Source organism: Ambystoma mexicanum, chromosome 4q (genome assembly GCF_040938575.1).
Source record: "Ambystoma mexicanum isolate Mex_15411 chromosome 4q, UKY_AmexF1_1, whole genome shotgun sequence".
NCBI classification, from domain to species: domain Eukaryota; kingdom Metazoa; phylum Chordata; class Amphibia; order Caudata; family Ambystomatidae; genus Ambystoma; species Ambystoma mexicanum.
In genome coordinates this window covers 1,253,231,360-1,253,375,538 of record NC_090928.1, presented here as the reverse complement: position 1 = coordinate 1,253,375,538, position 144,179 = coordinate 1,253,231,360, and the positions used below count along the sequence as shown (strand labels likewise).

Sequence of the window (144,179 nt, the reverse complement as noted above, 5' to 3'; positions counted from 1 at the left end):
GTGATGGGAAACACCACCTCCCAAAGTTTGGAATGAATCTCCTGTAGTAATTCGAAAGACCCAAGAACCTCTGGACCTCCCGGGCAGAGGTCGGGGCCGGCCAGTCAAGAATAACGTGCACCTTGTCAGGATCCATGGCGATCCCTCCTTCTGATAGAACATATCCCAGATAATGTACCGAAGGTACAGCGAATCTGCACTTCTCCTCCTTGACCAGTAGATTGTTCTCCTTAAGACGCTCCAAAACTCGTCGTACTTGTGCTATGTGTTCTCTCATGTTAGGGGAAAAAACCAAGATATCATCTAAATAGATGATGACCGAGATGGAAAGCATGTAAGAGAACATTCGGTCCATGAACCTCTGGAATACCGCTGGGGCGTTCACCAAACCGAACGGCATAACCTTATACTCAAATAAGCCCAGAGGAGTATGAAACACGGTTTTCCATTCGTCACCCTTGGCAATCCGCAACAGATGGTATGCGTTGCGAAGATCCAGTTTGGTAAAGACTCGAGCACCTTGCAACGCCTCAATAATGTCCGTGATTAGGGGCATAGGATACCGGTCACGGACTGTCACTGTATTTAGGCCCCTGTAGTCAATGCAGGGTCTAAGGTCGGCGGAATCTCTTTTCTTAATGAAAAACAAAGGGGCTCCTGCAGGAGATTTTGAAGGTTGGATGAGACCATTCTCCATGTTGGTATCCAAGTATCTCCGAAGAACTTGTCTCTCGGTTTGGGTGAGAGCGAACATCCGTCCGAATGGAACCAAGGCATTGGGCTCCAGATCGATAGTGCAGTCCTCTGGCCGATGGGGTGGAAGTCTGGCATGGAGGCACTCCTGAAAAACCTCTGAAAACCCAGAGCAGAAATTGGGTAAAGCATGGATACCAACATGGTTGTTGGGAAACACCTTGACTGGCTGAAGATCAGCTCGACCTTCCAGTGAAAAACAGTTGGTTGCGCAATACGGGGAACTGAAACTTATCTGATTCTCGGTCCAGTTAATCAGAGGATTATGTCGACGGAGCCAGGTAATGCCCAAGATGATGGGGAAATGGGCAGCCCTGATAATATCAAAACTCAAAACTTCCTTATGTTGGTTAATCGTCAAGGAGAGATCGTCAGTGGTATGGGTGATGGGACCTGAAGACAAAGGCGAACCGTCCACACCTTCCACCTTCTGACCTTCTGCCCGGGGGATCCGACGGAGACCCACCTTGTCTGCCCACAGGGTGTCGACGAAGTTCCCTGCCGCGCCACAGTCCAATAGAGCCAGTGTTTCCACCTGATGGTTTCCGAGGTTGAGTTGTACTGGAATGACCATCAGCCTGGAGTCCTCCTTAGATTCGGAGGAGGTCACTGACAGAGAGACATAGGAACGATGAAGATTGCTCGAAGACCCTCGGTCGCTTGTCCCTACTGACGCCGAGGGTAGTCGTTTCCCGACCTCTTGCTTGACAGTTCTGTACAGTCTCTGAGAAGATGTTGATCTGATCCGCAGTAGGCACACAGTCCTTTCTCTCTTCTGTGACGTCTTTCATCTGCGGACAAGGGCGCCCTGGTGGCACCGATCTGCATGGGTTCTTCGGTAACAATGTTAGTAGAGCGACCAGGGAGAACGGGTACAGAGGGGTCTGAGGTATAGCCAGGAGTCCTTTGCTTACGACGTTCAACTCGTCTCTCTTGAAGGCGATACTCTATATGAAGGGCAGCAGAAAGCAGATCTGAGAAAGTAGGAGAACGAGGGGATCTGGCCAGCTCTTCTTTAATTTCCTCCTTCAGTCCTCTTCTGAAAATGGCATACTGCGCTGTCTCGGGCCATCCTGCTCCGGCTGCTAATGTTTTGAAAGAGGAGATGTATGACAAAACGTCTAGCGAGCCTTGCCTGACATCCAACAGGTCTTCGCAGGCTGTAAAGGAGAGTTCTGGTCGTTCGAAGGACTGCTTGAGAAGATTCTGAATGGCGTTTCCACTAGTCACCAATGGGGTGGCCCAGGACAGAGCGTTTCCAGTCATGTTTGATATTAGGAAACCCACCCGGGCCTGATCTGTAGCAAAGGTACGGGGTCTGAATGTGAAATGAACCAGGCATGCTTCAAGAAACTCCTTCACCTTCTTGAGGGAGCCATCAAATTTCCCAGAGGACAGCGCCATGGGTGGCAATTCCGAGGGAGTCGGTTCCCTAGCCGCAACCATTTGTTTAAGCAAAGCGTTCTCAGTCTTGACACCTTGTAGCTTCTGGGACATGGCCTGGAAAGCCTTCCACAGCTCTTGGACCTGTTCCTCAGCTGACATTGTGATACTCTTTGGCGTTGCAATCTGTGACTTGAACGGTACCCTTGGCTGAGTTCCCCCTGTACACACGCTCTCCTCACCTGAGCTTTCCGAGTCGATGGTATCTTGCAGGACCTCGACGTGCCAGGTAGTCTCTCTCCTTCTTCTGGTGCGTGGGCTTGTCACGGAGAGAAGCCATTGTGGCCGCTGGGTGAGAACAGCGGCACAGTGACCTCCTTTCCGGAACCAAGCCAGAAAATACAGGGAAAAACCCGCAAGGGGAAAAAAACCCTGATAAGAGGTGTCAAGACTTGTCTCAGAAGGCCAGTTGTTCACAGATGAAAGAAGGAAGCGAAGGATCTCCAACACTGAGGGTGTGGCCGCAAAACGTCCAAGTCCAATGGTAGCAGTAGGCCTGAAGAGCAGGCGGAGAAGGCAGCAGCTGAAACGGCTGAGGTGGAGGTAGAAATCTTCCAAGAAAGCACTGCGGAGGAGCACGGGAGAAAACCCCACGCTGACTGGACTCAAAGAGCAAGGGAAGAAGAACGGGTGAGAGAAAGAGAGAGAGAGAGAGAGAGAGAGAGAGACCGCTGGAGAAAAAGGCACAGCTAGCGCCGCCCAGGGAAGGAGGCGGAGAGAAATGGAAAACAAAAGTACGGTGTTCCGGGTACCGGAACACCGGAGAAGAGTAACCACAGGGAAAAAACCCCTGAGTAATTCCAAAGCGAGGTGCAGAGGAAGAGCGAAGGACCCAGAGTCGAAAGGTAAACAACAGAGGGGGTTGCAACGCAACGACCTGCCGGGAGGCGGGGATTTAAATACTCCCGGCAGCATTGCGTCCCGCGTTTGGAGCTGCGGCTGCGAACACAGAAAAAGGACTAAAGTAACCTTCCTCTGCGTCCTCTCAAACTCCAACGCGGAAGAAATCGCCAGTCACGGCGATGGCCGTGACTGCGAGTGACACTGAATGTCTAGTAAGGGGCTCCTCACAGAAAGAATTCACACCTACCGTGGATTAAAACAAGGGTGTGCCTTGGCACCTGTTTTGTTCTGCCTGTATATAGCCAATTTATCAGACTCTCAGAGTGAAGTAAGGGCTTTCCCTCCGAAGATTAATGGTAGGGAGGTGCCTTGGATTCTGTTTGCGGATGATCTCGTCTTCTTAGATCAGACGCTGATCGGTCTGCAAAGGAGATTGGGTGCATTTGAAGTCTTTTTGAGCCTGAATGGTATGAAGATCAATGTCACAAAATCTAAAGTTGTGACTATGAGATCGGCGAGTAAAAAGAGGGGTGGAGGATTTATATGGAGAGTCAAGGGTATCCCATTGGAAGTGGTGGAATCTTTGCTGTACCTAGGGGTGACTATTAATAGGAGTAGAAATTAAATGGATCATTATGAGCACTTAAGATCTTGGCTGGTAACATTGATAAACCAGGGAAAGTCATTCCACCGGAAATTTGGGAAATTCACACTTATACCAATAATTTCCTTCTATAAACAAAAAGTGGCACAAATTGTAACATATGGATCTGAAGCCACGCTCCATTTACCATGTTCAGTATAGGAACAGCTGAGACTCCCAAATGGACTTCCAACATGTGTGATTGACAGGAACTTAAGCTGGAATCAGTGGAATCCATGGTGGTATGGAAGACTATGGCTCCATATAGAAAATGTGCCCAAGCATCTCTAATAAGACTGTTTGCAATCCTGAGTATAAGTTTGGACACTCACAATAAACATCAACATTTCAAGAAATTGAAAGGAGAGAAAATCATGAAGAGGAGAGATATTGAGGTTGACAAGCTAATGGGAAATCCTGTAAAGGTAAAAAAGAAGCTGCAGTCTTGGTATTGGATAGATACTATAGAACGATGTGAGAAGGATAAGTTGGGGTGCATTCCAATTGAAGATGGAAAGGGTCTCAGCGCTCTCCCCCGCTATCTACAAACATTTCCGTCACCAAGATGAACAGATATGCTGCTTAGTTGCTACTTAAATATCCGGTGTACAGGAGAGGTTCAGTGGATTAGGAAAATACCGGTGGTGGCCAATCCACAATGCCGATTCTGTAAGGTTACTGATTCAGTGGAATCTCCAATGCATCTGATAATGGCCTGGGAGTCATTAAATCAAGTTATAATGACTTTCATAAAAGGATATAAGATGTGGGGGACAACTTTAACTCCCACAGATTGGTGGGAATGGGTATTGATGGGTGAACATACAGGTTTGGTAGTTGTCACTATGAAAATGTTGGACGCTGTGTTAAAAAAGTCAGGATAAGTGTTTTGGTTATTACCGTGACCTTTTTAAGACGACTGTTAAAGAGGGTTCAGAGGATTGAGTTAATGTTAAAGGTTTTTTTATTCTGTATGTCTGGTTAACAAAGTTTTTGTTCTTGACTATGAAACCAATGATATATTTTACAAAAAAACAAAAAACATTTCCAAGAGTATTCCTGCATTGAGACAGGTGAACGGAACACAACCTTGGTCACAAGGAGTATTCCCTATAATGTATGAGTTTGAACTTTTACACTGTGGTGTTGAATTGAAAACAGCAAATATTTCTTATGTTGTTTGTTGTATGTATTAGTGTGAGGGTCAGAGACTTTTTGGACCCTAAGACATTCTTCTTTAGTTAGTTTGCTAGGTAGGGACATTCTAGTTAGGATAGGTAAAGATAGGTGTTTATCCCACCCCCTTTCCTTTAATGAATAGCAAACATTCTTGTATTTATCAAAGTCTATGCTAATAATGCTTCTATTCATACCTATAATTGGTTCTATCCACACTCTTGTATTTATCAAAGGCTATGTTAATAATCTCCGGTTGATATCCACTATTCAAAAACCTTGCATTCAATAGAGCACACTCCTGATTGAAATCCTCTATAATGCTACAATTACGCCTGGCTCGATAGAACTCACCACATGGAATATTGTCAATTGTGGACCTTAAATGGCAGCTCTTAGCATGCAAGATGGAGTTAACCTCTGTGGGTTTCCAAAAAGTATTGGTCAGGCGTAATTGTAGCATTATTAACATAGCCTTTGATAAATACAAGAGTGTGGATAGAACCAATCTGCTTACCACTCGCACTACTAAAACATAACAGGATCAATAGTTGAGTATTATGACAAAATACTCATCTGACACAAGACTACTCTACAAATTGGTCTCAAAACACTGGCACATTCTGCGTCTAGACAAAGATTTATGTCCTTTTTTTATCTGACAAACCAAAATGTGTGTACACAAGGGCACAAACTATTAAAGACCATCTTTGTCCCTCACACTTAGACAATAGCAGGCAGATGCTTCAGGGAGCACAAACTGGCTTCAACCAAAAGTAGGCCTTCACAAATGTGGCACCTGCACAATGTTCAAATTTGCACACTCGGATTGTACACGTTTTACAGATTAATTTGGCATTACAATTGTAATTTAAGGAATTTATCAACTGCAGGACTATTCATGTAGTATACGCGTTAATTCTCATCTGCTGTGTGATCTATGTGGGCAGTACTATACGGCAGCTCAGAATCAGGATTAGAGAGCACCACCTCTCTCTAGTTTGAGTAGCCAGGACCAAGTAGTACCGCTAGCAGTAGATTGGCTGAAATGCCATCAATTTGCTAATAAATCAGATATACACAGGGTAATTCATAGAATTTCTCACAAAAGTGGCGCACGCGGCTGGCGCATGTGTGCTCGTGCGAATGTCTGCGCCAGCCGCGTGTGCTAAAATCGATATCTGCGCACAGCGTATTCATAGATTTCAGCCTCCAAAACCAGCCGTGGCGCAGCGACCCTGCAGCTGCGCCAGTTACGCCCCCAAGAACGCCCTCGCGCAAGGAAAAGCCATCAAAATTCCCAATTCATCGCAAAGGGCTGCGCTAAGCCTGGACCAGTATACAGGGCTGCCAAACAGCAAACGGTGAGCGGGGAACGTGTATTACTGGGGTGCGCGGGAAGTTCCACATGCGATTTCAGCAGGGTACGTGTATTTCTGGGGTGCGGGAAGTTCAACACGCGATTACAGCAAGGTACGTCATTACAGGGGTGCGCGGGAAGTTCCACACGCGATTCCAGCAGGGTATGTGTATTTCTGGGGTGCGGGGAAGTTTTACACGCGATTTCAGCAGGGTACCAGTATTACTGGGGTGCGCGGGAAGTTCCACACGCGATTTCAGCAGGGTATGTGTATTTCTGGGGTGTGGGGAACTTTTACACACAATTTCAGCAGGGTACCTGTATTACTGGGGTGCGTGGGAAGTTACACACGCAATTTCAGCAGGGTACGTGTATTTCTGGGGTGCGGGGAAGTTCAACACGCGATTACAGCAGGGTACCTGTATTACTGGGGTGCGCGGGAAGTTACACCCGCGATTTCAGCAGGGTACGTGTATTTCTGGGGTGCGGGGAAGGTTAACACGCAATTTCAGCAGGGCACGTGTATTACAGGGGTGCGCGGGAAGTTACACACGCGATTTCAGCAGGGTACGTGTATTTCTGGGGTGCAGGGAACTTCAACACGCGATTATAGCAGGGTACGTGTATTACAGGGGTGCGCGGGAAGTCCCACATGCGATTCCAGAAGGGTACGTGTATTTCTGGGGTGCGTGGAAGTGTAACACGCGATCACAGCAGGGTACCTGTATTACTGGGGTGCGCGGGAATTTCCACACGCGATTTCAGCAGGGTGCGTGTATTACTGGGGGGCGCAGGAAGTTCCACACGCGATTTCAGCAGGGTGCGTGTATTACTGGGGTGCGCGGGAAGTTCCACACGCGATAGGCCCTGTGCGAGTGGGGTACGTGTATTTCAGGGGTGCAGGGGAGTCCTACACGTGAATTGGCAGTGTGGGTCCTCCCAGGTGTTCCCTCTACACCCTCCATGCCCCCTGCAGGCAGACCACACCACAGGGGACTACCCTGCACCCCTGGTCATGTCCCGCAGGCAGCCCATCCACCATGGGCATGCCCCCCCAGCCAAGCCACATGTCACCTTGCACTAGTGATCACCAACGCATTACCCCCTTGCACCCCCACCCCACAGCAGTGCAGGGCACCTGCCAGCAGGCACACACTCATGTCCCCCAGCACCCCCAGCCCCCAGCAGTGCAGGGCACCTGCCAGCAGGCCCCCACTCATGTTCCCTTGCACCCCCACCCCCCAGCACTGAGGGTCACCTGCCAGCAGGCCCCCACTCATGTCCCCTTGCACACCCACCCCCCAGCAGTGCGGGGCACCTGCCAGCAGCCCCCCACTCATGTACCACTCATGTCCCCTTCCACCCCCACCCCCAAGCAGTCAGGGGCACCTGGCAGCAGGCCCCCACTTATGTCCCCTTGCAGCACCACCCCCAGCAGTGCATGGCACCTGCCAGCAGGCCCCCACTCATGTTTCCTTGCACACCCACCCCCCAGCAGTGTGGGGCACCTGCCAACAGGCCCCCACTCATGTCCCCTTGCACCGCCAGCACTGAGGGGCACCTGCCAGCAGGCCCCCACTCATGTCCCCTTGCACCCCCACCCCCCAGCACTGAGGGGCACCTGCCAGCAAGCCCCCACTCATGTCCCCTTGCACACCCACCCCCCAGCAGTGCGGGGGATACCTGCCAGCAGGCCCCCACTCATGTCCCACTCATGTCCCCTTGCACCCCCACCCCCAGCAGTGTGGGGCACCTGCCAGCAGGCCCCCACTCATGTCCCACTCATGTCCCCTTGTACCCCCACTCCCCAGCACTGCAGGGCACCTGCCAGCAGGCCCCCACTCATGTCCCTTTGCACCCCCACCCCCCAGCACTGAGGGGCACCTGCCAGCAGGCCCCCACTCATGTCCCCTTGCACACCCACCCCCCAGCAGTGCGGGGCACCTGCCAGCAGGCCCCCACTCATGTCCCCTTGCACCCCCACCCCCCAGCACTGAGGGGCAACTGCCAGCAGGCCCCCACTCAGGTCCCACTCATGTCCCCTTGCACCCCCACCCCCCAGCACTGAGGGGCACCTGCCAACAGGCCCTGACACATGTCCCCTGCACCCCCACCCCCCAGCAGTGCGGGGCACCTGCCAGCAGGCCCTGACACATGTCCCCCAGCCAACACGTCATCACAATCTAGATCCCTGGCCCTTATGGCCAGCCTCCACATGCCAAAGACCCACCCAAGTATTGCATCCACCCACATAGAAATGCCAATTACATGATACAACCCCAATGGCAAGTATGTAAATGAACACATGTCCGTCACACACACACAATGGGTGCAAGTGAATCTCAAGACCCATATCATGACATGCATGAAACCAATGAGATAATACCACCCATCGAAGTTTGAAGAAAGAAATGTATTAAAAGCAACATGAATGGAATTAAAATCAAACAAACGACAATGGAAATTAAAAAAGAAAAGCTGCATGTCCGTAAAATAATGAAAAACAACAAATCATAATCCAAAGGAAAGGTGTCCAAAGTCACAGTTCAAAAAATCAAATCCAAGGGAAAAACAAAAGTGAAAACCATTGCTCCATGGGTAAATAAAATAATAAAAAAGATGAATCCAATAGTGAACTATATACAGATGAACAATCCAGGGTCCATGATCCCAACTGAAGAAATGAAACCTATCAAAAATACTACCTAATGAAAAACTATATACAGAAAGGTGGTGCATTGTCCAAGCGCAACCAAAATAAAGAAAAAACCAAAGGAAACCTAACACTATCTAACTATTTACAAGGGCATCGGGCAAGTCCAACGGCTCACATGTTGATGTTCCGGGCCAGGGCATCATCGAACTCCTGCTCAATCTCCCGGAGGCGGTCCTCTTCCATGGCCCTGAGGGTTCGCAGAGACGATGACATCTGGAACTCCAGGTCCCTGCGAATGGCCTCGAGGCACTCGGCCCGCCTCAGGGCCCTACGCATGGAGTTCTCCGCCCTGACCATCGTGAGCCGTGCCTCTTCCGCCCGCTGCCCCTCCGCATCTATCGCATGGCCCAACCGCTGCCACACGAAGACACTTCCCGTCCAGGGTCCTTCTGCCCTCCGGCCGATGCCTGCCCCTCCGATGTTGATGGCCCTGAGCCATCATGGCTCCCACCTTGTTGCTGCTGCTGCTGTGCCGCTTCCTGTGCCCTGGCTCCTGCTGCCTGCACATCCTCCTCCAGCTGGGGTGCAGTTGTTGAGGTGCCCACCCCTGCTGGACGTCCGACTCCCGACTGCGGCAGAGATGTGTCCTCCACCAGCCTGGCCGCAGGGTCAGAGGCAGCTTCACAGGGCACCCAGGTGACACATGGGTGGGAAGATGGCACGGAGGACGACTGGCGCATAGGGGGTTCAGTTGAGGAGGGGGTCGGAACAAGGTCCACAAAAAGGATGAATCCGGCCATGGTGAGCTGTCCCAGTGGGTCAACGCGGTAACGAGCCATGCGAGAAGACGTGCAGTCTCCTCAAGAAAAGACTGCAGGTCAGCTCGCATGGCACGTTGACGCAACGTCACCCCACCCAGGACAGGCTCTACCCGGTGCTGGATAGCCACATCCGGAGGGAGAGGAAGGCCAGTTGGTGTAAGCCAATCCCCTCCCTGAGAACGGGTCTGGACGTAGGTATCCCTGCTGTTGCAAGATGATGCAGTCACAGGATCGGGGACAGGATTACACACAGGCACCTCCGCGGCGGCCTGTGCTGCCTCCTGTCCCTGCCCCTGCACTGCACCACTGGGCCTTGCACCAGTGGAATCCCCACCTTCAGACCCCGTCTCTGTCCCTTGCACGGCCTCCTCCTCCACCAAACCCCCCACCAACCTGGATGACTCCGTGCCATCTTCCTCCGTTGGGCCCTGTGGGGTCTCAGCTGCCCCTTCGGCTGCCGAGGAGTCCAACTCCAACCTCCGCCTCTTGGACCTCCCCTCGGCAGCTGCGACCTGGGACGCGGCACCAGACTCCTCACTCCCCGACGAGATGACAACCTGGGAGGGGAGCCAGGCCTTGCGTCGCCGGCTGGCGGTGCGATCCCTGCCGCTGTGCTCCACAGCACCTTCTCCGCCCTCTTCATCAGTTGACGCTGCAGACAGGGAGAGATAGGAGACAGGCATCAGGGCACTGTACAATGGACTCATACACACATGACAGTTGTACATGAGTGGCATTGTCATACTTCAGACCTGGCATCACAATCCCCAACACACATGTCATTGCAACTCACACACATGAGCTATTCCACAGCCATATTGCAACAGCCAGCACCATCCATACACATACAAACAGCATGAGCAGCCAAAGGTGAGCCAGACATCACATGAAACACAGGGAGTGCACTAGACATGCACACACGCCACCACAATAACATGCATGTGTACACCACCGCCAACTGTCGCAGTGATGAGATTGGCATCCATGTCACATCTGGCAATCAGTCTTCTACATATCAGTCTCACATGCATCCATGTTGCATCACTGTTGCACCCATGTCAAATACACACACATGTACACGGTGCAGATACATGCAGCTGGAACCAACATCCATGTGTGACACCACAACCATGCCAACTTACATACACAATAATCAAAACATGTGTGCTCACACATCTGCATTTGGCCTGCATGCTTACCCACACATACACCATCCATGTGTCTCACACATGAAAGGACTTGCATGTGTCAGCCTCACAGCCCTGCACATACACATCCATACATGGCCCTACAAAACCACATGTACAACCTGCACACTACTGGCACACCACCACACGCACAGCTTCCAATCAGTATGCATGTACACTTACCGCTCGACTCCAGACAGGTCTGCCTCTCAAGGACCTGGACGTGGAGTGCTGGGCGTATGCGTTCCAGGACCCTAATCTGATGTTCCGACAGGTGGCCACGGCGCCCCTTAGCATCCGCTGCCTTCAAGAGGCGCCCGGCCTTGGTGAGAGTCCTGGACCTGAAGTCCTCCCAGCGCTTCTTGACATGTTGGAAGTCGCGGACTGCAACCCCCTCCGCGTTGATGGCAGTCACAATGTCCGTCCAGATCCGAGTCCGTCCTTCCTTGTCGGCGGCCGACCTTCCGAAGAGGGCATCATCCTGCCCCAGGACTTGCTCCACCAGGACACCAACTTCGGTGGCAGTGAAGCTGGTGGCCCTCTGCCTCTCTGGCTGGGGGTTGCCAGTGGTGCCAGATGGTGTAGTGCCCGACATGGCAACCCCAGAGGCAGGTGTGGGTGGGCAACTGGGTCCTAGGGCTGGGCTGTGGAGCGATGGAATAGCAGTCGGGAGTCTTCGGTACCAGCAGGGGTGGTCACAGCAACAGCACCCCGGGCTGACGTGCAGGCAGCAAATGGCAGGGCACGTGGGCAGCAGGCAATCAGGCAGCAGCAGATGCCAGGTGGGAGCGTGCTTGGGGCTCTGGGGGGCAGTAATTCGGCCTTCTGGGCAGGAGCGTGGTCTTCCGTGTGCGAACGCGTAGCCAGCTTGATACGGAGTGATTTGGCACGTGAAAATCTAGCACGTCAGCGTGTAATTTGAGGAAAGGCCCTTAGCGCGTAAGCACGTCAGCACGCGTACGCGATTTCATTGGACGAAAGGCGCGGGCGTTTCCCTGAACCCGGGTGCATGTTACACGTCCAAGAACTGCACGTCCGAGTGTCAGCTCGTGTAATTGGAGGATAGGGCCTTAGCGTGTATACGCAGAAGTGACTTTGGACGTGTGGGCCAGTTCAAAAGGTACATGTAGGACGTCATTTCCTTGTACGTGCTTTTCGTGGAGAGCGAGTGGTTGAATTCTGTACTTCTTGTCAGTTCACACGCGATTTACTTCACAGCGTTTCTAGTTCGTACTCCCCGTTACCTCTGACAGCTTTTTTCTGATTTTCTGTTGGGCCTGTTTCCTCAAACAGCGTTCACTTCTTCTTTTGTCCTGTCTCCTCAGACAGTGTACAATTCTTCTTTTGGCGGGGTGTTGCCAACACGCACACGCGGGTATTTTTCACGCTCATTTTCCAGGCAGACGGTGAGTCGTGCACGTATTTACCAACTGTGCTTGCCCCGTGTGTCGCGTACCCCTTCAGAGGTCATTGTAGGCTGCGTGTAACACGCGTACGTTCATTTTTGTGTTTCTGGGTGCCCCAGCGTAGTGCGGGTTCATTTTTCCACGCACGTGGTCTACGAGGGGTTGCGTGCACGTTATTTTCTGTTTTTGGGGTGCCTGTATGTTGCGTGACCCGTCATCTTTCCCCAGGGGTCACATACAGCCTTGCTAGAGCACTAGGGTACGAATTCCATCTAGTACCCTACCCCTTTGACCCCCAATTGCCCAGGACAATAGTTTACTGCAACTCCCATACGCACAACAACATTAGTGCCATGGTTGGGAGGCGACCAAGCGGTAAGGGTGGCAAAGGTGGCCGAGCCTCAAGAGGTGGGCATGGTGGGCGCGGTAGGGGACGTGGCCGGGATTTGCAGGGTACCCCTAGCCCCCCATGTGTGGAGGACCAGTCAGGGACACCCATGCCCCCCCATAGTTGAGGGAAACGTGTCTGACACCATCTCTGCTCAGCCCTTGTTGGACCGGCCCATTGTGGCACCTGACCTGGCAGAGGGTGACTCCCAGGCTGACTTCCAGGTCGCCAAGTCTAGGCCACGTGTGGCGGTGCAAGTTGGTGTCACCAGGCCACGTGGATCAGGGGCAGCTATGTCATCTGCTGCCCCGAGTAGGCAGGGTGGGGAGGCTGCAGGGGCAGCTGCAGCTCCATCCACCCCAGCTCTGACTCTCCCAGCCAGGGCAGTGTTGGTCCCAGTCCATCTTGCTAACGATCCCCCTAACTACCTTACACTTCAGTCAATGCCTGCACCAAGTCCCATGCTCAGTGTGCATTCCCACACTCTAACTACCCAGTCCACCGGTGCTCCTGCCCCTAGTGGCCAGAGTGGCGTAGGCCACTCACGATCCCCACCACCTTCCAAAAAAAAGAGGAAGAGTGCTCGTCCACTACAGGCTGATACCCCAGACACAGCTACACAGTCCGGCACGCAAAGGAAGCCTAGCTTCAATGATGCCGAACGTGATTCACTTGTGCAGTATGTGTCCGCACATGACAGCGAAATGTTGATCACATCAGGGTGCAAGACCACACCTGCTCAACGTCAGGCACACTGGCAGACCGTCGCAGACATCATAAGTGCCCTTGGATTAGTGAGGCGCACAGCTGGTGAGTGCTACAAGCGCTGGAATGACCTTAAGCGCAGGGCAAAGAAAAAGCTGACCTCAAGTCATGCCGCTACTCTGGTGACTGGAGGTGGGTCTCCACAAGAGGACATTGAACTCCCTGTACATGAGTCTGTTGCTAGGACCTACATCACAGAGGAACAGATCCAAGGTGTGGGAGAACTGCCAGATTACGAGGCATTGTCCGGTGAGTGCACATGCATGTGTGTGTGATCCATGTGTATGTTGTGTGTGTGAGGGGTTCTGATTGAGTGCCAGGTGAGGGTGTGTGTGCCTGAGTGGTTTGGGTCACCCATGTGCTTCATCCAAAACATTCTGCGCCCCTGGATTTAGGTATTACAGGATCCCTTCTGCCCACAGTAGACATTTTGTGCAACATCACGCCAGTTGCCCTTGAAGTGGCATCTTGCAACAACATTGTTCCGTATTTCTCATTGTTCATTCAGGCTGATTGTTTCGATCCCCCCACTTTCACTACGCATTTCTCAGCCCTATTGTCAAACGATATGTGACATGCCTATGGTACATGCCCTCTGTGTGATGGCATGTGTCATGTATGTGGATTGGACATGCCACTCACAGGCCAATGTGTGATGGTTCTGCTAGCCAGCATGCAGCTAATGTGTTGCTCTTCCATATTGGTGTCATCAGTGTCTGACATTTTCCTCCCCTTCGAACTCAGTGACAGTGCATGCATGGGTGGGTTATAGTCATGTGGGACATGTGTCAATCAAGTACTGGTTCTGTAGCTTGTGAGGCCTAATTGTGTGCCATGGTGCTAATGCCTGTTTCCATTTTTTGTCTTTCATGTTTTTGCCGGGGATGACGCACTTGATGCTGTTGAGGGTGAGGAGATGGTGCAGACCCAGGAGGGATCTCAGGCACGACTGGGCACCAGTGGGGGACGGGGTGTGGTGGTGGGTGAGAACCCACTCTTGCTGCAGACCGTTCTCTCCAGGGGTCTCTCTGGGTGCACCTCCCCAGACCTCTATTCAGGTGTTGATTCGGATGATGAGACCTATGTGGCTTCGCAGGTAGGTGTTTCTGGAAGGGATTCTGTTCTGTCCGACCCACCTGCACCAGGGGTACAGCCCACTATGGGGATGTCAGTGTTGGTAGGTCTGCCTTTGGTGGTTACGGATGCAGGGCCACACTCCGCAACATCTGATCCTGTTCCTGGGCCAGCAGATCAGAGGGGGGATGCAGTCCTGCAGCCTCAGGCAGTGCCGACACAGCAAGGCACAGTTCGCCTTGCCCGAGACAGGTGTGGTGCCCGCCAACACGGTGGCCGTACGCCACCAGGCAATACCGCATGGGAGAAATCCATATACGGTATGGCAAACCAACAGGCAGCAGCATCTGAGATGATGGCTCAAGCTCTGGAGAGGGTGGCCACTTCCATTGTCCCCCCAGAAAGGCAGATGGAGCAACTACAGCAGGCAACAGACTCCATTTGCCGATCACTCAGGGAGGACATGTTGGCGTCCAACAGGGACAGACGGGCGGCCCTGGACACTCTGCGGGAAGCCATTTCTTTAGAGTCCCAGGGCCAGAGGGAAGCCCTGAGGGTAGAAGTCCATCACCTCAGGCAGACTCTTGTGGACCTTGAGGCTTCCACTGTCACGAGGACAGAACAGCTGCTGGAGCGGGTCACACGTACGCTCTCAGCAGAGATGCAGGCAACTCGGGAGGAGGTCCGGGCATCACGTCAGGTGGTGCATGGGGATCTCCGCACCATATTCCTCCAGAACAAGACCTTCCACACCCGCATGCTTGCTGCCATGGAGGACCAGACTAGGGCTTTGCGTGGACTGCCTCCCATAGCACCACCACCTCCTGTGGCGGCAGCAGCACAGAGTGATGAGAGCGACCACAGCGATTCTGAATCTCTCACGATAGTGTAGCCGTGCAGGCCATGAGCCCATGGAGGTGTTTGTTTTTCGCAACATCCACACAGGTGGCTGTTGGTGTGCACCCTGTCCTCGGACCTCCTGGGTGGCCTCCCCCACTCCCCCTGGCTCCCATATGGCCATTTTTGATTTTTGATTTTTGGTTTTTGAGTTTTTGTTACAGTGTGTTGCCTTGTGTGGCTCCCGTGGGCATCCACTGTATTCCGGCTTGGCACATGCAGGCTTGTCCTGAGTTTGGAGACACACACCCCTCCTGCTTCCCATTTCCATAGGCTTGCAAAGGGTGTGCCCAAGTGACAGTGACTTACACAGTGACGTTGGACTCCCATGACATGTGTGGGCAGTCTGTAGTCAATACTGTGTATACATTCCTAGTGCATATTGTTGTAGTATTGTACACTGCATGGTGTATTGATGTGTGCTTGTGCATCCATGTCTCCCTCCTAATTTGCAGGTTCATTCCTCCTGTCTTCACAAGGCCGTCTACTTTGGAGATGGAGTTCATGTTGTAAGCAGTGCACTTCCAGATTTGCGTGGCACCAACACTGTACAGTTGGAAGTGGTCAATGTGCTAGCATTACCAGGTTGTAAGACTACGTATCATTTAACTTAGTACTGTCATGTGAATGCTATGTTTGGGGTTGGCTAGCTGCATTGTATTGTGGTAAGTCTTTGGTCATGTGTGTTGTCAGTTCTACATTAATGGTAGCATATTGTGTGTGGCCATTTTCCATTCGGGACACTGTACTTTGTGACACTTGTGTCATGTTTTGGGGATTCCTTTGTTTGCTCTCACATAGCATGACATGCCATGGTGTGTTGGGTGGCGGTGCTGGGGAGGTGTTGGGTGACATGGCATTGTTGTCATGTTGTATCTTGCAAGGGGCTAATGATTTTAGCAGCATAGAAGTGTGTCTTTTGATGACACAGCATTGGTGGTGTTTGTGTCACACTTACAGGTGATCAATCTCAGGCTGGTATGGTTGTGACAGTTGACTGTCACTTGACTCATCATCATTGATAGTCAGCTGGTATGTGCCAGGGCTGTGTGCACTCCACAGGGGTGTGATTTTAGGTGAAGTAATTATCCACCAGCTGCATACGGGCTGCCTCACCCCGTGCCCTTTCCCCTCCCATGCGCAGCGGGCGTGCATGTGGTTGGGAATGTGGGGGCACCACCATGTCAATGGGCAGGCCCCGGCGTGTTGCAACGTTGTGCAGGACACATGCTGCCACTATGATCCTGCATACTACTGGTGGAGCGTATAACAGCTGCCCGCCAGAACGGTCAAGGGAGCGAAAGCGTGACTTGAGCACTCCGAATGTGCGCTCCACTATGCCCCGGGTTGCAATATGGGCTGTGTTGTATCTTACCTCGGGTGGCATGGTGGGGTTCCGAATTGGCGTCATCATGTGGGTGCTCAGAGGGTAGGCACTGTCCCCTGGGGAGGTGGTGATGGGTATCATTAGTGGGTTTGTGACATTACTCAGTATCTGACATGCATGCATGTGCTGTGGCATTTATACTCACTGATCAGCCATGTATCGCCATGCCGCCCAGCTTCTAGGTCCCGGTTGAGGGTTGACATTCTGTAAATGAAACTGTCGTGGGTGGACCCTGGATAGTTGGCATATACTGAGGTGATGATTCCCTTGGCATCACATACTACCTGGACGTTGATGGAATGCCAGTGCTTGCGGTTTCTATAGATGTGCTCAGATGCCCTGGGGGGACGTAGAGCCACATGGGTGCAGTCAATGGCATCTAGCACTTTGGGGAAGTGTGCCACCCCGTAAAAATCCTGGACGACAGCCTGCCTTTCTGCAGGTGTTCTGGGCAGGTATATGTGCCTGCGTACTGATGGGCGTGCAGTCATGATGGCCAAGACCTGGTGTAGGCAGCGTGACTGCGTGGCCTGTGACACCCCCCACTATGGCACTTGTCTGCTGAAATGATCCAGTGGCCAAGAAGTTCAGTACATTAAGGACCTTCTCCAGGGGGCTGAGTGCTTGAGAGCAGAGGGTGGGTGATGTGAGGTCATCCTCCCACTCACTGACCAGGTCAAGTATTATGTGAGGTGGAAACCTGTACCTCCCATACACGTGGTCATCAGGCATCCCAAAAAGGCTGGTTCTGGGTGTAAAAATTCTGGCCCTGACTATCCTCCTCCTCCTCCTGCGTTATCCCACGGCCACTGCTGCTAGGAATGGTATATTCATCCTGGCGCCTGAGCTTGTTTGTGGTTTGCGCGCACTTTTATGCTGCGCGGGTCGATGTACGCTTGCTTCCTGCTGGCGTACGCGTTTCCGGATTAGCGCGCCTTTTTTGGCGTGTGCGTGTGGGCGTTCCACGCATTTGCCTCCTGTACTTCCACGCCCACCACAGTAATACACGTACCCCGCTCGCCCAGGCCCAATCGTGTGTAAAACTTCCCACGAGCCCCTGAAGTACATGTACCCTGCTTGCCCAGGCCCAATCGTGTAAAAATTCCCACGAGCCCCTGAAGTACACGTACCCCGCTCGCCCAGGCACAATCGCGTGTGAAACTTCCCGCGCACCCCCGAAATACACGCTTTTTTTGACACAGCGGGTGTCCGTGTTTGTTGCGCACCCCTTTGCATGTCATTTGTCCTAGAGGGCCACAGTATGGGACATTCATCAGAGCTGTATATACGGCTTTTTGTTAGCGCACATTTTTATAATGCGCAGGGACGCTACCGCCTGCCTTCGTGTGGCGGACATGTGTTGATGAACATAGTTGACTTTTGGTTTGTGTCATGTGATCGCCATTTCACTGCTGGCGGGTGGGGGTGCAAGGGGACATGAGTGGGGGCCTGCTGGCAGGTGCCCTGCATTGCTGGGGGGTGGGGATGCAAGGGGACATGAGTGGGACATGAGTGGGGGCCTGCTGGCAGGTGCCCTGCACTGCTGGGGGGTGGGGGTGCAAGGGGACATGAGTGGGACATGAGTGGGGGCCTGCTGGCAGGTGGCCTGCACTTCTGGGGGGTGGGTGTGCAAGGGGACATGAGTGGGGGCCTGCTGGCAGGTGCCCCTCAGTGCTGGGGGGTGGGTGTGCAAGGGGACATGAGTGGGAGCCTGCTGGCAGGTGCCCCTCAGTGCTGGGGGGTGGGTGTGCAAGGGGACACAAGTGGAGGCCTGCTGGCAGGTGCCCTGCACTGCTGGGGGGTGGGGGTGCAAGGGGACATGAGTGGGACATGAGTGGGGGCCTGCTGGCAGGTGCCCTGCACTGCTGGGGGTGGGGGTGCAAGGGGACATGAGTCGGACATGAGTGGGGGCCTGCTGGCAGGTGCCCTGCACTGCCGGGGGGTGGGGGTGCAAGGGGACATGAGTGGGACATGAGTGGGGGCCTGCTGGCAGGTGCCCTGCACTGCTGGTTGGTGGGTGTGCAAGGGGACATGAGTGGGGGCCTGCTGGCAGGTGCCCTGCACTGCTGGGGGGTGGGTGTGCAAGGGGACATGAGTGGGGGCCTGCTGGCAGGTGCCCTGCACTGCTGTGGGTGGGGGTGCAAGGGGACATGGGTGGGGGCCTGCTGGCAGGTGCCCTGCACTGCTGGGGGGTGGGGGTGCAAGGGGACATGAGTGGGGGCCTGCTGGCAGGTGCCCCTCAGTGCTGGGGGATGGGTGTGCAAGGGGACATGAGTGGGGGCCTGCTGGCAGGTGCCCCTCAGTGCTGGGGAGTGGGTGTGCAAGGGGACACGAGTGGGGGCCTGCAGGCAGGTGCCCTGCACTGCTGGGGGGTGGGGGTGCAAGGGGACATGAGTGGGGGCCTGCTCTGCTGGCAGGTACCCTGCACTGCTGGGGGGTGGGGGTGCAAGGGGACATGAGTGGGACATGAGTGGGGGCCTGCTGGCAGGTGCCCTGCACTGCTGGGGGTGGGGGTGCAAGGGGACATGAGTGGGACATGAGTGGGGGCCTGCTGGCAGGTGCCCCTCAGTGCTGGGGTGTGGGGGTGCAGGGGGACATGCGTAGGACATGAATAGGTGCCTGCTGGCAGGTGCCCTGCACTGCTGGGGGGTGGGGGTGCAAGGGGACATGAGTGGGGGCCTGCTGGCAGATGCCCTGCACTGCTAGGGGGTGGGTGTGCAAGGGGACATGAGTGGGACATGAGTGGGGGCCTGCTGGCAGGTGCCCTGCACTGCTGGGGGTGGGGGTGCAAGGGGACATGAGTGGGGGCCTGCTGGCAGGTGCCCTGCTTTGCTGGGGGGTGGGGTGCAAGGGGACATGAGTGGGGGCCTGCTGGTTGGTGCCCCTCAGTGCTGGGGGGTGGGTGTGCAAGGGGACATGAGTGGGGGCCTGCTGGCAGGTGCCCCTCAGTGCTGGGGGGTGGGGGTGCAAGGGGACATGAGTGGGGGCCTGCTGGCAGGTGCCCTGCACTGCTGGGGGGTGGGGGTGCAAGGGGACATGAGTGGGACATGAGTGGGGGCCTGCTGGCAGGCGCCCTGCACTGCTGGGGGGTGGGTGTGCATGGGACATGAGTGGGGGCCTGCTGGCAGGTGCCCCTCAGTGCTGGTGGGTGGGTGTGCAAGGGGACACGAGTGGGGGCCTGCTGGCAGGTGCCCTGCACTGCTGGGGGTTGGGAGTGCAAGGGGACATGAGTGGGACATGAGTGGGGGCCTACTGGCAGGTGCCCTGCACTGCTGGGGGGTGGGGGTACAAGGGGACATGAGTGGGACATGAGTGGGGGCATGCTGGCAGGTACCCTGCACTGCTGGGGGGTGGGGGTGCAAGGGGACGTGAGTGGGACATGAGTGGGGGCCTGCTGGCAGGTGCCCCTCAGTGCTGGGGGGTGGGTGTGCAAGGGGACATGAGTGGGGGCCTGCTGGCAGGAGCCCCTCAGTGCTGGGGGGTGGGTGTGCAAGGGGACACAAGTGGGGGCCTGCTGGCAGGTGCCCTGCACTGCTGGGGGTGGGTGTGCAAGGGGACATGAGTGGGGGCCTGCTGGCAGGTGCCCCTCAGTGCTGGGGGGTGGGTGTGCAAGGGGACACAAGTGGGGCCTTCTGGTAGGTGCCCTGCACTGCTGAGGGGTGGGGGTGCAAGGGGACATGAGTGGGGGCCTGCTGGCAGGTGGCCTGCACTGCTGGGGGTGGGGGTGCAAGGGGAAATGAGTGGGACATGAGTGGGGGCCTGCTGGCAGGTGCCCTGCACTGCTGGGGGGTGGGGGTGCAAGGGGACATGAGTGGGGGCCTGCTGGCAGGTGCCCTGCACTGCTGGCGGTGGGGGTTGAGGGAGTCATGCGTTGGTGATCAGTAGTGCAAGCTGACATGTGGCTTGCCTGGGGGGGCGTGCCATGGTGGATGGGCTGCCTACGGGACATGACCAGGGGTGCAGGGTAGTCCCCTGTGGTGTGGGCTGCCTGCAGGGGCCGTGGAGGGTGTAGAGGGAACACCTGGGAGGACCAACACTGCCAATTCACGTGTAGGACTCCCTGCACCCCAGATATACACGTACCCCATTCGCACAGGGCCTGTCGCGTGTGAAACTGCCCGCGCACCCCCGAAATACACGTACCCCGCTTGCCCAAGGCCAATCGCGTGTGAAACTTCCCACGCACCCCAGATTTACACGTACCCAGGCCAATCGCGTGTGAAACTTCACGCGAACCCCAGGAATACACGCACCCCACTCGCACAGGGCCTATTGTGTGTGAGATGTCCCGCGAACCCGAGATTTACACGTACCCGGCCAATTGCGTGTGCAACTTCACGCGAACCCCAGGAATACACGCACCCCACTCGCACAGGGCCTATCGCGTGTGAAACTTACCGCGAACCCCAGATTTACACGCACCCCGCTCGCCCAAGGCCAATCGCACGTGAAACTTCCTGCGCACCCCTGGAATACACGTATCCCGCTCCCCCAGGCACGATCGCGTGTAGAACTTCACGCGCACCCTTGAAATACACGTACCCGCACCCCCAGGCCCGATCGCGTGTAAAACTTCCCACGCACACCCGAAATACACGCACAAGCTAATTTTTCACACAACGGGTGTCGCTGTTTGTCGCGTACCCCTTTGCACGTCATTTGGCCTAGGGGGCCACAGTATGGGACATTCATCAGTTCTGTATATTCGTGCTTTTTGTTAGCGCACATTTTGGCGCACATTTTTTTCTACCGCCTGCCTTCGTGTGGCGGACGGGTTTGGGTCTGTGCGCGTCTTTGCCCATGCGCTGGTTTGCCCTATTCGATTCCATGAATACGTGTTGTAGGTGAGCCTGTGGGCGTTCCGCGCACTTGCCTCCTGTACTTCGCCCGTGACGCCCACAATTTCACGGGTTGTTCCCCATTCCGAGTGTTACGCCCCGCGTTACGCCTACTTTTGTTATGTGCGCCACGCTATGTGTGCTTTCGCTGTGGCCTTAGCGCACGCCGTTAGATGACCTGTGCACTTTTTCAGCGCACATCCCTGATTTTACTCGCGCATGGACTTCCATGAATAGATGTGCGCTGGTTTCCCTGCGATATTCGCACTTGCACTGCGATTTTCGCTCTTTCACTGCGAATCACACGTTTTCGCACGCTTGCGCCGAAATTTCAGCTCATGTTTTGCTGCTATCCACTTTCAATGGGATGATGATTTTTATTCAAACCAACTTCAATAATAAGTTGAGCTTTTATTTAATAGGGTAGACCCATTTTTTCACTTACGCTTTCTATAGGCCCTTACGGGTGGCCTTTGGGTCTTTTGAAATTCGCAGCCTCCCACTATTAATTTAGGGTGTTTTAGTGCCTTCCCTCTAAGGATTGTCCCGTAGGTACTCTGTTCTTTAGGATATAGGGAAAGTGAGGGTTTCTTTTGATAGAAATAAAGGTCTTTGCCAACCACCGTGCTACCTTTGTGTCAGCTTCCTTCTTGGACACCCTTACATTACCCATTAAAATGCTTTCAGCCCCTTTGCAGTTTCACTCTTACACCCTGTGGATGTGGAGCTGTTATAATGCCCACTTCCCTGGACATTTTCACTCATGCAAAGCACTTATTGGTCACTCTTACAAAGCACACAGACCTATGCAGTGGCACCCAAGTTATACTCAGTGCCCCCTGTGCAGTTACTCTCCTATAATACATCCCATCTCTATGCATTGTCCCCTCAATGCACCCATCTCCTATGCATCTGCTCACTCTTACAACAGTTTCATATATTCATGTTATGCTATGGTTCAATGTTATGCTTAGCTATGATATGTTATTTTAGGTGATGTCACCAGTCAATGGGCCTCATTGGCAGTATTTAGGTGGTAAATCTGCTGGAATACTGCCAAACCGAATTACCGTTACAACCACTTGGTGTCCTGGATTTACCGCAGGATTGCATGTGGTGGGAGTAAAGTCCCCATAGGATTTCATGGGGACTTTGGCAGAATAAGCATCTGCGGTAATTCTGCCGGGGGTAATTCCACCGATGTTGCAGTTTGTGGTTGGCAAGGTGCAGGATTTACCTCCAGCATTGCGCTGCAGGAAAGTCCTCCACCTTACCACCAAAGTGGTAGAGTTGTGGTATGGCGGTGCTGTAATGCGGCAGTAACAGAGTTTTGGTGACAGATCTTACTGGCATTTTAGAGGAAGAGGCTTCTGTGGCTCCAGGCTGCTTAATCCCATCCACAGGACACAGAGCAGGCAGATGTGTGCAGAGTGTGAGGGGCCAGTGGGCAGGCCTGGTCAGCCATCCATGGACTGACCTAGAATTGCCACTTGCCAGGATTTCATCCGGAGTTGGAGCAGTGTCCTGGTCTCCTGTTGATAGACAATACATCTAAAGTGTATCTCTCCCATGGGGCGGCAGTCTGAGTTTCAAGAGTAAGAAGCCATGGGCATAGCAGCAGAAACAACCTCTGGGGATTTAAGGTGTGTGCCACCTACCAGGCTCTCCATTTCATTGTAATTCTGCGGTGTTCATGGAAGGTGTGATTTACAGCTCTATGATAAGGGCTGCCAAGAAGGCAGCAATTCATGGAAAATGGGTCATGAGGGCCACATTCACCTTCTAACTCTTCATGCAAAGCACTAGTGCTGGACTGTTCATTTTCATGACCTATGTGCATTTTAAAACCAGGTCTAGACAACGAGTCTCAACAGCTATTTGGTGTACTTGTAAAAGAAAAGGTCACCTGTATCATTTTTGCACAACTGCACATTTTATGTATACCTATGCAAAAAACAACATGCTGGGTGCCTGTTTCAAATAATGAAAAATGCAGGCAAAATGTATTAATAGTACAACCAACCTAGGGTAGGCTTCCCAGGCATCTCAAGTTGTCCCAGCGACACATTTGAATAGGCGCAAGGGTCTGCAACCATCGTCCCTCCAGATGTTTTGGACTACAACTCCCTTGATCTCTCAATATTGATTGTCCTGGCCAGGCTTGATGGGAGTTGTAGTCGTGAACACTTGGAAAGGTGCAGGTTGCAGACCCCTGGAATAGGGCATCCGAGCCGACCTCCTTTCTAGCATTCTGTCACTTACAACTCTGCATTTATAAATAAAAAGCAACACCGAGAGGACTACAATGCTGCAGGTGGCCTTAATTAATCAGTCTCCAGGTAGATTCAAGTTTTTTTTTAAATTTTGGATTTTTATAAACAGTTTTAGATGTATTGACTGTTGATATGAGAACGCACAGATTGCTAAATGTAACGGGGGGCAGACTGGGTGTGCTAAAGGGTGTGGGATACCCTAATGGGCCTCCAGTCATGTCTCCCTTGGGCCTGGCCTAGCCAAGCATCTCTAAATCCAAGGTTTCACCACGGATGATCGGTAACACCCACTCCATGAGGCTAGTTTAGATGAGGGCCTGAAGGCGAACCCTTATGTATCCATCTCTCTCGCTCTGGGGTTCCAGGTGTACCTATTCCAAGTGTGTTCAACAGGGCTGATGGGTTCTTTGTGGTCATTGCAGACAATCTGGCCCTTTCTCACACTCACCCTATCCTCTCTATCGCACCTTTCCCTTGTTCTTACTACTTCTCTTCCTTCCCTCTCCTGCACTCCACCTATGTCTCCTCTCCTCCCTCTCATCTTCGTCCCTCTCTCCTGTCCCTCCGATATTCCACACTCTCTCTCTCTACTTCTCCTCTACCTCTCTCCTTACCTTTCACTGCACCCCTCTTCTTACTTCTAATCTAAACCCTTTGCAACTCTTAATACACCCCCTCTTCTCACACCCTACTCAGGGATATTGTGCCCTTCTCACCCTTCCAGGGATATAGTTGCCTGCTCACTCTCCCAATACACTCACTCTCACTATTCTCACCCCCTCACTTCTCGCCTGCAGACTTCTCCTTACACCCCCACTCTTACACCAATCTCTACTATCTCCCAAAACCCACTCCCTTTGACTTCTCGACCTACTACCCTTGTGCCTCTACTCCTATCTCCCACTCTTCCCTCACTACTTCCCTCACCTTCACAAACACTCTCAAATTTACTTCTTCACTCTTACACACCGGTCCCACTCTTCCTCACAAATTCCTCACCTATACTCTGCAACAATTCTGCCACAAACTACTCCACACTCCACTCCCCCGTCCAATCTACTGCTGGTCTCTCGATCCACATCCACAACTCCTGACCGCACCCCACAACCCACACTCTCCCTTTTACCTGCTTCCCTTTTATACTGTGGCTCTCCTGCTTCTAACCTCCATGCCCCCTCCATTGGCTCAAGCGATCACTTGACTATAATGCCGAATCTGTGCCTGTCTTTTCCCCAGGGGCCGGGTTACACAGCTGAAAATCTGTAAAAAACCATCTAAGCCCCTACCACTTTTCCAGCACGGTTTTGTTGGCAGTCTCTGAGCGTCTACCTGCTGTTTCTCTGGTGTGCTGTGTGTCTCGAAGTTCGCTTTTCTGTTGTTGTGAGTTCATTGGCATAGCAGTGGCATCAACAGTGTGGGAGGCCCTGCCATCCTATATCCCTGCCCCACCCCATCAGACTTAAGAAATTAATTATTTATTTTGAGGCATGCCATGGAGACGCTCCAGCTCTACTTTGTATGTCAGGGACCAGGAAGCAAACACTGCCTCCTGGTTCATGTCTCTGTGGAGCACAGGAGCCAAAGGCCTGCCTGGAGAGGAGCCCCTCGGATGTCGGGCGATGTATTCTGGGAGAAGGAAAGAAAAACAAATATTTTTTGTAAGTGTGTGCATGTGTGAGGGGGTTGCATGTTTATGATGTATGTATGTATGCATGTGTGCAAGAAAGGGTGTGTATTATGTAAACTGTGTGTGCATGATGTATGGGTGGATGGGTACTCGGGGGGATGAGCGAGTGAATGTTATTTGTAAATGAGGGAGTGAATGTTGTGTGAATTTGTGTGTGCATGTGTTTGTGCTGGGTCGAGGAGCTGATTTTGGTGGGTGAAGAGTGAGGGAAAGTTCTAGGGGGTTGAAAGAGGGGAAGTTGAGGTGCACTACTATGGCATATTTAATGTGCATCAATGATAAAGCAAACATGATATGTGTTATTATGTGGCCAGACTGGTATTTTAAAGCAGCCACTCTAGCTATTTTTTACTGTGGCATAGCATTTTATTCTGCGCATCTATGATAAGGTAAGCATGATACGGGTCAACTATTGGCTCCACTAATGGCACTTTATGCAAATACTAGCATTCATGTACGTTTAAACAGAGAAGGTGATCTAACAGATGAAATATTAACTACAAAGGGCGTGAAACAAGGCTGTCCCTTAGCGGCTCTATTATTTAAACTGTTTATTGCCGATCTCCCAGCTGTACTAAGACAAACAAGATAGGTAATTCATGGATTATTTGCGCTGAAAAAAAACGGATTTGTGCGCCATTCTGCTCGCAAATCCCCATTTATTAAACGGGGATTTGCGGGCAGAATGGCGCACAAATCCCATTTCTTTTGGCGCAAATAATCCATGAATTACCCCCAAGGTGTTTTCCGCGAAAAGTAAATGGAAGCCAGATAAGCCATATAGTATATGCTGATGACATAGTATTACGAGACAGCACGGAAATTGGACTCCTAAGACTGCTGTCGTCTTTACAAGCATATCTATCAGCAAATCACATGACAATAAATGTAATGAAGTCGCAAGTCATTGCACTAGGTCCAAAAACAAACATCAAAGGTAAAACATTTATGTGGAACATAAACAATGAAGCCCTGTGTAAAGCAGATACAACTAGATATCTGGGAGTTGTGTTCAACATCTCGATAAGAGAGTGGAGCTGGACAAACGAAGTAACTTCGCGAATGAAAATCCTAGCCCTACAAGGAGCAAAACTACACGCTACCTATGGGAAATTTTCATTACTACCACTAATCACCTTCTACTCCCAAAAAGTGGTTCCAATATTATGTTTTGGCAGCGAAACAAGTTGGAATATTAACGCAAACTTTTGGTCCCAAGTGGAAGGCAAATTCTGGCGCAAAGCTCTCAAACTACTACAATGTACCCCAATGGTGGGAATCCGCAATGAGCTTGGGCTTAACTCTTTGTACTCGGTAATTCTATGGAAGTCAATATGTTTGCTCCGTAAAATGAAGATAACACCAGGAGCAAAACCATATTTGATTCTAAATAACAAGAGTCAAGATCCGTCCGCAGAATTGCTAAACAGCTGGGAAGAGAAATTGTTGTCTACTCTAGAAGCGGCAGACATAAATATGCCAATTGTAATGAATACTCCGCAATTGGCAGAAGTCAAGTTCAACCAATGGAACTGGATCATAAATACCAATATGAGAGTCGCATTGCCTATGAATATTGCTCCAGGTATGTCTTCAACAAAAGTAGGAGACCTACCTAAATATCTTACCAGATTTCCATCACAATACCATAGAAACCAATTCTTAAGACTGCAACTCAATCTTTACCACACTTGCGAGATCTTGATGAAAAGGAAAGATCCGGCGACAACAAGTGACATCTGTCGCTATTGTTTGACAGAGATCGAATCATTGAAACATCTGATAATTGAATTCCCAAAGATTACCAACCAGCGTTCACAACACTTGTTGTGCTTTGTGCCAAAGAATGGAAACATGGCTGAATGGTGGAGTTATGTAATATCAGGGATTAACACCAATTTGACATGCTTGCTCATTAATTTTGTTGATATGATACTCCCATGGCAAAGAAAGCTGAGTGATAGTGAGACGTCAAGTATCAAATTCAAGCAGGGGGAGCTGATGAAAAGAACTGAATAGAGAATTTGAAAACTCATAATGATGAGTTGAGTGGGACTTTGACGACTGGAAGAGATAAACTGTGGTGGAAAGGCAAACAGGAGGAGAATTGATGGCCATGCTCCTGCCTTGTTGTTTTTCCATCCCATCGCTGGTTGTCCCATTTCTTGCTCCCCTTTAGGAAATTGGAATGTAGTGATGAAAACTGTGACAAAAAAAGTTTGTTTATTTTTCCAAACTAAAGTCAATAAAACTGAAAAAAAGACAAGGGTTATTACATAGCTAAATTGCCCTTTTGATGCAGCCAGTCTAGCTATTTCTTACTGTAGCATGGTATTTTCTTCTGGGCACTCTATGGAAAATTAAGCATAATAAGTGTTATTGTGTGTCTAGACTGGCATTTTAGTGGTATTGTGTAGTAATAGTGTGGAGGCGGGAGTAGAAGTAGTAGTAATGTGGAGGAGGGCGTAGTAGTAGCAGTATGGATAGGAACATAATAGTGTGGAGAGGCGAATAGCAGTTAAAGTAGAGGAGAGGGGAGAGAGCAGTAAGGAATACAATTGGAGGGTAGAGGTAGACCACAGAGAGAGGAACATCAGAAGGACAGAAGAGGAAGTGCCAGGGAGAGAGAGAAAGGAAGGTGGGTGGAGTAAGAGGGAGGAGAGTGGAAGGAGACAAGGGAGGGTGCAGCTACATTCAGGGAGGGAAGTAGTTGGACATGTAAGGATAAGACCAAGTTTGGCCTGAGTGTCTGAAAGGCACCAACTCCACAAGATAAGTTATCTTGGTGGGAACCATAGAGGCAGGAATCTAGAATCTATGGAATTTTGTTTGCCAAGGAGAGTGTTTAGACAGATAAGGCATTTGCCTTTAGGCCATGTGTTGAATCCCAGGATGTCGTCACTGCTTCCATAGAGGGAGTCCCTTCCCATGAAACCAAGAAGGTGAGGCCGCTACCCGATAGTCCCCATAGGGGTGGTACTCAGCGGGTGGATCTCATGGGGAGGGAAATCCCTATATGGGACCAGTGTCGACTATGTTGTGCGAGAACGCAGTATCGCCTAATACTTACACCTTTCCATCACCCCCACTATCTCCATCCCTACCCTCCTATCCTATGTACTTCTATAAGACTCATGAAGTAGAAAGAACTAAGATGAAGAATAGGGAGGAGATAAAAGACAGACTACTAACAACCACTGAGACGCAGAAGCAGTGCGGAGGAATGAAGACCACTCAGCTGACGCAATATAAGCGGTCTAGACAAAAAGGTTAGCCATGCACTTCTACTGGCCCAAGATGGGGGCCAGATAGAAAGTCATTGTCAGAGTTGTGCCACCTGCCAGTTATCTGGAAAAAGTGGTACAACAATCCAAGTTCCATTGGTACCTCTCTCAGTACTGGGTACCATTTGAGAGGATAGGGATTGACATTGTTGGTCCTTTGACCCTCAAACTTCTTCTGGCAATAGGTTTATCCTGGTGCTAGTTGACCATGCCACCAGGTACCCTGAGGCCATCCCATTAAAAACTGTAACTGCCAAGTCAGTTGCAAAAGCTTTACTTGGCATATTCACTAGGGTTGGCTTCCCTGAAGACTTTGTGTCTGATAGGGGCAGCAACTTCATGTCCAGGTACATGTAAGCCATGTGGAAGGAATTTCTGGTTACTTACAAGTATTTCTCAACATATCACCCCAAACCAATGGCTTAGTTGAGAGGTTCAAAAGAACCCTCAAGGCATGATTGGGGCTCTGTAAGAGTGCCAGAGGAGAAAATGGGATCTCCTTCCATGCTTATTGTTTGCCTACAGAGAGGTACCTGAAGAGGGGGTTGGCTTCAGCCCATTTGATCGTCTTTTTGGTCACTCTGTAAGGGGACCCTTGGCTATAGTCGAGAAGGGGTGGGAGATGCTAACTCCCCTTATCACTACCAATGTAGTGGATTATGTGCTGGGTCTAAAGAAGAGAATGGTTCTCGTGATGGCTCAGACTAGTGATAAATTGAAGGCTGGGCAAGCTCTGGTGAAACACTGGTGTGACCAAATGCCTTCCCTTGTCAACTTTACACCAGGCCAGCAAGTCCTGATCATGAACCCTATAAGCCAGAGGTCAGCAACATGTGACTCTCCAGATGTTTTGCACTAAAAATCCCATGACCCTGAACTTTTGACTTTACCTGCTAAGACTGATGGGAGTTGTAGTCTAAAACATCTAGAGAGCCAAAGGTTGCAGAGCTCTGCTATAAGGCCTAGAGATTTACAGGATAAATAGCCAGGCCCTTACTCAGCAGTGGAGTCACTGGGTGAGGTTAAATATCTAGTGTAACTTGGAAGGGCTGGACAGGCTCCAAAAGTGGTCCATATGAATGGGCTGAAGGCTTTCATCTCTAGGATTGAAATAGCTGTGCTGTGTTAGCATAGGCTTGATATTCTTGCCCAATAGGCGTAGGTCAATCTTGGCAGTTGAACCCGTCGTGTAGCCGACGTGTTCTTTCTGCCAATATACCCTTCAGAGGGACTCAGAAATACCCCCTGACGGATCTATTAACCAAAAGATGGATGGACGCCACAGGAACCGCCAGCCTGCAAAGGAAGTCACAATTAATAACAGTCAAATGACAGTAATCACCCAATATGGGAATTCACTTCAAGGTAATACCTGCAAGACTAGAAGGAAGTAGTAAGTGGAACCACGGGACATCTAACCTAGAAGAACACCAAGTCTATTAGACACTAAGCAAAGATATAAGCAGATTACTAAATGACAAGTCAACATAGAACGCTCTTACCACCTGTATGTTTCTTGCAGGGTCGTGAAGAAAAGGAATCAGGTAATCCAAGGTAAGTCTGGAAGACCCGAACACCCGCCGGCACGAGGACACCTAATAGTCTCAAATCCCAGTGTCCATGTAGAAAAGAAAAGAGTTCCATGATCCACCTACCTACCGCCGGCACGAGGACGCCTAATCAGCAGCACGAAGCGTCTCTAGTTCAATACGCCATAGAAGAGGTCTGCGGTAAGCAGGGCTCCGTGTCCAAATGAATGGTCATGATCCAAGGAAGGTCAAGGAAGCGGTCCGGGTCAGCAACAATGCAGGTAAAGCAGAGACAAGGGTTAGGCAGCAGCAGGTCAAAGAGTAATCTGAGGGTCAGAACCAAGTAAACGAACAGGGATCAGAATCACGAAGCAGAGGAAGGTCGATAAGTGGTCCGAGGTCAAACGATCCAAAAGCCAAAAAGACAAAAGGGCAATCCAAAGGGAATCCAATGAGCAAGCCGAGGTCACAAGAAATCAGGGGTCAAGAATCACAAAAAGCAATGGCAATAGAATGCAGATTCATAAGCGAAGCGCCAAGTTTGAACGGGCCATTAATACTCATACTGAAAAGACATGTGATCCCAGCAACATAGAACGTTTGCGTTGCCATGGCAACCCCAGCGCTTTCAGAAAGATTGATAGCATACCAGATGATTACGGGTACGCCCGCTATAGGGAAATGCTCTAAATCCATGACGTTCGAGGCAGATACGTGTGGAAACAGCGCATGTAACAGGTCTCGCTACTTAGCAACGGGCTCCGTACTGGCTCGGACACTCGATCCCTTTACGTTTCCTGACAGTGCCCCCCCCCAATGAAAGATCCCCCTCCTGGAGGCCAGAAAATGTAACAAGAGAAGAAGAGCGTGTATATTATTGGCCGGCTCCCAAGTACGATCCACTGGACCGTAACCTTTCCAGTCCACCAGATAATACCTCTTACCCCTAACAGTCTTAGTATCAAGAATAGCATTGACCTCATATTCTTCAGAACCATGGATCATGAGAGGCGAAGGATGGGCAGGTAATCTGGTACCTCGAGTACAAGGTTTCAACAATGAGACATGGAACACAGGATGCGTTCTCCAAGATAATGGCAATTCCAAACGAACAGCCACCAGATTGACCAAAGCATGGACCGTGAAAGGACCAACAAAATGTGGCAGGAGACACCTACGTCCAGGTATATGTAGGTTTTATGTGGATAACCACACCTTGGTACCAGGCTGATACTGTGGGGCCTCGCCCCGATGACGGTCTGAAAACCACTTGGCCTGCTCTTTTGCAACAGTCAAATGGAGCACGACATCCTTGTGAATGGATGAGAGATCACATAGACAACCCTGCATCGCAGGGTTCGTAGTATCTAAAGCAGTGTCCAAGGGCAGGGTACGAGGGTTCTGGCCGTATAAGGTATAGAACAGGGTGGTACCAGTGGATGCATGGATAGAATTGTTGTAAGCAAATTCTGCGTGTATGAGAACAGAAAACCAGGACTCTTGATATTGTAAGGTAACACAGGGCAGATATTGCTCAAGCGTGGTGTTAAGGCGTTCCGTCCGACCGTCTGTCTGCGGATGGTATGCGCTGGAATAACGGTCGTCAATGCCTATAGAACTCGTGAGATATTTACAGAATCTGGAGGTAAATTGGGCACCCCGGTCTGACAGAATAATATCGGGAAGACCAAAAAAGCAAAACACATTGTGCAGGAACAACTCTGCAAGAGCAGGTGCCATGGGCAAGCCCTTACAAGGAATGAACAAGGCCAGTTTGGAAAAGTAGTCCACAACCCCCATATGGTATCGAATCCCTTCACAGGAGGTAGCTCTACAATGAAGTCCATGGAAATCATTGACCAAGGACGATCAGGTACTGGTAATGGTTGCAAAAGACCCAAAGGTTTCGAAGTGGAATCTTTATATTGGGCACATATTGAGCATGAATCAACATAAGAAGACACATCCCGAGTCAACGCAGGCCACCAACACCAGCATCTCAACAGCTCCAAAGTCTTTTTCCTGCCAGGATGGGCAGCTAGAAGAGAGTCACGACACCACAGCATGGCAGTGCGCCGAGTGGCAACATCAGGCAGATACAGGCAACCCTGTACATAAGTCAAAGAACGAATAACATCCATGTTATACTCTGGTATTTTGTTGGGTCCCTTCGCTACCCATTCCTGAATAGCAGACACCAATGAGGGTTGTAATGCACAAGCGCAGGCCACTTGATTACCGTGGAGGATGGTACCTCCCCAAGAATGAGACGACACACCGTGTAGTCTCGAAAGGGCATCCGCTCTCGAATTCATAGGACCAGGACGATAGGTAAGCTTGAAATTGTACATAGAGAAGAATTCATGCCACCTGGCATGATGAGCTGTAGTACATTGTAAAGACTGTAGTGCTAACAAGTTCCTATGATCAGTGTATGCTTGCACTGGAGATGCTGTGTCCAACAAGTGGTGTCTCCACACCATGAATGCATCTCCAACGGCCAACACCTCCCGCTCCGTAACAGTATAATTCTGCTCATATGGAGTAAGTTTTCATGAATGATAGGCTACAGGATGCAACAATCCAGTGTCTTTACATAACTGTGACAAAATAGCCCCTACAGCAACCTCAGAGGCGTCAGCCTCTACAAAATATGGTTGTTCTAGATCTGGATGTTGTAACACCTGTGCCGAGGTGAAGGCTTGTTTCAAAGAATCAAAAGCCCGTTGGGCCTCCGGACTCCAGATGAAAGATCGCTTGTTGCTAGTCAGGGCGGTCAAAAGAGCAGCTGTCTCTGAGAAAGAACGGATAAATCGACGGTAGAAGTTAGCAAAACCAAGGAATGATTGTAAGGACTTGATGGTAGTGGGAACGGGCCAGTCAAACACAGCATTAACTTGGCATTGCTCATCTTGATGCCAGCATTGGTTATGTCATACCCAAGAAATTCCACTTCCTGAACGTGAAACGAACACTTTTCCAATTTGGCACATAGTCGATTCTCCCTTAAACGTTGAAGGTCAGAGGATACATGTTTCACATGCTCTTCATAAGAAGAGGAATACACCAGTATATCGACCAAATAAACAACAACAAAGCGATCCATCATGTCACTCAAAACATCATTGATGAATCGATGGAACGTAGCAGGAGCGTTACACAACCCAAAGGGCATAACGAGGTACTCAAAAAGCCCGTATTTGGTTTTGAAAGCCGTTTTCCACTCCAAGTCGCCCTTCATGAACCAGGAGGCAGTGTTTGCTTCCTGGTCCCTGACATACAAAGTAGAGCTGGAGCGTCTCCATGGCATGCCTCAAAATAAATAATTAATTTCTTAAGTCTGATGGGGTGGGGCAGGGATATAGGATGGCAGGGCCCCCTCCTTCTTAGGTACGAAGAAAAGTGGAGAAGCGGTTGGGGAGCGAGATGGGCGAATGAAGCCGTTCTCTAAGGCCTTGTCGATGTAGTCCTTCAAAACAATGTTTTCTCTTAGGGTAAGGGAGTAGACACGTCCCGAGGGTATTCTAGCTCCATCTACCAAATCGATAGGACAATCGTATGGCTGGTGCGGTGGAAGTGTCTCGGCCCCTACTTTGTCGAATACGTCTCTGAAGGAGTTGTACTCTTTAGGTAAAGACAAAGTGACTGCCCCAATTACTGCAGCTGTGTCCAATAAGGAGGAACAAGGACTGGAGGGCTCTTTCTGTACAGGTAGGCAATTGGTTTTACAACATTCTGAGGAAAATGTAACCGAACCAGTTTGCCAGTCCACAAGAGGATTATGTTTTACCAACCATGGTAAACCCAAAATGAGCTTGAATTGGGGTACTGCAATAACATCAAAATGTATGACTTCAGTGTGTCCAGAGCTCATAGTCATGGAAAGATCAATGGTATATTCGGTGACCAATACTGACATTAAGGTGGTGCCATCAACCGCATTGACCACCTCTGGGTGCTCTTTAGGAATAACAGGGATTTTCCACTGATGCAGATATTGTATGTCAATGGGGTTCCCGGTTGCACCTGAGTCTAAGACTGCATGAACAAGCCATGGCTCACTGGACGGGTAAGCCAACGAGGTTTGTAAAACAAAAGGAACAGGACAACAGGAACCCTGAGTTGAACTGCTCGGCAACAGGGCTCCCTCTATTGCCGAGCTCTGGCTTTTCCCGCCTTCTGAGGTTTCTTGGGGAATTGCCTTAAGAAGTGCTCCGAGGACCCGCAATAAAAATACAGAATGTTTTTTCTACGGTGCTCCCTTTCCTCAGAGGATAAGGAACCCCGAACTGCCCCTATTTGCATGGGTTCTTCACTGCTTGGAACCGGCGCATGATTTATGACTGAAACCAGAACAAGGCCTTGTTTATCCCCTTTTCTTTCGGCTCTACGTGTGTCAATTTGCAAAATCAGGTCCAGCAGTTCGGGGAACGTGGATGGTACCACTGGTACCGTAGCCAGCACGTTTTTAAGGGTGTCAGACAGACCTTTATATAGTAGGGCAGCCTTCTTCTCTTCAGGCCATCCTGTCTCGGCCACTAACTGGTTAAATTTGGCCAAATAACTCAATAAAGAGGTATCCCCTTGTTGCAGGGACAATAGTTCTAGGTCAGTGGCCTGAGTCTTGTACCTGTTATCAAATACTCGTGACATAGCCTTGATCAATGCGTCACTATCTTGAAGGAGGTTACTTCCTTGCTCTAGTAACAGGTTAGCCCAAACGGCTGCAGTTCCACCCAAATAGGACAATACAAAAGCGGCTTTTGTCACCGATCCGGAAATGAAGAAGGACGACACAACAAATGCAACCAACATTGGTTGATGAAGGTTCTGTCTGTTTTAGGGTCACCATGAAAGCGCTCTGGTGGAGCCAATGGGAACTGAGCTGTGAGAACCACAGGAGCGTTATCCTGTCTAGCCGGAGATGCCCTAGGCGAGGCCGTTGGATCAGGAGTACTGCCAGAGGCACTCGCCCCAGCGGACTGCATACCAGCCCGTATCTCAAGGATATTTTTCACTGGGTGGCCTCATGGGCTGCCGTTACATCGGCTTGCAAATCAGCCACAAGTTGGGTGAGTGCGGTCAAGGGGTCACTAGTAGCGTCCATTATGAGGCTTCTGAATATGTTAGCATAAGCTTGATATTCTTGCCCAATAAGCGTAGGTCAATCTTGGCAGTTGAACCAGTTGTGTAGCCAACAAGTTCTTTCTGCCAATATACCCTTCAGAGGGACTCAGAAATACCCGCTGACGGATCTATTAACCAAAAGATGGATGGACGCCACAGACACCGCCAGCCTTCAAAGAAAGTCACAATTAATAACAGTCAAATGACAGTAATCACCCAATATGGGAATTCACAACAAGGTAACACCTGCAAGACTAGAAGGAAGTAGTAAGTGGAACCATGGAACGTCTAACCTAGAAGAAGAACAAGACTATTAGACACTAAGCAAAGATGTAACCAGATTACTAAATGACGAGTCAAGATAGAATGCTCTTACCATCTGTATGTTTCTTGTAGGGTCGTGAAGAAAAGGAATCAAGTAATCTTAAGGGCAAGTCTGGAAGACCCTAACACCCACCGGCATGAGGACACCTAATAGTCTCAAATCCCAGTGTCCTTGTAGAAAAGAAAAGAGTTCCGTGATCCACCTACCCACCGCCGGCACGAGGACGCCTAATCAGCAGCACGAAGCGTCTCTAGTTCAATACGCCGTAGAAGAAGTCCGCAGTAAGCAGGGCTTGGAGTCCAAATGAATGGTCACGATCCAAGGAAGGTGAAGGAAGCGGTCTGGGTCAGCAACAATGCAGGTAAGGCAGAGACAAGGGTTAGGCAGCAGCAGGTCAAAGAGTAATCTGAGGGTCAGAACCTAGTAAACGAACAGGGATCAGAATCACGAAGCAGAGGAAGGTCGAGAAGCGGTCCGAGGTTAAATGATCCAAAAGCCAGAAGACAAAAGGGCAATCCAAAGGGAATCCAATAAGCAAGCCGAGGTCACAAGAAATCAAGGGTCAAGAATCACAAAAAGCAATGGCAATAGAATACAGATTCAGAAGCGAAGTTCCAAGTTTGAACGGGCCATTAATACTCAGAACACCGGTCACGTGATCCGCCACAACTAGCTCAACGTGAAAAGACATGTGATCCAAGCAATGCAGAGCATCCGCGTTGCCATGACAACCTCCAGCGCTGTCGGAAAGATTCATAGCGTACCAGATGATTATGGGTACGCCCGCTGTAGGGAAATGCTCTAAGTCCATGATGTTTCGAGGCGAATACGTGTGGAAACAGCGGATGTAACAGGTCTCGCTACTTGCTACTTGGCACTGGGCTCCATACTGGCTCGGATACTCAATCCCTTTATGTTTCCTGACACGCTGCTGTTGGCTTCAGATGTAGAGGAGGAAGAGTCAGAACCTCTTCCTGATCTGTTCCAGGGCAGTCCTTCAGACAGCTCCATTGAGGGTGTCAAAGTGACCCTTCACGTGGCTTCTGGTCAGCAAGGTGAGATGAGAGGTTTGCTGAGGCAATTCTCCCCCTTGTTCTCCCTAGCTCCTGGTTTGACACCTTGGTGCAAACATGACAAAGGAAATAGTGTACCTGCCAAAAGTGGGGGATACAGGAGGTCAGATAAGGTGTGATCTTACATCAAGACAGAGGTCAAAAAGATGTTAGATCTTGGGGTGATTGAACTCTCTAGTAGTCCTAAGTCCAGCCCTGTGGTTCTGGTTCCAAAAGCAGGTTCGTCTGAGTTGAGGTTCTCTGTGGATTACAGTGCTGTGAATGCTGTCACCAAGACAGATGCACACCCCTAACCTAGAACCGATGAGCTGGTGAGACCTTGGGTGCCTCCAAGTACCTCAGCACATTTCACCTCACTGCATGGTACTGGCAAATAGCCCTAGCAGAGCATGCAGAGGAGAAGACAGCATTCCCAACTACAGAAGGCCTTTACCAGTTAATGTAATGCCATTTGGATTAAAGAATGCACCTGCTATTTTTCAGAGGCTTGTGAATCATGGCATTAATGGGTTGGATGAATTCTATCGTGCACATCTCGATGATGTAGCAGTTTTCAATGCCACCTGGGAGGATTGTGTGAAACTCCTTAGAATTGTGTTGCAGGTTCTTCAGAAGGCACACTTGACAAAAAGGCCAGCAAGTGCCAGTGGCCTACCATGGCCATGAATGTAAGGAAATAGGGCTCCACTGGATATGGTAGCTCAGAAAAGCGTTTCAGCGAGGAATGGGGGGAAAAGACTACATTTCCTATGATTCTGGTGACCTTTGAGAATGAGGAAGCAGGTGTGCTGGCTCACGATTAACTGCTACTTAAGTCCCTACCCGGCCCATGCTACCTGTTGGTGATTGTTGGCATGGCAGGCGCGGGCCGAGGAGATCAGGAGCCCAACTTAGGTGGAACTGACAGGATCCGGCCCGGGCGGTGAAACAAAATGTTCCTGACACTTCGTTCCTCTCAAGGAACAGGCTATGACGGTGGTCCGTCCAACGCAGGATTATCTCATGCCTGGGGAGGTGCCAGCGAGCACCCCCAGGGCTCAGTTAAGTGACCTGGGAGTGTGTGTGCACGCTTGATACTATGCTGATATTTCACGCACCATTCTCAGTGTACTGAACTTTTAACGTTGTCCAGTGTGAAGACTCGAGTGTTGGAACGCTCTCAGTATGATTTTCCCTATGTAGGAGGGAACCTTGTGAACTCACTAAAGACATTCTGTAATAAGCAGAAACCAGGCTCAGTGATTGCACGCATCATTCAAAGGAGCATTTGCAAAGGCAGAGAAGGAAATGCCATGTAGCGTGTGCTGCTTGCTCTTGTCATTTTCATGTTTGTCAAGCAAGTCATTTATGTTAGACATGTGGAGAAAACCAAGGTTGTTAAACCCTGGAAGGGTTTGAGAGTACCTTTTCAGGAAGAGGTGCACTGGGGAAATTACATGTTCAAGTTTGTGCATTGTCTTTCCATGTTGTACGCAGTTGCAGCTATCCATGGCCACCAATAACTATGTGTGCTTATGTTTGTTGCTATGTTTAGGTAGGGAGTAGGATTAGTCAGGAACTATTACGGCAGCTATATCCTAACTAAGATGGGTGTAGTTCTGAGTTTGGAGGTGTCAGGAGGTGCTGTTTTGTATTCAGTGTAAACTCAGTATTTGTATGTTTCTTCCCTTATGTTCCCCACTACCCATCCATTTGCAAGGAAACCCTAAACCTTTTCCCTCTTTCCCTTGACACCCCCTACCTATCCACAACCTCTCCATAACCCTCTACCCCCCACCCCCCTTCGGCAGCCTCGAGGTACCTGTTATATTCAAGTCAGGGACTCATGCCAACCAATGTGAGAGGGGGCAACTACTTTTGGCTTCCGTGGCTAAGAAGGAGTTGTGTGATACTCCAGGGGTGTGACAATGAAGTAGGTGGAGGGAGGATTCAGCCTCTACCCAGTAAAGTACAAGCAGTATAAGACTGGCCTATCCTTACTACACAAACCCAAGTGAGAGCCTTCTTAGGACTCACGGGATATTACAGAAACTTCATGGCAGACTATGGTACCATACTTGCCCCTCTGACTGCTCTCACTACTCCTAAGAAACCCAAGAAGGTCTCTTGGTCCGAGGAGTGTGGGCAGGCCTTCAATGGCTTAAACCACTCCTTGTGTCTGGCCTGTGTTCTCAGGGCCCCTGACTACAAAAGACCTTTTATTGTGCAGACAGATGCCTCTGACACTTGGATAGATGCTGTACTATCACAGATAGTTGAGAAAGGCAAGGAACACCCTATTGGATTCATAAGTCGCTAGCTTAAGGACAGAGCTCAGTGGTCCACAGTAGATAAAGAATGTTTCTCTGTTGTGTGGGCCCTAAGGAAGCTGAGGCCCTACCTCTATGGGACCCACTTCACTGTGCAAACTGACCATAAGCCCTTAAAGTGGCTCGTGAACATGAAGGGAGAGAATCCCAAGTTGCTCAGTTGGTCCATAAACCTGCAAGGTTTTGACTTCACCATTGAGCATAGGCCAGGTGTCCAACATAGCAATACTGATGGGTTGTCCAGAATGTGTAACCGACCTGAACAAGAAACTCATCCAGGGGTGGATTATTTCCCCCTGTCCTTGGTCTGGGAGGGGGGGTATTAGGAAAGATTTCCATTTATGGGTAATTTTCCCTTCAGTTGTGAACCCCCCAGGTTTTTGCTGTTGTCTGCCCATCCTAGCCTGACTTTTGCGAGTGGAGCCCAGCCTTCTGCTGTACTGCACCAGGCTTTTGCTCATTTTGTTATGGGGAAACTGACATGCCCTTAAGACAGTCAGTACTGGGAGAATGTGTTTCCCTTAGTCTTTCACTTAGTTGCTATCCTTTAGTAACATTTTATCATTGCACAAAGCACCTTACAGTACAGTGCGCTATGGTCCCTTTTTCATGTTTAAGGCCGTAGACACCCTCAAATGATTTTTGGTGAATGTACAAGTGTGCCTCAGACAGAGCTGGTGGCAGCTGTTACTTTTTATGTGTGTTCAACTCTTTTCAATGGTTTTACCGCGTTTGGCCTAGGACAGTGGCCAGTGCCTAAAACGGCCATGCCACGAGGTCCTTTGTTCTGTCCATTGGCCATCTTATCCCTTTGCCTTCCCCAGGTCGAGCAGACTTGGGAAATTCCTTATTTGGTCATGCAGACCCCCGTGCAAACTGAAGCTTTCACGGGCTTCTGTATGCCTTGTATATGTGCCTCCAAGATGTGGGCTAGAACTGTCTAGTTCCAATACACATCCTGGGTGCCAGGATGTCTGGTGTGCTGGGATGACTGGGCCACTGTGGTCAGTCATTGGTCCACGTCTGGGATGGCGGTATGTGAGCAGATCTCTCATTGGTTTCTCTTCGTTTGGCACGAAGGTGATTTTGGATAAGAGAAGGCATCTTACTCCCATTCCACGTCGATCTTTTGAGTTCACACTGAACTTAGTAAAGGAGTCAAGTATCCTGAATCAATGAACCAGATCTGTGGAATCGCTGCTGACCCGCTGGAAGGTTTGGCACCCTGAGCCCACTGTTGTCCAGTCAGACCCCCTGTTTCTGATCGAACCTAGAAGGCCTGCAAGGGCGCTTCTACCCATTGGATTAGTGGGACCAACTATTCTTGGCACCTCCAACTTAACCTGTAAGCAAGCCTTTTCGGAAGTGTTCCTGGACCGCCCAATGAACTGACCAGCTCGTACGAACCTTTGCCCTGGAACCGCCCCTGTGTCGAGTTTTTATTGAGCCTTTGGATATGGTAAGCTCTGGGTATAAGGCACTCTCCCGCTGAGTTTCACACACCTAGCATTCCTAGGTCTGGAATTAGGAGAGTACGCCTGAACCCAAGCATACATGGTCACTGTCAGGGTTCCGTCCCAAGTGACACACCATGGCTTCAGATCTCCTTTCCCACATGTTGGACAATCAGTGCACGGAAATAAACAACCCCATGCCTCCAAGAAGTTTGCTTTCCTGTCCCGATCTTTTGGAGTTAAACGGCGCACACAAAAGCCTCATGCTATGGCTTTGTCTACGCACATTCGTTCTTTCAGAGAACGCTATGGGTTGTCATGGAAACGCTAGCTGCCAATGCACACGTGTACCTCCTGAATTACGGCGAAGCGCCATGCATGCTATCAGCTGTTTATGATTTAAGCTCTGCCCATCCTGCACAGCGCTGCTTCTGAATTTGTTTTTGTAAGCTGCTCTACGTTTGAACTCTTGTTTGCTGGTATCTTGACTCCTTGGCCTGAATATTGGATTCCCTGTCCTGTCTCCTGTTTGGCTCTATGTTTGTTTATGGTTATTGACTCAGAAGGTTACCTGGACTGCTCTGGTTCTCCTTTGTGCTTCTGCTCTTGTATGTTGCTGACTTCGGTCCGCAATACTGGACAGCTTCAGATTACCCTTTCGGATTCTTCTCGTACTCACCCGTGAGTGGAAGCGCCCCCAAGTTAGCACGATCCTCCCCGCAATGGGAGACAATAATGGACACTCCCGCAATGGGAATAAGGCCAAGACAGAGTGCGGGTGAGCGTAAGTGGGAGTTTATCAAAAGAATATGGCATGCAAAGAACTCTGCAACCTCCGAGAGCGCTCTGCCTGACAATCGCAAAGGCAGGCGTATTTCTAATACAAAAAACGTCATCAGAACCTACACACTATAGGGGGCACAAGTTAATTGGGATTGGGTGGCGTCGACTAACTATAGGTGTTGCTGCAGCGTGGTTGGTCCGGGTGGGAGGACGTCACTGGTCAGCCTCGTGGGTTGGGTTGGGCCTGGCAGGCCGGCTTGAGGTCATCCGGGCGGTGTTGGTACGCTGGGGCAGCCTGTGACAAAGATGAATACCTTCCCTGACTTGGGTGCTCTAAATCATGCACATTGCAGTTACTTGAAACCCAATATCTAACTTCTACAGTAAATCTTTCAATCAATACAACACAGGAGGAATGCACCTTGTGAGGGGTCTGGTGGTCATCTATTGGATTTACCGGTGTTCTGACGTCTGGTATTTCAGGTCGAGGGGCTGGGCTCTGGGGGCTTGGGCCGGGTGGTACATGTTTTATTACTACGTTAGAGGCTACTATGAAGGGGGGCTCTGTGTCTTGTCCCATTGTCGGGGGTAGTGTTTGTGCGGGGTCAGACTTCTTGGGATGGTCTGGGGGATTGTGGGATTTACGAGAGGGTGCTGGTAGATCAGTGGATTCAAACGTGAGTTTATTACCGTGCTGTAAATAACACAGGTGGCGGCCGGTGGCCTTGGATGCTGTGTTGGGGCCTCTGACTCTCTGAAGCGGTTCCAGCTTGGTCGGGGGAGGTGGGGGAGCACGGCACAGGCCTTAGCTTTTTTCTACTTGGCAGGCTTCGTAGGGTGGGAGGGAGAATGGCCTTGCATATATTCACAAAAGGTATTTTCCTCGTGTGTTGCCTAATTTTGAATACAAAACTTTTATATCATTTGTCTTATTTAAACTACTGTACCATACATATATACTTCGAGTTCATTAAACATTTCGTTAATATATTCAGTCCGAGTACCTTTTTGTTACCTAACATTATATTCACTACAGTGTTTGATTATTTTATGTACATTAGACGTTACATGAGGTAGTTCTAGGTTATGGCCTACAGAGATTGATACTCGCCGCTATGGGTGATTAAGAAAACATATACGAGTTCAGGTTTCTACATAAAATTGAAAGAACACTTATACAGATAAAGGTTATACGTTTCGTCGACATCTTTCTATGTGGTTATAGCAGCATTAGTCCAGACCTGGGGTGACATCATATAAACGTTACATCTTTATGGTTGATTCACAGTTTACAGAATCTGTTTAAACAGAGGTAGTTCGTTAATACCAATACTTGAATTATTTTCTACTTTCTTCAGATAGTGATGCTCCAGTTTCTTCCCCGTCGCCCCGGCCTCGCGGACCAGGTCATGCGGGGTGCAGTATTACATTGTGAACGATGAAATGTTACAGTGTTAGCATCTCGGGTTAGCTCATACCCGGCTTTCCCATGGGAACGCGCTCGCAGCGGATCTACCATGGTGCTACGGCGGCAGGGATGCTTGGAAAGCCCTCCAAGGGTGGGGGCCGCGCTTACAGTGCGCTGAACTCATGCCATCTTTGCTGGGCAAGATGGCTTCTAGGCCTGTCTAAACTTTAGTGTGTGTGTGTATGATGGATACGTGGGGGCAATGTCATCGGCGGGCAAGCCCTCCTCCACCTGGGCCCGGGTGGCATGAGGGGACGCTCAGCGAGCCATGGTCCTCACCTGGGGAGAATAATGCAGGAGAGGGGGGCCTTAAAGGCCTGTCCTCCCCTACATTTCCCCCCTTTCGTTACTAAAGTAACGAATTCTTCAGGTCTTCCAACCTTCTGCACTCTTGTTCCTCTACTACCGCGTCATCCCATGCAGGTGTTCCCTTGATGGGCATCCATGCCCTACACACCCCCCTTAGGCTCCCCCCTCTTCTAGCATATTCGTCTGGTGTGCACGTTAAATATATACAGTCACCACTTTCCTCCAAATCTACCCAGACCTCTGTGTACCATTCTAATTCCACGTCTCGGGGTTCCTTGATAGTGGTATGCCATAGTTTGTCTACTATGTACTTGTCACGGTACATAGGCACTAACCGGTACTGGGGGGTGTTGTCTGTTCCTGTCTGCACATGTACTTCTTGTGTTGCCCTCATTGTACCACCAGAGTTGCCCATTGTCACCATCATCATTGCGCCGTTAGGGACCGCATTTGCACAACATCGGAGGCCCACCTGGCACAGGCAGAACGCCACGAGGAGGAACACCACAGCTGGTACCAGAAATTTCATCGTCATTCCAAGCCATGAGGGAACCCAGGAGAAGATATTGTCGAACCACGTGCTGGCTTCTGCTCCACCTTCCATCTTCATCTTCTCTCCCAGATTGTGTACTGCTTCGATCACGTGGGATAGGGAACCATTTTCCGCGTCTTCGGAAGGTACGAAAGTGCAGCAGGCACTTCCTATTTTTCGGCAAACACCTCCGTCCATCGCTGTCAGTAGGTCCAGAACATACCTGTTCTGCATGGTCATCAGGCGTAGAGCTCGCAGTTCTACTTTTATTATGTTGAACCCTTCTTCAGTGTCATTGGCTAACTGAATCAGTTCCCACCGTGTTATCTGGAGCCATTTTGCATTTGCCCTTGTTTGGACACTTGAAATCAGCGAGGCAAAGAATGTTTCTACAGAACTGAACAGTCGGTACCTGTCTGGGATCTGTGCCAATAAATCGGACGAAGCTTGAGATATGTAATTTGATGCCCGTCTGTTCCGTGATAGCTCTTCTCCCTTCCCTCCGGAGGACAGGACATAGAGGTGTGCTTTTGCAGTGGGAGGAACCGCACCCTGGTGCATGTTCCCTGGCGTCCTTTTATTTTCATCAACGTGGCTCTCTGGAATCACCATTAGGGCCGAGTGCAGAGTGGCCATCGAGCAGCTGCCACTCCATGCCTGGGGAAGGTGCAAGTAGGCCTGGTTCCCACATACCCAGTATGTGTCCATTAATGCGGCTGTTCCTTTTCTCATGTCTGGGATGGTGAGAGTTTTGTTGCAGTTTTTATTCGTCCCTATTGCCACTTTTCCTTCTCCCTTAAAACATAGTTCGTTCTTGATCTCACTTTGTAGTTTGAAGGGTTTCTCCATTGCTGTTACCCATGTTAGTTTGGAAATGTGCTCCTTCCATACTGATGTGCACGTTTCTTCTATCCATCGCAGCCTGGCTGGTTGGACACCTCTCAGTGCCTCCGCTTTGCACAGTACTTCTTCATCTTTCCATTTGTTTTCCGAAAACAGTGTCCCTTGTATCACAAAAAATGGTTCTTTGAGACATACCACTCCAGCTGCTTTTGGGTAGCACGTTTTTTCAGTCTGTATAATCTTGAAAGTGACGTCGTGTGCCTGGAAGGTGTTTTTTATTCGGCATAGCGTGAGATGAAGGAGACACTGGGCATCTACAATGGGCAATTCTCTGGGCAACAACACTTTAGGTGTGCCTGATGCATGGGGGATGAGCGAGCAGACATAACAGCTCTCATTTGTCGTTTGTTTGGCTGTGGCACTCATATCAGCATACCATTTATTTGCTTGGTGGGGGTGCCGAGGGTCTTCCATTTTGTCTAAGCCTAACCCATAGTACTCATCATACCCCCTCCTACTTGTCTCTCTTCTCCGCCTACTATCCTTGCTTCTCCTACGTCTGCTGCTTTGGATCGATGAAAAAATGGGCCCCCCTTCCTCCTTCCCACCCCCCTTGTCAAATTTCTGATATGTTTCCTTATGTTCTTTCATAGTTATAGTATTCCCATCTTCCTCAATAAACAACAAGTCACTTTCTTCTAATGGTGTGGGGAGGGTGTTGGGGCTGCTATATAGTTCAGGTATGGACATTGTGTTGTTTTCCATTTCTGTTTGTATACCTCTTGAATCTGACAGGGCGACAGTGGGTGGTTCAGTGTAGTAACCCCATACAAAGTGTGATCCATCCCATACTAAAAAATCACCTTCTTTAATATTTACACTTGTGGTTGCATTGCTCCCAGGAGCTCGGGTGATGTTACTCCCCCCTCCCCCCTCGGTCATCTCGATAGAGATGACCGCTATAAACCAATATGTCACCAGGCAAAATATTGATAGGAAAAACACAATAACACAAATTGACAATCCGCATTCGTATGAATATGTAAGTCTATCTATCAACATTTCTTTAATTCTAACAAATCTATTAGTTGCAGGCTGCCCATTAGATGCCATGGTAATTCCTGTTTGAGATACAAAAGTGCATTAAGTACAGGCATGTAAACATTTCCAACGTTGTTAACTTTTTTTTTTTTTTTTTTTGTTCATAAAGCATGGACGTGGGTAGGGGAAGGGTTTGTTTCCACAGACAAGGGTATTTACAATCAATACTTTTAGATCATTGTATAATATATATAAAAAACTTCTTCAAAAGAAAGAAAAATTTCAAAAAATGATAGAACAAAAACATTCAATTAAAAAAGCAAAAAATTTTTTTTTTTTTTTTCGTACGAATGCCATGTCATCAGTTGCATTCATTGTCAATCGCTGCACATACACAAAATCACCTTCACTCATTCTGCACAACTCCACTGTCCGCTGTTGCCTGTGCCTCGTCCTGCACCTCACCTTCCACGGCGCTATAGGCTCTGCGTACGTCTGTCAAATGCACCCAGTATCTTAGGCCCTTCACCTTTACTGCCGTGGGCGTGCAAAACACTACCTCATAAGGGCCATGGAAACGTGGCGCATTCCACCTTCGCACAAAACTTCTGACATATATAAAGTCACCTGGCATTAGCTGTAATTGTTTGTCAGGCAGTGTTACTATTTCTGTTGTATTCCCCTCCTCTCTTGTAGAGGGGGGGGCTAGTTGCTTCGCTATTATGCGCGCTGCCCGTGTCAGTTTTTTCAAGTACTCTGTGAACTCCTCTCCCAATACCGCTGCGCTTCTGTGTGCATCAGAACGTTCACGGAGAGGTGAATGCGCTGTGTGCATTCTCCTTCCCGTGACGATCTCATGCGGGGACAAATGGTGGTCTTTACTTGGCTGATTGCGCAATTCGAACAGGGCCAGAGGTAGGCAGTACATCCAGGTCTTTTTGAGGGAAAAACATAATTTTGACAATCTGCTTTTTAACAGGCCGTTCATCTTTTCCACTACGCCATTACTTTGAGGATGATAAATCGAGCATAATTTGTGCTTTATTCCCAATAACGTAGTCACTTCATTGAATAGTTCATTAACAAAATGTGTACCATTGTCTGAGCGAATGACTTCGCAAATTCCCCAGCGCGGGAATACTTCCCTTACTAGGAACTTTGCGGCGCTCTTCGCATCAGGGCGCGCACAGGGACCTGCCTCCACCCACCTCGAAAAGGGACATACAACCACAATCATGTAGCGAGCCCCATTGCATCTTTCTCCCATGTCCACATAATCGATGTGGAGCTCTCTGAATGGGCCATTTGGTTTTGGTATCGTACCTCTCAGTGTGCGCAATGTCATACCTGAGTTGTAAATTTGACATGTCGTGCATTCCAAAGCCAGCCTTGTGATGTGTTCCTGGAGGCAAGGTGCAAACCAATCTTCTTGTATCTCCGCCATTATGTGTTGTTTTGCATTGTGTGCGGGAAAGTGTAGTTGTTGAAATGCTATTTCTAACAATGTAACTGGCATCACGGCTTTTCCTGAACTTTCTTGTCGCCACAATAAATCTGTCGGCGATTTGCTGCATCCCCTCTTATTCCACAGCAATTTCTCTTCTGCACTTGCTCCCTCTTGCAGCTCTATTATTTCTTGTGTAGGCATCATGTTGTATCCTGTGGGGACCTCTTGGCTTGCTGTGTGGTGTAACATGTACTCTCCTACTTCACCTTTCTGAAAATACGAAGCTTCTTTGGCGGCGGCGTCTGCTGCCGCGTTCCCCAAAGATATAAGATCTGTGTTTGTAGTGTGGGCTTGGCATTTTACGATGGCCACTGCCGTGGGGTCTTGCAGGGCCTCAATCAGTTCTTTCAATAATTCTGCATGCTGAACCGGTGTTCCATCTGCTCGTCGAAACCCTCTCCGCCCCCACCGTGCCAGCCCGCCGTGTACTGTTGTTGTCATGTATGCTGAGTCTGTATAGATTGTCACTGCGCATCCCTTAGCTGCATGCAATGCTTCTATTAGCGCTATTAGTTCTGCTGCTTGGGCTGAATAGTGTGATGGGAGGCGGTATTGCACTAGTGTCTCGTATTCACCTTCCTCTAATCGTACCACTGCCATACCCACATGTTTCTCTCCTGTCTCCATGTCTATTGAGGCTGACCCGTCCACGAAATACACCTCTCCCTCGTTCAGGGCATTCTCAAAAACCACCTGGTCCTGACCTTCGTCACCTGTGTACGTTGCGCAGTTGTGGTTCTGCATGTCTTCTAAGGTGCACGCCTCTGTGATGAATGTGGCTGGGTTCACTGTTTTACATCTTACTATATGGATGTTTGCACTGGACAATATTATTTCATATGCTGTGGCGCGTTGTGTTGTCAATGTGCTCTTTGATCGCTCCAATATTGCAAAGAGTGAGTGTTCCACAAACAGTGTCACGGGACAGCCCATTACTATCGTGGCACTTTTTTCAATAGCGAACGCGGCTGCAGCTAATGATTGTTCGCACGCGAAGTGTCCTTGCATTACTGCGTCCAAAGTGCCACTATAGTAAGCCAGTGGCTTGTGCCCTAACGAGGTCTTTTGTGTCAGCACCGCTGTCATCAGTGTTCCTTTGCAGTGTGAAAATAAGAAGAATTCGCGCCCATAATCTGGATTTGCCAGTACTGGAGCGCTTGATATCAGCTCCTTCAGTGAGTTAAATGATGTGTTCATTTCTTCTGTCCATTCTATGTGTTTGTTTTCCTGCTGGGCTTCTTTGAGCGCCTGTAATAAGGGCCTTGTGTATGCTGCATAATCTAATATCCATGCTCGGCAGTAGTTGCACATACCCAGGAATTTCTGCATCTCTTTTACTGTTTTGGGCTCCCCAACTGCTCTAATCGCCTGTGCTCTGTCTGGTATGATCCGCTTGCCATCCTTTGATATCAGCTGTCCCAAGTATAGGACCTCTGTCAGACAGTATTGTAACTTACCCTTGTCCACCTTGTACCCTTTATTGGCCAATAATGTCAGGAGTGTTATTGAATCCTTTCTACACTCTTCCTCCGTTTGTGCACAAACCAATAAATCGTCAACGTACTGAATCACCGTACTTTCTACAGACAAGTTCCCCAGATCTTCATGTAGTATCCTGTTGAATATGCTCGGGCTCTCGCAATATCCTTGTGGTAATCTGCAATGTTCAAACCTCCTCCCCCCGAGTGTAAACGCTGTTAAGTACCTGCTCTCTTCTGCTAAGGGAATTGAGAAAAATGCATTTTTTAAGTCAATAACTGTGAAATGGGATGCCGTTTTTGGAATGTTACATAGTATTGTCGCCGGGTTCGGCACTAGAGGGAACTCCTTCTGAATCACATCATTGAGTGGGCGTAAATCTTGTATCATCCTCCAGGAACCTCCCTTCGCCTTTTTAATCGGGTAAATGCATGTGTTACATGGGGAGTTTGAAGGCACTATTATCCCTTGCGCTAGCAGTGCATCTATTGTCTCTCTGATTCCTTCTTCTGCTTCGCGTGACAGTGGATATTGTTTTACCCGGGGTAGAATTGCTCCCTGTTTCAATTTTATTACCACAGGCTGAACCCCATGTAGTAACCCCACATCGTGCTGGCCATTAGTCCATATATTAGTTGGTACTACCCTCATGTCGTCATCAAAAAATGTATGTGGTGCTCCTACCACTGCCATTAATTCAACTTGAGTTTCTCTGGCTGTAACTACAATGTCGCACGGCATTGCTAGTTCCATCACTATTTCGCCATCTGTCTCAGTGTCGGAAAATAGCTCCTCGTCCGATATCTCCCGCAGTGGGATATTTGCATTTGTACACAGTACTGTCCGCCACTCACATCCTTCCATGTCAATGCCAATCACACATATTCTGTTTGCTGATACGTGTACTGCGTGTAAATCCAACGATAGCACTGACCCGGGAGCTGTGTCGGGGCTCACTATGGGGCGGGAAAAGGAATTCGGCTGGGATCCTCCAATCCATCCTTTTTAGTTCTGGTACTATGAGAGCCAATGTTCTCATGCCCTCAATAAACATCTCCTCGTTTCTTGGTACCCCTCTAATCTCTTGCATGATTGTGTGGCCCTGTATTACTGCCATTATGCGGAGGGGACATATGCCAGGTGTTGAACATACTATACCACTTTCTGTGAATGATATTGTCATATTTAGTTTGCTTAAGAGATCCCTCCCCAGCAAATTAATGGGAGAGCGTTCATAGTACAGTAAGGGTGCTTTCACTGTTTTACCCCCCCACTGTCACATCCAATGCTTCTGTGTAAGGAACTTCAATTACAGCCCCAGAGAACCCCTGCGTCTCTAACGTTTTATTAGATAACGGGAACCGGCCCTCTTTAATACATGATTTTTCCGCTCCCGAATCCACCATGAATATGAATTGCTTGTCTCCTATCTGCGCTCCTATCAATGGTTCCTCTGATGCATTGTGGGTCGTAGATAGTACTGGACACGCAAGTGTTCTCTGTGGGCTGTCCTATGCGGGGTGTCTCATTGCCCCCCCCTGATCAAAAATGTTCCCCGAAACTACTGACACGCCGCTATAGGGTGCGGGGGCAGGCGCTCCATTAGCTACTGTGGCGAAAGTGTTTCCTGGCGTGTATTGCATATTGTCATTATTCTGTGGGTGGTTTTGTGTTCTGTACTGATGTCCGTGTAGTTGTGCGTTACCTCTTTGTCCTGCATTTTCTGGCTGTTGGTACTGTCCCATGGGGAGGCCGTATGGGCTTCCTGGGTGGGGGTGACCGTACTGCTCTGTTTCCTGAAACCCGTTGTTTTGTCTGTTTCTGCATTCCCTTGAGTAATGTCCCCATCTCCCACAATTCCAGCAACTCCCCTGTGGACCTCTGGGGCCCTGCCACCCATTTCCTCCCATTCCTCCATACCCTTGTCCTCCTCTTCGGCCCCTGTACCCACCTCTTCCCCCTCGTGGGGCCCACTCTTGCCACATTGGACCTCCGTTCTGCTCTTGTTCGTTCCACTGTTGCTGTCCTTGTCCTGCCCAATTAGCTGCTATTCTCCCTTGTATTGCTATCTGCCCCTCCTCACCTTCTTCTCCCTCCCTCATGAGTGGGAGCCCGGCTACCGCTGCTGCAACCTTCACTAGTTTCGATTGTACCAACTTCGCTTCGTCTGCCAACCTTTTCTGCGCTACTTCCCTCTCTCTTTCTTTTATTCTTTTGCAATGGTGCACTATTATGCTTTGGATCTCTGGCCACCCCTTCGCCTCGACACCTGCTATTTTGTCGAGTGCCTTTTGTACCTCCTTTGGGAGCCCTCTCTTGATGATAAAATAAAACAGTGACGTTGACTGATGCCAGGGCGTGCCCGTTTCCGCTCTCCACATCTCCTGCACCCGGAGAATGTAATCCATAGCATCTTCCCCGTCATTCATTGTACATTGCATTACTGACTGTAAATCTGGGGTATCTGGGAACGTCTCCCGCAATGCGTCCCACACCCTTGCTCGCACTGTATTAAAGGAAGCCCCATCATGGCGATCACAATCTAACGTCACGCCCGGGAAACCAGCCTTAGCCCATACTCTGTCTGCTTGGTCTCCTACTGCTGATACTAGTAGGCTTTTCACATCTCCTACTGCCAACGGTATGCCGGCGGTATTTTTCTCAAATGCATATATCCACTTGCCCGCCCCTCCTGACAACGGGGGCAATAACTTTAGTAAATTAGCCTTGTCCATCTGGGCCCAGGGTATGTAGTTTGGTCTCCCCCCCCTCTGTGTATCAACGGAAGTTGTAACTTCCCTTTTGGGGTTGCACCCTCTCCCACTTTAGTCGTTGCTGACTCCAATGACGCCATCTTCCCCACTCTATTTCTTAGTCGTCCCATCCATTCATCATCTATAGTCCCTAGCGAGCATGCACCGTCCACCTCCTCGCTTTCCCCTCCTACTGCCATACTCAACCTATCACTCTCATCCATCTCTCCTCTAACATCACATAGCAGGTCCTCTCTGATCCCTCTCTGCCGCGATACATCACCAATGCTCCCCTCTGCTGCTCCCACCTCTATTATTCGCGTCGGCTCTTCCTCAATTCTGAACAGTATTTCCCCCTTTTTCCATCCTTCCTCAATTTGTCTACTTTCGCTTGACGTTCTAGACGTACGTCCTGATCGTGCAGGAGCGCATGCTGTGCGCTCACATATGTCCTTTATTCTCGAAAGTTCATCCCTGGCTACAGAAAGCCTTGATTCTAAGTCACTCGTTAGCTTTTCTATATCCACTCTCTGTGTGCTCGCCTGGGCACGCTCTCTAGTGCTTTCGTATGGTGGGGGGGCCGTTGGTCTTTGTGGTGTAACAGTTGTGGGGGGAGGCACATAAGTAGGATCACTATATCCTGCTGCGGGGGTTGGTTTGTTCAATATTGGGTACAAACTAATCACCTCTGTAGGTTGTTCTGTATTTAGCTGTTCCTTTTCCTCTCTTGGAACCATGAGTGGGTTGTCTGTTGTGGACGGTAGATCGACATTTGGTGCCGGATCTTTGGGTGGGGGTACTTCCTCAAACAATCTCCAGAGATCTAATATCTCCTTCCTGTTTTGCCACTGTTTTCCCTTATACTTGAGGCGAATGCATGTTCGTACCATATCTAGAACGCTTTTGTCAAAAGACCCTCCCTCGGGCCAAATCTGGGGCAATCCCTCCCCTTTTAATTCTGTTACCCATTGATCGTGAGATTTATTTATTCGTTCAGCGTACCCCGGTAGGCTCTTACAGATATGTGACAAGGGAGTTTCTGCCCCGATATTCTAGATCACTAGCAACGACCGTGTCCAACTCCTTTACTTTTAGTTAGGTGTAGATATATGTATGTATACCTTTATGGCACAGACAAGAGCGGACGTCTCAGCGATATCACCCAAATTTATTCACTACGCAAATTCTTTCTTACTCACCACAACTTATCTCCTTCCCATTCCCATACAATCTCATATGGTTTCACTCACGACCAATCACTACTAGTTATGGCCAACACTCTCGGGCACCCCCTCGCGGTCAACCGTTCATCTCCAATACTCACACGATGCGCACACTCCTCACAATGCTTTCCCACTCACACCTCGCTTTTTCCTCCCTTTCCTCCCTGGCCAGCTGTCCCTGTTTTTCTGCTAAAGTTACTGTGTTCACGTCTGTACGTGCCACTACTTAATCCCCACTCCTACAAATGGTCTCCCTATTTTATAGTTCTTCTACAAGTATATTTATCTTATACCCCTTTCGCTTTCGACCCTTGCCCCGTGAAATGAAAAAAAGAAATAGAAAGAGTAGCAATCGCTAAAAATATTCTCCGTGTCTCCCTTTGCCAGACACCAATAACTTATTTTTTACTTCTTCATATATTCCCAGTACTAGTTTAGATAGCACTATGCGGCGCCGCCTTCCACCCCCTTTCGGAGCTAGGTTCCCGTCACTTCTACTTCTTCACTTACTTCTTACTCCTAATGGCCATATGCAAAGAAAAGATAAAGAAAGTTTTAAGACCTGTCTTTAGTAGACACCCGTGATTCCCTCCTCTATCTGCCCACGTTCTCCTGTTCACAAGTTCCCCTCCCTCTCCCTTTATGATCGCTCGCACTCGGTACTCATGTGCCCGTCTTGAACCGATAGTCTCCGAAACTGGGTCCGTCCAGTCGGTGTTGCCTTTCTGCTCAACAGTCAGCCCCGGCTCCGGCGAGCGGTACTCAAAGGGGATTTTGCAACCGGGATCCCGTACCCCTTCTAGTTTGAGTGCGCACTTCTAAGCGTACCGGTCGCCGTTGGCGGGTAGCTTCCCGGAGCCGGCTCACCGTGCGTTTCCCTTTTTGACCGGAGATTCTCGTGCCAAAAGGGGGTTGTTAAAAGGAGTTTAGGAAAACTAATTTGGAAATATCACGCTATCGGGGTCACCACTGAGTGGAAGCGCCCCCAAGTTAGCACGATCCTCCCCGCAATGGGAGACAATAATGGACACTCCCGCAATGGGAATAAGGCCAAGACAGAGTGCGGGTGAGCGTAAGTGGAAGTTTATCAAAAGAATATGGCATGCAAAGAACTCTGCAACCTCCGAGAGCGCTCTGCCTGACAATCGCAAAGGCAGGCGTATTTCTAATACAAAAAACGTCATCAGAACCTACACACTATAGGGGGCACAAGTTAATTGGGATTGGGTGGCGTCGACTAACTATAGGTGTTGCTGCAGCGTGGTTGGTCCGGGTGGGAGGACGTCACTGGTCAGCCTCGTGGGTTGGGTTGGGCCTGGCAGGCCGGCTTGAGGTCATCCGGGCGGTGTTGGTACGCTGGGGCAGCCTGTGACAAAGATGAATACCTTCCCTGACTTGGGTGCTCTAAATCATGCACATTGCAGTTACTTGAAACCCAATATCTAACTTCTACAGTAAATCTTTCAATCAATACAACACAGGAGGAATGCACCTTGTGAGGGGTCTGGTGGTCATCTATTGGATTTACCGGTGTTCTGACGTCTGGTATTTCAGGTCGAGGGGCTGGGCTCTGGGGGCTTGGGCCGGGTGGTACATGTTTTATTACTACGTTAGAGGCTACTATGAAGGGGGGCTCTGTGTCTTGTCCCATTGTCGGGGGTAGTGTTTGTGCGGGGTCAGACTTCTTGGGATGGTCTGGGGGATTGTGGGATTTACGAGAGGGTGCTGGTAGATCAGTGGATTCAAACGTGAGTTTATTACCGTGCTGTAAATAACACAGGTGGCGGCCGGTGGCCTTGGATGCTGTGTTGGGGCCTCTGACTCTCTGAAGCGGTTCCAGCTTGGTCGGGGGAGGTGGGGGAGCACGGCACAGGCCTTAGCTTTTTTCTACTTGGCAGGCTTCGTAGGGTGGGAGGGAGAATGGCCTTGCATATATTCACAAAAGGTATTTTCCTCGTGTGTTGCCTAATTTTGAATACAAAACTTTTATATCATTTGTCTTATTTAAACTACTGTACCATACATATATACTTCGAGTTCATTAAACATTTCGTTAATATATTCAGTCCGAGTACCTTTTTGTTACCTAACATTATATTCACTACAGTGTTTGATTATTTTATGTACATTAGACGTTACATGAGGTAGTTCTAGGTTATGGCCTACAGAGATTGATACTCGCCGCTATGGGTGATTAAGAAAACATATACGAGTTCAGGTTTCTACATAAAATTGAAAGAACACTTATACAGATAAAGGTTATACGTTTCGTCGACATCTTTCTCTGTGGTTATAGCAGCATTAGTCCAGACCTGGGGTGACATCATATAAACGTTACATCTTTATGGTTGATTCACAGTTTACAGAATCTGTTTAAACAGAGGTAGTTCGTTAATACCAATACTTGAATTATTTTCTACTTTCTTCAGATAGTGATGCTCCAGTTTCTTCCCCGTCGCCCCGGCCTCGCAGACCAGGTCATGCGGGGTGCAGTATTACATTGTGAACGATGAAATGTTACAGTGTTAGCATCTCGGGTTAGCTCATACCCGGCTTTCCCATGGGAACGCGCTCGCAGCGGATCTACCATGGTGCTACGGCGGCAGGGATGCTTGGAAAGCCCTCCAAGGGTGGGGGCCGCGCTTACAGTGCGCTGAACTCATGCCATCTTTGCTGGGCAAGATGGCTTCTAGGCCTGTCTAAACTTTAGTGTGTGTGTGTATGATGGATACGTGGGGGCAATGTCATCGGCGGGCAAGCCCTCCTCCACCTGGGCCCGGGTGGCATGAGGGGACGCTCAGCGAGCCATGGTCCTCACCTGGGGAGAATAATGCAGGAGAGGGGGGCCTTAAAGGCCTGTCCTCCCCTACACCCGCCTCTTCACTTCAGTGGTGCTTGGGACTTCACGCATCGGCGTTGGGCATTTCAACAGACACTTTTGAGGGCATTGGTGCATCAGCGCAGGGATAAAAGACTTGGGTTTAGGCGTCCTCGTTCCGGCGGTGTCAGGGATCCTGTTGTGTTTGGACCTCCTTCACAGGCGTCCTCGTACCGGCGGGAATAAGGAGGCTATGAATATCCTGGAACCTTGTTCTTCTTCTACTGCTGCTGTTTCTACGTGGGCCACTCCTCAACTCTTGACAACTTTCTTATCGGTATGCAGAGTACACGTCAGCGTTCATATTTGTGTGATTAGACCTATTGCCTGTGTAACTGTCTGTTCTGTTTCCCGGGGTTACCCCTCACATCCTTGTTTGAAACACTAGACAAAGCTAACAACGTTCTAGTGAGTATTTTGTCATATTCCTGTTTAAGTTTTTCGTTTAGTTCACTGACATTATACCAATAATTTTGCTTTCCTTTGCAGCCAGCTGTGTACCAGGGTGTAACTCATTTTCGGGCAATACTCACCTCAATCTGTCCTTTTGTACTCTTGAGGGGTATATTATCAGAAAGACTATATTGCTTCATGACGTGTCAAGCCACCAATTCTGACTTAGCCCTTGGGTCTAACATATTCAGAAGCCTTATTAAAATGGAAGCAGCTGCTGATCATTTGGCGGCTTTAACCCAGTTGATGGCTGACCTTAGGGCTGACAAGACGGTAGCTCATGATGCTCTCAACGTCGTATCACTGAGTTACAAGCTGGCTTGCAACCAAGGGTAGAGGCACCTGCCTCAAGTTTGGATTCTGCTGCAGGCAGGGCCCAGCCTAGACATGATACAAGCCCTGTTTACATGGCAGCACAGTTTCCTTTGTCCCTCCCCTCCCCCCGGAGAGGTTCCTAGGGGATCCTAAGACCTTTCGGACATTTATTAACCAATGTAGGTTACACTTTTTGTGTAGACCTACATCATTTTTGTGTAGACCTACATCATTCCCTGATGCAACCACAAAGGCAGCATTTGTACTATTTAATCTGGGAGGTACAGCCGCAGTATGGGCCAACCCCCTGGTGGAATAAGGTAGTCCTCTGTTCTACGATAGCGACGCATTGATCTCGGCAATGACACGCGTCTTTGATACGAAGTATAAATCACAAGCCACGGATCTGGAATTACTTACTTTACAACAAGGGGAGACTTCTCTTTTGGGGTACCTAGCGAAGTTCAATCAGTTAGTTGTGAAAATGGACTGGCCTGATGAAAAAAGGGGGCCTTGTTTTACAAAGGCCTTTCTGAAACCCTGAAAGATGTCTTGGCTATGGTACCTGTTGTACCTACAGGTTTTCCAGAAATAGTTGACCTCGTATTACAAATAGACGCTCGCAAGGCAGAACTAAAAGGGGAGAAAAGGATATCCCACTCATTTCCTCTGGTACTAACCCCTGCCTTTAAAGCTGTACCCACGCAAATCGGAGCCTTGAGAGCTCCACTGTCCCCCACAGAAAGGAAACATCGTAGGAAAAACAATTTATGTTTCTATTGTGGTTCATCGGAGTACTTCTTAAGATATAGATCCCTTTGCCGAGTCATGCTGCTATGGATCCCAGAAGTCCGGTTCCCTTCTCGGTTTCGGCTACATTGTCTTATCCTTCGAGGGAGCCCCGGTCAGTTGAAGCCATTCTAGATTTGGGAGCTACAGGTAACTATGTGGATGCCCAATTTGTTCTAGATCATTCCATACCAGTGGTCCCCAAGGAAATACCAGAACTGGTTAATGCTGTGTATGGCACTTCTCTGCTCTCCGGTCTAGTTACGGAGCAAACTGTTGATCTTACTATGACTTTTGGTTCTACGCATTCTGAGATCATCACTTTTGATATCATTGCGGCTCCACAGTTCAAGCTAATACTAGGACTAGCATGGTTAATTAAACATAATCCCGCAATCGACTGGTGTAAAGGGTCAGTGGATTTTGCCTCTGTCTATTGTAAAGAATCTTGTCTGTCCACTGAGGTAAAACTGGGTAGCCCCAGTTCCATGATCTTGGATTCAGCCTTGGATTATCGGGGCTACCACAACAGTTACCCTCGCCAAGGAATAGGAATCATACAGGGATGTCTTTGATAAAAAGGCGGCGGAAGAACTACCCCTGCATCGTCCCTATGACAGTCCTATATATTTAATTGCGGATGCTATCATACCTTCGGGTAGGATTTACTCGCTTACACAAAAGGAGGACGCAATACTACCTGGATCAGGCATTAAGTTCAGGTTTCATACGTCCCTCCAGATCCCCTGCAGCTTCCCCACTTTTTTTTGTTCCCAAGACGGAGAGGGATCTACGTCCCTCTATTAATTATAGAGAATTGAACACAATTACAATCTGGAACCAGTATCCGATTCCACTGATCTCAGTACTGTTGGATCGCTTGGCTCCTCTAAATACTTCACCAAGTTGCACCTGAGAAGTGCATACAACTTAGTTAGAATAAGAAAAGACGATGAATGGAAAACGGCTTTTAAGACCAAATATGGTCTTTTTGGGTACTTGGTCATTGTCAATTGGCCTGTGCAGTGCTCCTGCCACATTCCAGTACTTCATTAATGATGTTTTCAAGGATTTACTGGATCAATTCATGGTTGTCTATCTCGACGACATTCTCATATATATTCGCATTCCTATGAAACACACATTCAACACGTATCCACGGTGTTACAGAGATTGCGTGATAATAATCTCTACGCCAAGTTTGAAAAGTGCGTGTTTCAGGTTACTTAAGTGTAATTCCTGGGTTACAACATCACCAGTGATGGTGTTAAAATGAGCAACACTAAGGGTACGGCAATTCTGGGCTGGCCTGTCCCTACGTCTGTGAAGTCTCTTCAATCCTTTTTAGGGTTTACAAACTTTTATAGGAGGTTTATCCATTCCTTCTCGGCTACAGCAGTCCCATTGACGACTCCTACAAGCTATAAGAGTCGGTTCATCTGGACTGACCAGGCCCAAGTTGCTCTTGACACCCTAAAATCTGCTTTTACGTCTGCTCTGGTGCTCCAACATCCAGATCCGGCACGTCCGTTTATTGTTGAAGCAGATGCTTCCCATCAAGCAGTCGGGGAGGGTCTATCCCAGTTATGTCCGGAAATGGGTTTTCTTCATCTGGTGGCCTATCACTCCAGAAAACTCACAAAATTCGAAATTAATTATACCATCACTGAACGTGAGTTGCTAGTGGTATGTGATGCTTTCATGGTTTGGAGACATCATTTTCTGGGAATGGCAGTTCCAGTACACGTATATACCGACCATCATAATCTCTTTGCTCTCAAGTTTGTACGCTGTACTATAGCATGTCATGCACGTTGGCATGAGTTCTTTTCCATGTACAATTTTCTCATTACCTACCGTACAGGCGTTCTGCATTCTAAGGCGGATGCTTTGTCCAGACTGAATGGGGGAAGTTCCTCACGTTCTTGGTAAGGGACTGTTTTACAACCCTCTCATGTTGTCTGTTCTTGTATGCTAGATATGTCTTTGAAGACCAAGATTCAAGAATGGGTCGCTACCAACCCTCCTGTACTTCATGATTATGATCTTGATGTAGTGCACTCTTTACCCTACATGCAAGGGCGGCTCTATCTCCCTACCACCGAGACTCGATTAACCGCCCTTCAGTGGAGTCATGATGCCTTAATGGCAGCACATCCTGGCAGGTGCAAAACCCTTTAGCAATTAAAGCGATGGTCCTTTTGGCCTTCTATGAGTAAGGATGTGGCAGACTACATCAGCAAATGTTCCATTTGTGCCCAGTGTAAGGGTTCCACTTCAGAACATATGGAACTGATGCAACCCATGCCTATCCCGAAAAAGCCTTGGGCAATGATTTCAATGGAGTTTGTGGTGGAATTGCCTCTCGTCAGGGGTTTCGATACCATTTGGGTTATTATAGATTACTTTTCTAAAATGGCTCTATTCATGCCCTGTCAAGGTCTTCCTTCTGCTCCGGTTCTAGCGGATCTGTTTCTGCATAATGTCTTTCGATGCTTTGGGTTACCAGAAGTCATCATCACAGATCGAGGTTCTCAATTCACCTCGCACTTCTGGCGCCATCTTGTCACTGCTTTGGGTATTGACGGACGCTATTCCACTGCTTACCATCCTGAAACTGATGGGCAGACAGAGAGGGTGAATGCTACTGTGGAACAATACTTACACTGCTTAATCAATCAACATCAAGAATCATGGTTGGAAGTGTTAGGAGCGGCGGTATTCGCTTACAATAACTCAATCCACACTTCCACGAGCACCACGCCTTTCTTTGCTCTATATGGCCAACACCCTAGGACGCTTCCTTTGGATTTGGTGCCTGCAGTGGATAGTCCTGCAGTTCAGGGGTGCTTACGTGCATTTGTTGCCTTAAGGGAACAAATTGGCGAGCACCTGGAGACGGCTCAAAAGCAAGCCAAGCTCTACACAGATCGACATCGTATCTTAGCACCTGATTATGAACCTGGGATGCTGGTGTGGGTGGCGTCAAAATAATATTCGCATTCCAGGTCGCAGGTGTTTGTTGCCTCATTTTGTGGAGCCGTTTCCTGTTAAAGAGGTACTCAATCCTCTGGTGGTTCGTTTGGAATTGCCCTCCCAGTGGAAGATTCATCCGGTCTTTCACATTTCTCTTTTGAAACCTTGCCCTACGGGGACACATCTTGCTGCGCATCCAGCTCCTGTTCTAGTCCAAGGGGTTGAGGAGTATGAGGTCAAGGCCATTTTGGACACTAAGATGTGCTTGGGGTTCGCTATTACCTTGTTGATTGGAAGGGTTACGGTCCAGAGGATTGTACTTGGCGGTTTGAGTCAAATATACATGCCCCAGTTCCTTTGTCTCGATTTCTTGCTTCCCGTGCCGGGGAGGTGTCTTTGGGGGAGGAAACTGTCAGGATTCCATCCCAAGTGACGCACCGTGGCTTCAGATCTCCTTTCCCACGTGTTGGACAATCAGTGCACGGAAATAAACAACCCCATGCCTCCAGGAAGTCTGCTTTCCCGTCCCGACCTTTTGGAGTTAGACAGCGCATACAAAAGCCTCATGCTATGGCTTCCTCGACGCACATTTGTTCTTTCAGAGAACGCCATCGGATGTCATGGAAATGCTGGCTACCAATGCACAGACGTATACCTCCGGGATTACGGCGAAGCGCTGTGCGTGCTATCAGCGGTTCATGATTTAAACTCCGCCCATCCTGCACGGCGCTGCTTCTGAATTTGTTTCTGTAAGCTGCTGTACGTTTGAACTCTTGTTTCCTGGTATCTTGACTCCTTGGCCTGAATATTGGATTCCCTGTCCTGTCTCCTGTTTGGCTCTACATTTGTTTATGGTTATTGACTCGGAACGTTACCTGAACTGCTCCGGTTCTCCTTTGTGCTTCTGCACTTGTCTGTTGCTGACTTCGGAGGACCGCAATACTGGACTGCCTCGGATTACCCATTCGGATTCCTCTCATACTCAACCTCCTCTTCACTTCAGTGGTGCTTGGGACTTCACGCATTGGCGTTGGGCATTTCAATGGACACTTTTGAGGACATTGGCGCATCAGTGCAAGGATAAAGGACTTGGGTTTAGGCATCCTCGTTCCGGCGGTGTCAGGGATTCTGTTGTGTTTGGACCTCCTTCACAGGCGTCCTTGTGCCGGCAGGAATAGGGAGGCTACGAATATCCTGCAACCTTGTTCTTCTTCTACTGCTGCTGTTTCTACGTGGGCCACTCCTCAACTCTTGACAACTTTCTTATCGGTAAGCAGAGTGCATGTCAGCGTTCATATTTGTGTGATTAGACCTATTGCCGGTGTAACAGTCTGTTCTGTTTCCCAGGGTTACCCCTGAAATCCTTGCTTGAAACACTAGACAAAGCTAACAATGTTCTAGTGAGTATTTTGTCATATTCCTGTTTAAGTCTTTCGTTTAGTTCACTGACATTATACTAATAATTTTGCTTTCCTTTGCCGCCAGCTGTGTACCAGGGTGTAACTCATTTTCGGGCAATACTCACCTAAATCTGTCCTTTTGTACTCTTGAGGGAATATATTGTCAGAAAGACTATATTGCTTCACAACGTGTCAAGCCACCACTTCTGACTTAGCCCTTGGGTCTAACAGTCACCGGGTTGCCCAGGTGTGGTGACAAACTTTGTGGGTGCCTTGCTGCTGTGCCCCCCTGTGCCCTCAAACTTGCTGCAGCGGAACTGGCCTGATCCCTTCAGCAGGAGTGGAAAAATCACCAATGTCCCACCACAGAATAATTCCTGGAACTCAGCCCCTGAAAACTGCAGAGCCGCACAACTGAAGGATTTGAACCTGCGACCGAAGTGGACTCGACTGCCGAAGTTTGGTGCAGAGTGCGCCGAGGGTCAGTGAGTACTTGCAACCCTTACCGGTGGCCCCTGGCGCATCCATCCATTTTTATAAGGTAGCCTGTGCTACCGAGCTATTTCCAACTCTTGGATCCAGTTTTGCCCTCTTGGGGAGACCCTGCTCGAATAGAGGGAACTTATTCTTCACTGCCTCGCCCAACTTCCTGAGTCGCAACAGCCCCTTGAAGAGACCCCGTTTTGTGTTTACCGCACAATCGCTTTCGCCAGCACTTAAAATACTTTTGAGCTCAAGGCTCCACTCATTTTAGGGACTAGACTGCCTTTCAGTTAGGGTTTGAATTATGAAGGACTGCCCAAACAATATTCACACTGTGTGACCCCTTTCTTTGCAGGTGTGGATCAATACTGTGTACTATTCCTTTAGGCCATTGGTGACTGTATATATGTTTGCTAGATTAGTGTTGTGTTGGTTTTGTTAATACAGCTGAATAATTACTTTGTGTGTTGACTTAAAAGGCCTTTAATAAAAGTATATATATATATATATTTTTTAAACCTTTATTTAAAGAGCGTGTTTAACATTACAACAAGGGAAAAACAGATAGCATTCTTAGTAGAAACAGTGCATTTCATAAAGTGACATCAACAAGCCCCCTTCTTTAACAGTAAGAAGAGCATGTTGATAATACATTCTGTGTGTGAGAACTAACAAATAATATCAGGTGCTACCAATTTAGTGCAAGAGACGTATTTCTTCGGTTGTACTTTCAATGTCTTGTGCATCCGTCTGGATAGACCCCAGGTAGCTGCGATACGGAGGCCATATATCTTTGGGTTTGCACTTCATTGGCTGTAATGCGTACCAACGTTCCTCCATATCCGACGCCCATGTGACTGCTCTTAGCCACTGGGGGACAGTATGGCTGGTTGGATGGAGCTAAAGCAATAGAATACAGTGAACTACTAACAACATACATAGGCACGCCATTTTATGAAGACTTCCCCGTATATGTTCAAACTGATGAAACAGACAGTTGGCTGGTGTGGGGTCTAGTGTACAGTTCAATGCAATTGACATGGTGTAGCAAACCCCAGGCCAATATTCACTCAACCTCGGACAGCTCCAAAGCATGTGAATATAGTCTGCCTCATGTATGTGACATCTTGGGCATGATGGTGATTGAGTGTGTGAAATATGATACATTCTAGCAGGGATGTAGTGGAATCGGTGTAATACTTTAAATTGTATCAGTCAAAACCTAGAGTTGAAGGATACCTCATACGTCTGCCGACAGATGGCCTCCCAACCTTTATCAGTGATGTGTTCCCCCAAATCCCTAGACCAGGACTCCCTGAGCTTAGTCAGGGGTCTACAGCCTCGGGTCTACAGTAAGTCATACAATCTGGCCACCATCCCACTCACGGAGGTGCCCATCAGGATAGTCTCTAGTAGCGGTGCATACAGTGGTTGTATCGGAAATGTATCCCATGTGTGTTTGACTGCCCTACGAAAACCACAGTAGGGACTGCCTGCGTAAGGGTGTTGCTAGGTCTCGGTCTTCTACAAAGTGTACACATCGCTGATCATTCCATACCCATCAATAGCCCACTGGTGCGCATCCGTCTTGTTGATAGTGGGCAACAAGGGGAAAAAATTCCATAGGGACAAGCTTCTATGGTACGGCCTAGGATTGTTCAATATCTTCCATATCTTGTCCCATGCTAGGGCTGTTACAGTTATTGAATCTATCTATGCCTGCTACTACTCTGTAGCATGGCCGTAGTACGAGCGGACGCACATCTCGGTTGCTTGCTTGCAGCATGACTTTGATTTTTAAATGTGGGTGATGAGATTCCTCATCAAACTAGTAGGCTGCGTAGTGTGCTTGCACTGCTACCCAGTACCTCTCAAGGTTAGGGGCTGCTAGGTCCCCTCTATCATATGGTCTAGCCATTGTGTCCCATATGAGCCGCTCCGCGCCAGCGTGCCAAATGAAGCCATTATTGCTGTGTTTAGTGCCTCAAAGAAGACTGTACCAGGCCATAATGGTATGTTGAGGAAGTAATATAGTACTTTAGGCAGTACTAGCATTTTAAGAAGGGAGACCCGCCCCGCAATGGTGATTGGAAGTTTTGCCCAGATACGCAATTTAGCTTGCAGTCGTAGTAGAAATTCTCCATGGTTTCAGGAGTACAGGGAGGCTTTGTATCGTGTAACTATAATTCCTAAGTACTTTATTTCTACCGGGAACCATGCAAAACCCATTAGGTCTGGAGGGGGGTGATTGTCTCCGTTAGCGGGAATAGTTCAGATAGTTCAGACATTGCGCAACTGACTCAGAGTCCAGACAGAGTCCCAAATTTAAGGACGTCAGACATGACTGACGCCAGATGTCTAGCTGGGTCCTGTATGGATAACAACGCATCATCTGCATATAACAAGATGATTTCTGGCTCTCCCGTGAGTCTGATGCCCCATTGCGCATGTTTGCTCTGGATAGCATCCGCCATCGGTTCTATAACCATGGGGAACAACAAGGGTGATAGCGGGCAGCCTCGTCTAGTTCTGCCGCATATATTGATCAGAGGGGATATGGTACCGTTTTCATTACCTCTGGCTGCGGGCTCCGTATACAAAAACTTTACCCATGAGATGAACTGCGGCCCAAAGTTATATTTTGCTAATACCGGCCACATGAACTGCAGGACACAGAGTCAAAGGCTTTCCGAATATCCAGGGTGGCGGCGACCGCCCGTGCCTCCGGGTCTATTTGCGCCAGGATGTTAAAGTGGCGTCTTAAGTTGAGTGCTGTGGAGCGTCCAGGAAAGAACCCTGACTGGTCCGGGTGGATGATATGTGTCATGTAGGGGGCCAGGCGCAAGGCTAATACTTTGGCAAAGATTTTAATATCTGAATTAATGAGGGAAAGGGGTCGGTAAGAGCTGCACTGTTCAGGAGGTTTTCCGGGCTTAAGGAAGACTGTAATCACTGCCTCCCAAAGCGTGGGAGGGAGTGCACCAAATGAATAGGCTTCTGACCACACTGCCATAAGCATCGGGATAAGACGGGACTTGAAATGTTTATAGAAGTCTATCGTTAGGCCATCCGGGCCGGGTGCCCTGCTAGCTGGGAGCGCTTTTATGGCACGGGAGATCACTTCTGAGGTCATGAGGCTATCAAGGACCGCTTTGGTGTCGTCTAAGAACGGCGTTAACAGTCGATCATCTATTTAGCTATATCTTGGGGGTCATAGTGTCTGAATTGCTGTATAACTCAGAGTAAAATGTGTGAAACGCCCGGCTCATTCCCATGGTGGTATGTACCAATGTACCCGATGCATTTTGTATGGAAGGATGTGTTGGTTGCCTTGATCCTACTGGACCGTCCTAGCCGGCAACCTGCCAATTCGTTCACTTTCACCATACTTCCTTGCCAGATTAGGGCAATCCAGGAATTTCAGTTCCCTGTCTCCATGTGCCCGGAACTGGTCAAGTTCTGTTTTTATGTCCCCCATGATATGATTGTCCGGGCACGCTTCGTGGGCTTGCTCTAGTTGGCGCAGGTGGGCCTTGCTTGCTTGTATATCTCTACGTATCCCACTCTCGGTTGCAAGGGCTACCCCCCGTATATATGCCTTGAAGGCTTCCCATAGGGTTGCCTGTGTCTCTACTGTGCCCGTGTTCAGATGGAAGTACTCATCAATACGCTGTGCCATTTCTGCCTTGAATATGGGATCCAACAATGAATGTGGCTTGAGCCCCACCCTCTCCTCACGTTTGGTGGCTCACCCAGTATCAGTTGTATAGCAACAGGAGAATGAGGGTGGCGTGAGGCGTCAGAGTGGTCCTACAAAGGTCACGTCAAAACCTTTGTACAATTCTTAGTCTCTGCCCATTGCCAGAGGAAAGCTAGGGGAAGGGAACCCCACTTTCCATTACGATTGTGAACTGTGATAATTGGCAAATGTGAACCTGACAGAGGGATGCTGAAAACAAGCTAGGAGAAAGAAACCCTGCTTTGTGATTAAACTGAGCAATACATAAACTTTATTAGGAATACATGAACTGTGTTGAAGAAAGACTGTAGTGAACCTGACGGAGGGAGGCCTGTTTTTACAAGGAGGATCTGAGCCTGGCGGAGGGAGATCCTAGGGTCGAAGAGCAATCGCCCAAGGTGCAAGATCACCAAGAGAACTTTTGTTTGTTTGTTACTTTGAATCAGCCAACATTCTAAGGCAAGAGACTTTTGCAAGAAAGAGGCTTAGCCTCTGAAGGAGTTTTGATATAGTTGAATTGAACTGTGAACCTCGTGCTGTTGAGGCCCAGGAGGGTGCTGTGTTCGAGAGTCTCGCCTTGTCTCGTGCTTCAAACATGGGGAAAGGAGACCCAGTCATACCATCCTGACTTATCATTTTGTGAACACTACTTTTTTTTCTGGTGAACATTATCCCACACTCTTTTTGTAATTTAGCAGTAAGGATTGGCAATCGTTTTTTTTGTTGTTGTATAGGCCCTTTTTATTTGACAGGACGCCACTAGGACTGTCTTATTATTATTTGATGGCTGTAGCTTGCTCCCATTTTAGATTTATGTTTAGATTAAGCGTTTATCTCACCCATTATAAAGTTCGAGTGAGGCTGGCGAACATTCTTTGTCTTTGTCCATTGAGAAGCGTTGCCCTCTTCCTCACAGCCGTGAACTCTACACCACCCAGCGCCTCCACATATGTTACAAACAGGGGTTCCCACTGAAACCATGGTATAGTAGGCCTACCTGGAGTTTGCAGAAACTGTGGGGGTGGTGTCGCACCTTGCATCGTCGGACTTGGGGTTTCGATTGATCTTCGTCGCCAATTATGTTGTATAATGATCAGGCCTTATGGTAGGTTGGTAACTTACTTTATTAGTTACATGAATAAAGTACCATAGGAATGCGTGACAGTAATTATCACCGTCAAGGATATTATCAAGTCTCTAGTGGGTCTTTGTAGGTTGGGGAGCAACTGCCATCCCATTGCAAGAGGAGCGCCGGGGGCTCCTTGATGCCCCGTTGCTTCCATCACGCTGTCTGCCGTTCCTCTGCTTCATTCGGGACATGCGCCTCACATCAGATGTGTCTCGCAAGAGTTTGACGCTGCCAAATCTCGCAAGTGCCCTCTACACCGAGCTTGGTCATTCTTCTCGATGTGCGCATCTCATTTTTGGGATTCAGGGTGGTAGATGGTCTTCCTCCAACACGGGCGAAGAAGTAATTTGTTTCCTGTTCCACAATCCCTAGCCTCCCATGAATAATTTTCAAGATATAAGGATGTGGGGCCACAATAGGCCACCCAAGAGCATCACTGCCCGGTCCGGTGTCCTGCAAAAAAAAAAAACACATCACATCTGTTAATTTCAAAATATACTTCAGGCCACAATTATTTATAATAACAAGTACACCACATCACAAATTTGATTTACAGTAGGCATGCAGAATCATTGCATTTCAAAACATAATTTTTAATATGCAAGCCATTCCTTAATACTACAAGGTGAAAGAGTCCTGGATGACCTTCATTTGGGCTCTCCAACCTATGCAGTCTAAGAACTGAGATCCACTGGTTGTGGGGGGAAATGTGTAAAACTGAGGAAAGAGATCTGTCATGTCCTGGAGAGGACACGGTTAATGGAGCTGCCGAGCTCTGTCACGGACTGCACCCACCAATGGGGAAGCAGGAAGAGTGTGCATCCGCAGTAGGAAAATCCTGCACCCGTCAGTCGCCAATGCGAATAATTAAAGGCAGTTCACCCAGAACCTGGTTCTGTATTTTCTTTAAATACACTGTGTTCTCCTGAATTCACATCTAGTGGATTTGCTGCATTTCTCTGCCCACCCACATAGGGTGAACGTGACAATGGCGATGAAAGTGGGATCCCAGTAAGGACAACCCAATGTTCAAGATCCACACCATCGGCTGCATCTCAAGGCCTCATTAAGGACCCCTAACCTCCGAAATGTCAGAAGGTGAGCCAAGTGAAGATGATGTGTGCAGCGCAGCAGCTTTTTGCCGACCTGGGCCGTTCGACATGTTTGATCAGCAAGCCCTTGGACCGTGTTGGGAGAAATGGTTAAGGAGGTTTGAAAACGACCTGCATGCTCACAATGAAAGTGCGCCTGACATGCTTGCCAGGAGATTACTGGTGAATCTAGTTGGAGATGAAGTAGAGGACCTCATACCCACTTTTCTGATAGAAGTCAACACATATACAGGCATTAAGGAAACACTGAGCATGTACTTTGACCCACAGCGCAGTAGCGACCATGAGAGACACGTCTTCAATACAACATGCCAGTTAGTGGGTGAATCCAGGGACGCTTTCGCAACTCGTTTTCGCAAGCAGGTAGCACACTTTGAATTCCATAAGTTCATGAACCAGAAAGCCATTCGATTGAGGATCAGAGGAGGATGTCTGTCATTGTCATTCAGAAAGAAACTGCTTTGAGAACACTCCCGCTGGTTGCCATATTGCAAATGGCCAGAATGGAGTCCAGGGTGGATGCACAAGCCTCGCAAATTGAAACCACCAAGGTGCCCGGAAGAGAACAAATGTATCAAGTCTCACCAGCAGCTCGAAGTAGATATGCAAGTAACACTGTTTCATCTGGGAGATGTTATCCATGTGGCCTTCCATTTCCCCATCAAGACGGGGTGAGATGTGCTCAGCATTCGGACACACCTGCACCAAATGTGGCAGAATCACCTGGCAGTCATCTGCAATTCTCCACCTGGATGGCCACAAGGGTACAATTTTACACCTCCCAAACAGGAGTCCTGTATGTGCAGCAGTGGTCCAAGAAGAGACGCAGCTGTGAGGCGAGATCTCATAAGACACATCAGGCAAGTGACAGGAAGGTCTCCATTGCCCTCACCCCCCAGGGAGATGACTCTGCAGGACTATGCCTACATGATGAACGGTGTGGCGACCTTGCCCGAGGGTGAAATCAATCTGCTGGTAGCGGACCGCCAGGCCAAATTCCTCATCGACGCAGGCACTACCCTCAACATTATGTGCGTGACCTGAAAGTCTTCCAGTGGGCAGCAAGAGGGCCAGTGTGAAACCATGGGAAATTCTTCACAACGCTACGATATAAAGAAAAAAGCGCACACGCACACGCTTAATTTCATGTGCTACAAGATGTTCCCGGGAGCAACCTACTGCTCCCAGAATGGAGATTGCAGGAGTGACATACAACCTGCAACACAGATTCTCGGTTAGGCAGGTGTTCTCAACTCTGTTCGAGGGCATTGGGTGCCTTAAAAGAAGCCCTGTGACACTTCATATCGATGAATCCATACCGCTTGTAGCTCAATACCCGAGGAGGATTCTGATACATCTACAACCGCTCGTAGAAGAGGTGCTACAATGTCTGCTGAGCAAAGACATAATAGAACCGGCCGATGGTCCGTCGCCATGGGTGTCCACCATTGTGGCTATTCCCAAGAGAGTGTCACCAAACAAGATACGAATATATACAAAAGTATTCTCAAAGCTCGACCTGAATAAGGGATATCATCAAGATCATGATAGACAAACAATCCCGATACATCACTACCTTTGCCACACCCATCGGGCTCTTCAAATATAAGAGACTCCATTTCGGCATCTGCTCGGCTGCCGAAAGTGTTTAGGAGAGTGTGCAAAGAGTTCTTTGTCATGCGAACAATTGCTTTCATTACATGACGATATCCTAATCTTCGGAGCCAAAATCACATAGCATGATCAAGATCTTCAACAGGTGGGTACAACACTGGCGGAAGCTGGATTAACCCCCAACAGTGAGAACTGTGTCTTCCACAAATTTCATCTTAAGTCCTATGGACACATATTCCTACAAGAAGGCATGAGCCCTGACCCGAGTGAAGTTGCTGCCATGTCTGAGATCTCGCCCCCAAAGATGTCAGCGAGATCAGGTCATTCTTAGGAATGGCTAGCTACTGCAGTCGATACCTTCGAGATTTCGCGACCACCAGCGCCCCCTCAGAGAAATCACTAAGCAAGGCAGAACATTTCAATGGTCACGAAAATGTGAAGAAGCATTCATACAAATAAAAAGATTGCACAGAGGTAACCGTTGATGCCAGTCCTGTTGGCCTAGATGCAATTCTAGCACAACATCAACTTGGACGAGAGCCTCCCAGGACTTTAATCGCATATGCCAGCAAGTGTCTTTCAGAGGTAGGGAGGAGATACAACCCGAAAAATGTCTCGACGTTGTCTGGGCATGTGAACATTTCCAAATGTTTCTCCTGGATAAGCCATTCATGATCGTGACGGATCACCAGGCACTGGTGACCATCTACGGGAGTTGTCGATGCAAGATGCCCCCACGAATAGACAGGTGGGGCCTGCGACTAAAGGACTTTGATTTCACTATTATTTCCAAACTGGGCAAGGAGTACAACCCAGCAGATTTCATATCGTGACACCTGCTGCCAGACAACTCCACTGACAAGAGTATGGTGGAAGAATAGGTCAACTTTCTTACTTACCACAGACCTCACTGGGCAATCATGCCTGAAATCACTCTGGACCATACCAGGCAAGATAATACACTACAGAAGGTGCCAGATCTGATCCAATCCGGGAAGATGGAGGGACACGGATGTCACAAGCGGGCAAAGTGAAGATCACTTTACTGCAGAAATGCTTGCCTTCAAGAACGTATGAGAAGAATTGTCAATATTGGCGGAAGGACTCTTCATGCGAGGACATCGAATAGTGATTCCCATAAACCTATGACAACCCGCCATATATCTAGCTCATGAAGGCCACCACCGGACGGTGGCCACAAAAAGACAAGTTAGAGACACCATGTGGTTCCCAAGTCTAGACCAAATGGTAGAGCACACAATCAATGCATGTCACCTATATCAGAGTACCGCTAGACCCAATCATCCAGATGGCAGATAAGGGTGGCAACATAGTTCTTCTAAACACTACGGATTATATCACTATTGCCAACCAACACCTGGGAAACACCCAATGCTATAAGAGATTAATCATAAATCCTATTCCTAAATTAAAAGAAGATTGGAAATTGATGAGCGAACATTGTAACAACTTACTGATGAAGAAAATCAATATATGAATCCGACTCATCCTATCTTGCCAACAATCTATTTCACACCAAAGATACATAAAGAATTTCAAGGACTACCACAATGCAGACCAATAATCAATAGTATTGGGTCCCTAACAGAAAGGATCTCTGAATATATAGACCATCAATTGCAACCCTTGGCAGCAGGACTCACATCGTATATAAAAGGACACAAAACATGTTATACAGCAATTTGAAAACATCAACTGGGAACCAAATTTCTGGCTAGTCACATTAGATGTATCAAGTCTCTACACTAGTATATTACATGAAAAGGGCATATCAACAACGGAATATTTCTTAAAAACAAGATCAATCTCATTTCTTGACCAAAACCAGATGCTATTAGAGATGTTAGACTTCACATTACGCAACAATATCTTCACTTTCAATAAAGACATATATCAACAAATCCAAGGAACAGCAATGGGGGCAGAATATGCCCCATCTTATGCCAACCTCTACATGGGGCATTTCGAGTCAGAACATGCATGGATCCATCCCTTTTTCAACATAACAAATCAAGTAACATATTGGGGCAGATATATAGATGACATCATTATGATCTGGAATGGTACAGAAAATGAACTCAAACAATATCATGAATTTCTTAACAACAACAACTACAACTTGAAACTAACTATACAATACAGCAAAAGTAACATCAACTTTCTGGACTTGAATCTTTTCATAGAAAATAATAAAATCCAGACAACTCTTTTTATAAAGGAAACTGCAGTTAATAGCATTCTACATGCTACTAGCAATCATCCTAACCATATAACTAAAAATATACCTTCCAGGGAAATGTTAAGGATCAAACGCAACTGCACAAGGACACAAGATTTTGATAAACACGTAAGAGAGAGTATCAGAAAGTTTGAGAACAGAGGTTATACATTTAAGCATCTCATCAATAGCTATCAGAAAACCAATCTCAAAACAAGAACAGATCTTCTCAAATATAATCCCAAGAAAACACAAACAGAAGATTCCATAAGATTTATCACAACGTATAACAGTCAGAACAATATTTTGAACAATATTCTAAAAAGAAATTGGAATATATTGAAAACAGATCAAGATTTGGAATCATTACTGAGCACACAACCATGTATTACCTATCGAAAAGCAAAAAATCTTAAGAATATACTTAGTCCGTCTCATTTCATTTCAGAGAAAACTAACATTATTCCATCACAAAGGTGGCTTCAAAACCCAATGACAGGACATTGTAAATGTGGATCCTGCAACCAATGTCAATTCTCAGACAACAAGAGAACAGAAATCCTACTGCCCAATGGACAAACAAAGAAAATACAACAATTCATTAATTGCAACAGTACAATGGTAATATATGCAATACAATGCATCTGTGCAAAATTATATATTGGAAGTACTAAACAAATGCTCAGAACCAGAATTAGTGAACATATCAGATCCATCAGAAATGACACACCAGAAACACCATTAGCTTATCACTTCAAGAAGTATCATACATCCAAGGACATTGGAAAACTGAAATATTTCGGCATTGAAAAAATTGTCACCCCACCGAGAGGCGGCAATGCAGAAAAAATACTAAGACAAAGAGAGGCACTTTGGATTTGCAACCTTGACACTTGTTACACAGGTCTAAATAAAGACCAAGAAATGCATCATTTTCTGTGAGAGAACAACAATCAAGTAACTTACAGAAAATAGCCCATACCAAAATGGCAATCGTAATGAACAAATGTCACGTGATCGTCATTTTTTCAAAACGGTAACCAAAAGATGTCACTTAACATCCAGAATATACGACTATCATAACACAAGTTTGTACAAAGAATGAATAATATAAACAGCATAGGATAGAGACTGTGGAAAACAATGAAGATAATAATTAGCCCAAACCAAAATGGCGACCGCAATATGACGAGTGTTACGTGATCGCAATTTTTACAATCACGTGACAAGCAACAACGTTAACAAAACGAAACCAACATAGGAGCGAGTACGAACGAGGAAGGCAGAACAAGAAGGCGGACCAGGCACACGAAAAGCACGGAGATCACGGAAATCAATTCAACAACGGTAAGACAGAGAGCCACGTGTGTCTTAGAATATAAGACTGTGCAATAAGGCAAATTAGATGGTAGATATTTTGGATAGAGAAGGTCATTTCAAAAAGTAAAAGTAAGGCATTTTCCACATTTCCCTTTTAGAAATACATCACATACATTTGAAAGCAGCGAAAAAACACAATGAATGGAAACCTGCAAAACGGATGGTTTCTAAAGAAAGTAAAATAAGGTAAAATTATGCGTGAATTCAAAAGAAATCATTAACATCAAAGAATGTAATTGTTGATACCAAAGATATAGGAAACTTTTCAACAGTAAACATAATTTTCAAACAAAAAGTGGAGTGTCGCAGAAACAAAGGATGGCCTCATTCAAATAACTATGTTCAGTTACAATGTTAAATACAGAGTTTTAAAAAGGAAATACAACTAGTGACGCAGGATTTTTCTTTTCTTTTACAGGCAATTCCAGACAATTTCACAACATGAAACAACGCATTTAGTTGTTATAGTGATTTCCAATCTAAAGAAGAACCATATTAAAACAAAACATTTTTGATAAGGACATATGGTCAATATTAAGATAACGAAACTCAAACAAACCAATTGTGGAAAGAAACAACTATACAAAGATCCTCCTGAAGGACCGTCAGATAAAAAGACGGGGAAACACGTGTCAAGGACAATAGAGGACAACAAGGAGAGGACAATAGAGGACAACAAGGACACAACCAAATCATAAGGACACAACCTAATCAAGGACATTTAGGCCACTTCAAAAATGCTAAAGAGGATATTTAGGATACAATTAACCCAAACAAAAGGGTAAAATTGGACATCAGAAGTGGACATTAAGGACACAATTACAATGAAATTTCTAAGGACATAATTAAATCCTAAAGAGAGTATTTAGGAAATAATCAATTTAGACCAAAGTGGAAACTAACTGCAAGACATTTTATTGCAGTGAATAATAATATGAATGTTTAATAAAAAGGCGCCATACCAAACAATACAGTATTGTTGTATTATTTTGCCAATCATCCAGAACCTCTGAAGATTTCCGACATGCCTGAACGCCCATGGACTCATCTCGCAATTGACATTTTCGGACCCTTTGGAGAAAACAAATACTGGCTAGTCATCATGGATGAATACTCTTGGTTTCCCCTGGTGCACACAATATCTTCTACCAGTGTTTGATAACATCCTCTCTGCATGGGGCAATTCAGAAGTCCTGAAGTTGGACAACGGTCCACCTTTCAGCAGCCTGGAATATACAAAATTCATGCAATACATGGGCATTCACCAGAGAAAGATTAATCCACTATGGCCACAAGCAAATGGTATGGTGGAGCGATTCATGGTCAGTCTGAGAAGAGTTCTCCAATAAAATGAACTACGGTCCATGTCACTCAATCAGGCTGTTTGCAACACGCTTAGGGATGATAGAAATTCACCACATGACACGACAGGAAAGTGTCCCTCAGAACTACTGCTCGGCAGAAGGATAAGGACCAGACTGCCTCACCTACATACTTTGTTTTAGTTGACCCTGCGGTTATCTACAGCCAGGCCTCACCTAACAGGTGATGTGGGGGATAACATCGAACAGATTCGAGAAGTGGAGGGCAGCAAGAAGCAAGACATGAAGGAGTATGCTGACAACAGAAGGTGCGCAAAGAACTGTGACCTAGAAGTAGGTGGCAGAGTACTCGTATGCAGACGGCAAGATAAGAAAGTAGACTCAAGATTTGACCCAGACCATCTAACGATATCTCATGTGAATGGAACAATGATAACTGCTTGCTGCCCCAGAAGGGTGGTGTAAGGAAGACATGGTATCAAACAGAGAAGACAGACACAACTGATTACAGTTCATGGGTGTTTATTTAATTTTAATGGGTTGGTAAAACGCCTATCTAAACCTAAATCTATGGTTGGGAGCGAGCTATGGCCATCAAATAATAACACAGCCCTAGTGGTGTCTGTCAAAATAAAAGGGGCTATACTAATAAACATATTGCCAATCCTTACTTCTAAATACAAAATGGTGTGGGATAACAATGTACGCATATGAAAAGTGTTCAAGAAATAATGTCAGGATAGTTGAGCAGTTGGCTTCCCTTCCCCACATTTTCAGCAAGGGGGCACGTGCGAGCTTCGCACACACTCTAGTTTCTTGACCGCAAGGTAAAAGTTCAACACATATGGATCCGGGCATTCCTCCAACGTCTTTCTCGCAATGACAGTCTCTCAATGCAGAGGGCCAGATGCAGCAAGCAAAACAGAAACATTCCTTTCCTTTGTCAAGGTTTCACATTCCATTCACAAGTTCAATATTGGTCTCCCTCATCTGGGCTCAGAACCCTTTCGATATCAGAATCAAAGCCTTTTGAAGGTGCGATGGGTTTTTACTTAAACCTGTCACAGGACCACTTTGATTCACTTCACAAAATGTACGCTTCACATTGCATTTCTGCTTTTGTTTCCTTTAGTCCAGATACTGTACAGTGTAAGGAACTCATGGTGGCAACAGTAAAGACAGACACAAGTGATAACAGTTCAAGGGTGTTTATTAAACTGTTTGAATGGGTGAGAAAAACACCTAATCTTAACCTAAAGCTGAGATGGGAGCAAGCTACAACCATCAAATAATAATAAAGCAGTCCTCGTGGCATTCTGTCAAATAAAAAGGGCCTATACTAAAAAAAACGATTGCCAATCCTTACCACTAAGTTACAAAAAGAGAGTGGAATAATGTTCACCAGAAAAGAAAGAAGTGTTCGGAAAATGATAAGTCAGGATGGTATGGCTGGATCTCCCTTCACCATGTTTTTAGCACGGAACAAGGCGGGACTTCTGTGCACAGCACCCTCCTGGGCCTCTCCAGCACAAGGTTCACAATTCCAATTCACAATACACAATACCAGAACCTTCAGGGGCCAAGTCTCTTTTCTATAAAGTCTTAGAAGGCCTGAATGATCAAAACAACAAACAAATAAAAGTTCCTTTGGTAATCATGCACTTTGGGCGATTGCTCTTTGCCCCTGGGATCTCCCTCTGCCGAGCTCGGATCCTTCTTACAACTTGGGCCTCCCTTCATCGGGTTCACATTTGCCTTTTGAATGCAGCTTGCAATATTAAAGAGTCTTAATGTCTTTTTTAAACAACTTCCTACTGCGTACAGCCCTCGGCTAGGTTCACCCTTGTCGCACAAAGTTCATGTGTGTATTATTCTACACCCCAACTCGCAGGCATCCCTCAGCCGGGTTCACTTTGTCAAATACACAGTTCACTTTGCTTTATCAAAATGCAGGATTCATTTTCATTAGCTTTCCCCTTGGCATCCCTCCGTAGGGTTCACATAGCCATCTTTAATGCAGTTCGTTTTTCCACTGTCATCCCACTGTCGGGTTCAGATAGCCATCTTTAACACAGTTCATGATTTGCTCATCTCATCTGAAAGCCGGCTTCCCTTTTGCTAGTTTTTTTTCGGCATCTCTCTGTCAGGTTCACACTTGCCTTCTTTCACAATACTTTCTCTTCAGAAAGCAAGGTTCCCATCCCCTAGCTTTCTCTTGGCAATGGGTCAGAGACTTTTGAATGTACAAGGGATTTGACGTGACCTTTGTAGGACCACTCCAACATCTTACGCCACCCTTTCCTAGGGCCTTCTGGTACTTGCAGTTTCACTACGTGAGGGCCAGCAAGAGTCCTTCGACTGGAGCACTCCTACGGCGTCTGACCATTCTGCTGCTGGCCCTTCTCTGGGCTTTCTCAAATGTTCAAACACACAAGGGGACGCTGTTGCGCACGCCGCAAGACGGCCGCAGCCTGAGAGTGCTCCAGCAGAGGCTCACTAATATGGTTAAAATCCTGCGGTCCTGACATTTACTGTGGTGGAAATTTGGCTCAGCGAGATATCGGAATATCTCTGGAGTGGGAACTTGCTGTTACCTGTCATCACGAGCCCGTGGATTGTGAGTTACGGGCTATCTCTCTTGTAGTCGCCATGGCATGGCTGTTTTTGGCGGGCTTCCCCTCCCCCGCCGGCATCGGCTGCTTCTTCGTGGTGCGGCGGGGACCATCGGCGGCGGTGGAGTGCGGGCCCCCGCTCGTCTTCCCCTTGGTGGCCGGACTGACTGCTGCTGGGAGGCCGGTGTGACGGGACCTGCTGGCGGCTCTGGTGGTCCGCTGATCTTGGCCGCGCGGCAGCGGGGATGCCGGCCGTTCGGTCGCAGGTGCCTGAGGAGGCGGCCCCTCCTTTTGAGGAGCGACACAGGCTGGCGTGCCTTCACCGGAGCCCATCACCCATAAAGGAGGAGCCACGCCCCGTCTGACCGCTGGTGCTCGGCGCACCTTGGAACTTGCTGGATCCCCCTTCTCCACCTGGCCCCGCTGGTTTGGCGTCCTATTCAGCGGTGAGTCGGGTGGCTGCTGGGGGTGCGCTTCTACTCCGGGGTGGGGGCAGATGGGACGAAGGACCAGGATCACCACGCTTGGGCAGCCTAATTGTGTCACTTGCAGGTCTGTGCCCCCCCTTCCTTCCTCTGACGGCTGATGAATTTGTGGCACTGAACTGAGGGGGCACTGTGTGGGGGGCCATGTGCTGGTGTCACACTCCGCCGCGACTGGCGTGCATGGAGCCGATGGAGTTGGAGCGGCCATTAGCTGTTCCGCCACGTTCCCATGCAACGCTCAGTGGCGGTCTAGTCTTTCGGCCGGCCGCCGGTGGAGATCGCTTTTTAGCCGCTCCTACCCGGAAGTCTGCGCGTTGCATCCTACTCGCGTCAGGCTTTCGGGTTGGAGCACTCGTAAGTTTTTCTCCCTTTGTGTGCTGCACTGCGCCTTTTCTCGGTGCCGGCTTTTCTTCCCTACTGCTAGCACCCTTCCTCTTGTCTTTCTTTGGTCCTCTCTCCGGGGACTCGCAGACTCTCGCCAGGTTTAGCGGGGAGCTTAGTACACATTTCCCTTCCCTTTTCCTCCTGCTTTCCCCCTCTGTCTTGCTACAGTGTTTTTGCGGTCTGTCTCTGAGACTCCCCCCGGGTTCCTCTAAAGGCAGGCTCTCCAGTCCACTTTTTGCTGTATGCTACTTTCCTGCCGGCTTCTCATACAAAGACTTACCTTCTGCTATTTCGAGTTGAAGACCATCACAGTCCATCACCCAGGGGTTTTTTATGTCTACGGCTTTTTCCCCTCTGATCTGAACCGGAGGAGGGCCCCCCCCAGACTTTCTATTTGGAAGTCAGGGTGGCTTCCCTTTGGGGCAGATCCCTTTCACAAAAAAAGGAAAGAAGAAAGAAGAGCTGTGGAAGAAGCGGTTCGGAGGAACCTTACACTCGGAACTCACAGGTGAGGAGGAAGGGGATTGGAGTGACTCGGAAGGGGTGAAGGGAACACCTGAATCTGACAGCTGGGGCTGCTGGTTGCCCATGTCCTGCGGGGCTTGCAGTGCAGGGCTGGCGGGGTATATCGCAGGGTGCGGGGTGTAGTAGACCCATCTGCCCAGAGGTTGCTGGAGGGCTGTTGTCCCACTTGGACCTGGAGGTACCATAGACTGGATCAGCTGATTGAGGTACTGAGCAGGACACTTCACTTATCTCCAACCAGTCATCCGCAGGAGCCTTCTAGATCCTGGACTGTTCCTCCGGGGGCTCATAGCGGACCGCCCGACCAACAGGAGTCTACCACTCTGCCTTATCTACCTTGGCTGGTGGGTGGTCCCTGGTGGGAACGTTGGGGACCCCCGCTCAGTTGCGCGCCCTTGCCCTCCTCCCGGACACTCCATGATACACCTCACGACCTGAGGGCTTGCTTTCGCGTGGTTTGGGTCGGTGTCCTGTGCCCAGAATGGGCAATCAGAAGAAGCAGGCAAATATGGACCAGTGTGCCAGGTCGGATTCTTCGCAACAGGAGTCTGAGACGGCTCATCTCAATTCAATTTTATGGCTCTTAACCAGACCCTGTTAGCGCTGAAAGGCAGTACGGACAGTTTGGGTGCTAAAATTGACGCGGTAACATGCAAAGTGGACGTGTCAGCCATACAAATTGAAAAATTATGTGGAAGGATGTCCGAGGAGGAGCATCGGATCGGGGAAGGGCAGGACAAGATTGCATTGCTTCAGCGCAACGTGGCGTCCCTACAACAAACGGTGAAAAGAATGGTGGCTAGGAATGATGGCTTGGAGGGGTCGGTCCAGAAGAAATAATATTAGGATCACAGGGGTTGCTGAATCCACCCCCATCGATAATATGGAGGTATTTGTGGAGAAGCTGCTTCGCGAGGTCCTTGACGACCCTCCTGTCACAAACATGTTCATGGTGGAGCGGGCCCACCGCTCCCTGGTGGCGAAACCCCCTCCAGGGGCACCGAAGAGAGCCATCATCGCCCGTATATTTAACTATCGGACCGGGACATCCTCCTCCGCACCGCTAGGGAGAGAAAATCTCTCCGGTCGGGTTCTGCTACAATTAGACTTTTCCCAGACTTTAGTCAGCAAGTGCAGGACTTGAGGAAGCCTTTCTTAAGGGTGAAAAGTATTTTACAAAAGAAATCCATCCGCTACTCTATGATGTATCCCGCCAAACTCAGGGTCGTCTATCAACAGAAAACATTATTCTTTACGACACCGGAATCGGTGGAGTGATTTGCCTCAGAACTTCCGGATGCGGGGGCCTCCCCCCATCAGCCATCCTAGTCTACCTGTCCATGAAGGCATATCTCATACAATTGCGTCCTGCTCGCGGGATCCTTGGCGAGCCTTGGGGCCTTGCTGTGCAATTATTGGTTCCAGTTACAAAGAGTGTTATTTCCAATATGTTAGTTTAACATGGTAAACAAGCCTCTTGCTATTGGGAGGTACAGTGGCCGCCGGCACCCCCCATGACCAGTGGCGCCTAAGACTTTGAGGTTGTATGATGGTTGTTAGGTGGGCGGGGGGTGGGCTTTGCTGTACTGGTAGGTTGGGGTTTCTGGCGTGAGTAGGGGGAGGATTTTTTTTTTAGTTCTTCAATTGTTTGGGGTCCATGTACTGTTGCTCCCAGTTCAAGGGGGTTGGGGGGGGGGTTTCCCTTCTGGGCCTTGTACGGTCTTTACGTGTCATGTTTTAGTAAAATGTCTATGCAGTCTTTTACCGGATGTTTTCCTTGTGTCACAGGTCTTTCCAATTGCTTCTAATTTACACTTAATGTAACCGCTCCACTGGCTCCCCACACTCCTGTTAATTCTGAGATTGTTCTACTTACATGGAACATTTGGGGTTTCACCAATGCTAAAATGACAGGCCTCATCTCCAACTATGTGCGGAATCACCATGTCAATGTCTTATGCATACAGGAGACTCACATAGGCAAGGATCACAAACGCCCTGCCCTGACTGGGCGGGGTGTTCGTAGGTATGGCTCCTCCTACTCGACTCATTCCCGGGGGGTGGCAATCTATATACATCGAACTTTGGAATTTAAACTGCACAGACAGGTCTCGGATAGTGAAGGCCGGTTTATTCTGGTGGCTGGTGAGATCGCGACTTGGTCGGTTTTATTTGTAAGTATGTACAACCCTAAATATGACTCTCCCGATTTTCTCCAATCATGTTCGAAACACCTCTGGACATTTCCGGGCTACGAAGTGGTTTGGGTGGGAGACTTTAACCTAGCCCTCTCTGCCACGTTAGGCAGGTCAACATCAGCCCTGAGGCCACTTACTTAGGCAGCTCAAAAATGGCACTCCATAGCTACAGACTACTCCTTGGTTGATAGTTGGCGTTGGCATCATCCAAACGCCAGAGAATATCCATACCATTCTAGTTATATCTTCCTATCCCTGGATCTATCACGGGTGGCAGACAAAACGGCGATTCTCCCTCGCACTTTGTCAGATCACTCCCCGGTACTGGTGAGGTTTAAATGCCCTTCATCCCCCCCTAAGCAACTCAGTTGGAGGTTCTGAGCTTGCGCTCTGGAAGGTGGGGCGTTTCGGGAAGATCTGCACCGGGCCATTACATAATTTTTCCAGCTGAATGAGGGTTCAGTCTCCAGTCCTGGTGTCCTATGGGAGGCTTTAAAGGTCTATTTGCGGGGTTGGTGTATGTTCCAGGAAGGGGGGTCCTGAAAAGCATTAGTGGGGCAATTGCCCGCATGGAGAAAGACATTAAAAATAGCGGCGAGATATGGGGAAGGAGATTGCCCGAGTAGGGACCTTGCCTGGGCCATAAGACAGGAGAATCGCCTTGAACCCATACTAGAAGTAGAATCCCCCAAGGGGGGGCAGTCAGGGACGTGGAGGGGATAAATGGGGTATTTTTTCAGTTTTATGAAAAGCTATATACCACCCATAGCTTGGCCGGGCATGATGACATCACCCAATACCTTGATAGGGTAACCCTGGGCTGGTTCGACTCGGAGGTTGGGGGGCTTCTTAACGATCCCCCCACAGCAGAGGAACTTTGTAAAAAGTGATACAGTCGCTCCCGAACGGTAAAGCCCCCGGTACGGACGGGATCAAGGCTGAGTGATATAAAGCTTTCCCTGATTTGCTTATCCCCCATTTATGTAACATGTTCAAGGAGGCGGCCTCCTCTGGGGTACTCCCGGAGTCCACTTGGACGGTTTTGATCACGGCACTGCTCAAACCTAACAAAGACTCTAGGAAATGCTCATCCTATCGCCCCTTGTCTCTGATAAATACGGACAATAAAATCCTAGCAAAACTGCTTGCGGACCGGCTTCTCCCACATTTGCCCACTCTGGTCCTCCCGGATCAGGCGGGATTTATCCCTGGCCGATCGACACCAAACAATCTGCATAGGTTATTTACTTTAATACATAATGTGAACCCAGCCGTCCCTATCGCTGCGGTTGCTCTGGACGCGGAGAAGGCGTTCGATTCTGTTGAATGGCCTTTTCTGTTCGAAGTCCTTTGGCGCACGGGCGTGGGTAACACGTTTCTCCATTGGACTAGGCTTCTTTACTCACCCCCACTTGCCCTGGTATACACGAACGGGATTCAATCCACTCCTATTTATCCTACACGGGGTACTAGGCAGGGATGCCCCTTCTCCCGCCTCCTGTTCGCCCTAGCTGTCGAGCCGGTGGCCTGCGTACCGAGAGAGTTCCATTCCCACCGTGGAGTGATAATCCGTTCTCATGTATCTATTGTCCCCCTCTACGCTGATGACATGTTGTTATGCATAAAATGTCCTCGGACTAATTTACCACCTGTGATGGAGGAAATATCCGCATTTGGGGCCATCTCTGGCCTACAAATAAATTGGTCTAAATCCGAAGTCCTTCTACTCACATCAGGGGTCTTCAAGGAGGATGTCATGGAAGCCTTTGCTTGGTGTCCACAGGGAATTCGCTACCTGGGTATAAGGGTGTCCACTTCCCCTGCAAGCCTTTTCGAGGAGAACTACATCACGGCCCTGCAACACTTGGAACATAGTTTAGATACCTGGATACGACTCCCCCTTTCTCAGGCAGCCCGCATCTCTTTGTCTGAAATGATTATCCTACCGAAATTACTACACATCTTCAATAACATACCGGTATGTCCCCCTATATCCTTCTGGAAACGTGTAAGAGCTCCGATGTTCAAACTGATCTGGGCAGGAAAACGTCCTTGCATATCCCTACGCACGTTGTGCTGCTCGTACGCTCAGGGTGGGCTGGAGGTCCCCAATCTTTATCTTTACTATCTTATAGCTCAGATCCATTATTCGACTTGGTGTCAGTCCCCCACGAATAGCTATCCCAATTCTCAACTCGAGAGGGCAATCGCTCAGATCGACGACTTACGGGGCTTCCTTTGGGCCGTCCGGGAGCGCCATGTGAGGGCGGAGGTTCAGCCCCTGGAGATCACGTTGAAGGCCTGGGATCATCTGGCGAAATGGGTGGGGTTGGATCCGTGGTACTCCCTGATGATGGCCATATATAGGGTCTGTGGGATCCCTCTAACATTTGAGCGCAATTTTATTCAGCACTTCCAGACCCTGCGTATCCATGCGTTGGGGGATGTTGCGCCGCTGGGTAAATTTATAACTTGGGAGGAACTTAAGTCCAGGGGCGACTGGTCCCAGATCATTATGCTACTGTACTTCCATCTTCGTGAAGTGTTGAAATTAAGATGGCCTGATTTTCCCATGGCTCCTGTGGTTTCCCCAATCTTGGAATATGTTACAAACCCGATATCCACTAGAAGGGTGGTCTCATCCCTGTATGGTATGGCTCGATTGTTGGTGCCCCCTTATCATCCCAATATAGGACTAAATGGGATGGCTGTTTATCACGTTCCCTGTCAGAGACTCAATGGGGTTCTATACTGGCTCAGTCCAAATCGATCTCCATCAACAACAGATTTTGCTTGATCCACTACAAGTTTCTATACCAGCTTTATTACTCCCCTCTGTCCTTGCACAAATTGTTCCCGCTTAGGTCCTCGAACTGCAGGAGAGGTCAACAGACCCCAGCTGATTTCCATCATGTGGCCTGGCTCTGTCCTCTTATTCAAACCTTCTGGATGGCCATTGCAGAAGTTATGGAGAAGGTAATAGATGACACGATCCCATTTACTCCTGAAACCTGGTTGTTGGCATTGGTGGAATTGCAATCTAGTCGTGACAAACGCTTGGTGAGCATGGCCTCTGTGGTCGCTAGGTCTTTGGTGGCCCGTACCTGGGGGGCGGCTGCAGCCCCCACCTTACACCACTGGGTGAACTCTATGTCGTTGTGTGAACCAAGAGAAACACAGTACAATCAGACACTCCCTCTCGGTGGCAGACCCAGGGACTATTGGGTGGCATTCAGGAGCTACATATCTTATGTACAACGCTGTGAGAGTGTTTCATCATCCCAGGGTGTCCCGGAGACTACTTCGATAATGTTTGGAAGGAACTCGGCTACTGAGTCGGAACGCTCTTTTTATTTTGGTGTGGGTCAACCTCGGGGTTATAGCCCCTATAGTAATAGTGTACTGTAGGTTTTCATCTTGTTGAAACTCTGGCTGTAACTCGAACACGCTGACGCATTATTGTGGTTTACATGTGGGGCCCGGAAGGGGGCTGGGTGGGGGTTAGGGTTGTTATGCCCCTTGCAGGGGGCTCTGTTGTATTGTATGGATTGTAATGTAAAAGTCAATAAAAAACAGTTTTTTAAAAAAAGTTCAAACACACAAGTTCTTTGTTCTCAAGTTCTTGCATTCATTTTATGTTGCCACTTGCAACCTTGGCCTCACACACAGTTCAGTCACAGTTCAGTTTCCTATCAGCTTCCTCTGACTCACCGACTGTCTTGAGTCTGCTTGGCTTGGCTTCCTGCGGGATCAAGGACGGTACCACGGTAGCCAGCAAGCCTATCCGTCTCTGTTATCATTGCGGGAGGCCCATGTGCACTGTTGACATCTGTTACTCCACACGTCAGCTATGTTTCCCGGTCTTGTAATTCCCTTTTCGGAGGCTTTGCGGGTCCGAGTTGATAAGGGCAATGGCAATTCCCCATTCGTCGTCCTTCCTGGTCTCGCTGCCTTTTGGTGCTAGTCAGTTGTCTGTTATGGTATAAGAAAGTGTTGGTGTCGGAAAAGGGGGGTAGAGCTTCTAAGTATCCTACAGGGTAGGATGGGGAAAAGGTATTACAAGGAAGGGGGTACCGCATCTCAACCTTTGGTGTCCCACCTCCACTCCCTGAAGAGTCCTCATCCAGGTGATCCTCTGTCACGCACCTGTGTGAGTGGCACTTGTGGAATCCATGGAGATTTCGGTGCCATTGAATGTTGCCATCACGTACTCTGGCCGCTCAGAGTAGCGCTCTAGTCTTTTACATCATGGCTACTGCCGGGCTGCCTTTAGCCAGTCGGCAACCGGCGGTTAGCGCGTTGCAACCACATGGATTTGTCTGTTTTGGGTGAGACGCTTAGTTTTCTGCTCTACCGGTGCTCGTTGTGAGCCCCATTTGCCCTGCTGCCTACTTTCCCTCTTTCTTTGGCTCCTCCCTCTTGTTGCTGCTCTCGCAACACGAACCCTCAGAGCCTTCTCTGCACTTCCCTTTCATTCCTGCTGCCTTTCTGTTTTCTCTTCCCTTCTTCGTGCAGCTCTTCTGCGCTCTACCCTTGCTGCTTCATGGCATTGCCTGCCACATCTGGTCTCCCTCCTTTCCACGCTCCTCTCCTCACTGCGGCTCCTTAAGCCTGGCGCTCTTTCCGTGGCTTTCTCCACGCTCTCTCTGTGGTCCTGCCTTCCTCCATTGGACCTTCCTGGATCTCTGGGTCACAGTGTTTATTCATATTGGATCTGTGCTGATTGGAGAAACTACATTGCTACTTAAAAAAACGTGGGAGTTTGGTCTCAACTTCCCACTGGAGGATTCTGCATCTTCTGCACTCGCACAACACCAAACTTCAGGATCCATGCATACAAGGAGGTTTTTTCCACCGCCATTTGGCTTTTTCCTATTGCAGCTTTCTCTGGGAAAGGGCCACTAGCACGCCCTATCTACCAAGGCAGGCATAGTGGCTCCCCTCTGAGGGAGACCATATCTCTTCCAGAAAAAGTGGAGCACTAGACGAAGAGGAAATGACAAGAACCCACGGACCAACTCCAGCGAGACAAGTGAGGACAAGAGGGAAGCTGACTGAATTAAGTGATGACCCTTGTGAGTCTTCTAATCCTGCCATCCTCCCCCACTGGTCCACCCCCAGGAACTGAATGCAATAGCGATGGCTGTGTCCTGGCCACCTTGATGACAGATCTCTGGGGACTAGTAAGTGAGACACCTTTAGGTTTCTCACAATGGAGACCTTTCATTGAGCACATTAATAGTGCCAGAGCACTCTGTCAGCGATAACATATATTTTCTTCTAATGTTCAAATATTCACCAGCAATTTAGCTGCGCTCGTGTCTTTTGTCACACGCATTTAACAATGTTCCTTCCAGCGCTCACTATACAATGTTGCCGCTTGCAACCTTGACTTCAACACAGACCGGTTTCCCCAACTCACTGGCTATGTTGTTCTCTGTCGCTTCTTTGTTCTTAGAGCCAAGGACAAAACCACAGCGTCTACTGCTCCTCCCCGCCTTGGTCAGTTATGCGGGAGGAACCTCAATATCTCCGACACACATTGCAAGATTCTTCAGATTTCCTGATCTTACACATTCTTCCTTGAAGTTTTCTTGAGAGTAATGGCTTCCTATCAGTGAGGTCAAGGGTGTTGCTCCTCTCACTAACATCTCGTGCCTGGCCGTCTTTCTCCCCTTGTTCAACTGCCAACTTGAAACTGCAGTACCTTTGTGTGTTTTGCCTCGCTCAAAGTGTGCTGTTGTGCTCCGCCTTTTATCTGTTTGCGGAAGTGTAATGGAAGTCAGGTGTGAGTGATTGTTGATAATTGCCTGACCTCGCCTGACCATAGTATTGGGACAGGTCATGTACAGGGCTCGTGTGTGAGTCTGTTTTCTCCCAGAGTGGACTGTCAGTGAGAAAGTGTTCGTACAGGAAAAGGGGGTGGGGTTCAGTTTCTAAATATCCCATTGGGTATGATGGGATAAAGGTGTTACAGGCAAGAGAGGGATACCACGTCTCACCACCCGGTGTCCCACTACCTGAGGACCCCTCACCCAGGTGATGCTCCCGCACTGGTCCACCCGTAGGGTCTGGATCCAAAGGCAATGGCTGAGGACTGATATGATATGATATGGCATTTGTAACGCGCCTATACACAAGTGTTTCAAGGCCTGGCCACCTGAGAGAGAGATCCGCGGGGACGAGCGGGTGAGACAGCTTCGGGTTTCTCACAGTGGTCACTCGGAATGTCTCTTATTTCAAGCTATACAAAGAAGAAAGTCGAGAAGACCGTGAGGAAGGAGGACTTGGTTATTGAAGCTGCCGAGCTCCGTCACAGACTGCATCTGCCAATGGGGATGCAGGAAGAGCGTGCATGCGCAGTAGGAAAATCCTGCGCTCTGCAGTTGTCGATGCAAATAATAAAAGGCAGTTCACCCAGAACCTGGCTCTCTGTGTTCTTTAAATACACTGTCTTCTCCTGGATCTGAATCAAGTGGATTTGCTGCATTTCTCTGCCCATCCACATGGGGGAACCAGACAAGACCGAGCAAGTCGGAGCAGCACCTGAATGTAAGGACACCCGCCTCTGTTTCCCAAAGGTCTCGGAGGCCATTTGATCACTTCTGGCTGAGTCTCCTCCCATTGCCTCGGGCTGTTGCGCCCTTTACAAATCCGAATAAATGAAAGCCAGGCTGTGCCACAAGAAGATGGCAGGAAATGTAGGGCTTGGGAACTTGGAGGGGCTGCCACCAAGTGTCTAATGGCACTGCCTTTAATTTCTGGGCACACTTTTCATTTCCTTTTTGTCCCATTATGGCAGAGGAGAATGTTTTTTTTCTGCTCTGAAAAATTTCTATCCAATATTATTGGTGTCTACCATGTCATCCAAAACCCTTCAATCATCTATAACGCAATGATAATTTCTCCAATGGCTACATCTCAAGACTCAGAGGTTGATTGACTCTCCAAATAAGTTGCATTACAGCTGCACGTGTAGGCCCTGTCATTTGAGGTTAAGAACAACAGCTGCATTTTGCATAAAATATGGAAGGGAGACAGACATTTTGTTAATGCCTTACTGCAGAGGTCTGAAACTATTGGCTCTCCAGATGTTTTGGACTACAACTCCCATCAGTCTTAGCAGGCAAAGTCATTTGTATTCGTATGTATTTGTTATTTATATAGCGCCTAATGACAAGGCGCTGTACAAAACCAATTTTACAGTACAATAAAAAATGAGCAAATGGTTACAATAAAACAATTTACAGTGAGGCTTACAATACAATTAAGGCAGAAGTAAGAAGGTCTTTAAGGCAGAACGGAAGGTGGGGTAAGATTTAAGTGGAAAAAAGAACAAATGGGGGGTAAAGGAAGAGGGGTAGGTTTGGCAGGATGAAAGAACTTCAGTTTTAGATGGATTAAGAACGAGAAAATGGTCTGTCATTCAAGTTCTGATCACCGAAACATAGGCTGAAAGATTAGTGAATATTAGACATGAAATAAGAGAAGGATAGAAAAAGTTGGGTGTCATCAGCATAAAAATGATGAGACAACCCAAAAGAAGAGATCATCTTAGCTAAATGAGAGGTATACAAAAGAGAAGAGAACTGGACCAAAGACATACCCTTGTGGAACACCCTGTAGAAGAGGAAAGGAATCCAAATTAACAACAGCCCAGGATACTGAGTAGGTATGATTAGCAAAATAGGATTGAAACCATAAGATTACAGAGCCAGAAAAACCAAAGGAAGAAAGAGAAAGGAGGAGTAATGAGTGATCCACTGTGTCAAAAGCAGTGCATAGCTCCTAAAGTATAAGAAAACAATAGTGTTTTGCATAGCGGGCAGAAAGGAGAGTCGCAAACATATAAAAGAACAGTTGTCATAGAGTGAAGAGCTTGGAAACCAGATTGAAAGCGAGGTAGAATAGAATTAAGAGTGACAAATGAAGAAACCTGAGAATAGATGAGATGTTCCAATAATTTAGAAAGATACGGCAGAAGAAAAATAGGACAGAAATTCGAAGAAATTGCAGGATGCAAAGAATGTTTTTTCAGAACAGGTAGAATAATGGCATGGTTAAACAGAAGAGTAAAAATAGAAGTATGAGAAAAATGTTAAGACTAGTAATGTAAGAATTGAGAGAAGGATAGATTTTAGAAATGAGATGGAACAGGGTCTTTAGGAGACGCAGTGGGATGTGCCCGAGAGATGAGTAAGGAAGTGTGAGGATTAAAGATAGGTGAAAAGTCAATGGTTCATGGTCATGGGATTTCTAGTCCAAAACATGTGGAGAGCCACGGGTTGCTGACCTCTGCCTTACTGTAACGAGGTCCATTATACTGTGCACATCTTGCATTTCTGTCAAAAAGGATCACATGATTAATGATCTCATCAAACAAAGATATTGCTCACAGGTCCTGTAGCAACCTGAAAAGGGGCGTTTAGAAAAAGTAAAGGGCTTTTATTGTGGGGAAGTCCATTTTTAGTGTGCGTTAGGGAAGCAGCTATTGGGGTAACATTAAATGACTATATACATAGGAGAGAAGTCAGATCCTTAGAATACACCTTACATTACTTTAATTTTCCTCAATGCCACCATCAAGGAAAATTAAAGTAATTTAAGGTGTATTCTATTAAGAAACACTTGGAACCAATGTGAAGACGACAACCTAAAAAAACACATGGAAGTTTCTGAGAGATAAGAATAAAAGCAATTGCACCTCAATGCACTAAGGCAATGGAAACAGGATCGTTACTAACAGAGGATACATCTGCTCTATAACCACCACTTCTTTGCATCAAAATGAATGACCAATCTAAGGATCTGACTACAGAAAGATTAGAATACTGTTTTGAAATTTCTAGAGCTACTACGCATGCTTATTAACCCATCAGGTGCTCAAAATGTTATGAGCCTTTGTGTATGAACAATGTATGCTTTATCACTGTGAGACAACAGTTAAAAGAGCATTTTTACTAAGGATGCCTTTACAGCCAAAACTGTAACAAGAGAAACACTGCTCGACCTATGTATTGTTTTAAACCCATATGCAGGATTGTACTCATCAAGTCGCACCTGTAATTACGTTTAATTACAATGTGTGCCTTGAGAAAACCCACTTTAGCGAAACAATTACACATGCCTCCAAATGGAGTATTGTTGAGATTTATAACTTTGGAGAAATGCCATACTCACTTTAAGTTAACACATTGCAAGTCAAGAACATCATGATGTAACCTAGTTCTATCTCGAATGTATCGAGGTTGTGTATTCCAATTGGAATGCTTGCAGGAGTTTTCTTTTGTATGTAATGACAGTTGTAGCCGGCCTCTTGAGGAGGGCGCCTGCTGTGTTGTGATCTGCTTCTTTATAATAAATCTTCAAGCAAATATACGTTGGCTCCTGATTTAACAAGTATATTGGCACTATTTATTTAAATCTTTACACTTTATTTGGTTTACAACCAATAAAAACTCACTTTAAAAAGTTAGCTATTCAAAATTCTTTTTTGAATAAAAGGCTAGGGGCAAGCAACCTACCATACTCACACCCTCTTCTCAGTGCAAAACACTAGCCTGTTGTCAACCTTTAAACGCAAGGGCTGGGAAAGGAGTGTAACGCACATGTTGCTGCTAAAGCCTTATAATTCCGGGCCCAGCGGAGTGCAGTAAACACACTTTCCGTAGTGAGGAGGAGGAGGAGGAGAGTGCCCCCCCCCCCCCCGGGGGGCTGAGGTCATCGCCTGGCACCTTATCTGGCTGCCATAATGGCCCACTTTGCTGTAGTTGACCCTGCGGTTATCTGCGGCTGTTAACGCGCTGCCCACACGCTTAACGACTCCTTAAGTGGCTGATGTATTATTAGGGCCTGGTTGGCTGGCTAAGCGTCGCTTGCTCAATGGGGTGGATCCTTTCCGGGCGCCACCCACTTCGCCCCAGGGGGACGCGTGCCTGGGTTTAAGGCTGCTCCGCCTACTTCTGAATGAAGTGCCATTGTATTTTTGTGGCATTGCTTTCGGGCTTCCTGGAAAGTTGGACCCCTCCTAGGCACGTTGTGTGGCAACTTCCCGGAAAAGGTTCCTGCCGTTACTTGGCCCAGCAGTGAGGAAGGGCTATGACGCCACTTCCGGTGCGGTCGCGTGTGCTCACCGGTCTAGTGGCCACATCCGGGGATAGCGTTATATAATCCAGTCTTAGAGAAACACGATTAAAGGGCGTTAAGCAATGTGGCCCCGTAGGGGGAGGAGGAGCGGGATGGGGCGACTCGAGACTGTAGGTAACGGGGTGTGAACACTCCTCGAGTTGCCAAGATCGCCCGCAGTGAAGCCGAGATGTACTCCAGGAACTAGAGGCACCGTCCGCAGCCATGATTATGCTAAACTGGCAGCGGGTCTCTTATGGCGGCCATCTTTGTGAGGGACATTTCGGCGGTTCGGCCATAAGACGAGGTGCAGCGGCCATCTTGGATAGGGCACTAGACACGTTCGGGGCCATCTTTGTGTTGATTTAAACAGGCCGGCGCAGTAAATCTGTTAGGGAATGGGTGGGGTTCAGTCTCTCCCCCACGGTCCACCCCTTGCACACGTACTGGGGGAAGGCAGAAAGCAAGTGCTCGTGTGCTGCTGCCAGCTGCTCACGGACGTGCGCCGCTCCATCCTGCGGGACGTGCAGCAGGGCCCATTGAAACGAGAAACCGGGAGAGAGGGATAAGGGCGAGGAAGCGACGCCGGTCCCACCCCTCTGAGATACTTGATCTGCCTGCCCACCCCTGGCCCGCTGGAAGGGAGACCCCTCCGGGGATGTCAGCACAGGTGGGCGCGTGGGAGACCCCGAGGGCCTGTGCAAGGACAGCTGACCTGCATGCCAGCCAGGCTGAGGCTCAGTGCTAGGGTCCCAGCACAAGGTTCCTTGGGGAATCAGCCCCGGGGAGCGAGGACCTTGGCTTGGGAGTATGTGTGGGGAGTATAGTATATAGGGGGCGATAGATATCCCCTGCATGTGCACAGAGACCCCACCGTGTGTATTCAGGCAGGAACCACTAATTAAACGTGGGCTTTTATATGGCCTCATTGCGTGTGGCTGAAGAGGCATGGGGTGGGTTGCGAAGTCAGCGGTATTGATTAGTCTGGATCAACCGGAGTCTTGGCATGACTGTACATATATGATTAATGGTGGAGACACTTGGGTGCCATATTTTTATTTTTTATTTCGCAACCAGAACCAATATCCACTTATGCTAATAGGGCACCTGCTTCTCTTTCAGCAAATGAGACCATGTGACTTTGATGTTGGAGAGCCCTGACCATATGTGCTTGTACACCTAACCGTGCGTGTGTGATTGGAGGGATATAAGGCACTGAAGTCTCAATGAGTTCATGAAGGGTACCTGGTATTCTGCAGGCAGGGCACCTGCTTCCTTTGCTCTGGAAAGGAGATCCAGTATGTTTAGCATAGTGGTCTTGGTTATGAAATGTGTACCTCCTTTATGGTTTAATGAAGGCTGCTTGTTGTTTGCACAGGGGCCTGTGATAAACAGCCCCTACATCACTGCCTGTCAGTCTGCCAGAAGAGCTGATGCAATTAGCAGATGGGTGCGCACGAGTATGGCACCTTAACCTGTGCTGAAATAATTGCTAAGGTGTTTCCTGCGCATATAGTCTCCCTATCAAGATATCTTGAAGGACAAGATATGGTGTACAAACATTCAGGAAGCCATGGGTAGTAAATTAGAAGATATTTCTCCATAGAAGGGAAATAAATTGCATCTGAGTAAAACATTTGTGAGTGCCATCTTTTGAGATAGTGGATAGTCACGTACAATCGATCTTGCATTACAATCAGATCTTGCTCTCAATACCTCCCAGATCCTTCATAAATTCCAGTTGGGTTTTCGGCAATGTCATGGGACAGAGACTGCCCCATTAGCTCTGAAATCGCAGTTACTCCAAATAATGGATAGAGGCCAAACAGCCCTATTGATTATTTTCGATCTTTTGGTGTTCTTTGACCTAATGGATCATGTCATCTTGTCCACCAGGTTAAAGGATATTGCCATTTCTCAGTTCAAGCTACCCAATCGGTTACTTAATATCTGAGTGGCAGACAGATGAGAGTGGCAAACTAGTATGCATAAGCCAAAGCAACGCCCTTGCTGTTCAGGGTCCCACAGGGAGATTGTGCATCTCCTTGTTTCTATTATCAGCTTTCTTTTCATATATTTGAACGAGACTGGATTCTTTTTGTTAACTATGCAGATGACCCACAATGTGTCATCTCCATCTCAGGTTCTCATAGTGAGGATGAAAGAAACATCAATAAAGTGAATCAAGCCATTGAAAGATGGATATCTTGAATGGTATGGCATTGAATAGCTCTAAAACGGAGCTCTTGATTGTCGGTCTGACAACAGGATGGCGAAGCTAGGCCTATTGTACAACAAATTTACCATAGATAATTGTACAATTGAGGTTAAGACCAAAGTGAAGACCTTTGGCATCTTCCTAGGTAAGAACTTGAACATGAAGGCACAGGTGAATAGCCTAGTTGCATCCTCGTCCTACTTCATCAAGTTATGTCCTCTCCGCCCACTTATCCCTGAGAAGAATGCAGAGACCTTAGCTAGAGCCATTGTTGGCACTAAATTGGAATACTGCTGCAGATTTCTAGTTGGCATCTCACAAGCGGATCTCCACAGGTTCCAGGTTATTCAGAATGGGGCAGTGAAAGTTCTCGGTCGGATATCAGATGCTAGACAGTCTGCACTGGCTGCCTGTGCAGGCAAGAGTGAGTTTTAAGATTCTACTAGTCGCCCATAAATGCCTCAAAGGTCAAATGCCACTCTGATGGAAGCCATTGGAAAAAAGCAAAACACCAGATCCCTAAGCTCTAACAACACGAACGTCCTAATAATCCCCCGTTGTAATTCAGCCAAAGCTCAGAATGGAGCTTTCAGTATAGCTGCCCCGTCAGCCTGGAATTCGCTGCTCCCAGACATTAGAATGGTTGAATCCAGCTTTTAAGAAAAAACGGAAGACCTTACTATTCTGTTACTTATCTCGCGGTCTACTCCATGTTACTTCCATAGCAAGCATCTTGGCCCCATGAACTGTTTTGTATTTGTCTTGTTTTTTGTGTGCACCCTAAAGCCCGAGGGTACCGGGAGCGCGTTACAAATCAACAAACGTAAACCTCTTGCATGGGAAGTGTTTGCAGAAATTACCAGAATATACAGAACCGAATTCTCATGGCAGGCTGGCACATATGTATACGTGTATGTGCCCACATAAAGGACATTCAAATGGGACGGACCTGTTTTTAAACAATGCCTTCAAGTATTATTCAATCTGTTGTCCTGGTGTTGTAGAAATCCACCTTTAACTGTGGATGGGAAGCTGCCGAGATCTAGTATCACGATGCCTCTTGCCAATTTTTCATATTTACCACTTTTTTTTTTTTATTCCAGCAAATTAAGTCTTCCTAAGCCATTAACCCACAGTACACGTTCAGGGCACTAACACCCCTCCTATTTCTAATGTAAAGAACATTAAACAGGCTCCTTCATCCTCGCTTTCTTGAACTGCTCCTGTAGCAGAACAAGACCAGCATACAAGTGCGTTTGATTCTACTAAAAAAACACCCCACCGCTAACCTCCCTGAAATAATTGTTACTGCCTGGAGAGTTATATAGGCTCGGTTTGTAGTGTTGCATTCCTGATCACTCTAAACTGATCTGCTTTTGTAGTTTTATTTTTTTATTAGACATTTAGTTTATTACAAACCTTGTGTAGAAAAGAAACGGTAGCAAACAATATCAGATGAAGCCCCCCAACATAAATTCAGCAATTGGAACATGCAAAAACTGTTTCCAGATACTAGATCAGAGCAAAAGTCATTTGAATAATGTTCACCCAACATCAACATGGCCCACCAGTCTTCCACATTGTGAGTTCTCACTCTTTCTAAGACGGTTCCCAAATAGCGAGTTCTTAATTCTGTGATGCCAGTTCATTAGAGTGATCTGTTTCAATGATTCTGTGTCTTCCCAGCGACCATAGAATCTACAGCTAATTTCCTGAACTGATCAGTCGTAAAGCAATGTAATTTCCCTTGTTGGATACGGATTTAAGCTAAATCTCAGAAAGGCATATCTCACTTTGGGACACAGGAATTTTGTCACATATTTGGGAAGACATCAGAGATTTTGTTTCCTTATTCGGGCCATCGACCTACAAGGGTTATTTTTGGCTTCCAACATGCAGATCCAGTCTTGTTGCCACAACCTTTTTTTTTTTTTTTTTTTTTTTTTTTTTTTTTTAAACACTGTCTGGGTTAGTCATCCGGTATCTTGGTTTGTCCCCAACTGTTCCAGAATTAGGAGACACTCGGATTTCCAATATGTCCACAGGCTCTTATCCATTTCCTCTCTCAGAATATAATACATTGCTGCGATGGTCTGAATAATGCACTTCCAAAAAAGGGATAAGAATTTTCCAAGTCACTCTTGCAGCTAAAGAGAGCAGGCCCAATTCATATCAAAGGATTACTGTTTGAATTATGCATGGCAATCGTAAGACAACTCTCCAGTAGGAGACTTCCATGGATATCAAAAACTTCTCTGAAGTGCAGAAGAAGGCCTCTGCACTGTAAATTAAAGCCGGTACTGCCCCTTTTGGTTGTAGAAGGCCAGCATCGGTTTGATAGCAAACGTCCCAGATTTTTCCCAGCTATTACCTGCCCTTGCTCTGCGAGATCTTTACAGCAAGTTTTTAGGGCCTGCAGCTGTGGGGCATCGCAGATGCTAGCACTGAATCATGTCCCCAAATAGGTGGAATGTGAGATCACCGTCGTGAGCTCGGAGGACACATGCCACCTCAATGTTTTTGCCAAGTCACCCCCCCACCCCCAGCCTCAAAGTTTAGATGTTAGTTTGAGAGGCATTTCTCTCTAGTTGTTTTTTCTTCATATAACCATATAGTGCTTCCAGTCTACACTGGAGTCCGATAGGTGTTTGGTCAATCAGGACCAGGTCGTCTGCATAAGGCATCCAACCCAACTCCTGATTGCCCATCTTTGGAGGGCAAGATCTTTAGGTTTTTAAAGCATCTGCCAAATCAGAAATAAATGGAAAAGTGTCTGAGCCAGAGGGCACCCTTGCTTCAAACCTTTGTGCGTTGGAATCTCTTTTGCAGGCTGCCCTGACGATTAAGCCTTATTCGTACCTTGGTAGTTATGTATAGCACCTTGATCGCCAAGAGAAGATCCTCTGGGCAGTTCCAAGCTTCCTATTCGGACCACAGAATCTCTTTATTGACACTATCGAACGCCTTCCTTAAATCAATGAAGCCAAGGTAAAGTTACGACTGCTGTTTTATGCTTTCTTTGCACTTCAAAAGATTGAATAGAAATGGGTTCAGATCAATCCCAACACCTTTTAACAAAGCCTGTTTGACGAGGATCGGCCCTATTGGTGGAGACTACCTACTTTTGTAGCTGTGAGAGAATTGGTGACGCATAGAGTTTACCTACAATATCCAAGCAGGCAGTAGGGCGATAGTTGGAAGGATCTGCCCTACTGCCTCTCTTGAAAATTGGCACTCTAATATCCGACTTCCATGTGTCTGGTATTGCACCCATTGCATATACCCATTTGAATAAATCAACCAAAAAAGGGTAGCCATACTCCTAGGGTTCCGGTTTATGGTTTCATAAGTAATTCCACCTGGGCCTGATGCACCTGATGAATTCACTATGCTGATCAGATATTCAAGATCCCCTTAAAGAGGTTGGACACTCCCTTTTCTTAATCAGCTGTAGAGTGGATTCTGGGCTGCAAAGGAGGGCAGAATAAAATTCCACCCCGGCCTGCTCTTAAGACCCCATTAGTTAGCACCTCTGCTGGGGGTGATGCAGCACCAGTCAGGTGCCACATTTTTCGGGAGTCTCTTCCAATGATTGCTCACACCGTTAATTCCGACATGTTGCAATAATTGGGCCATATGCGAGTGAAGCCAGTTCTTGTATCTCTGCTTTTTTTTTTTTTTTTTTTTTTAGCTAAAAGCTGACAACGGGCAACACCATACTGGTGAGTGCTCGAAGGTCCCTCTGCAGGTTTTTTTTTTCCAGTGCTACCTTTCGATCAAAGGCATGCTTGGGGGTGAAAATTCAGATTTTTCTTTTTCCCCCTGCTTGGCTTTGAACTCCAGCAATAGAGGCACATAATTGGTGTCCAGGCTGCTGCATGTAATTTTTTTCACTATGGCCCTGGGTGAAATGCATCACCTCCGCTAAACCAATGCGTAACTGGTTCATGCCTTTTGTGACATTCGCATCAGACCAGTAATCTCTTTTGCTTTGTGCCCAAAGTGCATGTCATTTTCAAAAGTCAATTAAAAAAATGTTTCACTGCTCCGCCTTTCTTAGATTTTTTTTTTACTTTGTTATCCAAAGATCTATGTTGTACTCCATTAGTCCAAGTCGGAGTGCTTGGAATCTCCCAATATAAACCCATTCAGCATGTGCATGTCTCTTGGAGTCCTCAAATCTGTCCACTTATTTTCTCATTTCTGTATAAACCCCAATTCATATCATCAGATCCCTCTGCCAACACATCGTCTGGTAAAATGTTCAAGTCCCTGCACAGGACTACAGAGAGATTGTCAAATTGGGCATAAGCTTCATCAATTATTTCTGAAATTGAATCAATGAATCCATCCATGTAACGGCAACCGGGTACCAAGAAAAAATCACAAAAAGTGTTGGCTTTTCTGTGCTGGAAACCAGCTGCACACCCTGCAACACAAGGAACTGTGCAAAAGGCTTTGGTGCTCCTTCAGCCTCCACTGACAACCCAGGGCCATTTTCCACTAAAATGAAAAGGCCTGAGGCCGCCCTCCCTCTTAGAACGCTGATCAGCTGGGTTTAACAAAACTGTAGCCATCAGCCAGCAGAGGAGATCGTAGCCATATCTGTAGTTATCACTGCATAGTTGTTTATCATTGAACAGGTGTTTAAACTCCTGTGTATCCCAGATTCCAAAAATCCATTCTTTACATAATTAGATTCGTATGGGCAATAGGGTCTGTTAGTTCAACTAGCAATGGGAGTAGTAAGTGGGCTGCTACCAACAGGAATGATTTTGTCGAGATTGAGGTCAGCTGAACAAAGACCATGTCCAGATCCCTTTCCCTCGGGAACTCAATTTTGTAGTTCTGTTAGTCTGTCAAATTCCTTGTGACCATTGGAATGACAGGCAAGCACAGACCTGATTGCTATTCTCTTCTTTCTGTCAAATGTTGATCTTGTCTAGTGACCAGTGGATATCTCCTCCATTTTTTAAAACATTTATTTTCAGCCACATTTAATAGAACTAGTTATCACCTTTAAGCCTGAAGAATGGCTGTGCATTATCTGCATAATTTTGGAAGGAAACGCCATGATGTACCAGCTGATCATGACGTGGTTTAATATGTTATAGGGTGGGGGGGTGCTGTTGCGCAGTGACAGAAATGGCCGTGACCTGAAAAAGCTCTGGCGCGGGCTTGTACGTCCTGACTTCTGGGGACAACGTCACCATCAAAATGCTAAAACGTAGTGCTGAGACCCCTGGGGAGCCCTAAGCGGAGTGCTGACTACCGGCGCTACCGCTGACCGCATTGCAAGAGCCGCAGGGCGGAGAGGGCCGGTCCCCTGGGGGCATCCGGACTAGCTACCCGCTCAGCAGTCTTCTGATCACTGCCTGAGGGAGGCCTGCACACCTCTTCAAGCCCCTTGGGCGTACCGTTTGCAGGTCCCACGGCCCCGCCACTACCCCTTGTGTGGTGGAGGGTTGCTGACGGGCAGTAACATTGGGCTCATGGAGCTCTTGACCTGATGTACACTGCAGGCCTGTGCTGTGCACCTCGGGGTACAGTGGCGCTGAGAGAGACTGAAGGGCGGAGTGGAGTGGCGGTGAATGCTGTCTTTTTGAGGGCCACCCGGTCCAGTAACCTGTGTAGGCATCCGATGATTATAGCTCGGCCCCCTGTGCCCCGGTGGGGGTTGCAGGCAGACTACCACAACGGGCTAGCTGTGCCCACATCCTGTAATCCCCGCCACCCCCCTGTGGGACCAAGCCCTATGTTAGGATGGGCTAACAAAACATCCAACAGGTGCAGCAGACACACATGGTTCAAGGCCTGCCGGTACCCCATTGGATGGACACAAATCAAGTCACTAATCGGAACATATACATCCCAGATGCTACAATACAGCGGAGCGCAGGCACTGCTCATGATCTAATTGGGCCCGTTGCCATCTTTGAGCCACCTTCTACGCGGATCGCCTCTCAGATATGGTGAACCCAAAAAGACTGGTAAAAATGGATCACTTTGCGAGGGCTGACCCACCTCCTCCTCTGCTCCTCCTGACCTCTTCCAACTCGACGTTGTTGCCCTGAACCAGACACTGGTAGCAATGAAGAATAGCACGGATGCACTGGGCACGAAAATTGACACGCTCACCTGCAATGTAATTTCTGCGGTACAGATAGATTAACTGTGCACCGGTATGACAGCTGAGACCAGAATTGGGGACGAGGAGGAAAAAATATCCGTCTTGCAGAGAGAAGTTATCCACTTACAATAGACGGTGAAGAAAATTGCGGCCAAAAACTGTTCTGGAAGGTTCTTCTCGGTGGAACAATATACACATCCTAGGGTTTCCAGAGTCCACCCCCATAGATCAAATAGAGCAATTTGTGGAGAAGCTGCTAATGGAAGTTCTGGGGGACCCTGCTCCCAGTCTCGAACATGTTTTTAGTAGGGCGTGCACACCACTCCTTGGCAACCAGGCCCCCCACCCCTGGGGCTCCTAGCACCCCCATCGCACACGCATTTTCAACTACCGCAATAGAGTCCCACCTCAGGGCGGTCAGAGAGTAGGGCGAGCTTCGCTGGAGCTCAGCTACGATCCGCCTGTTTCCTGACTCCTGCCCACAGTGGCAGGAACAAAGAATTTAAAATGGCAAATAATCCCCTTAGACGCAAGGGCATCCACTAGGTGATGCTATTCCCGGCCAAACTTTGCGTGGTGCACAGCGGAAAAACAAACTTTTTCACCTCCTCTGAGGCAGATCGTGACCGAACAACCTACCCACCCATGGCTCACTGGGTCACCCTCCCTGATGTTGTGTGACCCTACATTCTGTCCTTTACTTTTTTTTCTCCAATCATTCTAACACCCTCTTTGAGGGCAGCAACTTGACATTCTACTTTAACTTGGTGAACCCGCCGCCACTGGAGGCTGTTGGCTGCACGTAGTTCTGCGATTCCGCAGACACTGCGCAAGTTATGTGTTTCAGTTGTTAAAGCTGTGTTGGTAATGGGGTTCAAGCCGGTATGTTGTAGTTTCTGGTGTCGGTGGGTAGGGGAGTTGGGAAACTTAATGGGGGTGGGAGGGAAGTGGGACAGGTGAGTATGCCAGAATGTTTGTGGCGCTTGTGGGGATGGGGAGTGCCAAGGACTGTTGGTTCATGTTATCCTGCAAGAGGCTTGAACACCTAGAGATGGCAGGCAGTGAGGATATGTTTCTGGGGGACCCGATTCTGGCTACAAAACACAGAGGGAGGTAGACCCAGTCACGCCCTAGCCCTGGTGATTCGAAAGGACATGGCCCAGGAGGGAATATTGGAGGTCTCCGATGCTAACGGCACATAGTTCTTTCCGGGACTACTATAACGCCCTATACTCTTCACAATCGAAGGTTTCTCCAGAAGAAATTGGGGCATATCTGGACCGAGTCGCCCCTGGTTGGCTAGGTCGCGTACACGCAGACCTGATGAATACACCTCCAACGGTCGAAGAGATCCGTGAGCTACTAATACCGCCTACATTTATTTTCTACAAGGACACCCCCACCCTGTTTCATTGAACTCCCTTTTAACTGCTACCCTGAAAGGCAACCTTTCAGGCATTGTGTCCCCAAAGGATTTTGTTTGAAAAGGAATCAATTTTCAGAGTGGTAGGGATTAAATACTGACTATTTATAGAATGGCCACCATGTCATTAATTGATGCTTCTTTCACAATGTCTATTAATTTGATACTGACTCGTACATCTTACTACCAGTGCTCTTTGGGAACCAACAATAGGAACCCAAGTGTCAAAGAAAAGCCTTGTATACAAAATGGAGGTGGAGCCATTTATGAACCCAACGAAGAAGGATCAGTTGCGGTATTATCTAACACGATTTGGCCTAAAATCAAAACGCCATTCCCCGCTGCAGGCAATGGCAAGAAATACGTTAGCGATGTGAAGGTGGCAGATGGAAGGACTGGAAGCAGATCCAGTGGATACAATGCATGGGTGCAAATCTTCAGAATGGATTCACACTGCCTGGCAGATAGTTCAGAGTACTGGTAGCAGAGTCGGCATCACATTACCATACTCCCATTCAATGGCAAAATTACCTGAGGGGGTGACCTAGGAAAGGTCTTATTTTAATATCCAGTCTTTCCAGTACGTTTCCCCCCCCCCAAAAGTATGACTCTCTAACAATCCCACAACCTGTCTAACAGCGTGCCCCTTTCGCTAGCACAGCCCCAACATGAATCATTGTCCAACAACCACAATCTATGCAACCATACAGACTGTTGGATGAGATGTAAAATGTTGACTTAACACCCACCTTCAACATATACAGTCCTATTCTTTGATAGAAATATAATGCTCCAACTCACTAGCCCAAGCCAGTCTCCATTTATCCCGGGATTCAACATTTAAGGGTAGGTTACAAAATGTGCATTAGTTTAGTTTATTCATTTGTATTGCGCACCAGACCCGAGGGTATGAGGGCGCAGGAGCAGCAAGGTGATTCACAGCTTGGTTACACGTTATAATGCATTATATTAACTACAATAGGATCATAGATGGTTACAGCACTAACGTTAAAGACAAAGGTTTGCAGATTTACAAGTATACATATTTGCATAGTGGGTAGCAGTGGTGGGTTGGATGGAATTAGCGGTTGTTGTTCTTTATCCAATGTATGTAGTTGCGTCTGAAGTGTGTAGGTTTGGGGTGTCCTTAGAGAGGGTGGTAGGGAGTTCCAATGTTGGGCTGCTTTCACCTGGAAGCTGTTGCCGCCCATTTTGCTGCGATTGAACCTGGGAACTGTGAGTAGATTGGCATTGGAGGTTCTAGTAGGTCTGTTGGACGAGTGTTTACTTATTCTTTCGACTAAGTAGCGGGGGGGCAGCGTTGTTGAGGCATTTGTGTGTTAGTGAGGCTACTTTGAGCAGGATTTTATCTGTAGTGTTGAGCCAGTTATGGGCTCTCCTAATGTTAGAGATGTGATCTCTCCTGGGGATGTTAAGCGCTGCTCTGAGGGCGTTGTTTTGTAGCGTCTGTATTTTGTTAGTAACCTGTTCGCTAGCTCCTACGTAGAGGGCATTACAATAGTCCAGTTTTGATAATACAAGGGCTCTGGCTAATGTAATGCAGCTCTGGGTGTAAAGAAAGGGTTAGGCTGCTCTTATAAGCTTACATGTGTAGGCCGTGGAGGATGCCATGGAGCTGACCTGTTTGTGGAAGGAGAGGGGCGGAGTCAATATATATTCCTAAGGTTTTCACTTCTTTAGCAACTTTGATCGGGATCCCGTCTATAATGAAACTGGTGTAGTTGTGGTCCAATTTGGTAAGATTGCATTTTTGTTACCTTTTTACAATCATTTTCAATGGCTGCCATGGAAAGGGAAAAGGGACTTCGTTTTCTCTTCCTTGCAGCCATTTTTTTTCTTTCTGTTCTGGAGCTATCGAATAAGAGATGTGTGATGGTCCGCCGATATGAATATTGGATCAACAAAACCTTTGTGAGGATGGCAAAGCAAGTATTAACAGTATGGAAGACTAGAAAAAAGCAGCGGGTGAGGACTGGTTGGCCGAATTACAGGTTTTGTCCAGTGATGAGAAGTTGCTTCTGAAAAAAAAATCAGGAGGACTTTTATGGAGAAATGTGGGCACCCTCTAACGACTTAAATGGTTACTGGTGAGACTGAGTTGCGAGTAGGGGCTTGGTTGGGTTGTTTGTGTTTTTTGTTTACATATGCTGGATTATAATTTCAAGGAATGTTTGTTAGTGTTTGTCACTGTTATAATTTTGAATTCTATTTATAGTTTAAGAGAAACTATTGTCATGAATGCTGGCAACATGACTTTTGAATTGGTTACTGTGTTTATTCCTATTGATACGTTATGTTTTATGTTAAGACATGTAGAACTGAAAGGGGACGGGGAGTTGCCAGTCTAGTAGCTTTCATTGTGACATTTATACCCCATGTGACATTTCAAGATGTGGGTGGGGAGAAGTAGATACCCAGATCAATGTCTGCATGGGAGGGGGGGGTCCCAAGAAGAGAATCATTCTGTGCCTTGTCCCCTCCACACCACTGAGCTGATGGAAGTGTTCTTCCAGGACTGCAAAGGGGGTACTTTCTATAGATGAGTCCCTTACCAGATGAGATGCGTCCTAACCAGACTTCTGATGGCAGCACTGCAGATCCAGACTGGCTTAGCTTGCTGCGGGTTCCATATGAGGTTGTGACAAAGGAACTAAACTTCACGTGCCTTTTGTTTCAGGTGCCGTTTACCTTTGATGATGTTGCCATCTACTTCACTGCAGAGGAATGGGTGCTTTTGCAGGACAAGCAGAAGGAACTCTATCAGAGCACGATGATGGAACATTATGACACCCTAATGTCATTGGGTAAGGGCTCACCTGCCACTCTTTACTTGTGTGAATTGGGTGGGACAGTTTTTAACGTGAATATATTGATGTATTCCGTGTTCACCCCACCCCCAATTTAAGCCAGGTAGACTGTGTTTCTGAACTTAGTGCGGCCATGCCTAGAGTACTCTTCTGGATGCCATGTATCCAACGAAATACAGATATGTTGGAGACCGTTCCATTGGCGAAGCTGCATGGTCGGTGTAGGTAAGGTTTTTAATCTGGATAGTGTACAAGAGGAGTCTAAGGGTACTCAACACACGTAGTAGAGAGACTGGGTGGGATGGGGACACTGCAGGGCTTGTGTAGCTCTGGAACTAGTGATCATGACCTTAATTTCCAGGGACTGTTTAAGTGACACAAGGAAGATCTTCATTGCAGAAATGGAGGTTCCACCCACCCCCCGATATGAGTAGTGTAGAAAAACCTGTAAAAGGCAAAGTAATTCCCACAATGTAAAGGAAGATGGAGCAGAAGTGGAGTGTGCAGTATTACTGCAGCAGATAAGCAATGTGAAATGGTGGCAGAATAGGGGCACTGGAGTTCTACTTAAAACTAGATGCAAAGGGTGTGTGAATAAGGCTTTCTTTGTCGTGAAGCGGCTCCTCTGAATCTGAACATGCAAGTTAGTTTAGGAAGGATTGATTCCTTGCACAAACTTACTGAGCGTGCCTCAGTGGGGGTTCGAATAATTTTCTGAAGTCTGTGCAGGGGAGGATTTGGGCTGGAGCAAGACAGAACTGTCCTCCGTCAAAACACTTTTTGCTGGGGCGCTCTTCCGACCCAAACGCTCCAAGGCCAGTTTCCAAAATAAGTCGCCCATAAGCAGCCCAAGCTATTTCTCTGGTGCGTGTCATTAGTCTGGAGGAGCAGTTCAGGAGGCGTGCGCTAAGCTGGGGCCACTCTGTGTTTAATATGCAAAGCCTCTAAAGCATTTGGTGAAGAAAGATGTTCTCCGATCAAGTGGTACAGCCCAAGCCTCGCATCCATTAGCAAGCACAGTGCAAATGAGTACATATGACTTGTTGTGACAAATTAGGTGAACAGAGGGCCCATGTTGCATTACTTGTTGGGGAATAGCTTTATGCTTGAATCACTATCGCAGACCAATTTCACATCTAGAATTCTGTGGTCTTAATTTGCAATGGTGTTTTGCCATTATAAAATGCTTCTGTGAATTAGGCCCTTAATCTTTCTTTATCTAATTTGAGATGTCAGGATAGGGGACGAAACTTAAATGTAATGCACATTTGGAATTCTCGTATGCAGATTATACTAATAAATAATTACTTCACCAGGTCGGACAATGGGGTTGTTATATCTGTGGGCATGTAAGCTCAAGTTTTGGTTTTATATTTGCCAATCTTGCTGTACATGTCCCACCATGAAGCATTTAATGGGCTTGCACATGACTGGTATTAGGGGACCTCTAATGTATTGGAAGTCTCAGAGTTTAAACTGCCCTGTCAGTGCCTGATATCGTCTTCACCATTTTAGATGGTGGTTTTCCCCTGCTGAGTTTAATAGCAAACTATATAGTAGCGAGCAATTACTCAGGAGTCCAACATTTTGACAACTCATTGACCAAGATGAGGAGCTCAGACGAAGCAAGCAAAAAAAATTCAACGTCGCCTGAAAATCTCTGGTATTCTGATGTTTAGTCACGAAGAACACAGACTAATGGATGTCCTTGCATCAGCAAACCTAGGGTTTGCACCCATTGTTTTTCCTTAGGTACACAACTACGATTGTCGAACTAGTGCACTCTTTAGATCAATAAGCCTGAAGACCCAAGCAGTGGGCCGGTCATAGAAATTAGTATGGAAACTCTCACAGTGAGCCAAAACTGCCAGTCTGAGATCACCAAACTGTTTCCATATCGAGGAACATGAATAGCTTCAAGAAGTTCAAACCCTACCTATCTTGGCACTACGTCTTTTTTAAAACCTGCTTGAGATGCTGCAAAGCAGAGAATACCACATCCGCACCCAAGGCCTCGAGGCACATAGATTTTGTGGGTTCAATCGTTAAAAGGCACGGAGGCGCTCCAGAAATTTCCACTTTCAACGCAAATAAAATCTACATTTAGGTCTTAAAGCTTCAACACACAGCCAACAGAAAAGATGCCTTTTGGAGGAAGCATTTAGGTGTACTGCTCAGGGAAATACACCTGTATTCTTTTCGGGTTTTTTCATTTTCAAAACCTCAACTTTGTTATCAAACTATATTGCCATTTCTCTTGCCACCCTCCCCTTATATTCAGTACCATCAGTTCTCGGCTTTTTTTTACCACCGCCGATGAACGCCTATATCATTTCCCTGCATTCCGACGGCAGGCTATCATCCATATTTGTTAAAGGAAAGGTAGCCAGATCCCCTCTGTTTGCTTGCGCCTCATCCAGGAGATGTGTAAAATACTCCAGATCATATTGACTTTGCCTTCTGTAACAATTCCCTGTCTGTGGGCACACTACCCCCCGCCCCCGTTTCCAGTCTGGTGCCACGCAACTCCTTGCCGACACCAGTAGGGTGCGAACCATGTGCACCCCCACCCCCGGCTCCTCCTTCTCACATACCCCAAACATCAGCAACATTTTCTCCCTGGCCCTATGTATCCCATGTAATTCTTTCAGCCATCCCAGGGCCTCTTCCCAATACTTCTGAATGAGAGGGCATTACCACCACGTGTGATGATAGTCCCTGTTACAGTGCCAGCATCGTGAATCAACCTCTGGGTACATTTTTGCCAGTGCAGTTACTGGGTAGTGCCATCTATGTAGAAGTTTGAATCCCTGCATCCTGTATTGCAGGGATAGTGTGGACTTTTTAACCCCTCTACACATTTTTCCCCAAAGCTGGTCTGTCGGGTCAATTCCCAAATCTTTGGCCCATTTTGTGCGTGTTGTTAGTGTCTCAGTGAACTCCCCCTACCTGAGTTCCATGTAGAGCCTAGATATTCTCCCTTTCGTGTTAGTTTCCTGCATTAGTGTTATCTCAAAGAGAGTAAGTTCTCCCCTCAGTTCGACTTCAACAGGTCTCCCTTCAGCTGCAGGTATCTGCGGCTTGAGAGTCCCTTCATCCCCAGACATTCCTCCAAACGGGTCACTGACAAGAACTCGCCCCTCTCCCACAGCTGTCCTGCCCTTGAGAGCCCCGCCTCGTACCACGATTGACATCGTAGAGGGCTATGATGTAATTCCGTATGGCTGGTGCCCAGATACAGCTGAGGGGAGAGGGCCATGTTGACAACCATCTGGTAGCACTCCCCTTGCGCCATATTGACCAGAATACCTCCAGGACGGGGTGTACCAGCACACGCATGGGGATCTTTCTGTGGCGCCCACATCCATCCATTATCGCATTGTCCATATGGACCCATTGCTTTCTCGTCCCTGGGTCCAGGTGATGTAACATGATCCACAACGGAGCCGCCCTATAGTATGTTTCCAGGTCCGGGAATCTAAACGCCTCCCTCCTTCTTGGGAAGCACCAGTGTTATGTACGCTACCCGGGGTTTTGCTCCTCCCTATAGAAACCCTATAGGGGCTTTCTTTGCAGTAGTGAAAACATGTGCTGGGACTTTTTATTTATTTATTTATTTATTTTTTTATATTGGGAGCATTTGGGAGAGAAACAACAATTTGGGGTGGACTGTCGTCTTAATACAATTTAGCCGCCCAATCCGTCCCCCATCGTTGTAGGTCCTCCCTCATCTTTCCCTATAACAGAGTTCTGCTCGAATAGTTTCCTAGGCTCCCTCGTGATTTCGATCCCTAGGTAGCAGAAGCCCTACTGCCTTGCCTTGAATGCCCATCTCTCAACACACACTGTCTTCCTCACTCCAGTTTCCCGCTAGGAATGCTACCGATTGGTCGAGATTGACCCTGAACCCCGATAGTTCCCTGTATTCCTCCAAGCTCTGTAGTAGGGCCTCTACTGAGGGACGTGGATTTGTGAGGTAGAACAGTGCGTTGTCCGCGAATAGGCTCACTTTATATTCCTGTACCCCTGTTGCATCCCTACAACCCCACAGACCAATTACCCATGGTTCCGTGACTAATGCATACAGTAGGGGGGTCACAGGGGGCACCCCTGTCTAGTCCCTCTGTGCCAATTGATTGCCCTGGACGCGTCGTAGTACACCACCACTCTTGCCCTTGGGGTATGGTACTGAGCCCTTATCCATCCCCATCTCCTCAAGGACTCCTTCCAAGAAGGACCAGTTGACCGGGTCGACCCAGTCATTAACAGGCCAGTTGTTAGCTTGCTCCCCATTCCCATTGCGCCCTATGGGGGCTCAAATGGGGATGGTCCGAGTTCCCTGAATGGGGAAATACCGGGCCCTCCAGGGTCGGAATGGCCCAGTATTTCCCCATTCAGGGAACCCGGACCCCAGTTTGGAGGCAGCCATGCCCTTGTTAAGGGCATGGCTGTCTCCAAACTCGTGATGAGGCCCTATGTATAATTATTGTTCCCCTACACTGAGGTTTGTGAATCTGCATAGGCTGTCATTTAGTGGTTGTTCCAGAGCATATACATTAGTTTCCTTTCACAAGTTGCTTGCCATCCATCTTGCAGTAACTTGCATAAAAGGAAACCATGCATTCGGTACATACATGGTGGGGGTAGGTAACACGCCCATCGAGTACATTTCACCGTAAAAAGACTAGGAGGGATTCAGTCTTTGCCACTATATTAAGCTCCACATGTGCAGCCATAGCTAGCGGACTGATTTAAATGGGCTGTCGTTTACAGAATACCTTTTAATAACTTGTATACTTCTAGTTTACACTGCCAACCGTCACTTGGTTGATCTGAGCTAAAGTATCCCCACCTGTAACCAAATATGAAAGGAACTCCACCTTTGGCCTCGTTCAGAGTGACTTGCAACATCCTTTTATTGTATGGTACAGGATATTGTATTCCTTCTAGTGCGTGGGCATACACTGGCACCCCCTGTTTAATACCTGGCCTCTTGCTTAATGCAGTGTAAGCTCTTCCGGTTGGATACATATCAATGTAGAATCGGTCCATCTGCAGCTTCTAATGTGTTGTAGAAAAATAGATTAAGCAGTTTAATAAAAATGCATCTAAAAAAAACCGTTTCGTTTTTGTGCTTTAAAATAAGCAATTCATGGACATTGTTGCTGTCATGAACTCCAGCAGTGCTAAAAAATAAACCTATTCCTGTAAAACACTACTTTCCAGTTACTGCCATATGCCTACTAAGCTTGCCAGAAAGAGGAGCCTATTGTAGTACACATTAAAAACTGAACACTAGTGAAAAGTTGGCTTACTATTTTTAATGCTATGTACCTTCATTAATAGACACCCCTATTGTTTTGGTAAATGACCAAGAAACGGGGGCACGGGAATGCAGTATGGTGCCCATGATAACACACTGTTGCCCAGCAGGAAAGCCAGGAATCGTAGCCATAGTGAATGCAGCACTGTATAAAACCGAATGCTGCTTCACTGTGTGCACCACTGCAATGAAAGTGGGTGAGTAGCATGTTTCGGCCAATCTCTGTGGAAGCATGTTAATGTGGTGTTCTTTGTTTCCGATTAGGGTTTTTAACATGTAAACCTGGCATTATAACCAGCATTGAAAAAGGAGAAGAGAAATTCTGCCTGAACTCTGATGATGGCGAGAAGGTGAAAGAAAGGGAGGTATTCTCTGTTGGGGCTCCCCACCCCACTAATCGTGAAATAAAGACCGAGGTTGAAAAGCCACCTCCCCGGGCTTTCCTGGCAGCAAATAGGAAACAGATGCTTGAAGCGATCAGGAAACACCTGTTATTCACTAAACAAAAGAGGCTTGCAGCTTCTGGGGCCCTGCCTGTTGCACCCCTTCAGCAGAATTCACAAGAGAAGGTGGCGGAAGTGGAGAAGCTGGCCATTCAAAGGGAGCGATGCCCCTCGGGGCACCATCTGGCTGTGAAAGACAATAATAGGGTGATTGCCGACAAGGAGCCTCATCCAGGCACCCGCAGCAAAGCGGTTCCACATGAGCCAACAATCTTCATCCGTGATTCCAGTCTGAGAAAGAATAATGAAGAAGGAAGATCTTTGTCACCTGTAAGAGAACAGCAAACCTCTAAAAAGGCTGTTCTACAAGAACACCAGTCTCCCTCCAGAATAGCAAAGACAAGGCTACAGACTGGTTTCCAGAACGGCAAGTTGACGGAAGGAGGGAACACGCCAGTCAACGGAGATCTTTCCCTAAATGGGAAAGAGCAGCGTTTTGAGCGGGTGACCAGGTCTTCCAGGCAACGCCAGATCATCAGGAACCTCGAGAATATTGAGCACCCCCCTGCAGGTAAATTAACATTTCAAATGTATTGGATTTAGGCTATTTTCGTTTTGTTATGCATCAAAACCTAGTCCAGCGATAGATGATCCAGTCCCAGCCATTCAACATATCTGACTCTAGACTATTTTCACTTCTATAGAAGAATCCTTTGGGAATCGCTGCCAAATTGATCGATACTTTGGGTTGGGCAGCAGATGCTTCTTTAGAGATTTGCTCTTTAATGGTCTGGTTGGCTTTGTGCCCTCCCTGCTTTCTTCCAACTAATCTCGCTTCTGCTTAATCTTATGAAAAACAGTTGCCTGCCGTTTCTACTTCTTGATTTTCATTGGATTATTTTGTTAATTAATTTCTGACACTGTGTCAAGATGTGTTTTACCTACTGTCGACTGCTCTAAATCATCTTCGTCCTGGGCTAGTTTACCAACTCTGTAACGTGGGCTGCCCCAAATGGTCTTTTCCTGGTTTATAACCGGGCTGCATACTGGCCCATTTTACTAGCTAAAATCTGGTGGTTCTCCCACAAAAGAACAAATGGAGAAAATGTGTTGCCTGCCCCTGGAGGCCATGTGCAATGGTATGAACGTCTTCAGACCAGTGGGATCTGCTGAGGCCACCATAGAAAGGGGGTATTATTGTATTTGCTAATCTGAAGAGACCCAGCATGGTAAAACAATATCATTTTGGTGGCCAGAATCTGTAGTTGCACAACCAACGTAATATGAAAATATATTTTTACAATGGAGTACTTTATTTCCACTATATTCCTCCTCCATCTCCCAGGCGTTCAGTACAATGCGCCCATCTTAACACCCTTTCTTGTCGCCTGATTAGACAGCTGCTGCTATATTGATTGAAAGTGCAAGTTTGCTTCCATTTGTAACGAAGGCCACTTTGGTGTTGTCACCTAAATGCCTGAAAGGAGTTATTTGGAAAAGTGAATTGTATAGAATAATTTATTCGGGGGGAATCTTGTTTGCTTCAACAGTGGTGCCTGAGGTGAGCAGTGCGTAACCCTGTCAGCCAATTGAAGTACAGTGAGTGATGTGACGCGGGACAGGTGCAAGTGGAGCTTGCTCCGCGCTGCTGCAGCCAAACGCATTTCAGTGGATGAATGCAGAAGAGCAGGGTGACACTCCCATGTTTTTCCATGCCTGCTGTGGCTAGAGCTAAGCCCGTACTCTGAATGTACTTCCTAACTGTTTGACTGACATTAAAAGATCACTCCGTTTTCTGGCATGTCAAGCCCCATTAGGTTAGTAGATGGATTCACACCCATATGGCCTCTGCGCCTCCTGCCCTTGCTGCCCACTTCCCTACTACTTCTACCAGGCCATGCAGCCCCAGGCCTCTTGCCCAGCATTTCAGGTCTGTATAGTGAAGGCATCCACTCGTACACGTGTCCCAATAATTATGCAAAAATAATATAACACACCCCGTCAGATAATGAGACCAAGAGATGGGTTGCAAGGATAACAAAGTTTATATCCTATAAGCCATGCCATCAAAGAACGCTGCTGCCCGAGAGCGCTCTTCCAAAAATTACTTGGGCAGCACATTAAAAAGGGACTAAGCGTCATCAGTGATGTAATGCATAGGGTACAAATCCGAGAGAGTTGGTTGGCTGGAGACCTATACGAAGTCCTGCTCCATAGGGGATGCCAGGGCATCATTGGCTGCGGCTTCCCGATCTTGGTGCACGTGTGTCAGCGGGGCTCATCTCTGCGGTGAAGGTCCAGGCGAACAGACGACACATCACTATCTAAGATGAGCAGGAACGGATAATGCAAGACTAATGGCAGACACCTGATCATTGCATGAACCGGGGTACTTGGAGAAAAAGGGAATAATATATTGGCATGCAGACCTACATTCAGGGCTTCGTTGATACTGCAGACCCCATTTCCAGATGCCTCTCTCTGGGATTTTATCTACCGTCTACTTTCCCTGGTGCCCCATGATATGAACAGACATGGGTTGCTTTTGGGAGAATATACTGCTGCACAGGATTAGATCTGGGGTGGGTGTTCAAGGCGGGTCAGATGGGTATCAGTGCGAGAGGGATTGGGGGGTCGGAGCTGGTGGTCCCTGGCCTGGCGGGGTGGGGTTTTGAGAGGGCATGATTGAGTGAAGATGGAGGGGCACTCGTGCTGGGGCCTGTCTCTGTCTCACGCTCTTGGGAGAGCACATTCTTCAGAAAAGATATAAACATTTGCAACATTACAAGGCTGGACTTCCGTGAGAACTAGGCTTGTGCAGAGCTGTTCTGGGGGGATAGGGGTGGCAGCGGCTTGGTCCCTCTGAGAGAGACTGGGGATGGGAGAGCTGTGATTTTTACCAATGGATGGTTTTTGGGCCTAGTAAAAGATTGCATTCGGCCTGATCCAAAATGGTGTCTTATTGCAGGGGCATAGGCTATGTTATACATGTCATTCTTTGTTATATCGTGCGGGTATGAACCGTGGGGGTGTACCCCTCCCATCACCCCGGCTTACACATGGGTTATTTATCTTGGCTGTGGAGAGGGGGGTGGGAAAGGACCATCTCCTTCCAACAATAGCACTCTCCAGCCGATAAGGCCACTCCGCTGGATCTGGTTGTGATGCGGAGTGTTGATGGCAGTCCATCACCAGTGCACCCTGCTGAGTGCACATACAGCAGAATCAAAAACATAGCCTCGTCTGTGTACTTTACTACTTAAACTGTACGTTTCAGTTTCATCCAATGTCAACATCTTTTGTGTGCCCCATTTCTTTCATGGGATGGTCAGTCCTTGTGTTTTCATTGCATTAGTCCTCAATTTGTCTGTGCATTCTGGGGGTCTCTTAGATCAACAATGGGAAAAGCACAGCTACAAGTTGTAGGAAACCAGGGAAAATCTTGAATCAATCCGAATCTCCTGAAAGACATGGATCATACATGATTGTTCATCTCTAGAAACCTAAACATGGGTCCCCTCTTTCAATTTCTCCATGATTGTAATATGTATTATTAGCAGTTGTACCTGTTCTTCGCACAGTAATTCCTACAAAAAGGGAAAAAGGAAAATGGACAGAGGTAGATTTATATTTCATACTGTTTACATTTTTCTACACCATGGAACCTATCTGCATGCCAAATTTCTGGTTTGTCGCAGGTTGGGAAGTGGAGAGGAAACCTAGGAAAGAATGCAAATATAACAATGAAAGACTGAGTCGAACCTACAAGGCCCTGAGAGCATTCAGAACGTGCATGTGAGGAATTCGACCATCCGCATGGGGAGTGTGAGCTCGCCTGAGCTTTTTTGAAAATTTGTAAGCAATGGAATGATGGGAGGTCAACTTCAGAAAATATGGGGTTCATCCGCACACATTTTACTATGCTCGCCACACAACAAACACTAGTGTACTCTGGGGGGGAGGGGACACAGCCTACAGACCAGTCCTCCCTGTCACATTTAGCTGGAATGTGACAGCCGGGAGTACATGAAAGCATCTCGGGGAGGGGGGAAGGCAACAACTTCCTCCTGTCATGGCCAGCCTAATTCAATATCAACGGCTCTATGGATCAGCCCTGCCCATTGTAGTTCTGTGTGGTGGCAGTGCCTACTGATGAGTTCATTGAAGCAAGCCTGCAAAGAGGCCTGGTTACAGAACTAACAAAGGGCAGGAAACCCCAACACCTCTTTTATAGGCTATTTGTCAGCTTTAAGCTAGCACCCACCCACCCCTCTGTAAGGGCAGTGAATGTCATGTCTGGGACAACTGTTTTTTATAGTAGGCAACCCCTGTAAGGGGACCCCCCTCTCAGAGGGAAGAAGTATGTGATTTGATGGAGACAGTCTGTTCTCGCCACAAACTTGAAGGAAGACCTGTGCTTTAATCAGGAGCCATAGAGCTCAGTTAATCCGAGCAACCCTTTGATCTGAGCAACCCTTTGATCCAGAACAGACAGGAAGGTGGGTGGGACTCGGTAGTACATGTTGTCAACCCTTACCTTTCCTGTTGCAAAGCACTCTGGTTATGACCTGACGCCTAACAGAATATTGGGGTCCATTTGGCTTTAAGAGGGTTGAGTCCCTCTTTTGGCAGACGGTCCGACAACTTCGAAAGGAGTAAGGACTCTTTGGACTCTGGCTGAAGGTACAGTCTACCTTGCAGCTTCCGCCAGTGAAGGAATGCCAGGATTGTCGAGAGGTAAGCAAGATCCCTACCCTAAACATCTCCCTCTCCACTGAACTGAAAGTGCACCATAATGAATTTGACCCTTGTAACTTCTGTCTGCTACTGGAAGTCTGTGTGTATCCAAGGAAACGGGGATCGGTCCTAAATGTTTTCTATAAATTAATACCCACAGAAAGAGGTGGTCATGATGTAGAGTTGTAGTTAACTTGGTGGCTGGACAAAATAAATGACAAACTAAATTATCACTGTTAAAGACTTGGCAATGCAGGTGGTGCTAGAGAGCTCCGACCAAGATGGCTGCAGTTCTGAGCTTCGTTCGGCTGAGGGACCATCGCCATTAATATCCTGTCCCTGGCGATGAACTGACTGGGGCATCAAACTCTGAGGACTTGGGGGGGGGGGGGGGGGTAGCACAGCCTGTGACCTTTCCTGGAACGGAGGTGGCTCTGTGGGGCTGGTTGGTGACGGGTGCCTGCTCGTCGCGCAGGCTGCGAATACTGGGGCCAGAGTTTGGGATGAATCCTGTGCTGAGTCTGCCTAGGTGGTGACTGGTGCTGCAGTGAAGCACTATTTCGGGGGGCTGGGTGGGGAATCGAGCACCGACTGTCCCTATGGGCAGCTGCCGTCCATGTAGGTGAGCAGCGAACTTTGGTGTGGCAGGCGGTCGCCCTCGGTGGAGCCGAGGCCAGACTTGGGAGGAGCCGGCAGCGGAGGACTGCATCACGGCATCTGGAGTGGAGGTCCAGGCTACTGTGGGCTGGGACGGTTGCCATACGCAGTATTTGACCCGCTGGCACGTTACATATGATTATAACAGAGTAAATAATAGAGAATGCTTTAATAACGAACATTTTATAATGAAAAATATCTTTTTACTTTTTTATTTTGGGGGTGTGTTCCCCCCCCTATTCCCTAGGCTTTTACCCCCACCCCAATATCCATTTAAAACAAAAAATCTATATATTTGTTCTCCAGCAATGGGGTCTGGCATGGATTCACATGCTCATGAATATTCCCTGTCGTCCCTGTGTCAGCCGTCTTAGGATTTTTGCCGCACGCTTCAGTTTCGGGAGTCCTAGTTTGCTCTTGGAGATATTTGTAAATCTTATTGTGTTTTCGATGGGAAATGTCTTATTTTTTGTTTTTTGTTTCAGAGGCCCATGTGTTCCTTTCTTCATCTGCCAACAGCGCAGACCCGTTGTCTATAAAGTTCTGTGCTCCTCAAGGGCGAAGATCCATCAAAGATTCTACAAGGCCGTCTTGGGCCTACTTCGCGCCCTTCCGACCTGGACCGAGGAGAAGGAGGGAAGGTCCCTCTTCAGGCCCTGCACCAAATACGGGCTACAGAATGTGTTGATGGAGGACAAGCACCTGCAATGTCTCTACTGCCTGCACCTGGACCACAAGGAACTGGAGTGCGAGATATGCCTCGGTTTCTCCAAGATAAAGATGATGGACAGGCATAGTAGACTGCCGGCATGTCTTGAACCGAACAAGCCCTCTGACTTGTGGTCCAAGCAGGGTCATTCCTCGTCCAGGACCGGCCAGTCTGAGAAGCGGTAGTTCCTTTGAGGGCACCTCATCCATGGGGTCCCAAGATGAGGCCAAAGCCGCTGAGTTCACCAGGTTCGCTGTGGAAGCGGGTCCCAAGTGGATAGGGCGCAATAAGCTTCACCTTCCGCCACCATTGCCAGTATACCTTCAAACGCCTCTTTAAAGAGGAAGTCATCTACCCAAGCTAAACTACAGGAGTAATCTTGAGAAGCCGCAGGCAGAGGAGAAGAAAGCCATACAGCCCAAGCAGGCTCAACCGGCACAGGCATAGACATTGTCAGTGACTCAGTTGACTACTACTCGACTACTACCACAGCAGCGACAGGTGCTGATCCTACGAGATAGCTCTCACGGCTCAAGAGTGCCCCTGGCCCCAAGGCGCGACACTGACGCAGTGACTTTGGCAAAGTCTGCAGGAACGCTAGAAGGGGTGAAATTGCCCTAGGCCCCGAGGGACATTTCTTTGGATATTCTGTCGACTCTGCACACCTTGGTGTCAGAGATCCAGATGAGAATGCCTCCGGCACCTTTGGTCCCCAATCAGCCTCCAGCGAAGAAGAGGAAGTGTCATCTGATGCCCCCATTTCAACCTCCTTCACCATGTCGGCCCCTTCTCACACAGCAGACCCAGACACGGCCACAACGACTCGCAGTGGTTGGTGAATCGCCACACTTGGATGCTCCACATAGCGTGTCCCCACCGGATGAGGCAGGATCGTTCCACTCCATGATTGCCAGGGCCTGTGAGCTATTCCAGCTGGTGCTTGAGGAAGCCAAGAAGGAGGGCTTCTTGTATCAAAGGCGCAAGGGCAAAAGGAAGACTCTCATGGTGGTGAGGTCCTGGCCCTCATGAAGCGGGATAGTCTGGAGAAGAAATATAGGGTGCCGGACTCCGCACCCAAGTGCCTGAGGTTGCAACCATCGCCAGATTTGGTGGCCACGAGGTAACTGTCGGCTAACCCGTCCTCATCTTTGATCCCTCCGGACAGCGAGGGTAGAAGGATGGACGCCATGGGAAAGGTGAGGGGTCCATATCTCCAGGAAATTGTGGTACAAGCTAGGATCGATAATAGCAGTGGGAGTCAGTGGGCTTCCACTTTCTGTCTTTGCTCAAACCGTTAAAACACAAATTAGACAGTAGCTTGCTTATTCTAAAATTATTTATACCTGAGTCTAAATCCCTACAAATACATTACTTGCCCTATGCGTGAATGTCTCATACCCCCAAGTGTATCAAACCCATGCCTAGCTGGCGATGGTGTGCTGCCTACAAGGGGTATGTGAATTCTTGCCCTTCGCTTGCCCTAATTTATGTTGTAACAAGCTAGGATCGGTCATGGAGTTCCGCCCAACGATAAGATGGAAGCCTTCGCTCTCTTCCAGGAATGGGAAGTGGAGTCGGATCACGCCATCGGTAGCATTGGACGTCGCCAACACAGGATTCCTGCAAATGGGGAACGTTGCCTGCCTTCGTCAACCGGATTGGATGAAAGCCACTTTCCCTCGGGCGATCCAAGCGAAGGTGCTGGACATGCCCCTTGGGGGAAACCTGTTTGGGAAGGCAGTTGACTAGTTCCTCCAGGCCATCAAGACTGATACAGAGACGGCCGGTTCCCTGGGCACTCTCCAGCAGCACCGCTCGGCCTCTTTTTGCTCCTTCAGGGGAAAGTTGGGCAGGTCTCTAAAAGGGTTCTCCACGTCATACAGACGGCCTTCCAGATCCCAATTCAAGAAGCTTGCACAGGCTGTTCTCAGGCCTATGGTAGCAGAGGTCAGCGTCTCCGTCGCCCACTGGGCAGGACGCCAGCACCAAGCAAGCCTAAACCGACCAGAAAGCCGGGGCCCCCACTCGTGCACCCTGGTGGGAGGCCAGCTGACTAGGTTCGTCAGCAAGTGGAGAAAGATCACCACTGACAGATAGTTGCTGGATGCTCTCGCCCAAGGACACACCCTGGGGTTCCAACGCAGGTGTCCGTGGATCCCTCCTGGCTACCAGTCAAGAGCAGCACATCCCTCTGCTTTTTGAAGAGGTACGAGCCATGCTTCAAAAAGGGGCGCTGGCTCTGGGACTCCAGAGTCTATTCCAGATACTTTCTAGTCGGAAAGAAGACTGGGCTAGAGGCCCATCCTGGACCTAAGACGCCTGAAAAAATACCTAAAAGTCCTAAAGGTTCAGGATGGTCACGTTGAAACACCTGCTCGGCCAACTGGAAATTGACGTTGTTGGACAGCTCCATTTACAAGGAACATTGGAAATGTCTATGTGGCCAGTACTACCAGTTCAAGGACCTACCTTTCGGCCCCAAGAGTGTTCACTAAATGCCTGCCACCAGTGGCGGCATATCTTATGTCGACAGGGCATACATGTATACTTGTACCTGGACGACTGGCTGATATGCGCCCACTCGCGGGAGCTGGCCGACCACACGAAGACGGCTGTCCGACTTATGATGGATCTGGGATTCTCCAGCAACTATCCGAAGTCTGCAGAACATGCTGTTCCTAGACGCCAGACTCAATACAGTGTCTTGCCTGGTTTCGCCCTCAGAGTAGAGGCTAGCAGCCATTCAAGGAAAGGTGCAACGGCTACCGTCGATGACGCCCACGATGCGGGCCATCCAGTCGTTACTGGGCATGTCCTGCATCTACCTTGTCTGTCTCTGCGAGCCCCCCTACAGGAATTCCTGGATGTCTGCTGTATACAGGTGTCTGGAAGCTTCTCGGACAAGATCCCTCTCAATGAAATTCTGACGGGCGATATATTGGTGGGGCGTCCGCTCCAACATCGCCCAAGAAATGGGATTTCAAAACCCTCCAGACCAAGTAGACGGTCACTACGGACGCCTCCTTGGAAGGTTGGGGAGAGCACACCCAACGTCTACATGCCAGAGCAGAGGCCTGTAGCTGCTGGAAGAGAAGGATTTGCATATCAACATCCTGGAACTACGGGCAGTGTTCTGGGCCCTCAAGTCGTTCCTACCGTCTCTGAAATGCAAGGTGGTGAGGGTCTTCACGGACAATTTCCCCCCCCCCCCCAACCCCAAATCATGTCCTCAGGAAGCAGGGGGGCCCTCTATCCCCCGGTGGACTTGTGGCACTGGGCTGTCTGACAGGAAATTTTCCTCGCCCCCTCCACCCAGTGGTTTAAGGGTGTAAGTATATAGCAAATATGGATATCGTGGCACCCAAGCTACTTGAGGTGTTCCTTGAAGCCAAGGAGTTGGGAGGACTCCATGAGTCCATGCTGGAAGCGCCGGTACTAACTCTGCCCAAGGAGGGATGGAATCCTGCTGAGTGTTGCACCTTCCCTGTGTCTTTGCAGAAAAGTGGTTCTCTGTTAAATAATGCTTTATGGGCAGATTGATTCTGAAGGCACAGCGAGTAGACCTCAACCTGCAGATGCAAAGTAGTAACCATGAAAAGAAAACAGGGGGTGTTATCAAACCTAGCGCTTGGTAGACCTGTTCACCAAGAGCTGTGAAATAATCTCAAGGATTGGAGATATAGAACATAGAAACAGTTGCATTTTTTACATGGTTCCTGAAGGGCAGTCATTCATAATCGACGATTCATGAAGGAACCTGATGTGATCTTGTAAGTTGCCAACCAAATGGGAGTTTGGCTTATGGTCTCTGCAAGGTTCAAATGCATTTTCTTGGTCGTCGAACTCTATGAAAGATGTGGTTTAAACTTTCACTCTGCGTCCGCCACCTATGTCCTAGTTAAAAGTAGTCTTCAACCCTTCCCCCACTGAGTTGCACATGGTCTTAATGCTTGGAAAATGTTATCTGTTAATGATTTGGCTTGAGCATTTCCCCGGCTTGACCATCGACCACCCTGCTTGGGCTAAAGGGAAATGGTGGAGGCAGTACTGTCTCTAGTAGGTGTCACGGGATGGCACCCTGTTAAGAGAGGCACAGGACACCCAAGAAGGGTTTTGGGTGGTTGTGCCGAAGTAAGGTGGACAGATAAGTACACACACAGCTGAAAGTAATGAGAACGAAGAGTAGGCAAGTGTAGCAAGGAATAAGGTACAACAGAATGGATTCCCTCTAGGGTTGTATGCAAATATAGGAAAAGAGTATTCCACAGACCTTAGGAAAAACTCTAGCCTTCTGCACAGTTTGCTATAACAGAGGCCCACGCTGTTTGCTCCTGGCTTGGAAACAACAGCTATAGGTGTCTGTAACGTAGAAACGAGACAAGGGAATGGGCAGAGGTTGCCTGATGGAAACCAACAGACAAGCTCTGTACAAAAGGGTCTACAAACAGTACAAGAGAAGATACTAACAGCCAAATCCAGGAAAAGGAAGTTGATGGCAAACTAGCAAAAGGAAATGAAGGGAAAGTCGTGTAACAGGATTGGATAGCAGAGGTCCCTATGGAACAAGGTTGAGAGCTCAGAGGAGCAGGAAAGCAATGAGCAAGCCCACAGGAGAAGGGCTGTAAGATAGGGAACCCGGAAGGGCAAAGGCGGAGCGTGATCGGCCTCAATGTAGAGAGCCCGGCAGGGCACTGGAGGAGGCTGGAAAGCAGCAGAGCGTGATCGGCTGCAATGTAGAGAGCCCAGCAGGGCACTGGATCCGAAGCCGGAGTAAGGAGGAACCGCATAAAAAGATCCGTAGCTCGAAGCAAAAAGGTGCCGGAAGGACTCTTAATGCAAGAGACTGATCCCCTGCAGGCAGCAGCTTTTATACCGCCCTGCCCAGCACAGAGGCAAGCTAATTGGTTGGTTGCACCTGGATCAGCACACCTGCAGACAATCAGCCACCTCCCTCTCTGTTCTTGAGCTGGTGGAAGCAGAGCAGATCCCTAGTGCTTCTGGGGATTGTAGTTCCGAAGATGACAAATAGGAATGGCCAGGAATAGATGGTTATAGCCAAGTGCATTGTGGTAAGTGTAGTTTGTTGGGAAAAATAGAAAAGCACCAAAGTCTCACAAATGGAAAATAGTCCATATTGATCGCAAATGTATGCGCTCATGGCGCAGGCATGACAGTAGGTGGGGGAACTGCCTCCACTAGCCCTGGTGCAGCAGCACCAGCACTGCGTGACACTTAAGGTTTGAGTTTACCAGGCACTGTGTGCATGCAGATATGTGGGATTGGGTCTCTATTCTCGGAACAACCTCCATTCACATCAAATGCCTTTCGCGCAAATCAGTAATTGCACCATAACAGATTATGTATTGCGTCTTATGCTATTTTGTTCCCCTGCCTGAGAAATATGCGTTTTCCACAATGCCCCCTGTGTACGTATGCCGACAATTCCTGGACTCCACTTTTTGTAGTCCAAAGGTTTTTAGTGTCTGCATTCCATTATAATAACGCCTTTCTCAATTGATATTTTATTGATGCTTTTTTAAAAATAGATATGTGTTCTACTTTGTACATGCTCCTATGGCTCTACTGATTTTGAAATGGAGCTGATGGTGAATTGAAACGTGTTCTTGAAACGCAGCCATGAAATGACATCTCTGTGGTCTGCGCAACGTAATGCTGGATGTTCCTTTTAACATTAATTGTTCCAAGATTGAATTTCTTAGTGTATTTCCACTTAATTACACTTCTCAGCAAGACATTTTTAGCGATGGCCAACTTAATGTGTTTGTAACTGCAAACTGTTTCCATGAACTTGTATTAATGCTGTTTTCCTTATCTTTTCACTCTAGTAGAAAAGCGTCCCAGAAGAAAGAACAGAAAAATAAATACGGAGGGAGTGAAACTACGAAGGACGTCAAGAAACCTATGTAAAGAAAAAACGGTCCACAATTGGCAGAAGGCCGATAATCAAAAGCAACCAAACAAGTCTGCAAAGAAACAGAATACCCCTCATGAAGCTACACTAGGCCTAGCCAACAAATGCCCAAAACCTGGCAAAAATTCAAGCAAGTTGTTTTGCGAGGAGGAAATGAGCAAAAGGAGGGGGAATCACTCTTGTGACGCGTGTAGTAAGAGGTTTCGTACACAAACAGCGCTTGCTCACCACATGAAGACCCATACAGATGAAAGGCCGTACAAATGCACTGAGTGTCTCAAGTGTTTCCGACAATCCTCTCATTTAGTCGCACACCTGAGTGTACACACAGGATTAAAACCGTATAAATGTAAAACCTGTGATAAAAGCTTCCGCCAGAAAGCAACTTTGAATAATCACGAAAGAATCCACACGGGAGAGAAACCCTTCCTATGTAGCATATGTGGAAAAGCCTTTAGTCGATCAGAAGTCCTTCATGTACACCAGCGAATTCACACGGGAGAGAGACCATATAGCTGTAATGATTGTGGAAGTAGTTTTAGTCACTCTGCAACGTTGGTAGCGCACCGCCGAATGCATACAGGAGAAAAGCCCTATAAATGTACTGAGTGTGGGAACCGTTTCAGCCGCTATGAAAGTCTAACCGTGCATTGGCGGTTACACACAGGTGAAAAACCATATGCATGTAGTGAATGTGGAATGAGGTTTACTCAGTCGTTAACCCTGGTCGTACACCAGCGAACACACACAGGAGTGAAGCCATATACCTGTAGCGAATGTGGGAAGAGCTTTAGGCACTCTGCTTCCCTGGTTGTACACAAGCGAATACACACAGGAGAAAAACCATATCCATGTAGGGAATGTGGGAAGAACTTCAGCCAGGCATCCTCTCTGCGGCTGCATAAGCATTTTCACAACCGACAGAAATATAAATGTAATGAATGTGGGAAGAGTTTCAACCATTGGTCAAAGCGAAACGAACACCAGCAAATGCATACCGCAGAGAACCCAAATTAACCTAGTTATGTGATCATTCCCCCCACCCCCAATACTTCCAACCAGCAAAGAGCAACAAATGGGTGTGATGTGGCATGACTGAAACCCATGCAGTGGTTTCTCAGAGGTTTTTATTTATTTATTTTTTTTTTTCTTCCAAAACATATAGCCGGTCTTTTCCCTTGATCATTAACATGACTTCTAAAAAGCATTTGTTATGATCTATTCATGCCATTTGAAGAGAAGATGGCGTTTCTTCCTTGTAATAGGTCTCCGGCACTGATTATCTTTCAGAGATGGACCTGTTTTTAGAATAACATCAGCCATTGGAAGGGGAATGCACAATGAATTTAACATGGCAGTTTCACTTCAGCAGTGGTTTAAAAAGCAGAGGTAAAACCTGGCTCTGCCACCACCCCCACCCCTCTGCCCGTGAGAGGATGGGCACAAAATCCTCCACCCAGCAGCGTTTTGCCACTTCGGTGGTATGGAGTGTTTTGTGAAGCTCCAGAGGCCGAGAACTCTTCAGCCCGCGCCTTCAGAAAAGCGTTTCTATCTTCGCAAAAGAGAAGGAACCAAACCCTTTGGAAATCTCTGTTTTGGGGGAGGCATGCACTCTTGGCATTCACTTTGGATGCACCGGTGGATATTGCTGCAATATGCAGTATTTTCAGTATGGTTTTCCTGAGATCATCAATTTTCAATCCAAAGAAATGCTATTTTTAATGCCTCAACATATTGTTTGCTTACCAATTAACAAAAAAAAGGTCTGGTGTATAAAGAGAACCTTGATTCTCCACGAGGCCTGATGGGATAAAGCCGAGGGAGAGGGGCGAGACGGACTCCCATTCATTTTTCATAGAGGCCAAAGTATGCAGTTGGTATTGAGGGAGGAAAGAAGGGAGATTGGAGCTTTTACAAGATTCTATCTGTAATCAACTTCTTTCTTTGATAAGCACAGTTCAAATTGAGGATGAGGGCCATGAGGCAAGGCCTTGAGGGGTCGTGGCTGGAGATTATTTTTGCAAGGTGCCGAAGTTCACCCGACCAAGATAACATTCTGCACCTGCCCTTTACTTCTGATGAGACTAGTCTCACAGGGATACAGCTTTTCAAGGGCAAAGATGCGTCCATCATGCTTTCTTGCCCAGAGGACCCCTGCATCAGCAAGGGTGGCGCTTCTTCCCTCAGTCAGCAAGTCCTCTGTTGACCACAGTGCTCTCCTTGTCAGCTAAGCTCTTCATCAAGAACACGCTTGTTTGCAGGGACTGCCGGGCTTTCCATTTCCCAAATGTCAAACGGATGAGTTCTTCTACAGATGTTCACCTGTTCACCATAGCGTGGCAAGCTTGGTCACTCTTGTTCGGGTGCCCTTTTTACAGTGTAATGCTCGAGGCGCTTGTTCGCACCTATGGCTCCTCTGGGTAGCATTTCACTGCTTGTCTGTGCCCCCACAGAAAGAGCAGAGGCGCACGTGAATTGGTCTTGAACCGACTTCCAAAAGGAGCAGTCAAACCCACCACTGCTTGATGGCACCTGCCTGTATAGGGGAAGAGGCCACCTGGAATGCACTCTATAGGACCTGGGATCAGTCCCAGACTAGAATTCCACAGTTACTTAACAGTAAATCCAGCAAAGTATGAGGTGGCAGCCTGCTGGCCTTTGCCCAAGATGCCTCCAAAAGCAGATGTGCTGGTGGGGATACGGGTGACTCCAGTGAGGCGGTGTACATCTAATCTCTTAATCCTCCAGACTAAGGATGGAAGGATAGCTGTTTACACATGGGCATCTGTTTAACCGGTTAAGCTAAGAGCAGTGTTCCAGATCAGATTTTAGTGTGAGTATTTTACTCCTATTCTTTTAAAAGTTGGGTGTAACATGATTTGTTTAGGGAGTAAAAATGAAGTCTTATTCCCAATGGGGGTATTTTATAAGCGAGTAAACATTTTTTAACTGTAAAATATAACTGTTTATAGCTAGCCTACTCATGGAATTTAAAATATACATCAGGCAGTAATGGTCTTTTTCTTCCTGTGGTACTAAGTGGACTGCTGGTTCACATCTATTCATTCAGCTGTGTGGGTGCAATCAGTTTCCTATTTTTTTGTTGGCAGTATTTTCGCTCCCTATTTAAATGTTTTTGGGAGTCTTTGCCTATTTTTAGTGAGTTAATGTGGCCAGAACACCCCTTATCTGTAGGGCTTGCTAAGAGAGATTGGTCGAGTAGACCCTGTTGCCTCTGTGCTCTTCCTTCCTGCTCTCGCCAAACCCTCGTGATGGGGAGAATGAGACATTTCTTTGCTCTTTGACTGGAGCCAATGTAAGTAGTGCGACTGGTCCTGCTTGATCAAGTGCATCAACTTTTACAAAAGAAAGGGTACATCTCAAAGTCTGCTTACAATCCTTTCTGCTGCAGCAACAAATGAAGACCGCTGGAGCATGATGGACCAGTCAAAGCCAAACGCTTACCTCATTTCTTTGTCTTGACTTTAGGGCAGCTTCACTTTAGGTTTTCTCTTTTTGCTGTTGACCTTTAACCCACTTACCGACCTGCCCGACATGGTAGACGGCTGCTGTCCACCTTATGAAGACGGAGCAGATCCCCACCCTCATAGCTCTGCAGGGGGTGGTTGTATCGTGCATTTGACTAGTTCTGCAGTGCAGAATAAGCATGCATCTCCTCCAGCAAGAGTTCAGTAAGCATGCATCTCCTCCAGCAAGAGTTCAGTAAGCATGCATCTCCTCCAGCAAGAGTTTAGTAAGCATGCATCTCCTCCAGAAAGAGTTCAGTAAGCATGCATCTCCTCCAGCAAGAGTTCAGTAAGCATGCATCTGGCCTGTGAGATGGTGACTAAAGAAATCAGAAACCCTTTGATGCAGTGAACTGTTACTGTTTCAGGAGTGATACCAAAAGACGACCTATAGGAGTCATGCCTCCTGTCTTGAGCTTCAGCAGAGATGGGGGGTGAGGGGGGACTCATCTTGAGAGATGACTATTCTTGGATTGCGGACACCCAAAGTACAGCCGATGGTTATCCATGTCTGCGAGCAGTCCTGTTGACCCTCAATTTGTCTGAGTGACAAGAAAATGAGTCCTGACTGGCAATTGCACAACTAGTCATGTAGAGGCAGATATTGGAAGAAGATGTCCAAAGAAGACCGAGAACTAGGGATATTGTCACTTTTAAATGGCATTCTACTGCCAGAAACCATTGCTGATGGCAGCTAGTGGGAACCGAACCTCTCAAATTAACATGAGATCTCGAACCGCTCAAATTAACATGCAATCTCGCCATCTAGAAGGGAATGAATTGCCGACACTTCGCATCCAGGTTTCCCGCTCCGGACTCTATAGAGGAAGGTTTTTCAGTGAAGTTGTCAAATTGCTTTTTGTCTGCTTTGCTTTTTCACTTCCTACCCGGAATCTGAGGTTGATGCAAACAATCTTATGCACAATTACCGGCATTGCTTACCTGGTTATAAAGATGTTGGTTATTGGGGCTCCTTATAAGAACCAAGGGTGGGTTCCCAACATATATCTGCAAGTTTCAAAAAGGAAAACCTGCTTCAAAACAAAACTGGCGCTTGGGCCGAGGTGGGAAACCTCCCCCATCCTCTGCCTTCAAAAGAAAACCTGGAAAGACTAAGGACCTGTGTTTTTAATTAGGTCGTGAAAAAAGCCCTTACAGATATACCAAGTATCTGAATAATTAAATAGCTGACAAAATAATCAGTCTAAAGGGGGCTCTTTATGCCATCTTTCCAACAACGCATGCAGTTGTTTAGGGGCAGTTAAGGTTGTTCTCTCCATTCAAGTTATCAAGGCACACCTGGAACTCTGTTTGACCTCACAAAGGGCACGGAGCACCGTTTGGACTATTTGTGGCCAGTGAGGTAGCCTTGTTGGGACCATGACATTGGTTAGCACTCTAAAGGCATGTTCAGCCACAACCTTTCATGATTTTATAAATGGACTCCTACATTATTACTTTGCAAAGTGGTATGTAAGTCTTGTTGTTAGCCAATTGCAGATGTGCAAGCCACTAAGTGCTCTGCATGTATGAGAAGAAACGAGAATTGTCTTGCTGCATCAACTAGCAAATGGATTTCAGAAAAGCACATTATGGTATTTATTGAGCACGGACCTAGCTTCGAGAAGTAACTGAGCGCTTTGCAGAGGTAACAACTGATATACAGCACGGGGTGGGAGGTAGGATACAGAGGGGTACAGCTGTTCTTGGTGGAAGGGAGGAGAGGGGGGCGGACGACGTCTAGCAAGCCGGGTGGCGTGATGTGATGGCCTAGTTGTGGAGGAAGAGTAGCAGAGGCTCCTTTAAGAGGTGGGCCTTGAGATCAGTTGTTGAGTATGGAAGCGTAAACACAGGGTATGACATCCTCGGTCTATGGCTTGCTCTGCTGGAAAGTTGGCTGCAACAAGCCCAGCCATTTCCAAGTGAATGACTTTAGTAGCAAAGGCGTTTCTGCCAAACCCAGCAGACTTTGAAAACTGCACCGTGCATGTTGTTGCACACCTTCATGAACCCTTCCTGCTTCTATCTTGACGTTGGCTGAGGCCAAAGTGGAATAAACTATGCTTATGGACCGGTTCACATAAACTGGTTGCATCATCCCAACTTCCAAATAAAATGCTGCTTTGTTCTATATTCTAAAACCTTATGAGTCTTTAGTAGAGAAAAAGAAGTTGGTTACTTGTAACTACTTCTCTATCAGATTAGCTGAGCGAACCATAAACTGGCTGCTGAGCCGTGAGCTCTGCCCTGCTCAATGACTGTGTTCATTGTAAATGGACTGCTGAAATGAAACTGCTATGTTTGTCACTAGAATCTAAATGTTCTGATTAGGGAATATTCTAAGACCATGTGAATATAAAACCTGGGGAAATGAGGTAGTTTTTTTTTTTTCTTTTCTAAACCATGTGCATCTATAATCATCGCGCTACAGGCTAGATTTGAATTTGAAACAGGTTCGGGTGTGTAATATATAGTTTCTATAACATTTTGAGAATATTCTTGAACACTGATGAAGATTAAAGCTCATTTTTTTTCGTACAGGATTACTAGAACTAAGGGCAAATTGCTATTACTGGGAGCTCTTTATGTCCAGCAAACCAACCCCAAAAGTGCTGTGGCTTAATCGGTGAAATTCAATGGCTACGTAACTGTTCATCACGTCTTTTTGGTACAGCAAGAAATGGTGCCACAAATAGCCGCAGTGCACGTCCCGCCCCTTCCACCCCCACCCCTCCTGCCGCCCCGTCCGTTCCTTACTGGTAGAGCCCAGCTGGTTGCGGCCGCAGTCGTGTCCCATCTGGACTGTGCAAACAGATGGTGTGGCAGGCTAGGCAACAACTGTAGGTACCAGCCTGTCCACAAAGGTGCTTCTCGGCTCCTGCTGTTTGTTTGCTTGAAGACCTCACTCTAGCATTGCGATTACTACAATGGCTGCCAGTGAAAGCTCAAGTGGATTTGAAATCCCTATTGTATTTCAGACTTTTATGGTGAATTTGTCTCGTAAAGATTCAAGCATTGCTAGTCCTTCTCTGTCTAGATTTCATGATTTGGAACTACCTTCCGTTCAAGCTTCGGGCTACAAAAGACCATCTTTTTGTCTTTAGAATGGCTGTCTTTGCACAACTTCACTTGATTGGATACGCTGCAGATTGTTCAGCACCCTTAGGCCACATTTCATGGCGACTCTACGCACTTGATATAACTGATATTTTTCCCTTGCGCATATACAGTCTATTTTGGATTATAGGTGTATGGCTTGGTCACTTTTCCTTCGCATCATCATCCAGGTCTAGTATGACTCCTAATAGTAAGACGGCCTTAGCTGTAATGGTAGCTACTTCAGTATTGCCTAATCCTGTTGTGTGACTGCTCCTGCACCAAGGAGATGTTTGGTTTGTTACATTGTGCGTGTTCCTTTACTAGATGAAATTCAAGAAGGGCATGTCAGGCAAGTATTTCTCGGTACAACTCTTTTTAAAATCTGTTTTTATTGCTCAGCAGGCAAACCTTTGCGCAGAGGAGCTCTGACCTGATACCATACTCTGGCAAGAGGACTCCCACACTATTAGTCCCTCTAAAAACTAAATCGGGAGTCCTTGGGGTAGGAAAGTGTGTTCCTGGTGGTGGGATTGTCTGGTGTTCCCTCCGTTTCTCTCCTCCTGTGCTATGACTCATTAGCCTTCCGAATAGGAGGACGAGTGTTTGAAACCATGCGGGGAGGAGAGGCTCTAAGCTGCTGCATGAAAAGGGAAGCTTGTCCTGCCTCAGAATTGGCAGGAGCGGCTATGTCTAAACTGTAATCCTTGTAGAACCCATGCATCGGTATGCCATCCAGAATGAGCAGGCCGGCCTAGAGCCTCGCCGCCTTTCTCATAATCGCTTAATGCTTGAAACACTTCACCTATAGAGCGACTGCTTGGGCAAAGAAGACTACCTTACAGAACTCTGCGCTCTTTAGTTGTTTGAAAATCTGAAATCAATCGATGCTAAAACACCAATGGTGTTACACTAGCTTTTTTTTAAGCAGTAACTGCATTGGAAGGTCTTTAAGCCTAAAATAATGTCTGAATGCCATTGACCCTCCATGTAAAAGCAGCGCCGGCCAATGGGTCGGCTCTGGCCAGATCTGAGATCCGGCATCTGATGTGAAGCCGGATCTCTGGATCAGGCAGCCTCAGACGAAGAAAAAAAAAAAAGCCTAAGCGCTTCCCGCGCTACGGTATGGAGGGGGCGTGGGGGTTATGAGCCTTGTTATGAGCACATTGGCGCCATGAGTAGTATTATGGCTCCGCCCCCCCCCCCCCCCCCCCCAAACCCCCCTTGGTATGGCGAAGGGCCTCTTAAGGATGACTGGGACTCCACATTACCTTGAGGAGCTGCCAGTGCCATGCACTATTTGAGCAAGAACACATTGACCATGGCTCTCCATGCAAGCATTTAACCCCAAAGAAGGACCTCAGAAAAAAACCTTGCTTCAGAGTGACTTTTTCAAAATGTTGACTTAGAATTTAACGATAGATGAATGCGTACACAAATGCATACGTAGTCTAACACTGCAACGTGGAGAACGCACAGAACGGTTGTGACACCAAGTCCCAGAATGCAATGCTGGATGAACAGGTCCCAACTGACAGACGACTCAGACGCACTAGCCATGTCTGCTCTGGTCCCAGGGACTGCTCCTCCAAGCTCCCCCTTTGCACCTAGTGTGCCCCCTCCCACAGAGCCCATGTCTCTGGTGTGCAGTGGCTCAGAACTGCTTTTTTTTTTTTCTCTTTTTTATACAGCGTATTTTTGGTATTGTACATCTGTGTCATATATTCCTTTGATGGGAGGTCAACAGCTCCTGCCCCTTCTAAACCCTGCCTCCTTGGAATCGGCCTCCTCCTTCAAACTCTGCCCCAGGTCCCTTGTCGGATCCCCCTCCAAAACATTTTCCGTTTGCACCACTGTGTAAAGTGATTGGGACCAAAAGGCTGCTTTCCCAGATATGTTTAAATCACGCCTATGGGCACACGGGGGGTAACATTCAGCCCCCAACTGTTGCAGATGTGTGCCCTAAACAAATCCACAGAAAAAGCTCTGTAAGCCAAGCTCTTTTAGTCCATAACCAATGGCCTGTATGAAAGACCTGGCAAAATAGCCTTCTCAAACCAACTTCATAAGGAGTAACTGGAAGAATATGTGCACGGTCTGCTGCCTATTTAAGTAAGCCAAATATGTACTAAAAACTCCTCAGCCTCCCGCACAATCTTGAAGAGGAGATGTAATGTATTCCCACACCACCCAAAGGAACAAGGATTAAACCATGTTTCATAGTTACTGAATGCCTTGACCAGTGGAAATGGGTGGAGATTCTGCAAAAATCAGGTTTTGATTAGTGAGAAGTGACTCACCACAGCTCATAGTCATCGTAAAATCTGTCCCGCTGGCAAGAGCGGTTCTGAGTTTCTTGGACATGCTTCATTTTATTAGCTGCCTAGTACTTCTGAGGCCCCAGCAATAACGGGACTAGAAATTAAGATCGGATAAGCAGGAGCTAAAAGCAGCTCCTGGGTATCGAGCATTAACCAGTGACCAGGAGGAACCGCTGGGGACGAAGAGCTAGTATGTGGTGTTGTGCAAATGTAACTTCGATATAAAATGCTCATTTTGTCTATTTTTTAGGACACCTTAAGCATTAAATGGGGTATAGATTGTCCCAAATACCCCCAGTTCAATTCACATAGGTGTTGGTTCAACATACGTTGGCCTGGGGAGCTAAAAGTAGCTCCTGGTAGCTGTTGCTGTCAAGCCAACCAGGCTCTTTAGTGCAACAAGCAGGAGTTAAATGGCTCCCAGCTCGCCTCAATTTCTAACCCTGCTGTGATTAATCTTTACAGGAAAGGGCACAATATCTTCAAACGCCTTCGTTTTTAAAGTGATGCCATGTTGTCCGTATGCACGTTCTCATTTCACTCTAGTCCTCCCGCGCAGCATTGTCAAGTTTTGCCCAATGTCAAAGTTGCCACAGACCAGTCTGCTTCAACGCCCCGGAAGGAATTAACGTGACCACCACTGCGTGAACACATATCCAAATCGTAGTCTGTTTTTTCTTCATTTCCACCACTTTTCGGAGATCGCAGCTCGGGGGGTGCGAGTGAGTTATGGATTTCAACTTTCACATTAGTTTGACCAGGCCTCGTTAAAGTGCATAATTTGCTCATTGAACATAAATAGTCCTAGGGTGATTTTTTTCATGAACACCTTGCTGTTGTGGGTTTGAACACCTTGTACAAAGGTACTAAATAGTTTTGCTGATATTTCAGTGGAGATGTTTGTCAACTTCTATATGATTTGCGTCATGGAACCTAAAACAACTAAACTGGTTCTGATGGAGAAGACTCCCTGAGGGTAAATAATTGATTTTTTTCCCCCTAAAGCTGATTTAACCTTTCCTTCTGGTCTGAACGGAGCGCAAGACTGATGTTCTAACGATGTTTTGAGCACCCTCGATTGTGCAAAGGGTTTATCCTCTTTATTAGTGCATATTCTGCTGACTGGTGTGCGGACATTTGGATAAGGAGCTGCAGTTCCCAGGCAAGTGCCAGATTGCAGGCACCATCAGTGCGCTCCCTTAGTGGGATGTTAATATCTGCACCTTGGTTGGTCATTGGTTAGACTGCGCCTGCAAGCCAGGTGCAACCTCCTTTTTGAACAGTTGACACTATTCTTTGAAGAGCAATCCTTTGTTTTTCTTCTTTTTGCAGAGATCCATTAAGGGTCCGGTCTGGGCCTAAATTATTATCTAACCAGAAAGCTGCTTCAATATACCCATTGGCTATTTCTTGTGAAGGATCCGTTTTAACGCCAACTGGGAGCTAATGTCCTGTAGGGGCAAACAAACGTGTTGACATAGGAAATTCTATTTTTACTGTAGAAATAGCAAGTGGCTTCTTAAGAAATTGAAAATTGTGCTGAAGGAATATGGTCTTGTGCTTTTTTTTTTGTTTAGAATTTCTTCCAAATGTGGAGGAAGGCAGTAGTTTCTTACCTGTAACTCAATTTCTCCAGCGTTTGTATCATTCATGGATTCGCATGCTGTGAATATTTTCTGGTTACTTTAATTTAGTACTTTTCCTATGGAAAAACCTTTGACGCCTTGAGTGTCCCATCAACATCGTTGTGGGTGCTTTTGGTCCCTGCCGATATGACTCGAGTGTATAGCTCTGCCCCTGCAGCTCGCCCTCAGATTTTAACAACTGAAGCTGGAGGACAACTACCTGTAGAGGATGTTTGTCTGGCGGGGAAAGCTGGAGGGCACATGTGAATCCAAGAAAGATGCCAACGCTTGAGGAATGGAATTACAGGTAAGAAACTACTCCCTTCTCCAGCATTGGATCTTTCATCGATTCTCATGCGGTGAATAGATTTTCTAGCAGTATACGTGTCTGGAGGAGAAAAAGCAGGCAAAGATTTGAAGCCTTTGCCTTCTTACAGTCTTGCCAGAAGTATGCATACATAATTACAAAAAAAACCTGGAATCTATGGGGCATACCTTACTGGAACAGCTGTTGAAGGACTGCTCGTCTCATTTGCACGTCCTTACAAAAAAACAAAAAAAAAAAAAAGAAGCTGTAAGGCGTACCTTACTAGAACAGCCGTTAAAGGACTGCTAGTCTCATTTGCATGTCCTCTGCATACTGTTGCTGCAGGCAGTAGTGTCTAGTGAATGTGTGAGACACTGCCCATGTTGATGCCTGGCAAATGTCTTTGATGGGCACTCCCAACCAGAGAGCTGCCGAAGCCGCTGTGGATCTAGTAGACTGTGCCCTGGCTGTAGTCTGCAGGGGCCTGTTGACCTTGGAAGGAAATCGCTGTGGATATCCACCTTGCGATACCCTGCTTTGTGATTTACTTTTTGTTTTGGGGATCCAAAAGCGATGCTGTCTTGCTTCTCTAAAGGATTTGGTCCGGTCGAGGTAGTATTTTTTTTAATGCCCTTTTCATGTCATGGGATTGCAATGATCTCTCCGCTGGGGAGTTGTGACGTGATAGTTGCATTCTTGTGGCATTCAGATGGCATTTTTGGGATAAAGTGGGGATTGGTGGAGAGGATTTCCTTGTCCCTTGCAAATCGTAGGTACAGAGGGTTCACCACTAAGGCCTGTAGGTCAGAGATTCGTCTGGAGGACGAAATGGCGATTGGTAACGCCACTTTCCAGGTCGTAAACTTGATGTGCACCGAAGAGAGGTTCAAAAGGGGTCTTCATAAGGCCAGGTAGGACCAGATTTGAGCTTGTCACTGGTGGTATTATTTTATTTGGCGTTTAAAAAAAAAAAAAAAAAAAGAAAAAACTTTTGGAAGTGCTTGAGCATCCTGTCGCTGTATTGAGGAGGTTTTCCTCCTTTTCTGGTGAACCTGAATATTGGTGCCAGGTGTACTTTTATGGAGGAGATTGCAAGACCTTCCTTTGCCAACTTCAGTAGATGGGGATGATCCTGTTGTGGTTGTATGGCCAGTGGTTACAGGTTGGACTGCTGCGAACACCAGGCGCAGAATCTTTTCCACTTGTAGGAGTTATTAGTGGAAGGGGCCCTAGCTGCTGCTAGAATGCGCTAGCATTCTTGCAGGATGTCTAGGTGCTAGAATTTGGCGTGATCAGGAGCCACGCTGTCAGCTTGAGGGAAGCATGGGTTGTGATGCAGGATTGCACTGTTCTGTGAGGGGTGGTCGGCGTGAGACCCCAGATGTATTGGGTTGTCTGCCGATAGCTGAAGGAGATCCGAGAACCACGGTTGTCTGTGCCAGTATGGTGCCACCAGGATTATCTGCGGATCATCTGGCGTGTCTTCCTGATCTGCGGAAGCAGATGGATTGCATATGCGAAGATGCCGGTCCATGGGAATGAGAATGCGTCCCACTGTGAGCTTGGTGTGGGTTTGTTTGGTTGCTGTGAAGGCGCCATTCGTGGGACCGCGTAGAGTCCCTTCTCAGGGTGTCTGCCTGTTGGTTACATATCCCCGGAAGGTGGAAGGCCTGCCGAGCAATGCTGTTGTGAATGGCCCACTGCCACACGGTTTGAGCTTCCTGAGACAAGGTGTTAGATCTTGTTCGTCCCTGCTTGCGCAGCTAAACCATTATGGTGGTATAGTCCGTGAGGATCTGCACTACTGAATTTTGGATCAGTGGAAGAAAGGACTTTAGGGACCAATGGACCGCTTGCAACTCCAGGACATTAATGTTTAGGGTTGATTCTTCGGGAGTCCAAAGGCCTTTGATCTTGTGTCCGACTAGATGAACTCCTCAACCTGCCAAGGAGGCATCGATCATGATCGTGAAGTTGGTGAGTCGGTTCTACTTGCTCGTGGCACCCCTTTTGAGATGTTGAGAACCGCCCACAATTTCAGTGACTTTGAGAGCGCAGGCGTGATGGTTATCTTGTCTCCCCATGAACCTTGTGTTTGCGACCATCTGGTAGCTAGAAACCGCTGTACCAGTCGCATGTAATTGGGTATTCGTGGAATGCAGGACAACATGGTTCCTAGTAGAACCATATTTGCACACCTCGATTTGTTTGTTTGGGGTGAAGGGGCGTGCCAGGGTTATTAATCTGTGCAGGCTGTCGGCTGATGGTCTGACTAGGCCCTGTTCTGTGAAAAACTGTGTGCCCAGGAACACCAAACATGTTGATGGCACTACACAAGATTTGTCGCAATTGATTTAAAATCTCAATTATTGGAGAGAGTTTCTGTCTCTCAGCGAAGTCAGTTTCTTGATATGTTGGGCCTCTGACCAATCAGTCGACCAGGTATGGGTAGACGTGGTGGCCCTGCTTTCTGAGAAAAGCTGCCACTGGCGCTAAGTATTTGGTGAAGTCCTGGGGGCTGATTTGAGGCCGAATGGAAGGACTCGGAACTGACTTTTGCCGACCTGCTGTCGGTGCCCCAGATGTATTGGGATGTGAAATTGGGCGTCTTCCAAGTTTAAGCCGCAAGTTGTTTGTGAGACTGTAAGGCCTTTATGACGTCTTGTAGTGTGTCCATTTTGCACTTTTGTTTCTTGGTGTTTTTGATATCGGACGCCACTTTCTGTCCGGCTTTAGTACTACAAAGTATCTTGTATACTCCATTTTCCCCTCGATTGAGGAGGGACTCTTTCTATTGCCCTTTTTTCTAACATTTGACACACTTCTTGTTGGTGCGGATGTGACACTGTTACGGGAGGTAAGAGCTTGTGTGTGAATTCCAACAGATGGTCATGTTGGATGGCATTTAGCACCACCTGTCCTTTGTAATTGCTCGCCACCTGTCAAAATGAAGCGCCACATTTCCTCCCACTGGTGTGCCTTTCAGGCAGTTATTGCTGGGTTTTATTCTGTCATCCTCTCTGCAAGGTGGCTGAGCCGCATTTGCATTGCGGTTGGCGGTAATCCGTGCTGCGTTGGGAGGACTGGCAGTTCCTTCTATATCCCTGGGAGTAGTAGCCGGATCTTCCATAGCTCTTGTCTTCCGTTGTGGAAGACAACCTGGTTTGGCCTGAGGCTCCCCGAAAGGGACAAAGAGGCCTTCTGCCCTGTAAGACAGTTAATGATCGAGCAGTAACAGAGTCTCCCCCTTCATTGTATTAAGGGCCACATCGATTTTGTCGCCAAAAAACGTGTTCTCCCTCAAATAACATGTCAACAACCTTATGTTGCACCTCAGGACGACCCAATTACAGATTTTGCTTGAATCCCGTCTCTGTGAGGTCCACTGTAATGTTGGCAGCTTTACCTGTTGTTGCCCCGATGGTTAGTACTTTCTTGCCGAAAGCATCAATTCTCCTGCCCTCGTTCTCCGGGTGTGTAGCGCATTTGTGTTGTGAACATGCTTTTCAACTTGCTGACATTACACCCTCCGGAGAGGGTTGCGAGGTTACACCTTTGCGGGTCTTGCAATGCGTGATCTAGAATGGGTATTGCAAATACAGCTTCTCGGCACTTACCCATATGATCAAAAAGAAATTCCTCTGCTGGAGTCAGCACACATTCTTGGCACTCCTTTGAGACCATGGTGTGGAAAGCACCAATGTTGTCTGGCAGAGAAGGTTGTGCTGGACTCCCTTGTGTTTCCTGGTCTGGGTCATCTTTATCCCACGTATCCTCTTGGTGAGGAGAGCTGGAAGCGGTGGAAGAGCTTGTGTCCCTTGGTGTTATGTCCTGATGTGTATCCACTAGCTCCCCTTTTTGTTTACCTATTAGTGCCTTTTTGTGGAGGTGGAGGCCTGGGTGGAGATTGCGACCTGTGTGCCGAGTATTTGGGCATGTTTCCTGGACGAGTTCCCCTGAAAGCTTTGTGGCTGACCTGGTGTTGCCTGGTCTTGGGAGATCTGTCCTGTGCCTGGTGTTGGATCACAGTGTATTAATCGGAATCTGTGACTCCTGGGCACTTCTTCCTAGGAGGTTCAAAGCCAGACGTTATCTCATGTTGTAGAATTTCATCTGGCATGATTTTGGTGTATTTTATGGGTGACCCACCTAGAGGGAGTTGCCTGGGCTCTGTTAAAGTTCTCAGTATTCCTTTACTGTAGGATAGGTTGTTCGGGATGGTCCGTGGCTTGAGCTGCAGTAGAACTCATTGACTGGGTTGTGTACTGCTGCTTCACTCCCTAGAGATTTTTTTTTTTTGTCGTCGACTAGTGATGTCCCGATATCTGAGTATGTACCATCGCAGATTTCATCATCGTTTGAGGGTGTCTCGTGGACGACTCTTTTTTTTTGGAAGAGGATCTATGCCCCTCTCTGGGAGTACGAGAGACTGACGACGAGTGGTGTTTCTTCTTCGGCGCTGAAGGAGGGGTCTTCGTGGATGATTTGGTATTATGCTTGTCTTTCATCAGAGAGGATGTTCTCGATGAATGAGAGGTCGACTTCATTGACAGGCGTGAGCCCTTACACATATGCTTTGAAGACGATGGTATAGTTTGGTCGTCGTCGCTTTCGTCGACTGGATTTTTGACGACTGTTTACACGTGGACTGAAAGCCTTTGCTTCTTTTTAGTGGAAGACCGGGGTTGTGTGGCAGTCTTATCATGACTCGCCTTTTCTGTTTTACCGTAGGTTGTTACTCTGATTTGGACCTGTGGCTTGATGGCAAACACTTATCAGAGGGAGTGGTAGCTCGTCCACTCCTTGACAAGCCGTCCTCCAAAGCCAAGTATGCCCCTTCGTTTAGCCAACAAATCAGTTTATGCTTCCTGTCCGAGAGTTTTCTGAGAAAAACCCAGACAGATTTCACATTCTTTGAGGAATGGTTAGGGTATATGCAGTCTACATGGCCGTCACCTTCGTAGACATTTTTAAGCTACATGTCCTACATGCCCAGAACAAGGACTTTTTAGATCCAATGGTCTCCTTGTTCGTAGCCAGCACTAGAAGAGTCGCTGGTTTCTCTGGATTGATTGTATTGTAGATGGATATATTTTTTTATGTAAAGGTACTTTCTCAGTGACAAGAAGAACTCGAGGAATCTCACCAGCTAAGCTAGAAATACGGTTGAAATATGAGGGGAAGCTGCTGGGGCAGCGCTATACACTTGACGTCCTATTGGTAGGCACCAAAAGCACCTACAATTTTGTTGATGGGACACTCACAGTGTCAAACGTTTTTCCATAGGAAAAGTACTACATTAAAGTAACAAGGGATTCCCAGCCAGACGACGGGAAAGATTCACAGCATGTGAATCCATGAAAGATCCAATGGTGGAGAAAGTTGTAAACCACTGTGATTGAATTGCACATGGTCAGTGAGCAGACAGGCAAAATCGCTGCTACCGCGGTTACATCTTCTACCACTTTGGGTGCTGAGCTGTTTGCAGTATAGAAACCTGCTGATTGTTGAGATGACTTCCAGAAGTACCTCTGGAAGGAGGAGTCTCATGTGGTCCTCGCTGCTCTCGCATCACTTTCGTTGGGGGTCCCTTTTTCTGTACTCATGCACTGTGTATCTGTGCCAATCCGAGTGTGACATGCAAGGGAAAGTGAGGTGTGGGACCTGTTTGGTTTCTGTCTTTTGGTAGTCCAACATTGGGTATGCATAGCATTGTGCTATGCACTGGCTCGAGTTGGCAACGATTTATGGCTCTGCTGGTGAGAAATCTTTCTTTGCACATCGTTGAGCAAAAGAGCCGGTCCATTCTGGATGATATTGCCCGGAAAGGCTCCCAACTTACGTTGATGTCTGGTACTTGCCCACCACCTGGTCTAGTCCACCTGTCCAGAAGCCCTGAGAATCTAGTACCTGTGGCGTTATGGGGACTGGAGTGCAGTATAGGCTAGTAGGACATCACGTCAGTTGAGTCTATTACAGAGAGCATATTCTACAGAGAAGCAGTGTCCTCACCATTGCATGATAGAGAAATCGTACCAAGGACACAGTGTGCCTTGCGTTTGAGGTAAACCCCAGCATGCCAAAAAAGGATCCACTAAGAGGAGGAAGGATAGCTCAGAGACAACACGTTTTTCTTGGAAGCAAGACAACGCAGTGCAATACAGGTTCGAAACCTGATCCCACGCTTAGAAACAACTTGTTGGTATTAAGCGTTTTTATAAATGAATAAAATAAATCAAAATAAAATAACTGGTATGAGGGTAGGGGCATAGTGAATTAACTATGTGCTGCCCCACAACATGGGCCTGTGAAGGAGGCAGGTAGTCTCTGTGCCCAGTAACCCTTGCACCCTTCCCCTGCTTCCAACCAGATTCCGTACCATCCTCGTCATCGGGAGTAGCTCCCCCGACTCAGACAATGTTCTGATTTATTGATGTCTTTTCTTTAGGGTCAGTGACTCCCTTGATTCATACTTTTGTTCTGCAAGTAGGAGTGCTTTGAGGAGGGTAAATGCTTTCGTCTTCTGTCTAGTTCCTTTTTCTTAACCTTGATGTTGCGTGTTGACTTTCATCTTTGCCTCAACAATTGCCAGGAGTTAGACCAAGAATGATGGATGGCTGGAGGTTTCTTTTAGTCTTTGTTGTCAGAATGATTCTGAGGGCTCGATCAGAAACTTTAGCCACTGTGAGAGGGACATGAAGGCATGCACTGACTGCTAACAGATGTTAGATGATGGCCCGAGAAGCCAGATTACCTTTTAGTTTAGATGGGCCATAACATGTACCAAAGCTCCGTAACATGTTTCTGGTTTGGCACTTTTTGAAAGTCCTCAAGGAGATTATCATGCACACTCTGCAGCTGTCATGGTCCGAAGGCAGGCATGACAGACCACCTAGAGTGCATGTCTGCAAAAGACCAGAAGTATGTGTCCTAGATTTTATTATGGTTTTTGTAGAGCAGTGTATACCTCATTTTAAGGTGTTTCAAATAATTTTGTGAGTGATGTGAAGGTAGGAGTCAGAGGCCTGTCCGTCTGATTATGACCATCGTAATCCTGTCTCAGCCATGTGAACCACATTCCATCATGGTTGGAAAGTAGGAGCATCTCTGGGACACTAGATCGGCGTTATTACTGAGGGAAGACTGAAGTTCATCCACTTGTGTTCATGTAAACAATGCAGTGGGGATGGTTATGGGTGTCTAAACTGAGGAAGTATTTTTAGGAAAATGGCTGTCGGAGAAAATCCTTCTTCTGCCAAAGGTTGTAATCTTAACAGTATCGAGCCCTCTTCTCCAAACTGGCATCTTTGCTTATTTATTTTCTTAAATATTTGTTCTGGGTTTTTCCGACATTAAGAACTAGGTGAATTGGGGGAACTCTCCATAGTGGCATTCTGTTCGCTTGTACAGGGCGGATCGGGGAATTCTTTTTCATGAGTTGGGGCTACACCTGCTTCAGTTATGCTCCCTAGGCAAATGCTGCCCTGTTTTCTCTGGCATTTTTCTCTTTGTAAGCAGCAGTAAGGGTAGCCTCACGAAAAGAATGCGGCTTCGAGGTGGTCCGGCACGGACAAGACTGCACACTTGCTAGTGTAAGTATTGAAATGGTACCTAAAAGGTTTGGAGCCCGTGGAACATGGAGGAACGGCTGAGCTAGAATGAGGTGTTCTGGCAATCTAGTTGGATACTGTAATGGACGAGGTTTACAAGTTGTATTTTTGAATTTGGAATTTTGTAGCAGAAGATTATGCTTTTGGAGTAATGGTGTGGTATGAAATACGGCCTAGACATTACAACGTAAAAAATAAGACTGAGTAAGTGAACTAGTTTGACAACTATGAGCTTGAAGTCCGTTTTGTTCCTTGCAATTTACTCTGAGGATATGCCTCAGGGAAAGCGCCTCCCTTAGTAAAGCATGCAAACAAGCAGCGCCTGACCAAAGACTAATCCCAAATCCCTGGAAGAAACTGATGTATCAATTAGGATAATGGGAATTCCACAGCGATACACAGGAAGGACACTCCGAGCAGTGCGATTTAATAGTATGACTTTGGAGGGCTAGCGGGGGCAGCAGGAATCTTTGGAAGGCGTTAATCTATTAAATGTCTTGCTTATTGAATGTATGGCAAAATCTATATTAAATGAGTCTTGGTCATGGCTGTGTTTCAGATGCTTGTTACCCTGTTGACATATTCTAGGTTTGTCATCGGAGGAACCAAACCCCCAAATGTATTGTTTTAGTGGGGACGTGGAGCGATCATGTACATGTGCACAGATGAAGTCTGTGAATATCAAGATCTTTGCTTTAGATGGTTAGTGTGGGGCTGTTTTACAGTTAATACTGCTATTATTTTGGGGCCGGCACCTGCAGCATTTGCCAAGATCAGGGTGGGTGGCCAATTCAGATGGAGCCACTTTTTCTTGATCCGGCTTTTTCTAGTACAGTGGGAAATGCACCGCTGGTGTTCAATTTTTCCTTACAAGGTGTACAGCGAGTGTTGCAGGAGACCATGTCCGTTTTGGTGCAGGGTTGCGGGTTGGCCTCTTCCTTGTACGTGAATTATTTCTACTGCTGCAGTGCCTATGACTTTGTTCAGGTGTGTTACTCTTTCTCATTCATTTATGGTGGTAGAGCAGATCAGTAGTACTCTTGGGTGTTTTGAAGATGAGTTCATATTGAATTATGAAGCTTGGTAGTAGAACAAAACCCTAAGGGTTCTGATGGCCGGCTGAGCATAAGATTGCATGATGTGCATGGCTCACTATAGATAGCTGTGAGGGCAGGTGTATGATGGGATTCAAATGACATCACACAATTCAGATGGAAGTCTCCTCTGGATAATAAAGGCATCGTAACCATATTAATAATGCAACTTCTAGGACCAGCAATACCTTCTATTTAAAAATGTAAAGAATAGCTCCTCCTTGTCTGACGTCACTGGAACAATCCAGAGCACGGCTTGTAGATTGTAGAATGTGACTTGTTTGCAGTGTGTAACCAAAGAAGTCGTCCATGCTACATCATGAACCCATTGGTTCCAACAAAGAGAGAAACGAGCTATAGGTCAAGGTCTGAGGCTTCAGTCTCTCCTGCGTCTGTGGATGCAGCTGCTCAAAGACATGCTCTGTAGTAGGCAATAACTCTGAGGCAGCACCGTGGGGGTGGGTGCCTCGTCCTTTGTTTCCCTTGGAGTAGCAGGGCTGGTTTTCCTTACACTCCAGGAGTTAATGGATCCTCTTCGGGAGGCTCCCTTTTTGTACTTGCGGTGTTGTGTATGGGCCTACATTAGAAATTCAAAGAAATGGGGCATTTCTTGCTTCTCTACTCCATTGAATACCGTGTAGCTGGTTGCACCAATTGTACTGCTACAATCTGCTACTTTGGCACTGATAGGACTGCCCTCTCCTCTTGGGCAGAAGAGGGTTTGTAGTAAGTGATGACCATTGCTTTCAGCCATAGCCTTACTTGCAGAGTCTGGCAGGTCATGTGACTTGAACTCTGCACACTGATCTGAAGTGACCCGAATGCCTCATCCTCCTACACTCTGATACCAGCTCCTACTCGGGGACAGAATCCAGATCCTTACTGACTGCCTTCATGATGTCATTGTTTAAAATCTTGAATGTTGGCGAGGCACTTCATTTAAGGCATGTTTTAAGGGTTATAGGCCGGCGCCTGAACCTATAAATGTTCCAGTCTACCTCTTCTGCCGTTGGTCACTCCTATTATGAATTTCACCTCTTTTGCACAGGTGCGGGCTACTAGCTCACTCGAAAGGTAAATTGCTTTGATTCTCACAAATGATAAGAAGGGATTGTTGGATAAAGCTTCCGCAGTACCAACTGAACCAACGGGGCATTATAATGGCAAACGTAAATACTACGGATACCCTGCACACTTTATTATTTTTTGCCCAACACCACCTTGTATCTTTCCTGGTTGAGCTAAACTCAGGAATTGTAAGTTTAGCCTCTTGCCCTGTCTGAGAGCTTGGGGAGTGGGTGAAATGTAGCTGATGATGGGCTGTTAGATTTGGAACCTTAAAGCTTCAGTTCTTCTGTGTGATAAATCGATAGTCTGGAAGTCTTCCTCTACGTCTGTATGCTATGATTTGATCACTTGGTTTGAGCCTAGCCGATTGGTGCTACGGGCATAGGACATTTGCAGAGGACTAGTATTGACGCGCATGCAAGCAGCGTTATGTGTAGGGCCCATCACTAAAAGGTAGCCCTCTGACATAGTTGTAGCACAACTTGTGAGTTTACAGACCGGGAGTTCAAGTTTCTCATTATTTCTTTGGATCGATGGTTCAGAGAGCTAACATGTTACTTGTCGGTTTTATTTCTATTTATTGAGTATTGCGTGCAGTTGTTTTTCTTGTATGTAAATGCACTTTGGAATTTGCAGGGTTGCAATTTGGTCTGTGATGCTGCTTGGTCTTTCACAAGGCACTTTTAACTACCTGAATTGGGCTTAGGGTTTGCTTTCTAATGTGGATTGCGATCCACGCTACCTTGAATTGAATAAGTCCTTTTGATTTCTGATGTTTGCCTTTACTAGGCTGTTATTCTGTGTGTTACGAGGTGTTGCATAGTATTTAGAGTGAGTGGTGAGCATAAGGAATTTTGCACATTGCTCATTTCTTTTCTCGGGTTATAATTGTAATATGAATACTGCACCCCCAAGGTCTGGAGATCTTTGCTGATGAATGTCGACCTCATAGCACCCCTCCCATGAGATATATGATAAATGATATGATATTTTATTTGTATCACGCTCGTACACAAGTGTTTCAGAGATGGAGGGGTGTGCGTGTGGTTTTGTAAGTTCCCACATCTAACGTGTCAGCAGACCCAATTTCCTTTCACAGAGCCCTCCATAATTCCTTTCCGGCACGGTCACCTTTCTGTTTAATGTGGACAACTCCACTGTATACCTCTTAAGTGAGCTTTCAGAGACTCGCATAGTTTTTATTTTTTTATTATTTTTGTTCAACGATTCATAAGACTAAAGCTGGTGGCTTTACCTTTTGTTATCTGATAATGAATGAGGAGCTGCCTTTTGTTTCAGTTGCCTAAAACTACATTCCCTCTTCTTAGGTTGTAAGTGATTGCTTCGTCTGAGACAAAACCTTTTTGCCTTTTAGTTGACAATTAGGTGCTCTCCACGTGGAGACCTGTCCCTAAGCCCTCACTCTGAGCCTAACTAGTGGTTGAAATGTACCTGCAGCTGTTAAATTCAATGCATTCTTCTAGGATGCACTAATTTATTGACCGCGCTTGGTTTTGAAAATCCTTTATTTAAGCATTGATATCTTTCAGTGGTACTACGAAGTTGAGCTTGACAATACTATTTTTGTATGTATAAACTATTGCAATGTTATAATGCAGAATAAGCTATGCCAGTGTATACCTTTGTGCACTTATCCAGGACTCCAAGGTTTCTTAAATCCTGAAGTAATGACAATGATTTTTGGTCATGGGGGAAGAAAATGGAACTAGTTTAGGAAAATGGTTTGGGGGTCTGTATGGCAGGTCACAAACAGCCCTCAGCACTATGAAATGGTGTGACGCATGTAAACTTTCTCTGCAATTCTGAAGCAAGCCATGGATGAGAACCTGATCCAGAGAGTTTGCATTGTGTGCGGGACAGAATCTGTTTTTCGAAGTTTGTGTATATTTTAGCACATTTCCCTGTTGAGCTGGCCAAGGCACAGATTAGGGGGATGCTATTTCTAAAATGTTAAGGTACACAAATTGATCTGTTCTTATGGAAATCATCAATAAAGAAAAACTTAAAAAGTGGCTTTTCATTTTTCTGAAGTGTTGCTGCTGTGTGCGGTTGACTGGGAGAACACATGCTTATGAATATTCCCTGTCGGGCTGGAAATCCTCGGTAAAAGAAAAATAAAGTTTCACTTTCACTTAGTCTTTCTCCCCAATCACTGAGCTCTGGGTCATACTACCCCCAACCAATGAATATTGTTCCCATAAAGCCCTCCTCTGGTAGCAATCTTCTGAGTTTTACTGCACGTCCAAGTGTTGGGAGTCCTCGTGTTTAGCTCTTAGAGCTTTTCTGCGTTTTTTGCACTTTTTTTTTTTCTAGGAA

The 144,179-nt window shown here is 47.7% G+C and overlaps 1 protein-coding gene and 1 long non-coding RNA gene across 3 annotated transcripts; one reads left to right on the top strand and one right to left on the bottom strand.

Annotated features, from left to right (window-relative positions):
- Positions 1–66,775: 66,775 nt before the first annotated feature.
- On the bottom strand, positions 66,776–90,622 carry LOC138468331 (uncharacterized). The gene is made up of 2 exons (XR_011268243.1): positions 90,194–90,622; positions 66,776–67,251 (listed from the first exon to the last, which is right to left on the bottom strand). It is a non-coding gene; the product is annotated as an uncharacterized lncRNA (long non-coding RNA).
- Positions 90,623–91,188: 566 nt separating this feature from the next.
- Positions 91,189–143,875, top strand: LOC138468329 (zinc finger protein ZFP2-like). 2 transcript variants are annotated; one of them, XM_069608838.1, is made up of 4 exons: positions 91,189–91,464; positions 103,264–103,390; positions 108,981–109,730; positions 121,112–143,875. In XM_069608838.1, exons 1-4 carry the CDS (start codon positions 91,453–91,455, stop codon positions 122,209–122,211), a joined length of 1,989 nt encoding a protein of 662 aa, XP_069464939.1. In that variant the 5' UTR covers positions 91,189–91,452; the 3' UTR covers positions 122,212–143,875. The 2 variants fall into 2 exon arrangements, with proteins under 2 accessions (XP_069464939.1, XP_069464938.1); XM_069608837.1 differs by having other exon boundaries at positions 121,109–143,875.
- Positions 143,876–144,179: the final 304 nt, after the last annotated feature.

Bases quoted from the DNA above. Each gene is read 5' to 3' on its own strand.
- LOC138468329 (XM_069608837.1), top strand. The intron at 103,391-108,980 runs GTAAGGGCTCAC...GTTTCCGATTAG, and splicing joins TGACACCCTAATGTCATTGG to GGTTTTTAACATGTAAACCT. The intron at 109,731-121,108 runs GTAAATTAACAT...TTTTCACTCTAG, and splicing joins TATTGAGCACCCCCCTGCAG to TAGAAAAGCGTCCCAGAAGA.